Source organism: Gigantopelta aegis, chromosome 11, assembly GCF_016097555.1.
Source record: "Gigantopelta aegis isolate Gae_Host chromosome 11, Gae_host_genome, whole genome shotgun sequence".
NCBI classification, from domain to species: Eukaryota; Metazoa; Mollusca; class Gastropoda; order Neomphalida; family Peltospiridae; genus Gigantopelta; species Gigantopelta aegis.
In genome coordinates, this window is record NC_054709.1 from 1140051 (window position 1) to 1251698 (window position 111648).

A 111648-nucleotide genomic window follows, 5' to 3' on the forward strand; every position below is an offset into this window, starting at 1 on the left:
CTACAACAAAGCTATCAGCTATTACGTCATATAATCTTTTGCACATTACATGACGTAATGTCAGTGACGTCATAGCATAACAGCATTCTTTTTACAGCCAAATGTTTTCAGTACAAAATAATACGACTGTAATTGCATTAGAAAATAATTATTTTTATATACTATTGAAGCCCCTGCTTATGAAAATATATCATTTCATATTTACGAAACAAATGAGTCTATTGTTTTCTGCAAGTCTTTGTAGATGTATAGCGTATGTGTAATCCAGTGTATCCACATCTCCTTTTATTTCATGATTCTGCTAGATCTCTTTTATTTCCTCCTTTTTTGACAAATTTCCTTTTTTGGTAAAAAGGAGATTGTCTGCATTTTTATTGACTTATTTCCTCACAGTTGAGTGTGTAATTGTATTCAAGTGACTTTTATACTTTCAAATTGAGCTCCTTCTGCAATAAAACACTGGTTTATAAGGGTGTATTGTCTATTTTCCCATTCATGTCCCATTCATTTATAGTTTTAGTTTACATTATTGATATTAGTGAACCAATTATTAAACTACACCAGCAAGTGCAAATATAACAGGATTTTTTTTTTTTACAATTTTACAATTAGCTTTACATTAGTCCATTTATAACCCTAACCCTAACCCTAACCCTAACCCTAACCCTAACCCTAACCCTGACATTAGTCCATTTATAATTCATTGCAGACTTTCATGTAGCATCATATCGGGGCTCGAAACGGCCTGTGGCCAGGTCACCAAATGCAACCAATGTACCGTTTAGGCGACTTATATATTAAAAAATAATGCGTTGGTCGCCCAGATAATATTATTTGGGCGATCTTATTTCTATAATATATGAGGCACTATTAATAATCGTATGACATGCATTTATTTCACGTTAAAATCGTGCTTGTGGTTTGCAAACTTGAACGTATCGGCTTACCGTAATTTGCCAACATCCATTTATATTATAAACCAGGGCCGTACCCTGATCAAAATCCTGGGTGGGGTGGGGCTCTATTTTTTATAAACATATGAAACACTATACAAATTAAACACTGAGATGTGTATGCTATTTTCTGGAGGGATTGTCGGGGGGGGGGGGGCTTCTGCATATTACTTGGCTTTCAATAAGTAGTGTAAATATTAATTAGTCACATAGAAAAATAAGATAATTAACATTATATACTATGTTGTAATTCACTTGCTGGTGTACATTGGATACTTAGGCCACTTCAAAATTTTTGACAGACAAAAGGGGGGGGGACATCCCCCCTCGAACTCGCCCCCCCAGCCGTGTTGCAGCTGCACATAAAGCCTATGGCTTTATCTCCTTTATTTTCATTTCAAATTTGTGAACACACTGTAATCTGACTCATAATTGGAAACAATCTGAATGAAAGTGAAGTTCCGGCCATGATTTTTAAGCCAGCCAATCAGTAGCTGTAGAAGCAATCTGCACATTGTGCAGAGATAAAAAAATATATTACCCAGTCTATTTGAGTCCATATGGGTAATAAAAAATAATAACACATACATATGTACACCTCTTTAAAAATGACTTGAAATGTAAAAAAAAAAAATGTAACGTATGTCTTTTGCAGGAGAATGTTTATTTCTCCTGCTACCTGTAAAGAAACCCGGGCCATTTCAGAATTGTTTTTTCTTTCTTTTCACAGGCCTGTTCTTTATTTTCTTCAATTTGAATTTGTTTCAGTTTCGATGCCGAAGAAGAGGGAGATGAAGAGACTGATGGCGGAGGAACAGATGCAGTTGGAACAAAGGGAGAGAGAAGAGGAGCTGCTCCGTCGTCAGAGAGATGCCGAGACACTACCCTCATAGAGCACCGTGTTGTATTATACTTGTTAACAACAGAACTTTTTTCAGGTACATGTTCCCAGGTGTGCAGAGAAATCAGAATCATCATTATCACGAACAAAGGCTTTATGAGTCGTGGAAAGTCGTGAAATTTGATTGAATACAAACCAAGACATTGTCTTCGAGGAGAGGGCCAGGTGATGGTTTTCTTAAATATATATATATATATATATATATATATATCCATCAGTCAGATTTATAAAACAGGGGTGGGAATTCTCCTTAGATCAGCTGTTTTCCTCTCATGGAACATTGCGTTTCCTCACATTTTAATCTTCCTTTCCTCAAAAATGTGTCGGATGGCACAGATTTTAACCTAGGATTTCAAGAATTTCAGGGATCCCTCTAGATTTCCTCTTTTTTTACAGTTTACCAATTCCCACCCCTGATAAAAATGTTTATTTATTTATATCATGTATGGTGGATACATGTAGATGTTTTGATGTGGCCCATTTACCAGACATAATAAGTTTATGATGATATGTCCCAGCCGCCCATTATGATAACTGACTGATTCTGCACCAGCTTTCAGCAATTAATACGCATCACAAGTCACAATATGAAAACATTACATGTAATACATTTGACAGAAAAATTATCACTGTTAATACCAGGCTCGAACTTAAGAATTTGTTCTTTACAGCAATTTATAAATATATTTGCTATATGCAACATGCAATGTCAATGTCCAGTCTTCCTGCATCAATCTTAAACCAGTAACTGGTGCAACAACAAAAAGAAAGAAATGTTTTATTTAACGATGCACTCAACACATTTTATTGACGGTTATATGGCATCGGACATATGGTTTTGTGCAACAAATACACATAACTTAAAAAGGAAAAAATTATCCTCAAAACTGCGGGCAATAAATTTTATCTAGTGGCAGATAACTCGTTAGTAAATCCCTTGACAATTCATAACGGCTGTTAGAGTTGTCATCAAGTTCAATGTCATGTTAATAGTATTTATAGCCATATCAAAGGATTGTTTTTGGAGTGGGGCCATTCGACAATGAATGCCCTAAGGGGAAGGAAGGGGGGATAACTGGGTGCATTTCAGAGCATTAGCGATAAAGGGAGGATGTGTTAAGATTTATTTGAAATTTTCTAAATAGTGTTCAGTACAGTAGACTGGATTTGATGTGAAATGCTGTAAATTCAGAGCAAGCTGTGAAATGAACCTGCATTGAAGTGTGATGTAGAATGTTCTGTTTTTAGTTTCAAATGGATATGATATATGTATCAGATAGTAACTCTATGAACAGCTCTGATGGTGCAAATCCCTTTGATATAAATGGACCATTCCTGGGTTTTCTGTTATCGTTTCAATGTTAACAACTGAAAAGACACTTTATTATAACAGTTATAGTTACATATTAAATACATTTGTCTGCATTAAATATCACTGGTTGTATGTTAAATGTGTTTCTGATCATCCTGGTGTTTGTACTAAGTCAAACCACATTTTGTTTCCTAATAATATATATTTTCTCATATGTGTGAAATTATTGGGAAGGAAGGAATGTTTTATTTAATGACGAGCTCAATACATTTTAATCACAGTGTCCGACATATGGTTGAGGACCACACAGATGATTAGAGAGGAAACCCGGGTCTGCTATGCAGTGGGCTACTCTTTCCGATTAGTAGCAAGGGATCTTTTTATATGCAGCATCCCATAGACAGGATAGTACATACCATGACCTTTGTTACACCAGTTGTGGAGCACTGTCTGGAATGAAATTATTGGGAGACCAAATCCAGTTTGGACTACATGTACCTACAGACTCTAGGATGATCAGAAACACACTGGATATACAGATTCTAATTTTCTAAACAAGAATCTCTATTTATTTTAAAAGTTGTTACAAGATTTTATGAGACAGAATCATCTGGTAATGGCAGCACATTGAGGCCAGTCTTTTTAAGCTGTGTTCTTATTATGCGATTTGTCGTACCAACTTGACACATGCATTTTGTCGTGAGAAATAGGACATGTTCTAATCAGTACGACTCCGACATGTCTTGTCGTATAAGATTAATGTCATTCCGATTTAGGTGTTTTCAAAGTACATCTACCATTCAATCACATGCGACAAGTCAGCGTGACTAATCACATAATAAGAACATCCCTTTAACGAAAATATTTTGAAGCATATTTGTAGTGAAGTGGAATATGTACCTTGAAAAAAACTTTTTTGATTTGTATTGTTGTAACTTGGCCTGTCACTTCAATGGCAGGGTGCTAGGCATTCATGTTTTGTTGTGTGTGTGTCTAAATGAATTTATAATCTAGCATCATTTTTATTTACTTGCGGAGTAACTGTACTATACAGATTGTTAAAACAATCATTCATCATCATCGTGGTCATCATCGCCATCATCGTTATTGGTGCATCAACGCTATGGGTCTGGATTTAGCTCAGTTGTTAGAGTGCTCTATCTGAGGTGCTTGTATCATAGGATTAAACATTTTTTCCCTATTCTAACCAGTGCACCACAACTGGCATATCCAAGGCCATGGTATGTGCTGTCCTGCCTTTGGGAAAATGCATATAAAAGATCCCTTGCAGCTAGTGGAAAGCTAGTGGGTTTTCTCTACAATCACGTGTCAAAATAACCAAATGTTTGACATCCAGAAGCCAATGATTAATAAATCAATTTGCTCTAGTGGTGTCATTAAACAAAACAAACTTTTAACTTTTACAGTAAAGTTAGAATACAATTACTGGATGACTACTAAAAATCACAAAAATATTGGATAAATTAACATTGATTTGGAGTATGGCTATCTCTCTTTGAAAACCAAAGGAGTATACATTATTACATGTAAATATTAAAAACCATTTCACTAGTGCACTGGTTCGGAAGATGTGATATTAATATTATATTGCAGATGTACATGTATTTATCAACTGTGTTGCGTACAGGACTTATACGTGTGCAAGACATTTGAAGTAGCATATACAATGAAACCCTTCAAAACCAGACTGTCAGTAAACTGGAATTCTCTCAAAACTGGATGTTTATCAGTACTTAAGAAAACCTCTCTAAACCAGATACCCGTTAAAACTGGAACATTTTACTTCGATGGGTTTCAATGTACATTACAGGTTCCAATTTTGTGAAGCGATCTCAGCTGCTATCATCTTAAGTGCGTAAGGAAGCTATGCACTTAAAATGGTCTTAGTGTTAAAGGGACATTCCTGATTTTGCTGTAATTTTTAAGATGTTATCAACTAACGGAGACTTTTTAACAATTGTAATTACATATCCAATATATTTTTCTGCATAAAATATTAGTGGCTGTATATTAAACGTGTTTCTGATCGTTCTAATATTTCTACTAACTTAAATTTCATTTTATTTCCTAAAATATTATTTTGGGCTTCTTACAAATATTAAGACGACCAGAAACACATTGAATATACAGACACTGATATTCTAAACAAGAAAATACATTTAATTTGTAAGTTTAATCGTAGAAATATTTTATTAGTCAGAAAAATCTTACAATGCAGCAAACTCAGGAATGTCCCTTTAAGATCGCTTTATAAAATGGGGACAAGGAATGATTAGGGGAATGTCTAACTTGTGTGTTTGTTCATGTGTGCTATTGTATCCCTTTCACATTGGTTTGTCACTGTATCGTACTAATGTAATACATCCAGCTACGCTTGTCTGCAGTATTTTATTATTTACTGACAGGCTTGTAGCTAGGCCTAAATTTAAGATACGCAAATGGGTTACGTCAAAGGAAGGGTGGGTACTGGCGACATCCCTGGTATGAAAACAAATGTGTATTGACGCTAATTTGTGACGGATTCAGTCAATCATTGATGTGAATGTGATTAATGTAGATTCAGTTTATAAAGTACCCTGACCCATATTTTAAAATAAAATTGTCAGAGTACTACTAATTTCATGACATTGTTGTTAGTAGGTTTTCTGACAAAGCTACCTGTCTGACTGGCAATGGGGTTCAGATATAAGCAGCCAGGCTAAATGGAATGAAATCTCAGTTTGGATTTGTATACCAATTAAAATAGTATTTCATGAATGGGAAACAAAACCCCCCAAAACACATTATAAAATAGGGATATTCAAGAAATTATATTAAATGAAATAAAATAAATAACTTTAATTTATATTTACAATATTTTTTTTTTTTTTTTTTGCAAATCTCCCTTTGGCATCCCTCCAGTATTATTTCCAAAATGGTCCCGTTATATTTTTAATGCTTCCCGACCACCACCCCCAACCTCTCCCCACAATAATGTGTCCAATTCTAGAACCTCCATAAATAATGGCACCTCTGCAGTTTACTATATTATATGCCCCTCCTCATGTCAGTTTTTAATTCATTATGCAATCATGTATCTGTGTGTGAACAAAATGAAGTACTTGGTCTAATGTGTGAGAAAGTAATAAAGAAATATACTAACACTCTGAGAAGTTGTGGTTTGTTTGGGTATTTGTATTATTTGGCACTTATTTGTTCATTTCTTGTTTTTGTTTTGGGGTGTTCTTTTTTTGTTTTCTTGGGGGGGGGGGGGGGGGGGTATAACTTGGTTATGATAGGACTATATCAAACTAGTATTCTGAGAGTACTGCTAAAGCAAAAAAAAAAAAAAAAAAAAAAAAAAATCACCCCAACTGTTCTCCTAATTCAAAGGCCATAACTTTGTCAAACTTGAATTAATTTAATATTTACAGAGTTATGCCTCTTGAATAAATTCCCGTGAGTGTGAGTGCGAATAATTTTTACATGCTCATATACTACTAGAGTTTCGAGCATGTCCGTCCCAGGGCCTGTCTCTGGATAGCCAAGGGCCAAGGGCTTGTCCCAGGACAGAAAAAAAAAAAAAAAGCGGACAATTTTGAAATTTACATCCAAAAATTAAATGGTGGGCCTTTAAAATATTGATGCGCATCTCTAATTAATATAGTTAATAAAGAAAATTCTACTCATTAAATTCGCTAATTAGATCAGGTGGTCAAAAAGAAATTAGATAAGATCGGTGGCCTGCCTCTCAATGGGGGGGGGGGGGAATTCCCGTGAAAGTCAAACTTGATCTGACAGAGGGGCAGAATTTAGCTCAGTCACTTGAGGTGCTTGCGGTGCAGGACCAAACCATCTCAGTGGATCCATTCAACTGTGCTTTCCTGTCTGGGAAAGTGCATATAAAATATTGCATGCTACATTGCGAAAAATGTAGCGGCTTTCCTTTGATGACGGTGTCAAAATTACCAAATGTTTGACATTCAGTAGTCGGATGATTAATTAATCAATGTGCTGTAGTGGTGTTGTTAAACAAAACTAACTTCTTGGGTTTTTTTTATCAGACTAATAACATCTGACCCATATGCAGGGTTCGACAAATCCACTAGTCCTCGGTCCTGGCTAGTGAATTTCTGGTCTGGGCTAGTGGAAATTATCCACTGTATTATTATAATACATAGGGCATTAGCCAAAGCTTCTGTGAAGACTAGCAACTGTCAAACATTTGGCGAACACGGATATACATCAATGATGGCCAAAATGTTCGACATCAATAGTTGGTGATCGACTAGTGTGCTCTAGTGTCGTCATTAAACGACATTTAATAGTTAGCTGGGGGTGGGGGAGGTATGCCAGTTGGTTACAAGTTCTACTTGATGTCAAAAAGTTACTGAACACTCTGAAGAGATCCATCTCGAATGAAAAAAGCCGATCGAAATTACAGATGTCCACAAGAGACAAAATACAACTGTACTTAGAATCAAGGATTAGATGTGAAGGTAGACAGCGAAAGAATTTGAAGATAGCAGATGCCCAACAAGAGAATGCCATTCCAGAATTTGGCGATACATGCAACAGGGCTTGTCATTATAATCGTGTCATAATCGTTTCATTAGGATCATTTGGCGATACATGCAACAGGGATCGTGTCATAATCGTTTCATTAGGATCATTTGGCGATACATGCAACAGGGCTCGTCATTATAATCGTGTCATAATCGTTTCATTAGGATAATTTGGCGATGTTTCATTAGGATAATTCGGCGATACATGCAACAGGGCTTGTCATTATAATCGTGTCATAATCGTTTCATTAGGATCATTTGGCGATACATGCAACAGGGCTGGTCATTATAATCGTTTCATTAGGATCATTTGGCGATATATGCAACAGGGCTGGTCATTATAATCGTTTCATTAGGATCATTTGGCGATACATGCAACAGGGCTGGTCATTATAATCGTGTCGTAATCGTTTCATTAGGATCATTTGGCGATACATGCAACAGGGCTTGTCATTATAATCGTTTCATTAGGATCATTTGGCGATACATGCAACAGGGCTGGTCATTATAATCGTTTCATTAGGATCATTTGGCGATACATGCAACAGGGCTGGTCATTATAATCGTTTCATTAGGATCATTTGGCGATACATGCAACAGGGCTTGTCATTATAATCGTTTCATTAGGATCATTTGGCGATACATGCAACAGGGCTGGTCATTATAATCGTTTCATTAGGATCATTTGGCGATACATGCAACAGGGCTGGTCATTATAATCGTTTCATTAGGATCATTTGGCGATACATGCAACAGGGCTGGTCATTATAATCGTTTCATTAGGATCATTTGGCGATACATGCAACAGGGCTTGTCATTATAATCGTGTCATAATCGTTTCATTAGGATAATTTTGTGGGCGGCACATAGCCCAGTGGTAAAGCTTGATGCACAGTCCATTTGGGATCGATCCCAGTCGTCGTTCTCACTGGGTTATTGCTCGTTCCAGCCAGTGCACCAGGACTGGTATATCAAGGAGTGTTTTATTTAACGACGCACTCAACACATTTTATTTACGGTTATATGGCATCAGACATATGGTTAAGGACCACACATATTTTGAGAGGAAACCCGCTGTCGCCACTACATGGGCTACTCTTCCGATTAGCAGCAAGGGATCTTTTATTTGCACTTCCCACAGGCAGCATAGCACAAACCATGGCCTTTGTTGAACCAGTTATGGATCACTGTTCGGTGCAAGTGGTTTACACCTACCCATTGAGCCTTGCGGAGCACTCACTCAGGGTTTGGAGTCGGTATCTGGATTAAAAATCCCATGCCTCGACTGGGATCCGAACCCAGTACCTACCAGCCTGTAGACCGATGGCCTGCCACGCCGCCACCGAGGCCGGTAGTATATCAAAAGCTATGGGATGATGCATATAAAACATCCTTGGTTTCCTCTCTAAGACTGTTAAAAAATTACCAAATGTTTGGCATCCAATAGCCGGTGATTGATAAATAAATGCACTCTAGTGGTGTTCTTAAACAAAAACACAATTTAACTCTGCTACACCAGTCAATTCTTCTGAAACTTGGTTTTTCATTTTTCTATAGTTAACACAAAACACAAAGTTCAATATTATTTTTTTTATTTATACATTTTGATAAGATTACTTTCCATCCACAAGTTTATCATTTTCAGAAAATGCACTGTACAATTGTTTTTATCTTCAATAACACACACACACACAGTCGACACAACGAATTCACATTCATGCATATCAGTCATAAAACCTCGCATCTTTTCACTCACTTTAGAACATCCATCTCAAAAGAGGACAAATTTGAAACAAAACACAGATTTGATTGAGATTCAAAATTATTCTATCTTTCAAGTTGCATTTATATGTATGTTTTCTTTATAGCACACATTAAGGGATATGCTCAAAGATAAGACCAATATTAATTAATACATCCAATGTTTCTGCCAGAAAGAAATTTTTGGGTATGGCACTATGGAATTGAATGCAATCAGTCAACAAGGGGGTCTGGGGTTGGGGGGAGGGGGGGCTCCCACAGAAAGAAAATGGGTTAAGTTTAGGGTTAAGAAATTCATGAAGCAAGGACAAGAGTAATTAATTTTGTCAAAAGGTCAACTTAAAATAATAAAATCTGTGGAAAAAATTTGGGTATGGCACCATACCCGTTTTACCCTCTGGCAAAAATCCTTGTCATTTACCATGATTTTTCAATTGGACTCAAGTTTACAGACAACACTGTCATTTTGTCATTTTGAAACTTGTTAACAATGGATATCAGAGTGTTGCAAAATAAAAAAGGGTTTAATTATTGAGGATCATAAATTGTTGTGCCATCCCCATCCCCCACTTATCTTAAGTTGGGTACAACCTGGAATATTGTGTAGTTTCTGTAATCATTCCTGTTATAGGACAGCATAGCGTTTCTCAATTAAAAGATTTTGAACACTTAAAATGGGCAGATAGAGAAATATTTTGCCTGCTGCTAAATATCAGTAAAAGACAACTGGTTCAGCGTTAGTGGGGTGCTTTTTGTTTTCTATTTTCCCTTTTCTTGGGTGGGGGACGGGAGGGGAACTGGGAATATATATAATCCACTTCATCCCTGCCATATATATGGATTTATCGAACTCCCTGTTGGATTTTTACAATTCCAAAATGGCTCCATGAATGGCAAGTTAAAAGCTATGGTATGTGCAGTCTTGTCCGAGAAAATGCTCCATGAATGAAAAGTCAAACACTGTGGTATGTGTGGTCTTGTTCGAGAAAATGCTCCATGAATGGAGTCAAAAGCTGTGGTATGTGCTGTCTTGTTTGAGAAAGTGTATATATATATATATATATATATATATATATATATATATATATACATATAAAAACAAGTCCTTGTTCAGCAAAAGTAGCCTGTGGTGACAGTAGCAGGTTTCATCGCTTACTCTACATCGAATGTCTCATACAATACTTATAAACACACATTAACGGTCTAGTGTAAAATATGAGGTGTTAGGAAAATAAAACGACAGAATGGGAATGCTCGATTTTGTGATTAGAATTCGGAGAGAATTGTTCTAAAAAGTCCACCAAACAAAAAAACCTCCATGTTGGTTGGTGAAAATATCTCCAACATGGTTTTCCGGCATAAATTGTAAACATCTGCCATTATTTTTGATAACACTAGGGTTGTTAACACATGTACGTGTGCTAACAATTTCAAGACATACATGCTCCTAGGTGATGACCAGGTCACCAGTGCCACAAATGGTACATGTATATCAAAGTTGTGGTATGTGCTGTCCTGTCTACAGAGTCAATTCATGAACTGATGCCCATTGACAGGAACAATATTTAAAAATCATGTTTCAGACAAAACTCTGGAAAACGTTCAGACGTCACTGAATTTCTTATCGGCTTTTGTTTAGGACAATAAGAGAGAACAGGAATTGTTTGTGGTAAGTGCTAAATTAGAGAACTCTGGGGGAAATATGGAGATTTTGCATCCGAGTTGACAACCCGGTGTCCAAGTATGGTTCAAGCATGCTGTCCTGGACACACACCTCAGCTATCTGTTTGTCCAGGACAGAGAGTTAGTTATTTGTGAGAAAGAAGTCGGTGTAGTGGTCTTGCACCTACCTACAGAGTCAATAAAACTTTCTCTGGGTGGGATTCGATACGGGGCTGTGAACCCAGTACCTACCAGCTTTATGTCCGATGGGTGAACCACAACACGACTGAAGCCAGTACCGGGCTGCGAACCCAGTACCTATCAGCCTCATGTCCGATGGCTTAACCACAACACGACTGAAGCCAGTACCGGGCTGCGAACCCAGTACCTACCAGCCTCATGTCCGATGGCTTAACCACAACACGACTGAAGCCAGTACCGGGCTGCGAACCCAGTACCTACCAGCCTCATGTCCGATGGCTTAACCACAACACAACAGAGGCTAGTGTTGACAGCGAAGAATTGATTAACTAGGGGTTTTTGGTCTGTCTGTGAGCTTCCTTGATGCTACTATGCAGGAGTAACTTATGTGGTAACAGCCTATGTCCTGTCTATCTAGACCCAAGGAAGGAAGGAAATGTTGTATTTAACAATGCACTCAACACATTTTATTTATGGTTATATGGCATCAGACATATGGTTATGGACCACACAGATATTGAGGAAACCCACTGTCACCACTTCATGGGCTATTCTTTTCGATTAGCAGCAAGGGATCTTTTATATGCACCATCCCAGACAGGATAGTACATACCACGGCCTGTTACACCGGTTGTGGAGCACTGACTGGAACGAGAAATAGCCCAATGGGACCACAGATGGGAATCGATTCCAGATCGATAGTGCATCAGGCAAGCGCTGTACCACATCCTACATTCCATATTGACCTAATGTCAAAATATCCATTACAAACAGGTTTGAACATATATTGTTGTGAGGCACCTTAGTCAAACATTCCTTTCCTTTGATTCCCAAACCAGGCCAGGCCTGGGGCCTATTTCACAAAACATTGTAAGTTTACGTCTTCGACTAGTAGTTATACCAGGCATACATTTACCAGTGTGCATCTATTTCACGAAGAAATGTACATTACAGAAGATGGAGCATTTTAAGGGCAAAAGAAAATGAAATATGTGTACTTTTACACAGACAAGACATCACACACCACAGCCATTTATATACCAGTTGTGGACAGTGGTTGGGACAAGATCTTGGCTGAATGAAATTAATGGGTAGTAAGCCATTCTAGCAGAGATGCGCATTTACTTTGGGTTGAAGCTGGGATATAAAAGCCAGAATCTAAAGACTTTAAATCCTGGTTTTATTTACTGTGTTTTGCCAAGATCTTCTGTTGTTAAAGACATTTGGTATTGATGAAACAAACCACCTTCCTCCACACACGAAATAGCAGCTAGGGATTCTTTACATGCACTTCTCTACAGACAGGATAGCATTTACCACAGCCTTTGATATACCAGTCATTTTAAGTACACATAAGAGTGCTTAATCCTATATGAAATCGCTTGAAGGACATCTGAGACACGCCATCTAAATAATCATCCCATCCAAAACTCAGTTCGGTCTTGCTCAGCGACAATTTATAATATATAATAAACTTTTAATCTTGAGCGTCTATGGCTGACCAAACCTATGTCTACTCTATTCTCCCCCAACCTTTGTTTCTCCTACACCACCATTCCTTAGTTGTCACCCTTCCCTTTAGTTCAGCATTACCAAGAATTCATCAGACATTCCCAGAAAGTTAATACCAGACACAGAAGACATAATCAGAAACACTATCATCTTGAAGTAAACAGGTGCCAGAAACAATAAAATTGCAGGGCTTCTAGATTATGGTAGCCCCACTCCCATGGCTAGTGATAGTCAATGTTGGGCTAGTAAATAACTACTATCTCCATGCCCGATGGCTAGTGAAAAAACAGTTGTTAAATGCTGCATTTAAGTCTGTTTTGTAAATATGAATATCCTGCCCCTTCCCACCCGAAATCTAAGCAGTTTTAAGCTCTATCCCAGTCTTTAGGTGACAGATCCGATTATTCTTATTAGTAAAGTTGTATTTACTTAAGTAGGTAATCGTGGTAAGTAAATTTGTTAAAATCACTGATCCCCATGGCTAGTGGATTTTTGTTAAAATTCCAGAAGCCCTGAACCTGTATTTTAATTATACTTGACACACTTGAAGTAAACAGGTGCCAGAAACAATAACATTGTCTTTTAATCAGTATTTACATGCAAAATATAAAACAAGTTCAACTGTTAACTGCATAATGTAAAATTATATTGTGTCATCCAAATCACCTGCAAAGTGAAAGGGCAAAAAAAGAAGAAAACAAGATCTTTTTACAAATAAGCACCATTTTCAGTCTAAAAAATATTTGTTTAAAAGATATTCCTCATTTCTATTGGAATTTCATTTTCCAAAGGTACTACTGTCCTCCTCTATGTACCTCCTATGATGTTGCTGCTATATATGTAAAGATTGACATCTGCCATGCTGTGCACTATACTCTCAGTACTTGGCCAATACCTGTAAGCTTTTCAACGACCAGGGCTTCTAGATTATGGTAGCCCCACTCCCATGGCTAGTGATATTCAGTGTTGGCTAGTAAATAACTGCTATTGCCATGCCCGACGGCTAGTGAAAAAAAGAGAGAGAGTCAAATGCTGCAGTTAAGTCTATTTTTTAAATATGAATATTCTGCTCCTTCCCACCACCATCCTCTGTTAGTGTTTTTAGCTCTATCTCCCTTTTTAGGTGACATATCCGATTATTACTACTAATGAGTAAAATTGCTAGTGGATTTTACAAAAATTCTAGTAGCCCACAAATGAGACAGCACATCAGCTGTATAATGACCCAATCTCACACAAATGAGACAGCACATCAGCTGTACAATCACCAATCTCACACAAATGAGACAGCACATCAGCTGTACAATGACCGTATCTCACAAAGCTGGTGTAAGAATGAGGTCATAAGACCAAGAACAAATCCTGTGAGTGACAGACCCTAGTTTTTAAATACTACAACACATTTGTCACTATTAAAGCAGTTTATAAAAGTTCATTTTGTTTAACACCACCACTAGAGCACATTGACTTATTAATCATTGGCTGTTGGATGTCAAACATTTGGTAATTTTGACAGTCTTAGAGAGGAAACCCGCTACATTTTTCCATTAGTAGCAAGGGATCTTTTACATGCACCATCTTACAGACAGGACAGCACATACCACAGCCTTTGATATACCAGTTGTGGTGCACTGGTTGGAAGAGAAATAGCAGAATGAGCTAAAGCAGTTTATGATAATTTATATTAGAAGTACTTATTATAATAGAAGTATTATTTTGGATATTAATTTTCATACGCCTTTTGCAATATCCCAAAATACATTTTTCATAATTTCAAAAATGCATGTTCATCTGAGAAGTAATGGTTGTCGAGACAAGCTCCAGTTATTTTCAGACAACATTTCCCTGTTTAAACATCACAGATTTCAGTATACCTGTGTTATAACCGTATCCCAATGTGTTACAGGTTTGTAACTAAACTAGGTGTCCATTTTTACGGGTTGAAACTAGGGTCTGCGACTTTAAAAAGGACCACATCTCACGAGAGCTAGCCTTTAAAAGGCCTTACCTTTGAACAAGGTCATATACGGACACACAATACAGCCCTAAAAGACCATCTTGTAAGATGCTTTAAAAGACCGGAGAAGAACATGGTTTTAAAAAAACCATCTCACAAGATAGAGGCTTTAAAAGACCGGAGAAGAACATGGTTTTAAAAAAACCATCTCACAAGATAGAGGCTTTAAAAGACCGGAGAAGAACATGGTTTTAAAAAAACCATCTCACAAGATAGAGGCTTTAAAAGACCGGAGAAGAACATGGTTTTAAAAAGACCATCTCACAAGATGGAGGCTTTAAAAGAAGCTCATCTCACGAGAACGAAAGAACTGTAGATATCATTCAAACGGCATAAATTCACCATAAATGTCATGGCTCTTTTGGGGACTATAAAGACAGTAATACACAACAAGTTGCCGTCGTTTAACAGTAAAAACAATGTAATACCAGAGTAAGCTAAAGTAGGTCAGTGTATGTACAATTGAATTACAAACATCAATTCTCTAATGTTAATTAAAAAACGTATTACTATACATTCTTTGTGGGTGACTAGAGACGTGCTTTCTCATTGGATGCTAAAGCAGTGGAAAATACAACAACAACAACCATAAACTATGAAAAACAATCACGAACATTACATCAAGTCATTTGACAGATGAAATAAGTTTTTACATGTTGTCTTGAACAACTAATTTGCATAAAAATGTCGTATCATAAACAATATGAAAGTTTACTGCTACAATTAGTTATATTATTAAAGGGAAAATTATTATTGATCTTTGGTAGTAAATATAAAATTATTTAGTTATATTACTATAATATAACAGTAAATATAACTCTAATATAGTTCTACTGCAGTAAATACGTAATTCAGTATATTGCAGTTATAGGACAGTAAATATGAAATATATTATACCTGCATGATTCCTTTAATGTAAAAATAAACTTTACTACACTTTTTTATTAGTGTAAATAAAATAAAAATGTATCACATGAGCAGTTTCTCTGATAAAAATATACAATTTATCAAGTTCATTATAGTATATGTATAAATCTTAACGTAAATATTAATTCATTACTTGCATAATCTCTAGTACAAATATTTTATAAAGCTGTAACATTCCAGTAAATAAGAAATCCATTACATCTGAAATATTCCTCTAACAAAAACACAAAATTGATTCCTATGATCAGTTAGACAACTGTAAACAAAGAATGTATTACTATCGTTGTCCTCATTACAGTTAAAGACATAGGCTGTTTAATATATAAACACATCAATGAATTTAACTTCTGTTGGGTTTTTTTTTTTGCTTGGGGAAATAATCTCGATTGTTAATTAACAGAAGACTGAGAATAAACTTAGTTGATCTGTCAAATGCTATGGGTACGTATACACACAATCTAGCTGCCTCTTATGAAATGGATATATGAAGAAACAAAGCTGTACACTTGGGATAAATGTTTATGTATTATACTAGAACATGTAAAACATAACACAAGTACAGTCAAACCTGCTCTAGCAACCACCTGTCTTAAGCAGACACCTGTGTTTAGAATACATGAATGAATGTATAACGACACCCCAGCACGAAAAATATATTGGCTATTGGGTTGTGTGTTTAGAGGACATCTGTGTTTTGATACTCCCATAATCACATAATACAGTACTTGTATATAGAATCAAGTGAACTTCCCATATTAGTATCTGACTGAACGAAAGTGAAGTCAGAAGTCTTGGGAAGTTCACAAGTTTCGTAACATTGTTAAACAATGTCATTTAGCCAAAAAAATTAGTGTGGTATTTTATTTATTACTAACCATTAAATGATATAAAAATCATTATTTGACAATGACTAACAAGATTACTCAATGATATGTGCGAACGCACAGAGCTAAGACCAGGGACGTTAACATCAATTACTGAAATGATGTCATTTAGTCACTAATATACACAAGGGGTGTATGAAATTTGTACAACACAACCAGACATTCACCATGCGGGTATTAATAACCTGTCTTAAAAGACCACTTTCTAATACTCCCTTTGGTGGCTGCTTAACATAGGTTCGACTGTGTATCATTCACTCACATTTTGTATTATTTTGCTAGTTGCCTATATATCCGTACCATTCCGTCACTCATAAAGGTCTCTCCCATTTGATTTGCTCCCCAACCTTTCTATGGAAGTGTGAACAAGGATCACAAAGGAACCACAAGTCACTAACCTCATCGGAAAGAGGTGCATTACAAGGGGCGTGTCCTGGTTTTAAATATTATATTCAATAGACACATGTACTTGAACACAACCCCGACAATTAAACACTGCAGTTGTCAATGCCTGGAGGATTGCTGACCTCATCGGAAAGAGGTGCATTACAAGGGGCGTGTCCTGGTTTTAAATATTATATTTAATAGGCACATGTACTTGAACACAACCCTGCCAATTAAACACTGCAGTTGTTAATGCCTTGAGGATTGCTGCAGTGCTTTAAGTTTGGGTAAAATGTTATATTTTTCTGTCTTTTTAACTTATTTATTTTTTGTAATACTGATAAAATTAAACTCCTTATATATATATATATATATATATATATATATATATATATATATATATATATATAATATATAATATATATAAATATAAATATATATTAACCTCAAAACTGCAGTCGAAAATGCCATGACTGTGTTACCTAGTATATTATAAACAAAATTTCAAGAAGGTACATTTTCTTAATTGCCAAGGCTGTGTTATCTAGTATATTACTAAAAAAAAGTTCAAGAAGGTACATTTCTTAATTGCCAAAGCTGTGTAATCTAGTATATTATACATTTCTTTTTCCAAGATGGTATATCTGTTTTTAAATTACATGCATATGTAATATTTTAATACTTAATACAATACTTAAAACACTAAGTACACATGACAGCATGACGTTTATCTATTTAGTAAAATAAACCCATATGCTCAACAATTTTACCCACTTAAACATTCAGAAAATTATTTTCAATTGTATGTATACACATAAACCATTGTTATTTTGCTGGAAAAGATCCGACCCTTCTGCAGTCGGCGAAAGCTAGCTGATATTACTGCTGTCGTGCAGTGTTTTAACAAACTCGCATCATGACAACATTCTCTCACATCAAACCATCAACTTCCACACAGGTCATCATTAAAATCATTTGGATGTTGCAATTGGAATTCAGTTTTATTTAAAGTTTGTTTTGTTTAACGACACCACTGGAGCACATTGATTAATCAATCATCGACTACTGGATGTCAAACATATGGTCATTATGACTCGTAGTCATTAGAGGAAACCTGCTACATTTTTCCATTAGCAGCAAGGGATCTTTTATATGCACTTTCCCACAGACAGGAAAGCACATACCACAGCCTTTGATCAGTTGTGGTGCACTGGTTGGAACGAGAAAAAACCTAATCAGTTGAATGGATCCACCGAGGTGGTTTGATCCTGCTACACAAGCACCTCAGGTGAGTGCTCAACCAACCGAGCTAAATTCCAACCCAGCTAATTCAATACATGTCCTCGACCGGACCCAATTTGTTTCACATCTTCTAACTTCAAGTACCATATCTGTCAAAACTGGGCAATTCCCATGAAAGTGAAACATGATCTGTAACTTTATGTAACAAAGTTATACAAAAGAATTCAGTTCAATATTTTGAAATACTGTGGATAAAAACAACCCAAAAAACCACAGAAAACTCCTTTTGTTTTGTTCAACGAAAACACAAGAGCACAATGATTTATTAATCATTGACTATTGAATGTCAAACATATGGTAATTTTTGACAGTCATAGAGAGGAAACCCGCTACATTATTCCATTAGTAGCAAGGGATCTTTTATATGCACCATCCCACAGACAGGATAGCACATACCACGGCCTTTGATATACCAGTCGTGGTGCACTGGCTGTGACGAGAAATAGCCTAATGGGCCCACCGATGGGGATCGATCCGAAACCGACCGCACTTTACCACTGGGCCCCCAAACAAAACAAAAAACCTATAGTCCCCTCTGGTTGGACCGGCAGGGGGACTAATGAAAAGTATTCAATGAAATATTTTTTTAAACCACTTGAGACGGGTTGTGCATTTTATCAGGTTACAGCAAACAAATGATTTTTATGATGGCTTCAGTTTCAAAGACAACAAGGACATTTAATTAATTTGAGTTTTGTTAGTTACACAACTTGCTTGTAGCTACACGTATAGGAAGTGATTACTAAGACGTCACTACAAATCACATGAGGGAAATAACCCGAAGCAGATGCCTGTGTTACAAACAAAACAGTCTGGTGTAGGCACGTATGTTCGTGTAACAGTATCACATCACCATGTCACGCTTGGAACAAGAGAGAAAGAATAGAAAGAGAGAGATGAAAGAATAACCAAACCTGAATGATTTCCGTGTGTTATGCCAGGACTGAATAAAACATCAAACACAAAATGTCATCTGCTTCATGATATTACTGGAGTTTTGTTAGCATGATTTTAGTTAATGTCAGGATTAAAATATGATAAATAATAATCAACTACAATGTTTTTGGTGACATTATTACATTTTTGTTATCAGGATTCTGACAAGTTTAAAAAAAAAGAAACCAAAAAAGTGATCTAAAATGTAGTTAGTTAAATATACAACAAATATTAAGAAACTATTATCACATTTAGGACTTAATTGTATTTTTGTTAACATGATTATACAGCATAGTTACAGCTAAAACATACCTGGATTGAAAACCATCATCACCTTTGTGACATATCTGTAAATTATCATTATCTTAGCTATCAAATAGAATGTGAAAAGATACAAATAATGCAATTCCGTTTCACACATTATTCTTCATGTATACAATACACAAACTGTTTTACACAAGACAAGAGCATTTTAATATTTTAATTCTTAAATTAACATTATTATCAATTCACTTAATTTTAGAAAAAAAGTCAAGTTTGTTTTGTTTAACGACGACAGCAATAGAGCACATTTATTTACTAATCATAAACTATAAGATGTCAAACATTTGGATAAATCTGATATATGGCGTTACAGAGGAAGTCAGTAGCTAGGGGTCTTTTATGCACCATCACACAGGCAGGATAGCACATGCAATGGCCTTTGATATACCAGTTGTAGTGCACTGGCTGGAACGAGAAATAGCCTAATGGTCATACCAACAGGGATCAATGCTAAACTGACTTATGGACATACCAACGGCGATCGATGCTAAAGCAACTTATGGACATACCAACGGGGATCAATGCTAAAGCGACTTATGGACATACCAACAGGGATCAATGCTAAAGCGACTTATGGACAACAATGCTAAACCGACTTATGGACATACCAACGGTGATCAATGCTAAACCGACTAATGGGCATACCAACAGGGATCAATGCTAAACCGACTTATGGACATACCAACAGTGATCAATGCTAAACAGACTTATGGGCATACCAACATGGATCGAAAGAAAAAGAAAGAAGTGTTTTATTTAACGACGCACTCAACACATTTTATTTACGGTTATATGGCGTCAGACATATGGTTCAGGACCACACAGGTTTTGAGAGGAAACCCGCTGTCGCCACTACATGGGCTACTCTTCCGATAGGCAGCAAGGGATCTTTTATTTGCACTTCCCACAGGCAGGATAGCACAAACCATGGCCTTTGTTGAACCAGTTATGGATCACTGGTCGGTGCAAGTGGTTCACACCAATATGGATCGATGCTAAACCAACTTACTGGCATACCAACAGGGATCAATGCTAAACAGACTTATGGGCATACCAACGGGGATCAATGCTGAACCGACTTATGGGCATACCAACGGGGATCAATGCTGAACCGACTTATGGACATACGAACGGGGATCAATGCTAAACAGACTTAATTTTAGAGTCATTTAATGAACACCTCAGCATCTTTGAACTATAGCTATTTGGTTAGAGAGAGAAGAAACCTGCATCTGCCAAACAGTTAGAGTTGTTCTGACAACGAATGCACAGGATATGCTGTCCAGATATATATAAAAAATAATAAATGTAATAATTCTAATAGATTTACACATGTACTGTCACATTAAGCTAGGAACCCGTACATGCTTAGTATTGAAACATTTTCTCTTACATCTATCTTATTTTCATCACTTTCACAATATATGTAATTGTTTTGTAAAGTAGATTGCACAGCGTTATTGAGATCAACAAATATGTGAATAATTACTGAATAAATCATGTATCAAGAACATCATGGCCAACACATTTAGAATGTCGAGAGAACACATGTATGTACATTTTATAAGAGCTTTACAGATCACGGTCTTCCATTTGTATTAATAGGGACAGTTTGTATTATGTAACACAGAGTGAAACATTTAAAAATATTCTTTTAACAATAGTGCTACGTCAGCACTGAAAATAACTCCCAAGATATGTCGTTTAACTAAGGCCCACAAGGTGTTACTTAAATAATAAATAACAAAATGTGTTACTTCCTCAGTAGAAAATGTTTCCTTCACTGTAGCAATGTCACTTATTAAAATGATGATTACACTGGTCAGTAAACGGTTTATAACTAAAGTAATAGCTATTGTATGTAAAAATTAAAATAGATAGATATTCATTTATTATCCATGAAGTGAAATATTCTCTCCCTTGAATGCATGCCTTTATGCATGTATTATGGTTTTCTCAGGTATAATTATTCAGTTCATGGGCAAACGGTACATGTGTACATCTATAATGTTTATTCTGAATAAAACTCAACACATTTTATATGGTTACTAAAAAGAAGCAAAATAATTAGAAAAATTTATTGGGAGAGAAAATCAATGCAAGATATAAATAAAAACATGATTTGTTCAATTTTACATTTTTCAGTTGCCACGTTCATTTTGGTTTTAAAAAATGTTTAACCATAATGAATTGGGGTGGGGGGGGGGGGGGGGGGGGGGGGGGGGTTATTAACAACATTTTGAGACTAGCTTAATTCCTGCTCAACACGAGTTACAATTTTTTGTTATAATTCTATATTGTTAACAATACTTTGAGACTAGCTTAATTCCAGCTTAACACGCATTACAATGTTTTGATGTAATTCCTAATTTTTAACAATATTTTGAGACTAGCTTAATTCCAGCTTAACACGCATTACAATGTTTTGATGTCATTCCTAATTTTTAACAATATTTTGAGACTAGCTTAATTCCAGCTTAACATGGTTGCAATTGGACAAATCTCTTTCTCCCACCTGGCACACACACACTAAGACGGAAATCACCAGGTGAGGTTAAAACTAGGATCCCGTGCTAGACGAAGTAAACGGAGGCCTCCCGAGGGCGAAGTTCGTCATGTATCCCTGCACGGAGTTGTGAGCGCCACCTAGTGGTGGTTGTACGGCGGCCCTCACACCTAGAGAACCCGTAGGGTGCTGGAGGGCGCCCATGGAATGTGTCAGAGAAAACTGCGCCGCATCCTGCTTGCCCGAATAATCCGCGGTGGCAACCGACGTTTGAGCGTGTTGTTGGACTGGAAACTTTCCCACCACCTGGTTTCCGAGGTTCACCGTCTGCACGAACGGCATCCGCGACAACGGAAAGCCGTTTTCGTAAATAACACTTGCACCAGAGACGGCCGGGGATGGCCACGGTAGATGTGTGGGGTTCACTGCCTGTGCTGGCGTCACCTGCTGCTGCTGCTGTTGTTGCGGAGCAGTCACATGCGACAACACCTGCGCCGAATCAACCCGTAAATGTTCGGCCATCGAGGACGACGTAGTCTTCTGCAACGCCGACGTAGAGGTCTGTGGAGACAGCGCCAACTGCTGGGTGAGAGCCGTGTACGGAAGGTTGCCGTGGTAACCAGCGAGCGTGGTCAATGCAGCCTGTGAGGCAGTGAAGTTGGGGTGCGACGATGTACCCACCGAAGTCCTGTTTGGCATCGCCATGCTGTTCGTCCGGCCCCCGACGACGGAGACCGCAGGCGTAAAGCCGGCCAGTGACGATGGCACGGTGGTGAACAGTGTGTTAGATCCGGAAAACACCACAGGACGGTTCGCCATGCTGTGTCCCAGCACCACACCTCCGGAAACCGGATTCAGTCCGTGAACTCGGTGCAACAGTTGAGCTGTCAATGCTGTCGGCATGGTTCCTGTGTGTGTCGGGGCAGCACTTCCCGCGACAACAGGCCCTCGCAGTTGCGTGTGAACGCTGCCGCCACAGTCAGAAGTTACATCGTTTGTAGATTTGCCGATACCGCCGTCCATGGCGCTGTTTGAGGCAAACTGCGCCGACAGCGACTCGGCTATGGATCTCGACAGCTCCTCACTCAGCGCCTCCACAGACATGTCGCCCTTCAGCAACTTCTCCAACGTGTCCTTGGCAGAATAAACGTCCTTGGTCGCCTCGGCAAGAGCTCGTTCCAGCTCTTCCGTTTCTTCCGTAGACGGTTCAAACTCACCATTTCTCCCTGACAATAAAGACATAAATGATTTTACAATTAGATTTAAACAGGGAACATTTTTTTTAAATCTTGATTTGAGATATTTCTAGTCAATTGAAAATTGATGAGCAACTACTGTTTAATGTTTTAGAATTGTGTAACAATTATCTCAAAATTGCATAGCGAATCTCGACATGATACTGAATAAAATGTCCCGTTAAATAGGGAACAGTCGGGATAGGTAAATAGTCTGTTACAAATAAAATTACATTTATTCAATCAAATCAATATATTTATCAAGGCACTTTTTTATCATAGATAAAAATCTTTGTATCTCCCAATTTTCACAATGAATTGGATTCTCCTGTTTCCATGCTTTCTGCTAATAGTTAAATAAACAAAACAATTAAACGACATCTACATGACAATATATTTCTTTGAAAGGCCAAATGAGTCACCATTCCTAATATTTTACATGTATTGCATACAATTACAGGGTTTGTGATGACGTGTGATCACAGGGCCTAGATAGAACAACTTTCAAGTGCATATTCAGTGTTCTCGCTGGGTGAAAATTAAAGGAGGGCGGCCGTGCAGCACCAAAAAAACAAAAAACAAAACCAAAAAAAAAAAGGGGGGGGGGGGGGGGGGGGGGGGGGGGGGCTTGGTGGTTACCATGTTGTTATGTGTTGATAGACTTTCTTTATTTTGATTACAAAAAAGTGTCTTTTAATTGAACCGAAGATGTTATCGGTCTGATATTCACTGGCAGTTCCGGTTTTGCTGAACCGATCAAAGTTTTAATATTATTATTTTAATAAAGATTTCAAGTTATACGAAAAACAAAAAAGACAATTGTGTGATCCCCTAATGTCGAAAACATTTTTTGTTATTCCCATCTTCATCGAATGAATCGATCGCTGTGATAAAATATTATCGGCAACTGATAAAAAGTAGTTTCGTTTTTGTAGTGGCGGTATATATATTATTTGGCACCCAAGATGAATGATTTTAATACTAAACACTACCACTTCTGTTGATTTTATAAGCAGTGATATCCCCCCAAAATGAAAAGTTTACAATATGTTATAAGAATTGCTGAATAAACAGAATGACAGAAAGTAAAAATCATCAGTTACAATCAATTATATCTGTAACGGAGGACAAAATATCAGACGACAGTTAGTGGAAACAAAAGATAGAGTGACCGTTCTGATCACGTGACAAATTTGGCGCCAAATAAGTAGGGGGGTTTTCAGTCGGAGATTGCCGAATCCATAAAAAATAAAAATGTTTCCATTGCTCAAATAAAATATAACTTTTATTGTTTGTATTAAACATACAAATGGATCAGGTATGGGACAAAATAGAGGCTGTTAAAAATACTATTAAATTACGTTACGGTAACTGTCGTAAATGTTTCGTCAGTTTCTTTTTTGTACACAATGGGGCTTGTTTCCTTTGATGTGTGCAGACTGATAGTTGTGGGTTTTTTAGGTGTGGAAAAAAAGTGTGCATTTGGAAATAGCGGAGATAGGTGCTGCAAAATATTGTAGGGTGCTGGAAAATAAAGAGGGGCGCAGAAAAATAAAGGAGGGTGGAGAATGTGAAAGGAGGGCGGCAAAATGCAATAGCAGGGCAGGCCACCGTGCTTAAATGAGCAGCGAGAACACTGATATTACATTTTCATAAAATATTTATTGAACAAGAACCCTTGAAGGGCTGTCAAGTTTACCTCGACCTATCAATACACCATGCTTCTGGGCCATCTGGTTTAAATGTGATAATGGGGTTAAAATTTCTTTAAACTGTTATTTCTTGTGTTTATTATTAACAAAGCGGTTATGGACAAATCATTTCCAGTTGTTTGGCGTTGTTGTTCTTGAATATTGCTTTTTTAAAACCCATACTGCATCAAAAAGGTTAGAAAGTTACACTATACACAAATAAAACTAAAACCCAAAATCATAATGTATATTGTGTTAATGTTTATATTTTAATCACATACATACGCCATGTTTTTATACAAAAAAAAAAAAGCATTAACCTTGTTGTATCTGTAATATGCTAGATTATTGCTTAGAACCTCTGCATTTACCCACATATTTTTTGTTTTTGCCGTAGACATTTTCTTAACTGCAGCAGGTGTTGTCAAGAAGATACATTTTAAATCATGGATCATATAAACTCCCTCTCCACCCGCTCCAATTCCAAATAATAAAACATTAACTAGAAATATCTACCAACCCCACCCCTAACCTTCTACATCTAACCAATAACATGGCCTGACGATATTCTTCTTGAAGAGAGGACATACCTGAGAAGATATCAAACGCGTCATCTGGTATTTTATTGAATACTTCTTGAAAGTCTTGTTCTTCCAGTAATCTGGAGGCCTGCTCCAGGGGTAACTCTCCAAATGCCTTGCCAATATCTAAAATGAAATAAAAATGTGTAGAAAGTAAAGAAGTTTGTTTCGTTTAACGACACCACTAGAGCACATTGATTTATTAATTATCGGTTATTGGATGTCAAACATTTTATAATTTTGACAGTCTTAGAGAGGAAACCTGCTACATTTTTCCATTAGTAGCAAGGGCTCTTTTATATGCACCATCCCACAGACAGGATACTACATACCATGGCCTTTGATATACCAGTCGTGGTGCACTGGCTGGAACGTGAAATGGTGCAAAATTTAAAGATTATGTCAATCACAAATCTAAATTTAATATTTATTAAGAAAACAGAAAAACAGAGAAATAGATCGCTGTGGTTTCCAGTTAATTTAACAAAACGATACAACAGTTTTAAAAGCTTGCTAATATTAAAAACAAAAGTGCAAAGATTTTTATATTACATACATCTACAAGAGATGTTAAAGATAATTGTAGCTGTAATTGCACACTAAAAGAAATTGCAGCACACTGTGACAACCCTCCTGTTAAAGAAACCAGTAGTATTAAGTGCTATCAAGAAAATTAATATTATACCCTCAAAGAAATGAGACAATATTCCTAACACCATAGATAGATCACTATTTCAACATCTTTAAACCTGGGCAGTAATAGAAATAAGTAGAATTTTTCACTAGTCCACCAGACAAACACATCTAGAAATCGACTGGTCCGCCAATATTTTCACTTGTCCAAATAAATAGTTTGTTTTATTCAAGTATCAGGATGGTGTTTTTCATTGCTCAAAATGAAACTGCATTGAACATTTTTACTTGTCCACTGGACAACCACCAAGGCACATTTTGTTTGTCCGAGCAGATTTTCACTTATTTCGAACACTGTTGGATGACACAAAAACTCTACACAAGAGTCATGCAATTTTGACAATATAGTCTTAGAGAGGAAACCTGCTACATTTTTCAATTAGTAGCAAGGGATCTTTTACATGCATCGTCCCACAGACAGGATAGCACATACAACGTGGTGCACTGGTTAAAACGAGAAATAGCCCAATGGGGCCCACAGATTGGGATCGATTCTAGACCGACCATGTATCAGGTGAGTACTTTATCACTTGGCTATAGCCTTCCCCAATTCATACACTTTGAATGTTATACTTTTCAGGATCTTTGAAATGCATTTACCACGACCTTTTGGGGTATTCCCAAGAATTGTTTCTACAAACAAAGCTATAATCTATTTATATTAAAATATTTCACTGGATTTGCCAATCTCTCCTGACATTATATTCAATGGAATAAAAAAAAAAATTATCAACTCCAAATTGCACGACTTTTTAGGCCTGGAAAATTACATTTGTAAATTGCATATCTTTCCAGGCTTAGAAAATTAGAAAATGACAAAATATTAAATTTGCAAATAGCGTATCTTTCTAAGCTTAGGAAATAAAAAAAAATTGCAAATAGCATGTCTTTCCAGGTTTACAAAATTAAATATCTTCCCAGGCTTAGAAAATAGCACAATTTACAAATAGCATATCTTTCAAGGCTAGAAAATGACAAAATTTGAAAATTGCATATCTTTCCAGACTTAGAAAATTACAAACTTTGCAAATTGCATATCTTTCCAGGCTTAGAAAATTACAAACTTTGCAAATTGCATATCTTTCCAGGCTTAGAAAATTACTAAATTTGCTAATTGCATCGGTTTACAGGTTTAGAAAATTACTAAATTTGCAAATTGCATATCTTTCCAGGCTTAGAAAATGACAAAATTTGCAAATTACATATCTTTCCAGGCTTAGAAAATAATTTTTTTACAAATTGCACATCTTTCCAGGCTTAGAAAATGAATTTTTTTTAATAAATTGCACGTCTTTCTAGGCTTAGAAAATTACTAAATTTGCAAATTGCAAGTCTTTCCAGGACTCGACAACCTGTGCTGCACTAAAACCAGTCTAAGTGAGACTTTTCCATTTCTATTTCTTCATAAAGTTATGGACTGTCATTCTGTATCGTTTGTACTGGAGGGCCTCAGGGAAGCTTAGCTTTTGCTTACGGAGTTACCCTCAATAAATAAAGACCGTATTATTTTATTTTCTTACACACCATGCATTATTTTTGATAGCACATAGTTGTTTACACATGTACGTGTGTTAACAATTTCAAGACATACGACTGGCTGTTCCTAGGTGATGACCAGGTCACCAATGTCATACACCCAATAAAAAACCCAGTATAGTGGAAATTGATTACACTGTGATGTATAGTTAACCTGACAATCATGTGTCTGTGATGCGTAAGTCAGGTAAAGTGCAAAAGGTTGTAAATATCTTTTAGTTAATAAAGATGTTAAAATTTGCTTAAAACCTGGTTTTTGAGGATACGTAAGAAATAGAATAATACATTCGTGCCTGTTACATACCATTTATCTAACAACTTGTTTAAAAACGTATCAAACTTGTTTTTGCTCGTTAGATACCTTTTAAAACAACTTGTTGTGAGACAAATGGTATCTAACGGCCACGCTCATGTATTATTCTCTATGTTATACCTTCAATGCGGCCCGGGGGCAGCATCTCGTCAAGAGCAACGCCGCTTAGCGCAGGTTCGAATGTTTTGTCATCCTTGCTGCTGGTGTTGGCCGTCGAGACGTCCGCAGAGCCAACATCCATGTCAGACTCATCGTCGCTCTCATCACCAGCCACCGGCGCCGTTGTCGTCTCTACGTCGACATCAACGTTCGAGCCAGACTCCTCGCCAGTCTCCTCTTCAGGTAATGCTGAGAACAATATCATACATGGAGAAAAAAATTGAGGTGTTTTCTCTTTTAAGAATACTTTACCTAGCCTCAAAACATATGCATATTCCCCTAAGGATAGTAGTCTGGTTCGAACATCCCAACAGCCAATAGGATGGCCTAAAAAATTTCCGAACAGTCTTCCTTCCTGTTCCAGTCACTTGACTGTAACTTCCTTCTTTTCCCAGAGCATCTCATTGACTGTTGGGATGCTTAGACTGGACTACTATACTTAGGGGAATATATTTGTTTTGAGCTCAGGTGAAGTAGAAAAGAAATTACTTTGACAAAAATGATGAAAACGTTTTCATGGTTTTGAAAAGCAGGGGGTAATTATTGTATGAATTTAACCATAGAATCAGGACAGGGATTTATCGATGATATTTTACCAGGGTTCTACATCTGATGGGATTGAGAAAATTAAATAAATATAGTTTGTTTTATTTAACGACGCCACTAGAGCACATTGATTTTTTATCTTATCATCAGTTATTGGACGTCAAACATATGGTCATTCTGACACTGGTTTTTTTTTAGAGGAAACCCGCTGTTGCCACATAGGCTACTCTTTTACGACAGGCAGCACGGGATTTTTTATTTGCACTTCCCACAGGCAGGATAGCACAAACCATGGCCTTTGTTGAACCAGTTATGGATCACTGGTCGGTACAAGTGGTTTACACCTACCCATTGAGCCTTGCGGATCACTCACTCAGGGTTTGGAGTCGGTATTGGATTAAAAATCCCATGCCTCGACTAGGATCTGAACCCAGTACCTACCAGGCTTTAGACTGATGGCCTAATCACGACGCCGGTTTGAGAAAATGAGTGCGAGTAAATCACACTTGGTTTCCAGGCTACTGAATGATGCAGTACACATCAGTGTTTTTAGGCAAAGCATACGACAATTAGAAGAATAAACTGCAATGGTAAAGGAATGAAGTAAATAAACAATTTCTTAGCATAGTAAATTATTTATTATTTAATTTCCTAGCATAGTAAATTAACGATGTCTTAAGAGTAGTAAATTTTAAAACATTTAGAGCAGTAAATGAAGAATTTTCTACTGCACTAACCAATTATTTCCTAGCACAGTAAATAAACTATTTCCTAGTGTAGTTAGCATAGGAAATGAATAAAGAAAATTAACAAATTCCTAGCATAGTAAATTAATGATCAAATAATTTCCTAGTATAGTAAATGAACAATTTCCTAGCATGGTAACTTAATGATATCTTAGTGTAGTAAATTTTAAAAATTTCAACGTGGTAAATGAAGGATTTCTAAGTGAAGTAAATCAATGATTTCCTATCACAGTAAATAAACTATTTGCTTGTGTAGTTAACAAAGTAAATTAACAATTTCCTAGCACAGTAAATTAATTAGTAAATCATTTCCTAGTGTAGTATATTAACAATTTCCTAGCTTAATTAAATAATAAACGATTTCTTAATATAGTAAATTAACAATTTCCTAGCATAGTAAATTGATTTCCTGGTGTAGTAAAATCAATGATTTCTTGGTATAGTAAACTGATTTCCTGGTGTAGTAAATCAATGATTTCCTAGCATACAGTAAAAGTTTATTTTGTTTTACAGTTTATTTTGTTTAACGACACCACTAGAGCACATTGATATATTAATCAATGGCTATTGGATGTCAAACATTTGGTAATTCTGACTCGTAGTCAACAGAGGAAACCTGCTACATTTTCTTAATGCAGCAAGGGATCTTTTATATGCACTTTCTCACAGACAGGAAAGGACAAACCACAGCCTTTGACCAGTTGTGGTGCACCGGTTGGAACGAGAAAAAAGTCAATCCCTCCCCTAGCGTACAGTAAAGTCTACAAACCAGTTTCCTCAGGCTGAGATCCACTCTCCGGGACCGGTTTCTGTGGACGGACGTAGCGAGATTTCTTCTTCTTTTTGCCTTTGCGCGGGGGGCGAGTCAGGGCTGGGGGCTTTGTCTTCTTGCGAGGGCGTTTCCGGCTCTCCATGTGGAGGGTTTTTTGATAGTTATCCTGCAGATCAAATGACTAAATATTTCATTTAACAATTAATTTATATGTCAGAATAAGAATTTAAATGTCAAGGAGCCAAACGTAGTAATTATTCATAGTAGCATATGCTTAAAATGCTCAAATGTTCATTAATTATTTCCATTACCAAGTAGATAACACTTTCATTTAACCTTTCCTCTGGACTGGATAGAAAGCCTAATCCATTCTTTGTCCGCCAGGGAACGACTACTAGGCCAATAGGTTGATTAATGTTTATTTTTTAGCTGGCCTTCTAAAATGGCATGCAATTCAATAGTATTTATATTCGTACTATGCAAGTAATTTAAATAACACCCACCTCCATATTTTGGCGTAAATTACAATTAATATATTTTTAATTTACTAATTTATTCCAAATTATATGTATGCCTTCAAACCAAATTCTCCCTTTCTGTCCTGGACTCGTGCCCATGATGGGTGTGCCAGAACCTTCAGTGGATATGGGCATGTTAATATAGTTTTCCTGTCTTCCTAATTATTTCTTACAAAATCTTTTTTTATTTTTTTATGAGTACTAATAAAAATGAATATGGTTTGTACACTTATAATCATGAAAGATCTGAAATAATTTATTTGGGTGTAACGGAAAAGTAAAGATATTTTTGAGACCCTTACAGCCTTCCTATAATGGACAAGTAACAATATTTGTGAGACATGTAACGGACAAGTAAAGATATTTATGAGACATGTAACGGACAAGTAAAGATATTTATAAGACATGTAATGGACAAGTAAAGATATTTACGAGACACTTACAGCCATGGTGTAACGGACAAGTAAAGATATTTATGAGACATTTACAGCCTTGGTGTAAATAACAAGTAAAGATATTTATGAGACACTTACAGCCTTGGTGTAATGGACAAGTAAAGATATTTGTGAGACATGTAATGGACAAGTAAATATATTTATGACACACTTATAGCCTTGTTTTAACGGACAAGTAAAGATATTTGTGAGACATGTAATGGACAAGTAAAGATATTTATGAGACACTTACAGCCATGGTGTAACGGACAAGTAAAGATATTTGTGAGACACTTACAGGCTTGGCGTAACGGACAAATAAAGATATTTGTGAGACACTTACAGGCTTGGTGTAACGGGTAAGTAAAAAGACACAGGCTTGTTGTAATGGACAAGTAGAGATATTTAAGAGACACTTACAGGCTTGGCGTAACAGACAAGTAAAAAGACATTTGTGAGACATGTAACGGACAAGTAAAAAGATATTTGTGAGACACTTATAGCACTGGTGTAATAGGCAAGTAGAGAGACACAGACTTGTTGTAATGAACAAGTAAAGCTATTTATTTGACACTTACAGCCTTGGCTCCATGCTCGGCACAGAGCGGCAGTTCGTGGCGGATGTCGAAGACCGGGACACAGCACTGCGTGTTGTCTGCGAACTTGGCTGTGCAGTAGTCAAACAGCTGCTGTTCAACATTGTACATTACATCTTCAAACAGTCAAGAATGTCAAACCATCGTCACAGAAACGCAATAGAAGAAATGAAAATAATATTAATGATCTTCCCTCAATACTGGGTTCATGGAATCTTTTGAAGGCAAAAGTTCAAGGATTTTCAGTGCCCATTATTAGCTTTTTACAAAGACCTCTTAGAAAAGGGACATTACCCACAGGTTCTGTGTAGATAATGAAATTATTTCCCTTGGATCTGTTCCACTATATTTTACAAACATTTTACTTGTTATTTGAAGGGCTTTAGATCTCACTAATTTGGCCACAAAAGGTTTTGTTGTCTGTTCTGAGTGAAGTATGCTCTTTTTAGTGCAATATTGTTAGCAATAGCTGCTAATGTGTGTTTGTTTCGTTAACGACACCACTAGAACACATTTAACGCTTTATTAATCATCGGCTAATGGATGTCAAACATTGAGTCATTTTGAAATATAGTCTTGGAGAGAAAACCCGCTATATTTTTCAATTAGTAGCAAGGGATCTTTTACATGCACCATCCCACAATTTTAAACAGTGGTTGGTATACGGGAGTGTATGTTTACAAACATGTTGAATTAGAAAGTAAAGGATACATTTTAAACAGTGGTTGGTATACGGGAGTGTGTTTTCTTACAAACATGTTGAATTAGAAAGTAAAGGATACGTTTTAAACAGTGGTTGGTATACAGGAGTGTGTGTTCTTACAAACATGTTGAATTAGAAAGTAAAGGATACATTTTAAACAGTGGTTGGTATACGGGAGTGTGTTTTCTTACAAACATGTTGAATTAGAAAGTAAAGGATAAGTTTTAAACAGTGGTTGGTATACGGGAGTGTGTGTTCTTACAAACATGTTGAATTAGAAAGTAAAGAATACGTTTTAAAACAGTGGTTGGTATATGGGAGTGTGTGTTCTTACAAACATGTTGAATTAGAAAGTAAAGGATACGTTTTAAACAGTGGTTGGTATACGGGAGTGCCCGGTTTTTGCACTGGACGTCTTCGCTATCCTTGATGAGGCACGGACGATGCTCTAAGCCGCGTTTCTTGTACCTAAAAATAGAACAGTCCAGATTAAAGAACAAATAAACGATATTAAAACATGACAGAGCTCTGTATTATTACGAACCATGTTTACTTGTATTAGCAGTACTAATCTTAGATCATAATGGATATTTAATCATCTGCAGGCCTTGTAGAATTGAATATCACTAGCCATGGAAGTGGGACTACCATAATCTAGAAGCCCTGATCTGTTCAAGTAAAGCTCACTGTCTGGAATATATAGATCCAGCAAACCAATAAAAAAATCCCAAGACAAATGGAAATCCGATTCAACCAGCTGTTCAAACAACTAGTATTTTTGTATATTAACAAGCCTTCTGAGAGCACTGCTAAAGTAATACATGCCCCATACTGACCCCAACATTGTGTATCAATTTGTCTATAGGCTTGTGTGATATTTTCAATATTAAAAACACAAATGTATGCTCTTTTTTCCACTCTGATCAAGATATTGTGTACTAACTTGTCTACAGGCGTGTGTGATATTTTCCATATTAAAACCACAAACACTCTATATTCCACTCTAATCCAGACATGTTATACTAACTTGTCTACAATCTTGTATGATATTTCACTCTAATCCAGACATGTTATACTAACTTGTCTACAGGCTTGTGTGATATTCCACTCTAATCCAGACATGTTATACTAACTTGTCTACAGTCTTGTGTGATATTCCACTCTAATCCAGACATGTTATACTAACTTGTCTACAGCCTTGTGTGATATTTTCCATATTAAAACCACAAATGCTCCATATTCCACAGTAATCAAGACATGTTATACTAACTTGTCTACAGGCTTGTGTAATATTTTCCATGTTAAAATCACAAAAGCTCTATGTTCCACTCTAATCCAGACATGTTATACTAACTTGTCTACAGGCTTGTGTGATATTTTGATGATCTTCCACAGCGCTCTGAGAGCGGCACACGAGTTGTCACGGATGGCTTTGACGAGCGCAAGAGTCGCCTGGTTGTTCGTCCTGCGTACGCGTGTGTTGCTCCGCGTGGCGGTCCGAGATTGATTGCACTGGCGTCGAAGTCGTGCTCGCAGCAGAGCCAGCTTTGTCGCTCGCACGTGAAGAGGAAGGTCATCTTCCGGACTGTTGGGAAATAAAAAATATAAATAATCAATATAAATCAATCAATCAATCAATCTAAAAAATATATATATATATTAAAAAATAAATCAACAGATCAATCAATCAAGCAAATGTTTTATTTAACAACACACTCAACACATTTTATTTACGGTTATATGGCATCAGATATATGGTTAAGGACCACACAGATATTGAGAGAGGAAACCCGCTGTCGCCACTTCATGGGCTACTCTTTTCGATTAGGAGCAAGGAACCTTTTATATACACCATCCCACAGACAGGATAACACATACCATGGCCTTTGATATACCAGTCGTGTGCACTGGCTGGAACGAGAAATAGCCCAATGGGCCCACCGACGAGGATCGATCCCAGACCGACCGCGCATTAAGTGAACACTTTACCACTGGGCTACGTCCCACACCATCAACCAATATAAATAAATAAATGACAAATCAATCAATCAATCAATCATGGTACTTATGGATTTGAAATCATTTAAAATAAGACACTGCATTTCATGTATTTTGACAAATTTTAATCAGTTCTCTTAACCTTCTGACTACTGGAATAATTTGTAACAAAAACCACGTTGAGAGGTTATAAAGTTATAAATTTTACTGAAATATTTTCACAAATACATAAAATAGGAAAAAACAAACAAATTGCATTTACATACGGGTATTTTAAACCATGCGCCAGTATTTATGTCCATTATTCCCAATAAATGGGAGGGGGGTGGGGATACCAGAAGTTTTTTGTGATTTTCTTTGTCGGTACAACATACAAATTTATTATCATATTAGCTGTCACAATCAGCTATCGATTCCTGAAAATGACTGTAATGTTTCGCCATTGTTGTCAAGTAAAAATACTTGTCATTATCCACTTTTTCAACTCAAAATTCCTAGGTATTTTCCATTGAAAAATGAAAAACTAAAGCTGCCGTACTCTCAATTAATCTATTCCCTGTTGTGCCATTATTATTTTCGGGGAGTGCAATGTACAAAATGGTCGGAAATATGAATTGGGGAATGCACTGTATATAACGACTTGCGTGATGTCAGGCAAGATATCAATGCGATTTTGGGGTACAAAATTTTACGATTTGTATCCTCTGACAGAAACCCTGAAAAAGTCCTGGGTAAGTCTATGTGTGTATGTCTAGGTAAGTCTGTGTGTGTTATGTGCAGACTGGTGGAACTATATATCCAATACTTACTCATCTTCGTTATTCTCCTCGTCTGATGAAGCGGAAAACCATTCCGGTTGCCATGGCAACATTTCCACATCTTCATCTTCACTAGCCTCATCATCTGAACTGCACAAACCTTATTAAAATAAACGTAAACAACTTCATATTAAAGCAAACGGACTGTTTAATAAGAGCAATCAGGCTTTTTGCCAGAAAACAAACAAATAATAAAGAAGAAATAAAAACAAACCAGACCATACAGGGCTAGCTCTGGGTGAGCAAAACAATTAGCCAAATTGTCCATTAAACTTAAAAAAGTGCAGACATAGTTATTTTCTAAAAAAAAAAAAATTATTACATGAAATTATTTCGTCAAATTAAAATAAAATTCGCCAACTGCTTTCAAAATTCGCAATTGGCGAATTTGGCAAGTGCCAGAGCTAGTCCTGCCATAAGTGGTTTGAAATTGGATACTACATTTCACATATTTTGACAGCAGTTTTATTACTATCACCTTTCAGCCATTACGTCATATAATCTTACGCGCATTACATGATGTAATATAAGTGACGTCATAGCATAACGGCGTTCTTTTCCCAGCCAAATGTTTACAGTACAAAATAATACAACAGTATTTGCATTTGAAAATAATTATTTTTATATATTACTAAAGCCGCTGCTTATGAAAATATACCATTTCATGTTTACGAAACAAACGAGTCCACTGGTTTTTGTAAATCTTTGTAGATCGTATAACGTATGTGTAATCTGACTCAAGAATGGAAACATTATATGAATGGAAGTGAAGTTCCGGCCATAGCAAGCAACCAACCAAACGTCGTGATTTTTAAGCCAGCCAATCAGTGACTGTAGAAGCAATCTGCACACTGTGCAGAGATCGAAAAAATATTACCCTGTATATTTGAGCCCATATGGGTAATAAAATATTATCCATACATTTTTGTACATTAATATTTTCTTTATTTTAATGGAAATACATTAATCTATGTGCTTATAATTTCTGACGTCTTGGAATTTTTTGATGTGGCTTACAGGTTACAATCTGAGTTTTTACTACAAAAATAGTAACATGAGAACAAAATTTGCTAAATTTGTACACGGTTACAATGTAATAGTTCTCCTGTGAGATTATTAGATTGCGTATTATAGATATTGAAACTTAATAAAGTTGATCCGGTCAAAATTAACATTTATCGACCAGCAGTATGTTATTTCTTTATTATTTACGATTGAATAATGGGGCCATGCAAGAATTACTGTATATTGCCATGTATTAGCCGACTCCATGTATAAGCCGACCTTAGTTTGACCCTAAATATCAAGTACAAAATTATCAGCCTCGTGTATAAGCCTTAGTCGTATTTCGTCCAGTTGTACATTGTATTGATTTCAATTATACTGTCAACAAATAGACATGTGCTTTTCTTTTTCATTATATTTTCTTCCCCTTTAATAATTGTTATCACAATGCCAACGTCTTCCATGCTGTGCAAAACTAATTTAGCACCGATAAATCATAAGAAAATAAACGATTCAACCTTAACAACATTTATTGTATACATAGCAATGAAATATATAGATCTACAGAAACCATAAGTCATATCCTGTGAAAAGTCGTATTTTCACTTTATTTTAGCTACAGTGAAAATATAGAAGTCGTATTTACTTTTTTGTAAAAGTGCATGATTAAATTATCTCCCTTTGTCTCTGTTCTTCGTATAAATTAAATTTGATTATTACCAATGCATCTGATCGTATTTGAAAAATAAAAAATGTAATTTAAACAGCTGTACCTATAAAAACGGGATACAAAGTGCAATTACGATAAAATATATAAAATAAATTGAATACGAAACTAAATAATGATGACACAATGTAGTGTCATCGAGTAAGTGTAAGAATTTAACGGCGTTCGACTCGTTTTGTTTTTGTGGGAGTTTTTAGAGGATCGCTTTGTCAGGTATGTTTGCACCGCAGTATTGTTAAATAAATGTTAATAACGATAAATTTTAATCAAATTTCTTTTTAAAAGTCTATGGTAAAGTAAATTTTCTGGCAAAGTTCTATAGGAAGAAATATATCACGACGTTACGTGTTTTCGATAGGATAAGTGAAAGATATTACCAAAGAGCGAAAGATATTGTCAAAAATTAGGAAATATGTATATATAATAAATAGACCATTTCATGTTGTTTTTCCGAATACAATTTTTATGTCAACGAGTGATGTGTGAAAACCATATTTTCAGTCATTGCTTCGCAATTCGTGAAAATATGGTTTTTACACATCATTCGTTGACATAAAAATCGTATTCCAAAACCCCCATGAAATAGCTTCTATATCATTGCACATGCATAAGTAATTCGATTATTCACTGGACAGCAAATAAAAAAACTCATTAAGGCATGTTTAATCCCCGTTTTCTTACACACAGAAAGAAATGATTCTGTGGTCCATAGCTGTTTACACAAAATTGTGTGATTCAATCAAATAAGAGCTTACAAAATTATATAGACAGAGGTGTCAAACAAAGATGGCAGAACACGTTTTTACCATTGAAATGACAATAAAACAAGTAATTTTTATTATTATTCATCAAACTATTAATGCATTAAAGAAAAAAACCTACATAATACTGCATGATGGGGTGTTTTATTTATACTGTGCACAAATTATTGTTACATAGGCTGTGAAAGGCTGTAAGGGTCTGATCAAAATTTGTAAGTCAAGGTCAGGAGTGTTTTCGATCAGAATTTTATGAATCAATTTGTTGCCTCCGTGTATAAGCCGACTTCTTTTGGAAAGTATTTCTAGACTTCAAAAGTCGGCTAATACACGGTACGCAACGTGCACTCGGGAGATTATGGGATGAGTTTGACCCTTACCCCTCTCTATCAGTCTCTAAGACTAACCCTAAACCTAACCTTAAAGCTAACACAAACCACTGAAAGGGGGTATGGGTCGAACTCATGCCAAAACGTAATCTCACAATCATCATGACATTGAATCGATTGACAGGGACATGAGGGCGGGGAATGTTGACAAGCGTTATGCAATATATTTGCAGGAGTGGGGATGGTCTCAGAGTCACAAAACATTACACAAGGGAAAGGGGTATTAAAACTGCAAGATATTGCGTTACGTATTGTTAAATGGACACAAGATAAACAAAGGACTATTCAACATTAGCGTAATGCAATATCAGACATTTGATTTTACCCCAACTTTTAACTACCCCCTCCCATAATGAATTTGCAATAACATAAGGGTGCACCGATGTAAATATATTTTTAAAATTGTCGTGGGAGACAAATACTTAAGGTCGAGCCCTGCAAACACTCCATCTTTAATAAACTTATTGATGTCAAACTTGTACTAAATATTAGGAATACCAATATACCAATGAAAAAGACAGTGAGAAACTTGTTAAAATAAATAAAACAATTGTTTTTATATAGTTTTTAATGCTTTATATCTTGAAGATATATATAAAATTCATGGGAACACTAATTTGATCAGTGTATTCATATTATTCTTGAAAATCTCTTTTTGGTATTTGAAACAGGTTTTCCCCCCCCCCCCAATTGACCAAAAAGGGACCCTTAAAAATTGATACACAGTGTTCTCCAACCCCAACAAGCGGCTTGTACACCCGCCAAGCTGAGAATTTGCACTGCCAAGCTGAAGATTTTCGCAGACGGGTCCGACAAGCTGATAAAAAAAATGACGCCAAGTCGAAAATCAATCCGCTATGACGAAAAAAACTTCTGTCAGTTCTATTCACCTATCGGTATATTTAGCATGTACTTGGAAAGAAAGAAAGAAGTGTTTTATTTAACGACGCACTCAACACATTTTATTTACGGTTATATGGCGTCAGACATATGGTTAAGGACCACACAGATTTTGAGAGGAAACCCGCTGTCGCCACTACATGGGCTACTCTTCCGATTGGCAGCAAGGGATCTTTTATTTGCGCTTCCCACAGGCAGGATAGCACAAACCATGGCCTTTGTTGAACCAGTTATGGATCACTGGTCGGTGCAAGTGGTTTACACCTACCCATTGAGCCTTGCGGAGCACTCACTCAGGGTTTGGAGTCGGTATCTGGATTAAAAATCCCATGCCTCGACTGGGATCCGAACCCAGTACCTACCAGCCTGTAGACCGATGGCCTGCCACGACGCCAGTCCTGTACTTGGACTTGGACTTGGAGTATATATAATAATATTCTAATTCAACACATTTGTAAGAACGAATCTGATTGGATCCCTGCTAAATATTTCAGGTGGTAAAATCACCGATATACCGGTCGCAAATTTTCTGGCAGAAATAAGTCGTAGGTTAAGTGAGGAACAGGGTTGTTTTGTAATGACATCATAAAGACAATTTCTGTAGCGTTCATATTACGTACAGAAGTCGTTAAATACTGAGAAGTTTTTATGTCAGAAATGAACATATTATTTTTTATTAGTCGTTGAGAGCAGATTAAATATGTCAAATTACACATCTATGTTCGAGCCGCTAACTGTCCGACCACCCATCGTCTGTTAATGGGCTACCTAATGACCAAAAAATTGGTGTTTCTGGTTGCATCCCCCAAAAAATTAGGGTAGGTAGATAGGGTTTTTTTTGTTTCTTTTTAAATTGAATACTATAATAATAATAATAATAATAAAAATAATAATAATTATTATTATTATTTATCATCATTATCGTTATCGTTATTGTTATTGTCGTCGTCGTCATAGTAGTAGTAGTATTGGTATGCACTGTTGGTGTATTTCCTTAAATTAATGAGACAAATAAGTCGTAGGGACGGTAGGTCGACCGGAAACACACCTCTTTTTTTTTTTGGCCTTATAGGCTTATTCTTACTACAAATGTGACAATTTCCTATTTAAAATCAACCAGTAAACAGTTTAATTAGAATAGGGATAACCCTACTGTCTTTTCCGATTTGCTAACACGTCGCCAATAAAACTAAATTTGCGACAGTAAAACCACTGATATACGTCCGCAAACACAGTAGGGTTATCTCCTAAATAACGTTAGAAAATTTATTGCATGAAGTTAGACATCAAAGGACCTATTGAAGAAACCAAAGGACCTACTGAAGAAAGCTCGGGCTTCATGTCTGAATGCTCGTAGTGTATTGTTTGTACTGCAAATAGCGTCGTGCACCCTCCTTTACTCCAAGGCCTATACGATCCCTGGTTTGTTTCGTCAGCATGCAGTTTACCGCGATATGACGTCACGACCACTCCCTATAAAATCCTGCACAGACTGGCGCATTGCGTCCTGATCATTTATACCGACGTAATATTTAATCATGGCAGGGAAGAAAGATTTGTCCGCTTTCGGATTTATCCGTAGGCCTACATGTACCAACGATAATGCTTCAAGGCCCCTCCCTAATACCGGCACTAAACGACCTTCGTCAGAAGACCCCCCAGTCAGCAAACATCGGACAACATTTTCAAATGCCTACCGTATTAAGTACCCCTGGATAGATTATAAATGCTGTGATGAAGGTATGTAGCCTAGGCCCTATTTAAAATATTTTTATTTCGAATTCGATACCAAAAGTAATTTATTGATTTTATAACATAGATATTAATCGCCGATTTAACCGATTTCTGTGATGGTTCTACCCTTCATGTGAAATTTGACCAGTGTTCTCCAACCCCAGTAAGCGGCTTGTACACCCGACAAGCTGAGAATTTGCGCCGCCAAGCTGAAAATTTTCGCAGACGGGTCCGCCAAGCTGATAAAAAAATTCCGCCAAGTCGAAAATCAGTCCGCTATGATGAAAAAAACTTCCGTCAGTTCTATTCACCTATCGCTATATTTAGCCTGTACTTGGACTTGGGAGTATATAATAATAATATTGTAATTCAACACATTTGTAAGAACGAATCTGATTGGATCCCTGCTGAAAATTTCAGGTGGTAAAATCACTGATATACCGGTCGCAAAATGTCCACGTGTCGAACAAAATTAAAACCGGGCCTCCCCAATATCCAGCAGTGATGTCATGTCATGTCATAGGGTTTTACGTGCACATTCAGAACAAGCTGTTGTAGCGCACGCCTGTCGTGGACACAAGAGCCGGCCTTGGCCGGCTCCTCCATCCATGACAGGAAACAGCAGTGATAAAGCGGGAGTCGTTAATACAAGCGGCACATCTCAGCGGTGCAACGTAGATTGCCTCTCAACAGCTTGGCTACTCTAATCCAATCAGGAAGCGGTAATTTTTTACAGACAGCCGCCCGTCACTTCATCATTGGCAATTTGCATATTATGATTTTTAGTAAATCTTAGTCCTTGCGAGTAATCGACATGGGTCCGGGCAAATTTCATGCAGAGGAATTGTCTATTGCTGGCTGTTGGCATGTTGAAAACCATAAATCGAGAATAAAAGACGGCAAAATACTATCCCCAGATGCCAGAAAATCGCATCTATATGAGCTTTTATTTTTAAAAATTTCCGGGTGAGATTAGCCCACTGGCCGCACACATTTAGGCCTATGATCATCTAGGCCCTACTACTTCAGCGTGACCGGTGCCGGTGCGGCAGATCATGAGATAGATTATGGTTAACTTTATTTAAATCAACTATTAAATGCCAGAAAAAAAACACCTTTTGTGACTTAAAGTGCTGTGCCAGACTATACACTAAAATTTCAAATTCCACAATTAAATGCTTTCTTAATTCATTGCAATAATATTTTACACCGATATGTAAATCAATAATTACGAAAATGCCCCATAAAAGTATTAAAACATCACTCCCGTAGAACACTGCCGGAAACGACCGAGTAAAATTCTCGGTAAAAACATTTTGCCTGTAAATAGCCGTGACGTCACGAAGGGAACGCGCTTCACAGAAACCTACCACGAGATGGGATCGACAGCGATTGCCAAGCTCAATGATCATGCGATTCTTCTTTCGATGATGAATAGTGTAGTAATGACGACTGGACTAATATTTGTGCAACACAACAAATAATGCCTTATCAGTTTGAACCTGGAACATCTTTATTATTGTTTTGTTCTTTAGCTTTTCGTGCGAATTATTTTGCTACACTGTATGTTCTAATACTTGTGATGTAGTAGAAAAGACGATAAATAACTCTTGAATTCTACAAGTCAAGTGGACCCGATATCGGTAATTTTAAGAAATAAACAAAAACGACTTTTAGTCCGTCCCATCCCTCTATGAAGATGTTTTTTTGTGTGAATAATTTCAGTTTAGTTTGACGTAAAAAAAAGAGTAAAAGTGTTTTGGAAATAACAAAACAATACTATTTTTTGTGTGCAGTTGTGAAAACAGTCTGCTCAGAAATACATAACTTATTTTAATTTTAAGAAATAAACAAAAACGACTTTTAGTCCGTCCCATCCATCTATGAAGATGTTTTTTTTTTGTGAATAATTTCAGTTTAGTTTTGACGTAAAAAAAAAAAGAAGAGTAAAAGTGTTTTGGAAATAAAAAAACAATACTATTTTTTGTGTGCAGTTGTGAAAACAGTCTGCTCAGAAATAAATAACGTATAGCACATTCCATAGTATGAAAAAAGGTTTTCTCTGTGGGAAGGTATAGTAAAATTAATTTAATGTATTTATAGTCTGTTTTACAGGGAATGCCTTTTTTCATACTATGGAATTTACAAGTCATTTATTTCTGATCCGATTATTTTCTAAGATGCATACAAAATTGGCTTCTTTTTTTTACCAAAAAACCCAAAAATTTTGTAGGATGGGATGGACTAGGCTATAGATACTTACTTGTCAGGAGCCTATTTCACTAAACATCGTAAGTTACGTTTTGTACGTAAACGTAAATCTACGATTCTTATTACTATTATAGTTCAACAAATATAGTTAGAAGAGCACATATTTCATTTTCTTTTGTCTTTAAAATACTCCAGCTTCCGTAATGATGTAATTTTCTACGTGAAATTGATGCCAAACAAGTGTAAACGCACGGCCGGCATAACTGCTAGTAGCAGACGTAACTTACGATGTTTCGTGAAATGGGGCCCTGTACTTTATTGTTTTAATGTTCTCGAACTGTAAAGAAAAATCTCACAAATGAACGAGATGCAAACGACAACAAATCGGATCTCGATGATTGCACGAACCGTGCATGAGAAAATAAACTGACCGGAGTTGAAAGCATAATGCAATTTGGGACATTGACGATATGCACCCCAAGGTCATTTCGGTGTGGATGGCGTCGGCTTGTTGTCATTTGTTTTGTGTCGCAGAAAAATTGTTGGTACGGCATCTTTTTTTAAAAGCCATAACACATGGTATTCCTATATCTCGCTTAAGCCGACAACGAATCGAAACTTAAGTGTCTTCTGTCGCAACGGTCTCCGGCATTCTTCCTGTCCAGTATTTCCACATTGTTTTAATCAAATTCACACACAGCTTTCTCACAGCAACATTACTAGGAAATGCGTGAAGACTAAATTTATCGGCTTTTGTATTGCTACAGCCGCCAACAACACTCCGTTTAACCATAATAAACACAAAAGAAGCAATGAACAATGGCGCCGACTATCGAAAGGGGTTCCCTTCGTGACGTCACGGATCAAATCTTATGGAAATTCCTGAAACGAATTCAGCTGGTTCTGTTTTTCAGGGGAATATTTTTAAATGGAAAATATACCGGTATATAATTTGTTTACATTTTTTTTTTTTTTTTCTAATCATATTAAATAATATGTTGATTGATATAGCTCAATACATCATACATCTGGAACAGCACTTTAAGATTTACAAAATTTTCCGGTGCGAGAGGGGACGAACCCCTCACGAGCTTACCCCCTCCCCCCTCGTGGACTTCGGCCACTCGTTTGTGTAAGGCCTCACATGTCCGCCAACCTGGTCGCATAAAAGTTGGAGAACACTGAATTTGACGTAGGTCTAGTTTAATAAAGCCCAGCCCACAAAGTACCACGTGCAGCATGAGCATTTTGGCGTGTGGCCACTGACCTGCCGACCTTTCTCGCTGCATCCAATCTGATGCGGTTGTCAATGGAGGTGGGGCCACACTGAATTTAAAAATGAGTTCCGTATAATGGTGAATTGTGGGCATGTACATAAAAAATGACATTCATCCTCATTTCTTTTATTTTGACGTCGGCCGATAGATGCACTTTCATCACGGAAACACTGGCGGGCATGGCGGATGGTTGAACCGCTACTAAAATTAACTTTATAAGCCAGAGGTCAGGTTATCTTTTACCAAAGTAAGCTCCGCTTGCATATTTATGCTCAAATGCCATTCATCATTGGGTTTTCTTGATTGATGTTTAGATTTTTAAAGCCTACAGAACTGTTATCAAAATCGAGAATAATATTTTATGCAATGAAAGACGGCAAAATACTATCCCCAGATGCCAGGAAATCTCATCTATATGAGCTTTTATTTTCAAACTTTTCCGGGTGAGATTAGCCCACTGACCGCACACATTTAGGCCTATGATCATCTAGGCCCTACTACTTCAGCGTGACCGGTGCCGGTGCGGCAGATCATGAGATAGATTATGGTTTAACTTTATTTAAATCAACTATTAAATGCCAGAAAAAAAGCACCTTTTGTGACTTAAGATTTACAAAATTTTCTGGTGCGAGCTCACACCCCCTCATGGACTTCGTCCACTCGTTTGTGAGGCCCAAGGCCTCACATGTCTGCCAACCTGGTCGCATAAAAGTTGGAGAACACTGGATACACGTACCAAGATATTTTTAACTAGATATGGGTAATAACCTGTGACAAGTACAGATTACATTTATCAGTGATCAAAATAAGCACTTGTCCATTTGTCCCGACAACTGAAAATCTATTCGGATAAGCAAAATGTGTCTTGGTGATTATCCAGTGGATTAAGTAAAAACGTTCAGTGCAGTTTCATTTTGAGAAATCACAAACATCATCCTGGTACTTGAATAAAACGCAAGTAAAAATATTGACGGAGAAATAAATTTCAAGATGTATTTGTCCAGTGGACTAGTAAAAAATTCTGCTTATTTCTATCACTGTTTATCAACTTCAAATAAATTTTAAACTTCTACTCACCGTGATTGATTAAATATCGATTCTGAAGTTTCCTCTTCGCATAGAAAGAATAGTAGTTCACAGCCGACTCGGATTTTAAACACGTCCTTGCATCTTTTGCACTGAAAATATTTTTCAACCGCTGAGGCCGTGTTAATAATACTGTTATTTTAGGAGATGCTGTAGAAACTGGTAAAGATATCTGGGGTGCTACGTATGGTGGTGGCGGGGGTAACTGTGGCAACGGCTGTTCTACAACTGGATCCGGTGGAGGTAATACACTGGGAGTTGACAGCTGCGGAGGAGAGGTGGAAACCTTTTTCACGGCAGCAGGTACGGGGGCAGAGACGGTAGGAGCAGTAATGGGTGGCAGGGGTGTCTGGGACGATGACAAGGGTACTGTCCCCGGGTAAGGTGGCGGCAGAATGTGAGACGACAGAAGTCTTTGTGATATTGATGAGTGATTGAACGTCTGTTGAAAGCCCGTAATATTTTTAACACTCTCACGAGAAGCAGCACCATCAAAAGGCGAGTTCACCACTGCTGAACTCGGGACAACCGTTCTTTGGCTTGAGATGCTAGGGGGAGAAGGCCCCGCCACTGTGGATCCGCAGGGCAGACCAGTCACTGGGCCCGGCAGCACAGCCGCGTGACCTGCCACCCCCGATGCCTGCGTGGACCCTTCCAACAACGGACTCGGCTGCATGACGCCGGGACTCATGTCCCGCTGGTCGGGACTCGGCATCGACGCAGGACTCACAGACGCGTTTGAGCCGGACTCCTGAGATTTGCGCAACTTGTCTTTGATTTTGTTCTGAGCTATTTTCGTCTGCAGTTTGTTCATTGTCCGAGAACTTCTTATTCTGCCTTTTTCTTTCACAACACGAGGTTCAATTTTTGGTCTGATTTTCTCCAGCTTTTCCGCCAGCTCTGGATAGAGTCTTGCAATGGATGATGTGCCACCCTGAGTGGGTTTCGACTGCAACACGGGAGAATTTAATGCCTCATTCAGAGGCAGACCACCGACAGTTTGGTTGTTAACCAGCGGAGTGTCTTTGACAGGATCTGGGAAGGCGTAAGGGTCGTCTGGGTCATCCAGTGAGATTTCCTTGTTCCGCAGCATTTCACTCTTAAGCTTGGTCATGTTGTTTTTTGATTTCATTCGATCACGGAAGGGCAGGCGATTATCTAGAACTGTGTTCGTTTCTTTTTCTTTCTTTGGTTTCCTTTCCTTTCTTGGCAACATGCCAAGCACCTGCATGTGATTGTTGCAGTACCTGTAAATTATAAAAAGTAATAATTGGTAAAAAAAAATATTGGCAAATGCATGTTTCATCAAGATCTTCCCAAGAAATGAAGTGTCTAGTAAATGTGAGCTACATGTAGCGAGGTAATATAGAGGCTAGATTGGTAACTAAATGCCAAACACCACGGCTAGCTCTGGCACTCGCCAAATTCGCCAGTTGCGAATTTCAAAACCAATTGGCAAATTTAAATTTTTAATTAGGCGAAATAATTTTATGTAATAATTGATATTTTGTTACAATATTTCTGGGTTTCTACAAGTTTTGAAGTTTTAATACATAAACTGGCGAAATTTTCTGACCCAGAGCTAGCCCTGGAACACATTTATTTGTGAAAGCACAAAAATAATCCCTTGAAGTGTACTTGTTACCACCAATTTAAAGGAAGGAAATGTTTTATTTAACGATGCACTCAACACATTTTTATTTACAGCTACTCTTTTCGATTAACATCAAGGGATCTTTTATATACACTATCCCACAGACAGGATGGCACATACCACAGCTTTTCATACACCAGTCGTGCTGCACTGGCTGGTACGAGAAAACCCCCAAATGGGCCCACCGACTGAGATCAACCCCAGACTTACCACGCATCAAGTGAGAGCTTTACCACTGCACTACACCCTGCACTCGGTATAGTTATAAAAACACTACACAATTTCTAAATGACACACGTACCGTCTCTCCTCGTGCTTAGGAATGGCCTGCGTGCACATTTGATTGCTGGATTTGGCAACGTACGCACATCTTCGGAACGGAGCCGTTGGGTCCTCCAGTATGTGGCGCACGCAGAAACCAAATCCATTTAGTCGCCTTTGATTGCACTGTTTTGAGCTAAACGAACATAGGGGCTTGTTGTCGACGACCGAATAATGTATGTTCTTGCCTTCGTACATGTCATGAGCAAGCTGACACATCGGTTAGTCGGCATGAAGGCTTCGGTGGCAACCTCCTGAAAGTAAAATTCATTAATTAAAATGGCGATCAGTACATATATTTTTTTATCATTATTATAATTTAACCAGGCTGCTAAGTTAGCACGATTTAGTGCTTCCACGACTCCTATATTACAGGTTGAAAAGCATAACATTTCCACTTGACAACAATAGCAGAACATCATAATAATTTAGAAAAATTGTTAGCAGATTTTAACAGCTACATGTAATTTAAAAACAAATTTGACCGTTACATACTGAGAGTGAGACATGAATTAGTTATATTATTTAAAGAAAAAGAAAAAAAGAAAAGTGGTCAGCAATACACAGTTAAGTCAGTAATTAGGAATGGCTGGATAAAATTATTATGAGTAATCCCCAAAGGTAACTCAGCCACTTGCCAAATTTGTCAAGTGCAAATTTTATTTTAATTTGGTGAAAACATTGCATGTAATAATTCCTATTCGTTGGAAAAATAACTGTGGGTTTTTCATTTATAATAAATGAGATAATTTGGCGAGAGGTTTTGCTCACCTAAAGCTAGCTATGAAGCCCGACTTTACGAATATCAGGGGTTCTAGATTCTGGTAGCCACATTGCCATGGTTAGTGATATTCAGTGTTGAGCTAGTAAATAACTAATATAACTAGTCTGACGACTAGTGGAAATAAAATCTTGTCAAATGCTGCATTAAGTCTATTCTGTAAATATGAATATCCTGCCCCATCTTCCCACCCCCAATTTAAGGGTTTTTAATATCTATCTCCCTCTTTAGGTGACATATCTGATTATTTCTATTAGTAAAATTGTATATATTTAAAGTAGGTCTAGTGAATTTTTAATCATGGCTAATAAATTTAAAAAATCACTGATCCAGTAGCTAGTGGATTTTGTATAAAATTCTAGAAGCCCTGTATATATCTATAGCTGATTTAATCAGACATTTTTCTGAAATTACTGTGGAGTATTTTTCAAATAAGCACTTTATTAACAAAAATATGGGGTAAAATCTGACTATCAGGGAACATTTTAATCATGTACCCGGAATTCCAGAATTGATGACAATCTGTAGGTGGAAGTGAAACTGTAATACAATATTTGCTAATAAAGTGGGGGGTTAATGATTTTTGGTGTGTGTGTGGGGGGGGGGGGGGGGGGGGAGGTAATGCAATTGCTGTACTAGGTAAAGTAACATTATTTACACTGATGAACATATTTAGAATGTTTTACTGGAAAAACATAAAGTAGACCTATGACTAACAAGAAGTAAATAAGGTCTTCCACTTTTACTACTGAATACTATTGTTATGACTTATGTATCTCTTTGGTTGTTGTTATTTTGCAAAGATGTGAAATGTGGCATTTTTTGTGCTGTTTAAATAATTTTTATGAAAATAGTGTTTTCGCATGCTTTAAATTATCGTTTTGAAAAGGTTGTTTGCACGCTTATAAAATTAAAATATCAGAAAATATATTTCTATTGGGTTAGTCACCCTGTATTCGAAATAAATATTGTATTATGCGAGCCTCTAATACATTATTTTTATTCCTAATATATGATATTGATGATACTGGAAAACACATGGGTAATAATCTCGATCTTTATCATATAATCTCAAGCTTAATATGCAAAATTAATTCCAGTCAGCAATATAAGTAAATTGTAATTTTTGTAAGTTTATGTAAAAGAAAAGAAATAAATTATTTCGCAAATTTGTTTAATATTGCCTACAAACTCAGGATAATCAAAGTTATATTTCCATATTGTCATTATAATACACATCAGAGGTTCTAATTTTCACACTATTCCAAGCCCTCCATTCATTGCAAATTGTTAATTTCCTGCAGGTCACATTTATTTCCTTACAAGGACATAATATTTTTCACCTGCTACATTAAAAATATAATAATAATAATAACAGGCCATTTTATTTGTATTATTTCAAGCCATCGGTGGTTACATTTGAATTGTTAAATAATTGTCAACAAATTTGAAATGTCACTCATTGTCAAGAAAAAAATACTGATAATGAGACAGAAATTGAGACAGTTTAGTATTATATTAATAAAACAAATTATTACTCTAATAAAATGCTACATGCCGAAGAAATTAATACAATTCTATGATAGATAATGTCAATTTTATAAACAATTTTGAAATGTCAATATTGTCACTGACAGTGCCGTAATTACGGCTTACGTTTCATGTTATTATCGGAAATAAAAGCTTCTAAATGTTGTATTTTTGTATTAATATTGAATAAAGGAACATATCTACCACAATAGTATTGTCTTTTGTATTTTAGTTCCGATATATTGTCAAAATATTAACCAGGAAATTATTTATAAAACTTGCGCAAGCGAGCACCTGCTGTAACGTCATTTTCCGGAGAACCCGTTCGTGTACGATAAAAATAGGCCGCGTATCATTTCGGACAGTTATGTGGACCCAGGAAACGTGGCTTACCTTCCCCTTTTTGATAAAACATTTCTTTGATCCGATTTTAAAATATATAATTCACATTGCAAATGGCTGACACAATATGGCCGACTCTACGACAGCGTGTGAAGTATGCGATTATTTATTAACCACTGAACAAAGCCCATCGCTATAGGAGATATGCGGTTCTCGACATTTCCTATATGACTTCGTACTCCCATATTGGATTGCAATTGACATGATTTCAGTTATTTGAGTTTATTTGGGTATAAAAGACCACAAAATGTGCATTATATCGCAATAAATTACTTTAAAGAAGGTATAAAGTGTGTCAAACATGGACGCGGAGTTATCTCTAACATCCCTCCGCCAGAAAAATGAAAATTCCTCTCCCGCCATAGAAATTTACCATCTGACAATTATCGTCACTTACGGCCATTTTGTGAAAAGTATTCATAAAAATGGAAGCCTACAATTAAATTTGTACAACCCATCATTCATTAAAAGAAAAATAAGTAGTTGATGTAACTGCAAGTAGTGCCGGTGAAAGCCAACCAGCCCTTGAGCTAGAGACCGCAGACCCCACTACAACACACGCTATGGTCTGGTCTATTTTTAGTATCATAGCCATCATTTGACAGGCTTCAAAAAACGTTTATTTTCTCTATATCTTAGGTTACAAATCACCACCCAAAATTTATGCTTATATACATTAGATATCATAGATTAGCATCATGCCATAAATGTTGAAACATAGGCATAAATAACTTTTTTTTCATTCAATTAAAATTACTGAAACTAGGACACAAGTAGATTCTGTAACAATCCAAGCACAACTCGCAATCCAGCGATTTTATTGGATGACCTATAACGGGACCGTGGATCTAAGCATTATTATTGGTCGAATTGCGTGGGATATTTGGCGGGGAATAGTGTCAATGTAGTGTTTGTTAACCTACATATAGAGACATTTGGGCAACCATAGAAACGTAAAAGACAATAATATTCCTTTTGACTTTTATAATTGCTTTTGTTTTCTTCTTCTTCTTCTTGTTTTTTGGGGGGTTTTCTATTTACCTTTTCTTATTATTATTTTAGAATATGCATTTAGAAACATTCCCTGAAAACTAACTTCGATTTGAGCTATTAATTTCAGATCAAACTATTGTCCATAAAACCCCAAAGTTGTCAACTCCATTAGCGGCTCCAGAAAATCCATTCAAGGGGACCCTAATGGCATGTGGGCGAAGTGATTCCTCGGATTATCCAATGTTAAAAAGGAAAAATAAATAAAATAATATAACTCACAAAATGTAGATCCGCCGCTGAACTCCAAAATTAAATATTTTAAAAATTGAATATTCAGGCGCGGATCCAGGGGAGGGTGTTCGGGGAGGGGGAGAGTACAGACAATACATTTAGATGGTTTAAAGGGATATTCCTGAGTTTGCTGCATTGTAAGATGTTTCCGACTAATAAAATATTTCTACGATTAAACTTACATATTAAATATATTTTCTTGTTTAGAATATTAGTGTCTGTATATTCAATTTGTTTCTGGTCATCTTAATATTTATAAGAAGCCCAAATTGGATTTTGTCTTCAAATAATTTCGTACGTACGAATTATTTTTATATATTTTTTTAGAAATAGGATGAAATTGAACCTAGTACAAATATTATAATGATCAGAAACACGTTTAATATACAGCCACTAATATTTTATGCAGAAAAATATATTTGATATGTAATTACAATTGTTAAAAAGTCTCTGATAGTCGATAACACCTTACAAAATGCAGCAAACTCAGGAATATCGCTTTAATAGTTTTAACTCAGGTTGTGTTTGTGGGAAAGATTGTAGGTGCACTGGCGTAGGAAGCGGGGGGGGGGGGGGGGGCATGTAAGTAATTAATTAAAAGATAGGTGTAAGGCCGCTACACCGACTTCTTTCTTACTAACCACTAACAGTTAGCCATTAACTCACTGTCCTGGCCAAACAGTCCAGATAGCTGAGATGTGTACGGGCTATCATTTTTAATTTTGTAGAGGGATGGGGGCAGGTTTTGCTCGAATTAAGCCAAAAAGCCCTAATCTGGATAACAAGAATTTTATTCATATTAGCATTAGACTTACTGCAAACGAATCACTACGCATTTTTACGTAGATTACAATTTATATTTATGAGTAGAATACTGTGAATATACAGTAAAATGGTTTTAGGCCAGCTGATTATACTCTAATATCTCCATCGGTTTTTGGAAAATTTGTGGATTTGCTCCAGCACTAGGGGGTAGTTGTCGCCCCCCCCCCCCCCCCGTGTTGTACGCTTATGTGTGTGGCCAGAACATCGTGTTTGAACCTTAATTGGATATAAGCGCAACAATAAGTATAGACAGGAAAGAAAGATATTTGCCTACCACAGTTTAATATTATAATAAAACAGTCCAACATTGAATTGCTGTAGGCAAACGTTTTGACTGATAAAACCGTTCACCCTTTTCTTTATTGTTCTTTTGTTTCTCTTGTTACAATTTAAAGCGGCAGTATCCGGAATATTTTTATTATTTAAGCATATAGAACAGAAAATCCAATTACGTTTGGTACATATATGACGCCGCACTCCGCATTGGTTTCACTACGCTGGCTTATCCAGGTCAAAAACAAAGCCAGTACTTCGAAAGTGGGACACTTTTGACGGGCTCCTACCGATCGCGGTTTTCATTGGCTTATCACAAGTATGGAATTCCCCAACAAGAGATCACGTGAGATTTCGCAATTTTTGAACAAATTTAACTGTCTTGATTGAGGGGTCGTCTCATATCTCCAAAACATATTTATATCCATAGAGGTATGGTACAACGCCTTTCCAGGGGTCGGTGGGTGGGGGATTTGACTTTTGACAGTGGCCAGCTGTTGGCATACGCGTTACATGCAAGGGGTGTTACTAATTACGTAACGCTCTAGGGGTAGAAGAAGAGGGTACTGTGTTCGATTTACGTAACATTTTTCAAGACTCTATGTTATTTTTATTCATTACTTAGACCTAAAAAGGTGTTTTTTTGGAAATGCGCGGTCAGTCTAGGATCGATCCCCATCGGCGGGTATATAAAATACCATGGTATGTGATATCCTGTCTGTAGGATGGTACATATAAACGATCCCTTGCTAAAAACAAATGTAGCGGATTTCCAAGGCGTGTGTGCAGGGATTTCAGCGTTGTTGGGGTTATAGACTGTGTTGAGCGAAGTTTTTATGGGTCCATGCTCCCCTAGAAAATACATTTCAATTTGTTTTAAGCATGGGCAAGTAAGGGTTTCGACCTCCAATACCCTCCCCCTGCACATACACCCGATTCCTCTCTAAGATTATATGTAAAAATTACCAAATGTTAGACATCCAACAGCAGATGGAAGGAAGGATAGGATATGTTTTATTTAACGACACACTCAGCACATTTTATTTACGGTTGTATGGCGTCGGATGATTATTAAATCAATATGCTCTAACTTTGATGTCGTTAAACACACACACCCTAACTTTACCCTTTCCAAACGAAAGAATATTTATTTGAATTTGTCAATTTTAACACGTAAAATTAAGAAGTGAAAACGTTCATTGTCTACTTTAGTATATTTTATTTTTAAAATATATACATGATTAATGTGTTACTAGTATACAAACTAAACTTTGAAAGTTCTACTAAGACTTTATAAAATATTAATTATGAAATAGGAAGGTACGATTGTCGATAATACGTTGTCAAGATCAAACCGGTTTTAACGAAAGACTCTAGTACCGTATCTTCAACCGAACGTTCTTCGTACAGCGCAAGATTTTTCTTTTAATTTTTTGAGACGAACCCTACAATTTGAAATCGACAAACGCACGCTGACAACAGGCTGTCGTTTGTGCTTTGCCGAGCTATGGCGGCACAGGCGACGAATCGAGCGTATACTTTTGACGACCTCCGTTCATAGGGAACACACACGAATTAAAAAAAAATGCATTTGAGCTTGTATTTTATATTTGTACATGATGTTATAATATGGTAACCAGAGATTGTAACTTTAAATACAAAATTTATATTTAAACAGGTTAAACATGTAATACTGTTACTTCTTGTATTTTTCTCATCACTAAATGCACTACTTCTTGTATTTTCCTGAGTTTTCTCAACACTAAATGACTACTTCTTTTACATTTCTGAGTTTTCTCAACACTAAATGCACTACTTCTTGTACATTTCTGAGTTTTCTCAACACGAAATGCACTACTTCTTTGACATTTCTGAGTTTTTTCAACACTAAATGCACTACTTCTTTTATATTTCTGAGTTTTTTCAACACTAAATGCACTACTTCGTTTTACACTTCTGAGTTTTCTCAACACTAAATACACTACTTCTTGTACATTTCTGAGTTTTCTCAACACTAAATGCACTACTTCTTGTACATTTCTGTTTTTTCTCAACACTAAATGCACTACTTCGTTTTATCAACACTAAATGCACTACTTCGTGTTACACTTCTGAGTTTTATCAACACTTTTTTCTAAATGCACTACTTCTTGTATTTTCCTGAGTTTTCTCCACACTAAATGCACTACTTCTTTTATATTTCTGAGTTTTCTCCACACTAAATGCACTACTGCTTGTACATTTCTGTGTTTTCTCAATACTTCTTGTATTTTTCTCAACACAAAATGGAATAATTCTGCCAGCATCCTTAAACTCGTCAAATAAAACTATTCTTACATAATAAACATATCATAACCATTCCTTGCTCCAAGAAAATGTTCTGTTTCAGTGGCGTAGGAAGGTGCCAAAAAGTGTGTGTGTGGTGTGGGGGGGGGAGGGGGGGGGGCAGGTGCAATTGATATAGTTTCGGGGCGGGATTCATCTGTCGGTTGATTGCTTGCCTAAGCTAAGGTGCTTGGGTCTTAGGATCGAACCACCTCGGTGGATCCATTCATCTGATTGGGTTTGTTCTCTTTACAACCAGTGCACCACAACTGGTCAAAGGCCGTAGTATGTGCTTTCCTATCTGTGGAAAAGTGCATATAAAAGATCCTCTGCTACTAATGGCAAAAGGTAGCGGATTTCCTCTGATGACCAAGTAAAGGTAGATAACTATATTGGTATCTGTGTGTGTGTGTGGGGGGGGGGGGGGGGGGGGGAGAGCCATAGCCCAGTGGTAAAGCGCTCGCTTGATGCGCGGTCGGTTTGGGATCAATCCCTGTCGGTGGGCCCATTTGCCTATTTCTCGTTTCAGTCACAGCACCACGACTGGTATACCAAAGACTGTGGTATGTGCTATCCTGTCTGTGGGATGGTGCATATAAAAGATCATTTGATACTAACTGAAACGTAACATAGCCGATGATTAATATATGTAGCCATTTTAAAACGTTTTCGCAAATAAGATAATTTTATAAATTACAAATAATTTTTAATTTTTTGTGATTAGAATTAGAACACATATCTATAACCAATGCATTTCTGGTATCTCAGTGACGATTTTAATCTAAAATATTTTCAGATGTGTACGCGTAGGAACGTATTACTTCTTCCAACAGCCAAACAAACTTTGAAATAGTTCGACCAAAGATCATTCCAAATGTATTTATTCAGCAAACGCTTTATATTTAAAACATGTTAGGGTGCGATATAAGCGTTTATTTTTATTTTTTTTAAACCTAGGAAAACTCTCAGGAAGTGTGTTTATTTTGTTAGGGAGAACATGTATGCTGATAACTAAGGCTAGCTCCTTTACGGAAAATTCTAGTTGTTATTCCTTCCGCGAACCCATTCTCTGATGAGGTTTTTCCATCCCAACCAGTATATATACGACTGATATATACATACATACATATATGTATATATCAAAGGCAGTGGTTTATGTCATGTCATCGGCAAATTGCATATAAATCAATGGAAAAATGCAACGGGTTTCTCTAAGACTGTGTGTTAACCCGATGATTAATTAATCAATGTGATCTAGTGATGCCGTTATACAAATTTCGTTCTTAGGGTATTCAATTTATGGAAGGTAGACTTAAAATAGAAAAAAAAAGGTTTTTCTTAACGACGCACGCACTCCATTCATACATTTTAATTTTATTTACGGTGATAGAAATAGAAAAAAGCCGATCAAAATTACAAATGTCCACACGAGACAGAAAACGATTGTACTTAGAATAAAGGATTAGATGTGAAGGTGGACAGCAAAAGACTTTATTTACACCCCAATGCGAACCTAGGCTGTTATTTATTGTTATTACACACCAGTGTAAGATATTGCTCAAGTCATAACAATCACTGAATATCTAACTAAAGTAGTGTCGGAAATAGAATAAAACTGATTCCATTCATCGGTCAAACTATTACTACGAACTTCAAATATTTTTTTACGATACGAACATTTACGGAATTAAAAATCAAAATATATGTACAAATGTTTAAAAATGTTTTTATTTTATTATTTTGACTGGGGTTTTTTGGAACTATTCTTTGGTGGATACTGTTGGGTGTGCACCGGTAACGGCGCGTATGAATATATTGTTATGGCTGGTAGAGCTTGTTAGTTGTTACAGCAGCGACAACGTAAATATACTTTTAAAATCGTTAAAGATTGACAATGGGTAATAAAGAGAATAACCAACTCACTACGAGGAGAGGCTCGGGTTTACAACATTAATTCACTCGGGACAGATAATCCGTAATTCCTCGTAGCTCGTTAGTTATTCTCTAAATATATACAGAGAGAGAGAGAGAGAGAGAGAGAGAGAGAGAGAGAGAGAGAGAGAGAGAGAGAGAGAGAGAGAGAGAGAGAGAGAGAGAGAGAGAGAGAGATTATCAATACGCACACTATTCAATATAATGTGCGTACATGAACGCTCCTGTCGTAAGTTGGGAGTGGGGAAAAATTACAACACAAAGGTCGAGTTGGCAAACTCTGTCGTGGCAGCTGATAGTATGATCCTAGCATTAGTTACAAACGTTTCTGTACCAATCTGATTAAAATTAGTGTAGTAGTGTTGGCAGTTGGTATAAGGTGCTCCTACTGGCAGTAGCTAGAGGGAATTTCCCTATTAGCTCAGTTGGTAGAGCACTGAACTCTCACACTGAGATTCTGTGGTTCGAATCCCCTCAGTGGAGGTTGATTTTTATCTGTTACATTAGCTCTACTGGTTAATAACTGCTATCTGTAGACCAGCAGAGTTGATTTCAGTCAGACTGTTTCTGGACTGAACCAGATTCAAGTTACCACAGAATTATAAAACAAGGTTTTCGGGGCGGGACGTAGCCCAGTGCCAGTGGTACAGCGCTCGCTCGATGCGCGGTCGGTGTAGGATCGATCCCCGTCGGTGGGCCCATTGGGCTATTTCTTGCTGCTAATCGAAAAGAGTAGCCCATGAAGTGACAACAGCGGGTTTCCTCTCTCAATATCTGTGTGGTCCGTATATATAACCATATGTCTGACGCCATATAACCGTAAATAAAATGTGTTGAGTGCGTCGTTAAATACAATACAATAACTTTATTTCCATGTTCATATATGTATAATAAAAACATAGTCTGGTTGACCAGCAAAAATAAAGTACATAAAATATTAAACGCTAACATCAAAAAACTAAAACTACAACTCTTGTTTAATAAAGTGTAACAGGTTCTATTGTCTTTTGTCTGTTCTTCGATATTTGGTTATTAAAATAAATAAATATTATTAAGTGGCAGAGGGTCTAGTTAGAAGGCTAGTTCGTGCTGTGTCCAAATCTGAGCAGAGTTGTGCGACTGTAATGAGTTGTGTTTTAGGGCAGTTGATGATATAATAACATTTTTCGTATTTATTTAGTGTTTGGAATATTGGGAATTCTTGTGCGAGTGTAATAAAATATTTTCTTCTGTTCGTTTCTAGCTGTTTGCAGTCCACGAGAAAATGTGCCTCATCTTCCACTGCCTCTTTGCAAAGCTTGCAGAGTCGGTCTTTTCTGAGAATATTGTGATACCTGCCTCTTTCGATTTCGAGGCGGTGTGCACATATTCTAAGTTTAGTTACATGTCTTCTTAGGTTACAATTATTTAATGTTTCGAGGTATAGGGCAAGTTGATATGGTCGTACTATGTGTTTATAATATAACAGTTTTTCGGAGTCTTTTAATTTTTGTTTAAAGTATTGCCTGTAGTTGTGTTGTAGTTTTTCAGTTACTAGTTTGTTGAGAGTTTTCTTGTTTTTTGGTGTAGTGTCAATAGCTGTTATGTCGATGCAGTTTTTCTTAAGCATGTTTGCTGTGTAGTTGTGAAAGCTGTTTTTGTTATTGTTATCGAGTAGCTTGCTGTATTGAGCTGCATCAAGTAGAAGTGTGCGTTCTTGAGGTAGATTTTGTAGATGTGCCCAGTAGCGTATAATTTTCTGATTTATTTCATTTATTAGTGGGTATCTGCCTAGTTCACTTTTACATGCAATATTGGTTGTGTTTCTTCCTACCTGTAAGCTGAATTTGCTAAATTTTATATGACTTTTTCGAATGGTTCCGATTCTAAAATGTCTAGTAGTTTATTAGGGTCATGTATTTTCATCTTATTATTTAGTTCAATGCCCCAGATCTCACAGTTATAAAGAAGGATCGGTTTGATTAGGGTGTCGAATAGTTTGTTATATATCTGGGGAGGTGGAGGTGATCCAGAAAAGGATTTTTGGAGTCTGAATAGGGTTTTAAGTCCTTTAGTGGCAAGATCTGTTTTGGTTGTACTTAAGTTTCCGTTGGTGTTAATGGTACAGCCCAAATAGATATATGTGTGTGTCTGTTCGATTTGCTCCATGCCGTACTGAAATGCTACATGTTTTATAAATAAAACATTTCTTCTTCATAAAAAAAAGTTTTTGCCATTTTGCCATATAGTCTTAGAGAAGAAATCTGCTACATATTTTCCATTAGTAGGAAGGGATCTTTTATATGCAGGGGCGTTAGAAGCCCACTTTTTGGGGCCATGAACGTTTTTTCTCTCTTCCTATGGACCTATGGCACTCGCATAGTATATATTTCATGATGTACATTGCTTTCATGGTCATACCAACTTTTAATTGCTTCCGTAGCTCCTGAAATGCACCATCCCACAGACAGGACAGCACATACCGCGGCCTTTGATATACCAGTCGTGGTGCACTGGCTGAAACGAGATCAGTCACAAACTGATCGCTCATCAAGCAAGGCTACGTCCCGCCCCCGCCCCATAGAGTTATCTACCTTTACTTGGTGTCGCTTTGTGCTGTGTATGACAGACGGAAAATATCGACGGAAACACGGATAAACCTGTTTATTCGAGAGACGTATTCAGCAGAAGATAACATTTACCATAACAGCAGTATACTCTTCCAGGTAAGATGTCACTGGGTTGTGGTTTTAACAGTTATAACCAGTAATGATTGCTAAATGGAAGGTGCAAGCTATTACTCAGGCTGTAGAGACGTTTTGTGGTGATCTGTTTCATTTGCTTACTAGTACATTACACATCTATGATGCTGTGGAGTATAATCAACCTCCAGTTTTGCTGCCCAAACCAGTCTCAATTAGTGCTCCACGACTGGCATGACAAAGATGTAATAAATTGGTAGTCATGTACCGTCCCTTGTATGAAAGGGGTGTGTGGAGAATGCTAAAATTAAATGTTACAGTCCACAACTACCTTTGGTATGTTATTGTTGTAGAAAAACTACTAGAATACAGTGCTGTCTGGTGTATGGGTGCACCTAAGTGTTCAAAAACCATTTTCTTTGTGACAACTGAAATACTTAATAAAATGTGTCTCTCACCAATGAAGCAGTGTACAATCTGAGATACATTTACAAATTGTTTTATGTCTGTAGTAAATAAACATTTTAAAATTGTCCATAAATGTAGACACCCTCTTGTATCCAAAATGATTTGCATGTCCTGTGATTTGGCGCAGTAGATGTGGATCGGTGACCCAGCTATTTATAAATCACCCATGACCTCACTTAGTAGCCCATAAACGCTACACTGATATCCCAGGATTATTTTAGTACTTTTTTATTTTGTCTTGTTAAAAAATATTACTATGAAAATGAACGATCACACATGAACCATCTCGTGATCAGTTTCGGAATCATTTTCTTGAGTGGCACAGAACTGCAGATGCATACATGTTCATTGTCATGCATGGCTAAGATGCCTAGATGGATTTTTTTCTCGGGTAGATTGTCACTGTGCACACACGTGGATCTTATTTCGCATTTATTATTATTATTATTATTATTATTTTATCTTTTAACAATGTGACAATTGTGAACAGGAATGACTGTCAGTTAAGGTGTAAAACTTGTGTTTTGTTTGCATTTGTCTGTGTTTTCCTTAGGCGTATCATAAAACATTGTTTGTTTCCGGTTACTCGACCGGCCCTAATTTGAACCTGCCGACCCTAAAACTTTTTTCGTATATCCAAAAAAGTTTTTTTAATATAACAACGATTTCCATGAAAATATTCCAAAACTATCACAAGCACTAATTTGGTGTCATTTAGGGAATAACCCTACTGTGTTTTCCGATTTGTGGACATATATCGGTGGTTTTACTGTCACAAATTTAGTTTTATTGGCGACCCGTTAGCCACGAAATGTTTTCTTCTAACAATTGATTGATGGAGTTACTTCCCTTCAAATTGAATTTCGGTAACTTTCGTGAGAAGAGTCGGAAAATTGTTTTCACGAATACATGCAATCTTTTCCAATTTACTCTACATCTAGCGTAGCGAGGTGTTCCGATTAATAATAATAATAATAATAATAATAATAACTATATTTCATGATTTAGACCAGCGACAAACTGGCCTTGTAGAAATTTAGTGACGTTCTGATAAACTATGGGAGGGAATGTTTACCGATACTGATGGAGTTTACTGCCAACTCAAATGATTAAATATGTCAGTAAGATCTTGATGCGTTTCGTTATTTTTTGTAAGTGGTCACTGGGAACTTCGCGGGTTTCCGCTAAAAACAGTGTCAGAATGACCATGTGTTTGACGTCCAATAGCCGATGATATTAAAGATAAAAATCAATGTGCTCTAGTGGCGTCGTTAAATAAAACAAACTTTACTTTTCAACATTCGTTTGAGGATCCTGAGCATTTGTACTGCATTTCTATTCATTGGACCAATTGATTGCTTCAAACCAAGTGTGTACTTTAATACTGGATGCATACAGAATAAAACTAACATTGCAAATTATAAAATTGGTAAGTCTACAATTTCTTAGATACACTAGGAAAGATAATATTCATGAAAAACAAAACAAATGTTATTGTTGGACAGATAAATATAGAACCCTTCTTTTCAGTTTTCATTAAAATAAATTGTTATAACTTATTTACTGGTTTCTATCCAATTAAGGTTCAACCAAGTCTGTCCTGGACCAGTACAGAAGTTAAGTGTTAGTATGAGAGTAAACCTTCTGCCTATTATTAAACAGCAAGGGGTCTTTTGTATGTACCGTACTCTCCCACAGATAGGTCAGCACCATGTTGCCCTCAAAATCAAAATACCTTGCCTTTTATAAATTTATAAGTTGCCCATGTAAAAAGAAGCCTTTAAACACACCTATGTGGATAGTACTACATATTTCCTTTTTTTAATTAAGTTATGAAATAGATGTAGAAAATAAAATGGCCATACGGTTTTTGTCTTTTTGAAAATTATATAATGGGGGAAAAAATCCCTTATATTTAAAACTGCACATAAAATATGCCCCCAAAACGTCACTTTACCATGCCTTACTTCATTTCTAGGGAAAACACTGTGATGAATGGTATTGTTGGTTTGCATAATGCATTTCTATACATGCAGAGGTTATTTTGAATACCGGTAGTCAACACCTTTATTTAATATCCATAAATAAAATTATTTTCCAAAATAAAATGTTTTTCCTACCTACCTACCCTATATTTTTCCAGCATGTAATAGGAAACAAGTAAAAAAAATTCTCCGGCCTTATCAGTTTAAATAAAAAAAACCGAACGAAATAATTACTATAATTTAAAAAATGCGTGAAATAAATGAATATGTTGATACTTGATTAAACATTGCAAATGGAATTGAACTTTAATTCGTTAAAAACACCGACAACATGACAACTTCCTAAGCATACTTGAGCAAAATACCAAGTGCGCCGAATCACTGGATGCACCGATGCTCCGGACTCGGTTGTATGTCTGCAATCTGTAGCCTAATATTTGATAATTACAACTACCCTGCCAATAACTAAAATATCACCAATAGCATATTCAGACAACTGTAAATCTATTCAGCGATCATAATGTTTCTGAATTGGTAATTGTGCATCAGTTCAACTGTCATTTGGTTCATACCAGTAACCAGTGTTATCAGCTACTTAGCCCGAGTACTCTGATGGTAACAGAGCTAGACGGATATTTGGATTTAGGGGGCGGGACGTAGCCCAGTGGTAGAGCGCTCGCTCGATGCGCGGTTGGTCTGGGATCGATCCCCGTCGGTGGGCCCATTGGGCTATTTCTCGTTCCAGCCAGTGCACCACGACTGTTATATCAAAGGCCGTGGTATGTACTACCCTGTCTGTGGGATGGTGCATATAAAAGATCCCTTGCTGCCAATCGAAAAGAGTAGCCCATGAAGTGGCAACAGCGGGTTTCCTCCTTAACCATATGTCTCTCTAACACCTTATAACTGTAAATAAAATGTGTTGAGTGCGTCGTTAAATAAAACATTGCTTTCTTTCATTACCGTCAGAAACCAATCTATATAAATTCTGAGCAATCGCTGCCTACCAAAAAGTAGTCAAAGATTCCTGCTCTAATAGAACAATCCTATGTTTGATGTTAAATACATTTACATCGACTATTTACGAGTTCCCAAGTTTCATATATTAAAATCACTACAGGAAGAAACACACCAGCAACTACGTATTTATCTGGAACATTATTGAAAGGGGGTGCTATCGGTTTTCTTCCTGTAGTGGGTGTATTAGTCACATCCAATAGCCAATGATTAATGAATCAGTGTGCTCAAGTGGTATGTGTTGTTAAAACAAAAAAGTTTTGTTTCTTTTTTGTTTTCTCATTCCAACCAATGCACCACCACTGGTCAAAAGCTGTGGTATACAATTGCTATCCAGTCTGTGGGAAAGTGTTTATAAAAGATCCCTTGCTGTTAATGGAAAAATGTAGCTGGTTTCTTCTGATGACTACGTGTCAAAATTACCAAATGTTTGACATCCAATAGCCATTGACCGGCCTTGGTGGCGTCATGGTTAGGCCATCGGTCTACATGCTGGTAGGTACTGTGTTCGGATCCCAATTGAGGCATGGGATTTTTAATCCAGATACCGACACCAAACCCTGAGTGAGTGCTCCGCAAGGCTCATTGGGTAGGTGTAAACCACTTGCACCGACCAATGATCCATAACTGGTTCATCAAAGGCCATGGTTTGTGCTATCCTGCCTGTGGGAAGCACAAATAAAAGATCCCTTGCTGCTAATCGGAAAGAGTAGCCCATGTATAACAGTAAATCCTTGTCCAGACCATATCTTGCATACAGATGTATACAGGACCATCAAACCTCACATGTAGGAACAACTTGGATGGCGGTGTGTCGCGTTCTATTACTAGGTCACTGTGACCTACTTTTCAGTCTACTGCACATAACAGTAAATCCTTGTCCAGACCATATCTTGCATACAGATGCATACAGGACCATCAAACCTCACATGTAGGAACAACTTGGATGGCGGTGTGTCGCGTTCTATTACTAGGTCACTATGACCTACTTTTCACGGTCTACTGCACATAACAGTAAATCCTTGTCCGGACCATATCTTGCATACAGATGTATACAAAACCATAAAAAAGTCCCAACATAATGGCAGCGTGTATGCAAACATAATACTGATGAAAACTCATCTGCCATTCCAGGCTTCAAAAAGTTTTGTTTAACGACACCACTAGAACACATTGATTTAACAATCATTGGCTATTGGATGTCAAACATATGGTCATTTTTATGTATAGTCTTAGAGAGGAAACCTGCTACATTGTCCATTAATAGCAAGTGATATTTTATATGCACCATTCCACAGACAGGATAGCACATACCATAGCCTTTGATATACCAGTCGTGTTGCACTGGCTGGAACAAGAAATAGTCCAATGGACCTACCAACGGGGATCGGTCCCAAACCGACCATGCATCAAGCGAGTGCTTTACCATTGGGCTACACCTGCATCCCTCCAAGCTTCTAAAGCTTAGTATTACATAATACAACATAATATAATATAATATAACATAATACAACATAATATAATATAATACAACATAATATAATATAATATACTGTATTTGACCGAAATAAGCCCATGTCTTTGAATAAGCCCTCCTCCGTTTTGATAACATTTAAGAAATTAGGCCCTCATTCGTAAATAAGCCCACCCCCAACTTCGTCACCTTATAAATAACATGAAATTGCAAGTTTGCTCAAAGTTCATTTAAAAGGTCATACCTCCAACAGATAATTAAACACAAATGTAACACAATATTTTACCACCAGTGAGATTTAGCAGTCTAACAATAACAGTGTGTAACATTGTTTTCAATTTCATGCCTGCAGTATTTCTCTGAAGTATCCAAGCCCAAGTATGAACTAAAAACCAATGTCTATTTTTACCACCACACTGGGTCCGCAGTTAATGCTAATTAAGCAAATACCTTATTCTGATTGGCTAAGAACAATGATCTTAGATTGACAATTCTTTGTAGTGTAAGCTGGTTGCCTGTGTCAGAAATGTGTGTATATGCTATTGAGTTTGTTGTTAATTGCTGTTGTTTTAAGTCTTCTCAGCATTAAATTTTGCATGTAAATAAACCTCACTGGTAAGTAATTGTAACATAGAAGGTGTGTTTCTGATAATTAGATACTAGTAAAAAAACCCACAATTTAATTAATAAACAATTATTATTTATTAATAACAAATGGAACACTAATTAATAGATGTGCTACTGAACGTTTTTTGTTTTCTTCCTAGTTCATTTAAGTATTGTTATTTATTTTAATTATTATTATTAATTTTTTTCCCAACAAAACTGGCCCCTTGTCTGGGAATAAGCCCACCCCATGCTACACTCACAATGAGTTGTCTTGGTCCCCTGGGCTTATTTCCGGTCAAATACGGTAATACAACATAATACAACATAATATAATATAATATAATATAACAATACAACATAATACAACATAACAATACAGCATGATATAATACAACATAATATAATATAATACAATATAATATAATATAATACAACATAATACAATATAATATAATATAACATAATATAACATAATACAACATAATACAACATAATATAACATAATACAATATAACATAATACAACATAATATAATATAACATAATACAACATAATATAACATAATACAACATAATACAATATAACATAATACAACATAATATAATATAACATAATATAACATAATATAACATAATATAATATAATATAACAATACAACATAATATAACATAATATAACATAATACAACATAATATAACCAGGACATGCAGGGCTAGCTATGGGTGAGCAAAACAATTCACCAAATTGTCTATTAAACTTAAAAAATTGCAGAAATTGTTAGTTATTTTCTGAATAATGTCAAGCACTAGTATTACATGAAATTATTTTGCCAAACTAAAATAAAATTTGACCACTGGCACTGCTTTCGAAATTCGCAATTGGCGAGTTTGGCGAGTGCCAGAGCTAGCCCTGTGGTGTATTTTCCGCAGTCTCTATTAGTATTCTATAAGTTCTACTCCATTGTCTGTTCATTTGATACATGTGCACACAGCACAAAATTGTATTATATTTGAGCAATGAAAACATACTTATTTTATTTTAACGTAACCTCTGACAGAAGCTATCGTAGTTATTTTTCACTAAATTTGTCACAAGATCAGACAGTCATTACATGTCTGTATCCAATCTACCGTAATAATAATAATATGAATTTTTTTACTCGGGTCTCATTACACAGATGTCATCTGTCATTGAAATCCATGTTAAATTGAGCCAGCTTCTTGTTGGCACTAACAATATATACCATTGCAAACATACATTATTGTATAAGCATTTATTTTCACTCCAAAATTGAGTACATTTCAATCTCAGTTTTTTGCTATATGACCGCATCTGGCTGTAGCACCGGTCTGAACAGGGGATTCATTAACTGATTCACTCTGGCTGTCTCTTTCATTATACACCCATGTCTCAAAAAGTCGATGCGAAATATTACAAAATAACATGGGCAAAATCCAGCTCATGAAGGCTTACCATTGAAAACTACAAATTGTTTTAATTGTTCCCCAATTACTAGAAGTGAATATGTGAACCACAACATATGTCACAATTAGGAACTATAGTGGACCTTGATGAATGAACTCTCACCCGGAAGTGAACTTTTGTTCTGACAACATGTTAAATATTCCCTGTCTTTGTTCCAACATACCGGGCCGGCCTCGGTGGTGTCGTGGTTAGGCCATCGGCCTACAGGCTGGTAGGTACTGAGTTCGGATCCCAGTCGAGGCTTGGGATTTTTAATCCAGATACTGACTCCAAACCCTGAGTGAGTGTTCCGCAAGGCTCAATGGGTCCATAACTGGTTCAACAAAGGCCATGGTTTGTGCTGTCCTGCCTGTGGGAAGCGCAAATAAAAGATCCCTTGCTGCTAATCGGAAAGCGTAGCTCATGAAGTGGCGAGAACGGGTTTCCTCTCAAAATCCGTGTGGTCCTTAACCATATGTCTGACGCCATATAACCGTAAATAAAATGTGTTGAATGCGTCGTTAAATAAAGCATTTCTTTCTTTGTTCCAACATGTTAATCTTTCCCTGACTTTTGTTCTGACAACATGTTAAATATTCCGTCTTTGTTCCAACATGTTAAACTTTCCCAGACTTGTTCTGACAACATGTTAAATATTCCCTGTCTTTGTTCCAACATGTTAAACATTCCCTGCCTTTTGTTCCAACATGTTAAATATTCCCTGTCTTTGTTCCAACATGTTAAATGTTCCCTGCCTTTTGTTCCAACATGTTAAACATTCTCGGTCTTTTGTTCCATCATGTTAAAAATTCCCTACCTTTTGTTCTGACAACATGTTAAAGAAACATTCCCAGTCTTTTGTTCTCACATGTTAAACATTCCCTGCCTTTTGTTCCAACATGTTAAACAAACATTCCCAGTATTTGTTGCAGCATGTTAAACATCTCCTTTGAGTCAGGACTCCACTGTTGGCATATCAGCTGGTATGTGCTGTTTGTCTTGTCTGGAAAAATCCACATAATGGATGCTTTGTTGATAATCATTGGTACAAGTGGTGGTTTCTTTTCTTGCCGGCTGGATTAAGTTTTGTATTTATTGTTCATATACATATATTGTACATATACATATACACACATATATTATACATACACTTATGGTTTAAATAACATGTTTTGTGTCTATACTGTATTTAATAAAAAAAATCATCTCCCGTTCTCCCTCATTGCAATCAGTTATGGAACAGGTCTAATAACAATGTGCATGTCACTTTTATTTAGCACACAGTGTTGGTGTTAATGATCTTATTCAGTGAAAATAGCACGTCACAACAGCACTTCAGCACTCTATTGATTTCACTTGTATTGCAGCACGGTGCTTTTTGTAGCACAGTGTTCAAGAAACATTAAAGATGTATGAATAATTGATCGGGCCAATCCGATTGAGCAGTATTTCTGTCGGGACCCCAGGACGTTCGCAGCATGCCAACGGACAGCGTTGCCAAGTCAACAAAGTCCAAGAGAGTGGAGATGATCCGAAGGAACCGCAGCCATGGCGAGGGTCGGGCATCCATTCCAAGCATGAGTCGTTTCCGTGATGATATCGAGGCTGAGGGACTGCTGCCTCCCATCATGAGGTAAGGAAGGGAGTCAGGGCTGTTCCACACACTCTTAGGGGGTGGTGGGACAGGAACATGCATTTTTTAAAATTTTTTATTATGGGTGTTTGTTGGGTGGGGGTTGGGGGTTGATCTCCAGGTTAACATTTTAAATTTATTTAAAAAAGATTTTGTATTAGGAGATAGTTTGTTTTGGTTTGTTTAATGACACCACTAGAGTACAATGATTTTTAATCATCAGCTATTGGATGCCAAACATTTGTCTATTTAACATATAGTCCTAGAGAAGAAAACCGCTACATTTTTCCATTTGTAGCAAGGGAACTTTTTTTATGCACCATCCCAGAGACAGGATAGCACATACCAGGGACTTTGTTATACCAGTCGTGGTGCACTGGCTGGGATGAGATAGCAAACTAACTTTTAACTGAGATGTGATATGGGTTGCAGGGCCAATCCCCCCTTAATGGATTTGAGAGTTTTCCCCCTGTCCCAGCCAGTTCCCAAAGGCCATGGTATGTACTGTCCTGTCAATGGGAAAGTGCTTATAAAAGATTGCTTGCTTTTGTATTATGTAGTGGCATGTTTTTTTTTGTAAAAGATCTCTTGCTACTAATGAAAAAAAATGTAGTGGGTTTCCTCTCAAGACTATATGTCAGAATTACTAAATGTTTGATATCTAATAGCCGACCGACTCCATATAACCGTATATAAAATGTGTTGAGTGTGTCGTTAAATAAAACATTTCGTTCCAATAGCCGATGATTAATTAATCAATGTGCTCTAGTGGTGTCGTTAAACTAAACAAACTTTAACTTTCATCTGAGGTGTGATGGGTTTGAGGGTATGTACTGTCCTGTCTGTGGGAAAGTGCTTTAAAATATCCCTTGCTGCTTTGTCAGCTGGATTATGTGGCAGCAGAGGTTTTCTAAATTGATGTTTCTCTTGACTAAGTATCAAAACAACCATGAGCTATGACACTAGATAGCCAGACTGGCCTTGGTGGCGTCGTGGTTAGGCCATCGGTCTACAGGCTGGTAGGTAATGGGTTTGGATCCCAGTTGAGTCATGGGATTTTTAATCCAGATACAGACTCCAAACCCTGAGAGAGTGCTCTGCAAGGCTCAATGGGTAGGTGCAAACCACTTGCACCGACCAATGATCCATAACTGGTTCAACAAAGGCCATGGTTTGTGCTATCCTGCCTGTGGGAAGCGCAAATAAAAGATCCCTTGCTGCTAATCGGAAAGAGTAGCCCATGTAGTGGCGACAGCGGGTTTCCTCTCAAAATCTGTGTGGTCCTTAACCATATGTCTGATGCCATATAACCGTAAATAAAATGTGTTGGAGTGTGTCGTTAAATAATACATTTCTTTCTTTCTTTTCTTTTTCCAATAGCCATTGATTAATAATTCAATGAGCTGTCGTTAAACATTTTACAAACGTTTTTTGTTTTTGGTATTATTTTATATTAAGGTCGAGTGATTAGGGATAGGGTTGAGGTATGTGCTGTTTTATATTACTCAGAAATAGTACTATAGGTGAAGCAAGGGGGGGGGTGGGTGGGTAGGGGGGGCATTTTTAAAGAAATGTGTTGAGTGCGTTGTTAAATAAAACATTTTTTTTTTTTTGCTGTCGGTGGACCCATTGGGCTATTTCTTGTTCAAGCCAGTGCACCACAACTGGTATATATCAGATGTTGTGGTATGTGCTACGCTGTCTGAGATGGTGCATATAAAAGATCCCTTGCTATTAAATGGAAAAGTGTAGTGGGTTTCCTCTTGAAGACTATGTGTTGGGATTACCAAATGATTGACTTCCAATATCCAGTTATTAAATAAGTCAGTGTGCTCAACAAGTCTAGTGGTGTCATTAAACAAAACAAACTTTAAATTAGTCTTATTCAACTTACTGTGCTAGCACAACAAACATGCTATTCAACCTGAGTCATACCTACACACTGCAGAATTCTTTCCCTTGCCGGATATGCGCAATGCTATCCTTGCACGGGCTACCTGTAACTTCATTCTCAATTCTGCAGTCCACCTGTCAACACCTGTTTAAGCTTTGGCAAAAAGTTTCTTTACTTGTAATTTTGTGTTTGTTTTTCAGTTGAACTTGACATACGGTTGGTAGTTGGGAATTCTGTGTTGAATTTACCATGTGCGACGCGAGTTCGTTGACATTTTGTGCGCGAGATGGTTGTATATTTCCTTTACGACGTAAAGACACACACGTGTTGTGTCCGGACTGTTGGTCTTGTTCTCAAGACCGTCAGTGTGAGATCTGCGCCACGTGGTCTCCTGACCAGTGGGTTCGGTTCGGTTCGCAGACTCAGGTTTCGGGTACCAGCAAAATCTTGTCGGCTGCTTAGGCAGTAGTCGGCAAGTCGGACTTAGTGGGTAAGTCCCATAAGTCTGTGGACACTTCGAAAAGTGTCCGGAAAGGGGGGAAACACAAGTGTTTTTCTTCGTCGGTCCATGTTACGAGTACAGTTACCGATACTTCAGGAGCGCCCCCCCCCCCCCCCCCCTCCGGGCTCCTATTGTGACCGTGGTAAGTGAGCCGTCTTCGTTAGTGACGGCGCCTTATTCTCTTTGTGTGACTTTGTCTTGTGCCTCACCATTGTCTTTACGGTTACCTTTACAAACAGAAGGGGGGCAGGGTGGAGTCGTCGTGGCACCGGGTTTGACGACTTCATCGGTTACCGAGCACATGCACTCCGTTGTGCATAGGTCCACTGCTTCGTCCGCAGAGCAGGTGGCCCCGACTTTGCCTTCGATTGCTGACAGTTGCTTCGGCACCTCAGCATTCTCAAGGCCCGAGGAGAGTTCTGCCAGTTTGCTTCGAACTGAGCCAGTTGTTCCGATGCCGGGATCCGTCTCTGATGGCATCCCGACCGATGTTTACTGTTGTGTGGAGGACTCATCCCGTTTTGGTCCTCTGTTTGCATATGTTTACCCCAAGGGTCCGGTGACTTTGGTAGCAACGGACATCTCCTCACAGTTTGCACCGTCTTTGGTCCCTACCTCTTCGACTTTACTCGATAGAGGACGAGGTTCGCGCAGATACCCCTCGGCTGGGGGTACTCTGTGGCCGCAAACTCCGACCGTTCCGCACTTGGTGCAGGAACGACCGTTAGGCTTTCAGGAAACGTTGTTTCGGAGTTTTGTGGAATTTTTGAACACTCGGTTGGGATCATTGCTTACGCAGACGGGACCGTCGGGTGCGGCTCCCATTCCTCCCCCTCCTCTGGTTTTCCGCCAAAACCAGCAGAAACTGCGTCTCGACAGCGGTTTGACGATGCAGTTAGGGATTGTCGTTCGGTTCCTGTTTTTTCCGTCTTGGGAGACACTGCCCAAGGGGCGTCTCGATTAGGGGGAGGAGTCCATGTAGATCTTCGGGATCCAATGGACAGTGACCTGGCTTCAGAGGAAGCGTCGGTTGGACCGGATTCTGTCGCTGACCCAGCTCTCTCTCACTTTTGTCAGAGACCAGGTCCGGCAGGTATGCGGGGACGCTATACCCCAGGTTGAGGCCCAGCCTACGTTCAAGGGTGTCTCCTTCGGGAACCGTTCCTTGAATTTGGTCACTCCTCGTGAGGAGTCAGGTTTACCACTTGCTCAGGAGGTGCACAGTTCACTTTATGACATTGATGCGTTGATCACTGGCAGTGATCGTATCCTGGGAGTGGGTGTTGATGAGTACCCAACGGCACTGCCTACGGGGAAAATCTTAACAGGAGCGCGCATTTTTCGTGCTGACTCCTATGAGACGTTGGGGGCAGATTTTCTCGAACATCCGGCTGTTGTTCCCACTAGTGTGCAAGCCGCTTGTTCCCCATCGCCGCATGTGTCATTGCCATTCGTGGATCTGGAATTGTTCAAACGTCTGGCTAAGTCAATGTTTCAGGTTAATAACCATTTAGGTACGTTCCTATTTGGCTTGGATAAGGCTGTCGAGAGCCTTCCCACGATGGCGAAAGGCTGTTTGGAGGCTGCGTCAAAAGCCTCTAAGCATATCGCTCAGTTATCTGGCCGATTGTTTGCGAACAGTCTTTTGTTACGGCGTGACCATTACCTGGTGGGTTTGAGTGCGTCAAACGTTGCGAAGATGTTTTTTCGTACACGTTCGGTATGGGAAAACGTACTTTTCGGTCCCGATTTTAATATTGTCCTAGACAAGAATTTGTCGCGGTCAGTCCCGAACACTCAACCCTCAACCTCTGGTAAACGTCGGTCCACGTCTTCGGGGTTCAAGCCGCCTCCTGTGAAAAAGGCTGCTTTTTTACAGTCGGCTCAGATCCCTAGGGTTCCTGACACTAGGAGGCAACCAGGTAACAACCCGTCTTCTGCTAAGCGAGGACGCAAACGTCGTACTGCGTTCCGTTCTCATTCCACCAAAGGCGTTGTGCCTACGGGTGGTAAGCGGTTGGCGTGAGGGTACGTGAACGATCGGCAGTTGCTTTCGAGGGTACCGTGGGGGGCAGGCTCCGCCATTTCCTTCGAAATTGGTGCAAGCTGCCGGGTCTCGACCCCTGGGTTCTGTCGGTCGTTCGACAGTTACAAAATACCCTTTTCTTCGAGCCCCCCTCTTACTTCCACTCTGAGAATGCCGCCGTTACCGTCCGTGGATTGGCGCGTTTTAGTGGAGAGTATGATTGCCGAGTTTCTCGACAAAGGGGCCATCCAGAGAGTCAGTCTGGACACTCCGGGATTTTATTCTCATCTTTTCTTCGCCCGGAAGAAAAATGGGGAATGGAGACCAATCCTAAATTTGAAGCCACTGAACGTCTATGTCGACGTTCCTGCCATGAAAATGGAAACGGTTTATTCGGTCCGAAACCTGCTTCAAATTGGGGAGTGGGCTGCTTCTATCGATCTGAAAGACGCATACCTCCATGTCCCGGTGCACAAGACATTTTGGAAGTTTCTGCGCTTCCTTTTTGACGGGAAAGCGCATGAGTTTCATGTGCTCCCGTTCGGGTTGGCAATGAGTCCCCATGTTTTTACATGTGTGGTAAAAGCAGTGGTAGGTCATGTTCATTCGTTAGGGGTTCGAATGCATACCTATCTGGACGATTGGTTGATTCCAGCTTCGTCACAACAGGAGTGTCAGACCAATGTCGGGTTGGTTTTGGACACGATCCTCCAATTGGGTTTTATTCCTAATTGGGTGAAATCGGAGTTAACGCCGGCTCCGATTTTCACATATCTCGGAGTGGTCTTCGATCTTGTGGTAGCGTCGGTTCGTCCCACCGATGCGCGTATCCACAATTTTCAAACGTCGGCGTGACGTTTGATGGGGGAGCAAAGTACTACGGTACGATCTCTCCACGTGGTGTTGGGCCACCTTGAATCTCTGGCCTCATTGATCGGTTCAGGCGATTCAAACGACCACTCCAGTGGCATTTGTCGCCACGGTGGGAAGGTCACAATTGGGACATGATAGTGCCTCTGGGCCCATGGTTCACTCATCTGATACAGGAGTGCCTGTCGGACAAGTGCATGTCCCTATCGGTTCCGTTGCACCCCCCTGCTCCGGATCTGATCCTTTCACAGATGCGTCACTGCACGGGTACGGGGCGCATCTGTTGGATCAACACATTTCAGGAGTATGGAGTCTCTCCGAGAGGAAGCTTCATATCAACTGTTTGGAGATGGAGGCAGTGCATCGTGCCTGTCTTTATTTCCAGTGTGTTCTTCGACACCGTCGAATTCTGTTGAGATGCGACAATACGTCGGTAGTGGCATATCTCAATCATTGGGGTGGAACCAAATCAGAGACTTTGGGTCGCAAAGCTCTTGCGATTTTGGAATTCTGCGACCAACTAGGGATGACTCTGTGGGCGAAACACATTCCTTCTTCGGTGAATGTGTTAGCCGATGCCCTCAGTCGACATACCCCTGTTCAGACGGAGTGGATGTTGAACAAAGGGGTGGTCGCAGTGGTTCTCCGTGTTTGGGGCAGTCCACAGGTAGACATGTTTGCCACACGGTTGAACAACCAATTGCCGGTGTTCATGTCCCCGGTACCGGACACATTGGCGTTGGAGTACAATGCGTTGAGTATGGATTGGACGGGACTGGATTTTTATGCCTTCCCTCCTCCTGTCTTACTCGGCAAGGTGTTGACCAAAGTGGTCCAGGAACCTTGTCACGTGACGTTGATAGCTCGTCTGTGGGTGGCGCAGCCCTGTTTTCCACAGCTCCTGTCACTGTTAGTGGCAGTCCTGTTCCGGTTACCAGTGTTGTCCGATCTACTCAGCCAGCGACCGAGTCAGACGGTGTGGCATCCGAAGCCGGAGGTCTTCCGGCTTCACGCGTGGAGGTTATCAGGGCTTCCTTGCGACGCAGAGGTTTTTCTGCGCATCTCGTCTCTTCAGCAAAGCGCAAATCTACCGAGTCGGTTTATCAGTGTCACTGGCGTGTGTGGGTTCATTGGGCGAACGCACAGGATTTCGATCCCTTATCGCCTACTGTCAACAATTTAGCGGAGTACTTTCTGGTGTTGGTCCAAGAAAGGAAACTTAAAGTCACGACAGTGAAAAGTCACAGAGCTACGATTTTCACTACTCTTAAACAGTGTGGATGTCGTGACTTTTCTATGAACTTGGTGTTGCATGATTTACTTAAATCATTGCAATCCATGGTTGAACGACCTTCCATTATTCCGAAATGGAATGTCTTTCTGGTGTTACATGCTCTTAAGGGTGTGCCCTTATGAGCTGTTGAGGTTTGCTAGTCTTCGTGCCTTGACGTGGAAGACTCTGTTTCTGGTTTCACTGGCAGCTTGTCGTCAGATCAGTGAGATGCATGCTTTTTTGCATGACTTGGTTGATTACAATTCGGACGGGTCTGTCACTTTACGTACTTTGTTGCTAAAAACCAGTCTCCGGGGAAAGAGTTTCCACCTACTGTCATTCACAGTTTATCTCGTACACTGTCATCTGACAACTCAGATAGACTTCTTTGCCTGGTGAGAGCATTGAAGTATTATTTGGAGCGTATGAAAAACTGGCGGCAGGGTAAAAAGAGATTGTTTATTTCTTATACCATTAGGCCTGGTGATGCCACAAAAAATGCTTTGTCTCGATGGATAGCAGCTACCATCAAGCTAGCATATGAGATGGCGGGTGATCATGTGTTACAGAATTTCTCTGTTAAACCACATGAAATCCGAGCCATTTCTGCTTCCCTGAATTTTCATGACTCTTTAGATATTATAAAGGTCATGGATGCAGGGGTTTGGAAAGGACGGCACACTTTTGACCGTTTCTATTTCCAGGATATGGCGGTTGGTCCTGACGGTACGCGTAGGATCCAGACAGTCATTGCGGCTCAACACATCGTGTCTGTGCGCAGGGCAACGGAAAGGGGTCGACCTCTTTTCCGTCCGACTGCCATCGATTCACGCTTCAGACATGTTTAACACTCCACCCTTTTCTGAGAGAGGGGGGTTTTGTAGTGTTGTCTACCGTTTCCTCTCCCTGGGGAGATGTTTTTCCTCCCTTTCATGGGGATGAGTTTTTCTTTTGGGAAGACCCTTTTTATTCTCAAAAGTTTTTTGACTCCTTGTTACCGTATGTCGTGGTTCATCCTATCTCCATGTCATTACTTCAAAGGAGCTTTTTGGGTACGGGTAAGTCCTCTATTTTCTTACCTCCTCCCATTAATGTTGAATTCATGTGCTCTAATGGTGTCATTGCACGTCCGTTATAGCATATTTGTTGTGCTAGCACAGTAAGTTGAATAAGATTATTAGAAAATTTGTTTCTAATTTTCATTATTATTCATACTTACCTAATGCTAGCACAACAAACTATAAATCCCACCCACCCCTATGAGGCTTTCCCTCGGTGGGTTTGGGTGGACTTTGAACTGAGAATGAAGTTACAGGTAGCCCGTGTAAGGATAGCATTGTGCATATCTGGCAAGGGAGAGAATTCTGCAATGTGTAGGTATGACTCAGGTTGAATAGCATATTTGTTGTGCTAGCACTAGGTAAGTATGAATAATAATGAAAATTAGAAACAAATTTTCTAAATTTGTTGTTGTTTTTTCAGAGATCGCCTGTATGACCTGTTTGGTCAGATAGAGAAAGAATTTGAAAACCTCTACAGTGCAAACCTAACATGTGAGTTTTAGTCTTGGTTTTCACCATATGATTTGATTGTCATTGGGCGGGGTCTAGCTCAGTCGGTTGGGCGCTTGCTCCCCTGATGTGCTTGCACTGGAGGATCGAATCACCTCGGTGGATCCATTCATCTGATTGCTTTTTTTTCTCGTTCCAATCAGTGCACCACAACTGGTCTCAAAAGCTGGGCAGGACTAGCTCTGGGTGAGCAAAACAGTTCACCAAATTGTTTATTAAACTTCAAAAATGGCAGAAATCAACAGTTATTTTTAAAAAAAAAGTCAGTTATTACATAAAATTATTTCGCCAAATTAAAATAAAATTCGCCAACTGCTTTCAAATTTTGCAATTGGCTAATTTGGCAAATGCCAGAGTTAGCCCTGCTGTGATATGTGCTATCCTGTCCTGTATATTTGATACACTCAACAAAATTTTAATTATATTTGACCAATGAAAACATTTAATTTTTATCATTTCGACAATCTCCCACTAAAACAAATCAACATTTATTTGGCACCAAATTTGTCACGTGATCAGAACGGTCATTCTGTCTGTTGTGTCCACTGACTCTAGTCTGATAACTTTTTCTCAATTGCAGATTGAATTGGTTGTAACTGATGATGTTGTACTTAATGTCATTTGTTTATTCAGTAATTCCTAATAAATATTAAAAACTTTTAATGTGTGTGGGATATCACCACTTATTAAAACTAGTGAGGTGATAGTATTCATCATTAAAATAATTCCTCTTGGGTGTCAAATAATATATACACCACCTTTACAAAAATGAAACTACTTTTATCAGCAGGTGATACCAATGCGATTGATTCATTCGATTAGGATAGAAATAAAAAGAACAGAAAAATGTTATCCCGCATTACGGTATCACTTTTAAAAAGTCTTTATTATTTTTCAGATATCTTAAAATCTTTATTAAAATAATAATATTTTAACTTTGATCAGTTTAAAAAAACCGAATGCCCGTAAACATCAGACGGACAGTATCTTCGGTTGAGCTACATAAAAGATGAGTTGGCTAGTCCAACTTGCCAACCTTTTTGTACCAGATACTAAGGGGAAAAATAAGGGATAGGTCTTTCAACAAATTCGACCAACACACAACAATATACGGTAACCAAGCTTTTCTTTTCTTTGTTTTTGTTTTGCTTTTGTGTTGTTTTTTGGAAAGCCGGGGGAAGGGTTGTGCAGCTGTCCTCATTTAATTTCACCCAGCGAGAACACTGGTGTCGTTAAACAAAAACAGAAACCAAAAACCATCTCTACATTAAAAATTTAATCTATACAATTATAATGGTATTTTGTTATAAAAATCCTTTTTGACTTAAATTGTAAGTTTGTATTAATTTTTTTTTATGAGAAGTTAATAATATGTTTTTATTTGAGTTTTATTTTAATTTTATATTGATGATATATTGTTTACTTTCTCCCTTTCATTTTTAGTACAAGAGCGAATAGAACTGCTTGCTGCGTCTGGTGTAGACAAAGCTGTGATAGACATTCCTGATGCGTCAGAAGTGGGCCAGAAACCTAAAAGATGTAAGTCTTATCAGATCACATTGACTGCAGTCAGATACGTTTACGTTCTGTGGGCGAGACATTGTATACCGCGGGCGAGGTATCTCCATATTAGTCCACACATTGTATACCGCGGGCGAGATATCTCCATATTAGTCCAGACATTGTATACCACAGGCGAGATATCGCCATATTAGTCTACATTGTATAACACAGTTGAGATATCTCCATATTAGTCCAGACATTGTATACCGCGGGCGAGATATCTCCATATTAGTCCATACATTGTATACCGCGGGCGAGATATCTCCATATTAGTCATTACATTGTATACAGCAGGCTAGATATCTCCATATTAGTCCATACATTGTATACCGCAGGCGAGATATCTCCATATTAGTCCATACATTGTATACTGCGGGCGAGATATCTCCATATTAGTCCATACATTGTATACTACAAGCTAGATATTTCCATATTAGTCCATACATTGTATACTGCAGGCGAGATATCTCCATATTAGTCCATACATTGTATACTGCAGGCGAGATATCTCCATATTAGTCCATACATTGTATACTGCAGGCGAGATATCTCCATATTAGTCAATACATTGTATACTGCAGGCAAGATATCTCCATATTAGTCCATACATTGTATACTACAGGTGAGATATATCCATATTAGTCCATACATTGTATACTGCAGGCTAGATATCTCCATATTAGTCCATACATTGTATACTACAGGTGAGATATATCCATATTAGTCCATACATTGTATACTGCAGGCGAGATATCTCCATATTAGTCCGTACATTGTATACTGCAGGCGAGATATCTCCATATTAGTCGATACATTGTATACTGCAGGCTAGATATCTCCATATTAGTCCCTACATTGTATACTACAGGCTAGATATCTCCATATTAGTCCATACATTGTATACTGCGGGCGAGATATCTCCATATTAAACCATACATTGTATACTGCGGGCGAGATATCTCCATATTAGTCCATACATTGTATACTGCAGGCGAGATATCTCCATATTAGTCCATACATTGTATACTACAGGTGAGATATATCCATATTAGTCCATACATTGTATACTGCGGGCGAGATATCTCCATATTAGTCCATACATTGTATACTACAAGCTAGATATTTCCATATTAGTCCATACATTGTATACTGCAGGCGAGATATCTCCATATTAATCCATACATTGTATACTGAAGGCGAGATATCTCCATATTAGTCCATACATTGTATACTGCAGGCGAGATATCTCCATATTAGTCAATACATTGTATACTGCAGGCGAGATATCTCCATATTAGTCCATACATTGTATACTACAGGTGAGATATATCCATATTAGTCCATACATTGTATACTGCAGGCTAGATATCTCCATATTAGTCCATACATTGTATACTACAGGTGAGATATATCCATATTAGTCCATACATTGTATACTGCAGGCGAGATATCTCCATATTAGTCGATACATTGTATACTGCAGGCTAGATATCTCCATATTAGTCCCTACATTGTATACTACAGGCTAGATATCTCCATATTAGTCCATACATTGTATACTGCGGGCGAGATATCTCCATATTAAACCATACATTGTATACTACAGGTGAGATATATCCATATTAGTCCATACATTGTATACTGCAGGCGAGATATCTCCATATTAGTCCATACATTGTATACTGCAGGCGAGATATCTCCATATTAGTCCCTACATTGTATACTACAGGCTAGATATCTCCATATTAGTCCCTACATTGTATACTACAGGCGAAATAGCTCCATATTAGTCCATACATTGTATACTGCAGGCTAGATATCTCCATATTAGTCCATACATTGTATACCGCAGTGCATATAAAAGATTCCTTGCTGTTAATGGAAAAAATGTAGCATGTTCATCTGACGACTACAAATCAGAATTACCAAATTTTTAATGATTAATAAATCAATGTGCTCTAGTGGTGTCGTTAAAACAGACTTTAACTTTCTTTTTGTTTTGTTTTGATGAAAATATTGTTTCAAATTTGTTTTGAAGCAGCAAGCCAGCTGTCACAGAGGATAAAAACGACGTACAAAGCCTCAACGAGCAAGATCGTGTCGAGTTTTCGCCCTCAGTCGACGCTCTACAATCTCGTCCGAATATACCGAGGTCACCGCGACGGGGTATGGGACGTCAGTGCCTCGAAGTCAGGTCACCAGGTCATTGGAACCGCATGTGCAGGTAACATTATACTCTGTCACTGTCACATTTTTCAACTGATTAGGTTTTTTCTTGTTCCAACCAGTGCACCACAACTGGTCAAATGCCATGGTATGTGCTTTCCTGTCGGTGGGAGAGTGCATATAAATGATCCCTTGCTGCATTAGGAAAAATGTAGCCGGTTTCCTCTCGTGACTACGAGTTGGAATTCCCAAATGTTTGACATACAATAGCCGATAATTAACTAATGAATGTGCTCTAGTGGTGTCGTTAAACAAAACAAGCTTCAAGTCTTTTTACAGTGTATGGTAGAGATTTGGATCGGTGAGGTTAGATTAAAGATGTAATATGTTAGGTAAAACATTGTCTGGTGCAGTATGTTGTTTTAGTAAATAATGGTATAATATATTAGGTAAGATTGTGAATTTAAACTTCAGACATTGTCTGGTGCAGTGTGTTGTTTTAGTAAATAATGGTATAATATATTAGGTAAGATTGTGAATTTAAACTTCAGACATTGTCTGGTGCAGTATGTTGTTTTAGTAAATAATGGTATAATATATTAGGTAAGATTGTGAATTTAAACTTCAGACATTGTCTGGAGTAGTGTGTTGTTTTAGTAAATAATGGTGTAATATGTTAGGTAAGATTGTGAATTTAAACTTCAGACATTGTCTGGAGCAGTGTGCTGTTTTAGTAAATAATGGTGTAATATATTAGGTAAGATTGTGAATTTAAACTTCAGACATTGTCTGGTGCAGTGTGTTGTTTTAGTAAATAATGGTGTAATATGTTAGGTAAGATTGTGAATTTAAACTTCAGACATTGTCTGGAGCAGTGTGCTGTTTTAGTAAATAATGGTGTAATATGTTAGGTAAGATTGTGAATTTAAACTTCAGACATTGTCTGGAGCAGTGTGCTGTTTTAGTAAATAATGGTGTAATATATTAGGTAAGATTGTGAATTTAAACTTCAGACATTGTCTGTTGCAGTGTGTTGTTTTAGTAAATAATGGTGTAAGATGTTATGTAATATTGTGAATTTAAACTTCAGACATTGTCTGGTGCAGTGTGCTGTTTTAGTAAATAATGGTGTAATATGTTATGTAATATTGTGAGTTATTACTTCAGACCACCGCGCCAGGATATTTTCAATCGAGACTGGCCATTGTCTAGTGCAATACGTTGGACACCAGGGCTCGATAAACTCGATCCGCTTTCACCCGAGTCAGGATCTGGTGCTGACGGCGTCTGGCGATGAAACGGCTCACATCTGGCGACCCCAGGTCACGTTACAGTCGCACTCGGAGGTCGTGGTACGTAGTCTGTAGATTCACGTGTTTGAGGGGCCGAGAGCGGGATGGAATTAGTGCACCCCTGTGTGAAACACCACAGCCCTAGTGTAAACATGAATGAAATCCACACCTCTCTTTGGGAGGGGGAGAGGTCGTTGCTTGATGCGAGGCCGATCTAGGATTGATCCCCGTCTGTGGGCCATTGGGCTATTTTTCGTTTCATCCAGTGCACCATGACTGGTATATCAAAGGCCGTGGAATGTGCTATCCTGTCTGTGGTATGGTGCATATAAAAGATCCCTTGCTACTAATGGAAACATGTAGTGGCTTTCCTCTCTTAAGACTAAAACCCCTTCTCTTTCTCTTCCTCTTCCTCTTTAATCAAGTATATATGTAAGTCTGTTGTATTTTAATGTGTATCCACTTGTGAAACGTAGGGAGAGGTCTTATTATAGGCTAAGCCTGTTGACCAATCCCTTTTTTGACAAAATAAATATTGTTTAAACCAATTAGTACACTCCTGTACTAAACACCACACCCCTGTACTAAACACCACACCCCTGTACTAAACACCACACCCGTGTACTAAACACCACACCCCTGTACTAAACACCACAGCCCTAGTTTAAACATGAACGAACCATACTTGTCTCTTGAGGGGCTTGGCGGGATGTAGCCCAGTGGTAAAGTGCTTGCTTGATGCGCGGTTGATCTAGGATCGATCCCTGGCAGGGGACCATTGGGCTAATTTTTCGTTCCAGCCAGTGCACCAAGAATGGTATATCAAAGGCCATGGTATGTGCTATACTGTCTGTGGGGTGGTGCATATAGAAGATCCCTTGTTACTAATGGAAAAATGTAGTGGGTTTCCTTTCTATGACTAATGTCAGAATTTCTAAATGTTTGACATCCAAAAGCCGATGATAAATAAATCAATGTGCTCTAGTGGTGTCGTTAAAACAAAACAAACTTAAACTCTAAGTATTACTTAGACAACATTATATCTATCTTGTTTTAATTAAAACTTTGTAATTAAGGTTTGACGTTTATTAAAATATTTTATTTCAGAAATCTCATTCGTCGGGTGAAGATGACATTGAAAGTTCTGAAAAGGAAGATGCAGATGGTAAGTGAAAGCAGCACATACCGCACTCTTTGTAACACCAGTAGTGAAGCAGGTACTCAGTCTTGTTAGTCTAATTGAGCATACAGCCTGATGCTCCTTTGCTATACCAGTAGTGAAACACTAATTTGAAACAATAAATAACTTCATTTGTTGAGGTATATTGATTCTACAACCTGACATACTAGTTTAAAAAAAAGAAAAACAGAAAAGAAAAAGAGAACTCAGTCTGTTTAGGTCATTTGACCCACAAGCTGAGGTACTAGTTTAAAGGTAGGGTCAACTCAAACAAGAGCCTTATTTGTTGGAAAGATGCATACCTGGACCACCAACACATACTGACACTTTAGCAAATGAAAAACGCGTAATTTTAGAATTAATAAAAAACCATGATTATTCCTGCTAACTGGGGGGCCGCCATTTTGTTTCGTTTTTGTGATGTCCGGTGATATAGCTTAGGGCGAAGTGACATCAGCTCCTGACCATCTCCTGTATGTACAGTGTAAACAAAAGCAGTAATTTTCGACAAGGCACTTCACTTTGATCAACATGACTTGTAAAACAGCATAAATGACGTAATAATATAATAAACTATTTAACTAAATATATTTCAAGTTGCATTAACGGAACAAAATGGGGTTATAGTATTTTTCTCTGTTAAATAATCCAAAGGAAAAATGTACACTATTAGGCCTATTGATATGCTACGTTGGAGCAAAAACGATAACCCACGATACCCAAGTGATAATTTTCTTTTCTTTGGGACTACGTAATTGGTCAGTTCTCTGGTTTTAGATGGAAAAGTCTACTTAATTAATAGTTTTACAGAACTATTTACAGTAATAAACCATGTCCATTACCATTTTAGGGGCGACAGGTAATATTCCACAATACCGGTATGTATTTTTGCATCAATTAATTGGCTCGTCTGGTTACCAATCAAATACACACCTGCCAATCAGGAATCACAGGTAGCAGCAACTAACAGCATAGACCAATTAACTAAGAAAACACTCCGCGTATCATTTCAGTACGTAGGTTAATGCATGAACAAAACATTGTTAATTATTTCGACTTGTGTGTAGCCACTTTGACAATGGTATTTTATTTTGTATCGAAAAATAATATATATAGTGCTGGATATACTTATTGCTGGCTTACTGGAATGTATATTATTACAGAACATTGCAATGCATGACTATTTATCATCCCGCAAAAACCAGGTAGATTGTGTTTCTCTAGTTCTAAGGCTCATTCCTGACGTTACGCGTTAAGTATTACGTAACCACCAGCTCGCCAGAGGGCGTACTCACTGAGATGGTACAAAATGGCTGCGCTCGTTATATATAATAGCCGTCACATTTAACCGTTTAATTAATTAACTATACGACTATACTTGTTGATATTAAGCAATAATGTGCATTATACCAGGACAAATGCCTTAATTGTCCCTTCCTTTAAAAAAAAAAGAAAAAAAAAGAAGAAAACTCAGTCTGTTTAGGTCATTTGATCCCACAGCCTATGGTACCATTTCAATTTCATTTCAACTTATATTCGTGCTTATATCCAATTAAAGTTCAAGCACGCTGTCTCGGCACACACCTCAGCTATCTGGGCTGCCTGTCCAGGACTTTGGGTTAGTGGTTAGTATTAGAGAAGAGGGTGTAGTGGTCTTACACCTACCCATTAAGTCATTAGAGCTCTCTCTGGGTGGGAGCCCGTACTGGGCCGCGAACCCTGTACCTACCAGCCTTATGTCCGATGGCTTAACCACGACACCACCGAGGTACCATTGATAGTTGTAATGAAAAATAATTCCCATCTGTCCTTACAGCCTGACATGTGACCGGTAATGTACTAGTTAATCACCATGAAACTCAAACTTGATTTATAACAGTACATGATAAAGCTATACACAAAATTTCAGCTCAAGTGTCTTGGGGCATTGCTAAAAAAAAAGTCTGGAAAACTAATTTTTGTATCTCCTTAGTTCAAGAGCCATAACTCTGTAAAAAATGGGTAAATCTCAATGAAAGTCAAACTTACCTCCATAATTTTAGCTCAATATCTTGAGGCATTGTGAAAAAAACGTGGAAAACTGTAAGTGGGACAGATGGACGGACAGACAGACGGACGGAGATGAAACCTATAATCTCCTGTGGTTGGATTGATAGGGGACTAGAAATACATGGCCAAATTAGACAGATGGATAGACAGACAGACGGACGGAGATGAAACCTATAATCTCCTGTGGTTGGATTGATAGGGGACTAGAAATACATGGCCAAATTAGACAGATGGATGGACAGACAGACGGACGGAGATGAAACCTATAATCTCCTGTGGTTGGATTGATAGGGGACTAGAAATACATGGCCAAATTAGACAGATGGACGGACAGACAGACGGACGGAGATGAAACCTATAATCTCCTGTGGTTGGATTGATAGGGGACTAGAAATACATGGCCAAATTAGATAGATGGATGGACAGACAGACGGACGGAGATGAAACCTATAATCTCCTGTGGTTGGATTGATAGGGGACTAGAAATACATGGCCAAATTAGACAGATGGATGGACAGACAGACGGACGGAGATGAAACCTATAATCTCCTGTGGTTGGATTGATAGGGGACTAGAAATACATGGCCAAATTAGACAGATGGATGGACAGACAGACGGACGGAGATGAAACCTATAATCTCCTGTGGTTGGATTGATAGGGGACTAGAAATACATGGCCAAATTAGACAGATGGATGGACAGACAGACGGATGGAGATGAAACCTATAATCTCCTGTGGTTGGATTGATAGGGGACTAGAAATACATGGCCAAATTAGACAGATGGATGGACAGACAGACGGACGGAGATGAAACCTATAATCTCCTGTGGTTGGATTGATAGGGGACTAGAAATACATGGCCAAATTAGACAGATGGATGGACAGACAGACAGACGGAGATGAAACCTATAATCTCCTGTGGTTGGATTGATAGGGGACTAGAAATACATGGCCAAATTAGACAGATGGATGGACAGACAGACGGACGGAGATGAAACCTATAATCTCCTGTGGTTGGATTGATAGGGGACTAGAAATAAATGGCCAAATTAGACAGATGGATGGACAGACAGATGGAGATGAAACCTATAATCTCCTGTGGTTGGATTGATAGGGGACTAGAAATACATGGCCAAATTAGACAGATGGATGGACAGACAGACGGACGGAGATGAAACCTATAATCTCCTGTGGTTGGATTGATAGGGGACTAGAAATACATGGCCAAATTAGACAGATGGATGGACAGACAGATGGAGATGAAACCTATAATCTCCTGTGGTTGGACTGATAGGGGACTATAAATACATGGCCAAATTAGACAGATGGATGGACAGACAGATGGAGATGAAACCTATAATCTCCTGTGGTTGGACTGATAGGGGACTAGAAATACATGGCCAAATTAGACAGATGGATGGACAGACAGATGGAGATGAAACCTATAATCTCCTGTGGTTGGACTGATAGGGGACTAGAAATACATGGCCAAATTAGACAATTGCTAATTTTTATTAAAGGGACAGACCCCTTAATAAACCCGTGAAAATTAACACTGAGTTTAGTTAATCTACAAACATGTAACACATTTGGATCAACTTACAAGTTAGTGAAACATGACTCTGTGACTTTGAAATGGTGATATACCCCCTAAAAATATACTAAAACTCTACTCCATAAGTGTTATTTCTCAGACGCACATGCATTTTTAAAAATATGTGAAATGAATTTTGTGATAACAAAAACACCATGATGACAAAACACACTTCGAATGTACAGAAATTGATAATCTAAATCATAAAATCTAATTAAAGTATGATTTAAATTATCAAAAATGGCTATAATAGTAAAAAATATGCCTTAGTGTTTAAAAACTAGGGTCTGTCCCTTTAAAAGTGGCTACAACATTTAGTTCTTGGCAAATAAAATATTCCATAAATTAACGACATTTTAATAATTTAACACTGAACATTTGCTAAACCAGAATGTGTTCCATTGTGAGTCCCAGATAATCAGATCATGTCACTGACGCACCATGATGCCATCAGTGAATGGTCCAGCTGTACAGAGAAATAACTCCCTATTTCATTTAAAAAACCCCACCCAAAAATGTGATTTATTTCAGAGACTGCTGATCAGATTCACGAAGGCGCGAAGCTGCGCACTGCCCAGATGGAGTTGACGGGTCACGTGGGTGTCGTCATGGCCGCTGACTGGATGGCGGGAGGAAGTCAGGTGATCACAGCATCGTGGGATAGACAGGCCATTCTGCATGACGTTGAAACGGGCGAGCAGATAAACACTCTAACAGGTGATTAATATAATGACAATGTATGACGTGGAAACACTCTTAACAGGTGATTAATATAATGACAATGTATGACATGGAAACACACTAACAGGTGATTAATATAATGACAATGTATGACATGGAAACACTGGTGATTAATATAATGACAATGTATGATGTGGAAACACACTAACAGTTGATTAATATAATGACAATGTATGACGTGGAAATACACTAACACGTGATTAATATAATGACAATGTATGACGTGGAAACACACTAACAGGTGATTAATATAATGACAATGTATGACGTGGAAACACACTAACAGGTGATTAATATAATGACAATGTATGACGTGGAAACACACTAACAGGTGATTAATATAATGACAATGTATGACGTGGAAACACACTAACACGTGATTAATATAATGACAATGTATGACGTGGAAACACACTAACAGGTGACAATGTATGTGATTGAATATAATGACAATGTATGACGTGGAAATACACTAACACGTGATTAATATAATGACAATGTATGACGTGGAAACACACTAACAGGTGATTAATATAATGACAATGTATGACATGGAAACACTGGTGATTAATATAATGACAATGTATGACGTGGAAACACACTAACAGGTGATTAATATAATGACAATGTATGACGTGGAAATACACTAACACGTGATTAATATAATGACAATGTATGACGTGGAAACACACTAACAGGTGATTAATATAATGACAATGTATGACATGGAAACACTGGTGATTAATATAATGACAATGTATGACGTGGAAACACACTAACAGGTGATTAATATAATGACAATGTATGACGTGGAAATACACTAACACGTGATTAATATAATGACAATGTATGACGTGGAAATACACTAACACGTGATTAATATAATGACAATGTATGACGTGGAAACACACTAACACGTGATTAATATAATGACAATGTATGACGTGGAAACACACTAACAGGTGATTAATATAATGACAATGTATGACGTGGAAACACACTAACAGGTGATTAATATAATGACAATGTATGACGTGGAAACACACTAACACGTGATTAATATAATGACAATGTATGACGTGGAAACACACTAACACGTGATTAATATAATGACAATGTATGACGTGGAAACACACTAACACGTGATTAATATAATGACAATGTATGACGTAGAAACACACTAACACGTGATTAATATAATGACAATGTATGACGTGGAAACACACTAACAGGTGATTAATATAATACGTGATTAATATAATGACAATGTATGACGTGGAAACACACTAACAGGTGATTAATGTAACGACAATATATGATGTGGAAATACTCTAAATGGTGATTAATGTAATCACAATGTATGAAGTGGAAACACACTACCAGGTGATTAATGTAATCACAATGTATAACAGTGTAGTGGTGAGGCTGTTGCTGTATGGTGAATGGGGTCTGCGCAAGGAGGGAGTGTCGTAATGTATGTCAGTGGTGGAGCACTAATCCAGAGCTACACCCAATGCACACCCCCACACCCCTACACTCCTTATGGGCCTGCTTTAGTCTAGGCCTCTATCGAAGGATTTACGGTATATTTGCAGATCATATTCAAGAGCTTGAAAAAAGAATAGAAGTCTAGACCTCTATCGATGGATTCTATCGAAGGATGTACAGTATATTTGCAAGTTATATTCAGGAGCTTGAAAAAAAAAAAGTCTAGACCTCTATCGAAGGATTTACGGTATATTTGCAAATCGTATTCAGGAGCTCGAAAAAAGAACAGAAGTCTAGGCCTCGATCGAAAGATTTATGGTATATTTGCAGGTCATATTCAGGAAAAAATTTCTAGGCCTCTTAATGAAGGATTTACGGTATATTTGCAGGTCATATTCAGGGGAAAAGTCTAGGCCTCTATCAAAGGATTTACAGTATATTTGCAGGTCATGTTCAGGAAAAAAGTCTAGGTCTCTATCGAATGATTTACGGTATATATTTGCAGGTCATATTCAGGAGCTAAATGAAGTCCGAGCTCACCCGAGTCAGCGACTAGTGGTGACCTCGTCGAAGGACACGACCTTTCGCCTCTGGGATTTCCGCGACCCATTCATGAAAGTGAATGTCTTTCAAGGGCACACTCAGTAAGTGACAACGTTTACGGTTTTCTGTTATCACTGGTGTGGCATGTAGCCCAGTGGTAAAGCGTTTGCCTGATGACTTAGTTTCACACACAATAGCCGATGTATTTTTAGTGCTGGGGTGTTGTTATACATTCATTCATTCATTCATTCATTCATTCATTCATTCACCTGATGCATAGTCTGTCTAGGATCGATCCCCGTTGGTGGGCCCATTGGGCTATTTCTTGTTCACAACTGGTGTAACAAAGGTCATGGTATGTGCTGTCAGGGTCTCCATGAGTACTTGAGCATGGGCTGAGTCCAGCAACACTCGAGTCCATTCACAGGACTCGAGTACCCGTGCAAGGAAGAGCACACTCATTTAATTCTATTTTACTTCATTTTGCAATAATATTCTATGCTTGTCACAGGTTACATTATAGGGCTATGAAACATAGGTGGGAAAACAAGTCGAATGTGTGGAATGCAATACAATGGAATGATTCGGCATCCATGTTCAGCTCTAGAATTAAGATGCATAATGCTAATTTACTTTATTCCTTAGTCTCAGTAATTATTATTTAGTGTAAGTGTCAGGTACTCTGGTCCAATATTTTGTACAATCCTGTATGTGGGATGCTGTGTATAAAAAAATTCCTTTTTACCCCTAGCAGTCGTGGTTTTTTCTATCATTATCTGTGTGGTCCTTAATCATATGTCTGATGCCATATAACTGTAATTAAAATGGGGTGAGAGTGTTCTTAAAGAAAACAGATCAGTTACAGACTGGTCACCTCAGCTGTGTTTGTGTATTTATATTGTTATTAAACTGATTACAGACCGGTCACCTCAGCTGTGTTTGTGTATTTATATTGTTATTAAACTGATTACAGACAGGTCCCTTTAGCTGTGTTTGTATATTTATATTTTTATTAAACTGATTACAGACAGGTCCCTTTGGCTGTGTTTGTATATTATAGGCTGTGTTTGTGTATTTATATTTTTATTAAACTGATTACAGACAGGTCCCTTTGGCTGTGTTTGTGTATTTATATTGTTATTAAATTGATTATGGACCGGTCCCCTTGGCTGTGTTTGTGTATTTATATTTTTATTAAATTTGTTACAGACCGGTCACCTCAGCTGTGTTTGTGTATTTATATTTTTATTAAATTTGTTACAGACACGTCACCTCATCTGTGTTGTGTATTTATATTTTTATTAAATTGGTTACAGACCGGTCACCTCAGCTGTATTTGCTGGCGGAGATAAGATCGTCTCCGGGAGTGACGACCGCACGGTTAAAGTGTGGGACCTCAAGAACATGAGATCTCCCATGGCAACGATTCGACTAGATTCATCGATCAACAGGTATTGACTATTAATATTGTGGGTGGTGGTCTGACGCCAGATAACCGGAAATGTATTGAGTGCGTTGTTAAATAAAACCCTTCTTTTTCTGTGTGGTGAGGTCTAGATGTGTATGGTGAAATCTGGTGTGATGTGTGTGGTGAGGTCTGGTGTGATGTGTGTGGTGCAGTCTAGTGTGATGTGTATGGTGAAGTCTGGTGTGGTGAGGTCTGGTGTGATGTGTGTGGTGCAGTCTAGTGAGATGTGTATGGTGAGGTCTAGTGTGATGTGTATGGTGAGGTCTAGTGTGGTGCGGTCTAGTGTGATGTGCATGGTGAGGTTTAGTGTGATGTCTGTGGAGAGGTCTAGTGTGATGTGTGTGGTGAGGTCTAGTGTGATGTGTATGGTGAGGTCTAGTGTGATGCAGTCTAGTGTGATGTGCGTGGAGAGGTCTAGTGTGGTGAGGTCTAGTGTGATGTGTGTGGAGAGGTCTAGTGTGATGTGTGTGGTGAGGTCTAGTGTGATGTGTGTGGAGAGGTCTAGTGTCATGTGTGTGGTGAGGTCTAGTGTGATGTGTGTGGAAAGGTCTAGTGTGGTGTGTGTGTGGTGCAGTCTGGTGTGATGTGTGTGGTGCAGTCTAGTGTGATGTGTGTGGTGAGGTCTAGTGTGATGTGCGTGGTGCAGTCTAGTGTGATGTGTGTGATGAGGTCTAGTGTGATGTGTGTGGTGCAGTCTAGTGTGATGTGTGTGGAGAGGTCTAGTATGATGTGTGTGGTGAGGTCTAGTGTGATGTGTGTGGTGCAGTCTAGTGTGATGTGTATGGTGCAGTCTAGTGTGATGTGTGTGGTGAGGTCTAGTGTGATGTGTGTGGAGAGGTCTAGTGTGATGTGTGTGGTGCAGTCTAGTGTGATGTGTGTGGAGAGGTCTAGTATGATGTGTGTGGTGAGGTCTAGTGTGATGTGTGTGGTGCAGTCTAGTGTGATGTGTATGGTGCAGTCTAGTGTGATGTGTGTGATGAGGTCTAGTGTGATGTGTGTGGTGCAGTCTAGTGTGATGTGTGTGGAGAGGTCTAGTATGATGTGTGTGGTGAGGTCTAGTGTGATGTGTGTGGTGCAGTCTAGTGTGATGTGTATGGTGCAGTCTAGTGTGATGTGTGTGGTGAGGTCTAGTGTGATGTGTGTGGAGAGGTCTAGTGTGATGTGTGTGGTGCAGTCTAGTGTGATGTGTGTGGAGAGGTCTAGTATGATGTGTGTGGTGAGGTCTAGTGTGATGTGTGTGGTGCAGTCTAGTGTGATGTGTATGGTGCAGTCTAGTGTGATGTGTGTGGTGAGGTCTAGTGTGATGTGTGTGGTGAGGTCTAGTGTGATGTGTGTGGAGAGGTCTAGTATGATGTGTGTGGTGAGGTCTAGTGTGATGTGATGTGTGTGGTGCAGTCTAGTGTGATGTGAGTGGTGAGGTCTAGTGTGATGTGTGTGGTGCAGTCTAGTGTGATGTGTATGGTGCAGTCTAGTGTGATGTGTGTGGTGAGGTCTAGTGTGATGTGTATGGTGCAGTCTAGTGTGATGTGTGTGGTCAGGTCTAGTGTGATGTGTCTGGTGCAGTCTAGTGTGATGTGTGTGGTGAGGTCTAGTGTGATGTGTGTGGTGAGGTCTAGTGTGATGTGTGTGGTGCAGTCTAGTGTGATGTGTATGGTGCAGTCTAGTGTGATGTGTGTGGTGAGGTCTAGTGTGATGTGTGTGGAGAGGTCTAGTGTGATGTGTGTGGTGCAGTCTAGTGTGATGTGTGTGGAGAGGTCTAGTATGATGTGTGTGGTGAGGTCTAGTGTGATGTGTGTGGTGCAGTCTAGTGTGATGTGTATGGTGCAGTCTAGTGTGATGTGTGTGATGAGGTCTAGTGTGATGTGTGTGGTGCAGTCTAGTGTGATGTGTGTGGAGAGGTCTAGTATGATGTGTGTGGTGAGGTCTAGTGTGATGTGTGTGGTGCAGTCTAGTGTGATGTGTGATGTGTGTGGTGAGGTCTAGTGTGATGTGTGTGGAGAGGTCTAGTGTGATGTGTGTGGTGCAGTCTAGTGTGATGTGTGTGGAGAGGTCTAGTATGATGTGTGTGGTGAGGTCTAGTGTGATGTGTGTGGTGCAGTCTAGTGTGATGTGTATGGTGCAGTCTAGTGTGATGTGTGTGGTGAGGTCTAGTGTGATGTGTGTGGTGAGGTCTAGTGTGATGTGTGTGGTGCAGTCTAGTGTGATGTGTATGGTGCAGTCTAGTGTGATGTGTGTGGTGAGGTCTAGTGTGATGTGTGTGGTGAGGTCTAGTGTGATGTGTGTGGAGAGGTCTAGTATGATGTGTGTTGTGAGGTCTAGTGTGATGTGATGTGTGTGGTGCAGTCTAGTGTGATGTGTGTGGTGAGGTCTAGTGTGATGTGTGTGGTGAGATCTAGTGTGATGTGTGGAGAGGTCTAGTATGATGTGTGTGGTGAGGTCTAGTGTGATGTGAGTGGTGAGGTCTAGTGTGATGTGTGTGGTGCAGTCTAGTGTGATGTGTATGGTGCAGTCTAGTGTGATGTGTGTGGTGAGGTCTAGTGTGATGTGTATGGTGCAGTCTAGTGTGATGTGTGTGGTCAGGTCTAGTGTGATGTGTCTGGTGCAGTCTAGTGTGATGTGTGTGGTGAGGTCTAGTGTGATGTGTGTGGTGAGGTCTAGTGTGATGTGTGTGGTGCAGTCTAGTGTGATGTGTATGGTGCAGTCTAGTGTGATGTGTGTGGTGAGGTCTAGTGTGATGTGTGTGGAGAGGTCTAGTGTGATGTGTGTGGTGCAGTCTAGTGTGATGTGTGTGGAGAGGTCTAGTATGATGTGTGTGGTGAGGTCTAGTGTGATGTGTGTGGTGCAGTCTAGTGTGATGTGTATGGTGCAGTCTAGTGTGATGTGTGTGATGAGGTCTAGTGTGATGTGTGTGGTGCAGTCTAGTGTGATGTGTGTGGAGAGGTCTAGTATGATGTGTGTGGTGAGGTCTAGTGTGATGTGTGTGGTGCAGTCTAGTGTATGGTGCAGTCTAGTGTGATGTGTGTGGTGAGGTCGAGTGTGATGTGTGTGGTGCAGTCTAGTGTGATGTGTATGGTGCAGTCTAGTGTGATGTGTATGGTGCAGTCTAGTGTGATGTGTGTGGTGAGGTCTAGTGTGATGTGTATGGTGCAGTCTAGTGTGATGTGTGTGGTCAGGTCTAGTGTGATGTGTCTGGTGCAGTCTAGTGTGATGTGTGTGGTGAGGTCTAGTGTGATGTGTGTGGTGAGGTCTAGTGTGATGTGTGTGGTGCAGTCTAGTGTGATGTGTGTGGTGAGGTCTAGTGTGGTGAGGTCTAGTGTGATGTGTATGGTGCAGTCTAGTGTGATGTGTGTGGTCAGGTCTAGTATGATGTGTGTGGTGAGGTCTAGTGTGATGTGTCTGGTGCAGTCTAGTGTGATGTGTATGGTGCAGTCTAGTGTGATGTGTGTGGTGAGGTATAGTGTGATGTGTATGGTGCAGTCTAGTGTGATGTGTATGGTGCAGTCTAGTGTGATGTGTGTGATGAGGTCTAGTGTGATGTGTATGGTGCAGTCTAGTGTGATGTGTGTGGTGAGGTCTAGTATGATGTGTCTGGTGCAGTCTAGTGTGATGTGTGTGGAGAGGTCTAGTGTGATGTGTGTGGTGAGGTCTAGTGTGATGTGTGTGGTGAGGTCTAGTGTGATGTGTGTGGTGCAGTCTAGTGTGATGTGTGTGGAGAGGTCTAGTGTGATGTGTGTGGTGAGGTCTAGTGTGATGTGTGTGGTGAGGTATAGTGTGATGTGTGTGGTGCAGTCTAGTGTGATGTGTATGGTGCAGTCTAGTGTGATGTGTGGTGAGGTCTAGTGTGATGTGTCTGGTGAGTGTGATGTGTCTGGTGAGGTCTAGTGTGATGTGTGTGGTGCAGTCTAGTGTGATGTGTCTGGTGCAGTCTAGTGTGATGTGTGTGGAGAGGTCTAGTGTGATGTGTGTGAGAGGTCTAGTGTGATGTGTGTGGTGAGGTCTAGTGTGATGTGTGTGGTGAGGTCTAGTGTGATGTGTATGGTGCAGTCTAGTGTGATGTGTGTGGTGAGGTCTAGTGTGGTGAGGTCTAGTGTGATGTGTATGGTGCAGTCTAGTGTGATGTGTGTGGAGAGGTCTAGTGTGATGTGTGTGGTGAGGTCTAGTGTGATGTGTCTGGTGAGGTCTAGTGTGATGTGTCTGGTGAGGTCTAGTGTGATGTGTGTGGTGCAGTCTAGTGTGATGTTGAATGGTGCAGTCTAGTGTGATGTGTGTGGTGAGGTCTAGTGTGATGTGTATGGTGAGGTCTAGTGTGATGTGTATGGTGCAGTCTAGAGTGATGTGTATGGTGCAGTCTAGTGTGATGTGTGTGGTGCAGTCTAGTGTGATGTGTATGGTGCAGTCTAGTGTGATGTGTGTGGAGAGGTCTAGTGTGATGTGTGTTGTGAGGTCTAGTGTGATGTGTATGGTGAGGTCTAGTGTGGTGCAGTCTAGTATGATGTGTGTGGTGCAGTCTAGTGTGATGTGTGTGGAGAGGTCTAGTATGATGTGCGTGGAGAGGTCTGGTGTGATGTGCGTGGTGAGGTCTGGTGTGATGTGCGTGGTGAGGTCTGGTGTGATGTGCGTGGTGAGGTCTGGTGTGATGTGTGTGGTGAGGTCTAGTGTGATGTGTGTGGTGAGGTCTGGTGTGATGTGTGTGGAGAGGTCTAGTGTGATGTTTGTGATGAGGTCTAGTGTGATGTGTGTGGTGAGGTCTAGTGTGGTTCAGTCTAGTGTGATGTGCGTGGCGAGGTCTAGTATGATGTGTGTGGTGAGGTCTAGTGTGGTGAGGTCTAGTGTGATGTGTGTGGTGAGGTCTAGTGTGATGTGTGTGGAGAGGTCTAGTGTGATCTGTGTGGTGCGGTCTAGTGTGATGTGTGTGGTGTGGTCTAGTGTAATGTGGTCTAGTGTGATGTGCGTGGTGAGGTCTAGTGTGATGTGTGGTGAGGTCTAGTGTGATGTGCGTGGTAAGGTCTAGTGTGATGTGCGTGGTGAGGTATAGTGTGATGTGCGTGGTGAGGTCTAGTGTGATGTGCGTGGTGAGATCTATAGTGTGATGTGCGTGGTGAAGTCTATAGTGTGATGTGCGTGGTGCGGTCTAATGTGATGTGTGTGGTGAGGTCTAGTGTGATGTGTGTGGTGAGGTCTAGTGTAGTGAGGCATGGTATTGCAAATCACAGCACTCTGTTAACGTTTCTGTGTACGAGCCAGATGGCACCTACATATGTTTTTTAAAGCAAATTTAGGAGCTATGTTTGTATACAGGTACATGTATATTGTATATGTGTATATGTATGTGTGAGCGTGGGTGTGTGTGTAATATATTTAGAGAATAACTAACAAGTTACAAGGAATTATTAATCATCTGGCCAGTGTTTTACCTGAGCCTCTAGCGATAGTTTCACCTGAGCCTCTGGTGAGGGTTTTACAACATTCAGTGATGAACGACAGATAATTTGTGACGCTCGTAGCAAGTTGGTTATTCCCTTTATTACCCACTGTCACTTTCAACTGATTTTTAATGTAAAAATCTACAATAAAGCCATCAGCCATTATGTCATATAACCTTGCGAGCAGTGCATGACGTCATGTAAGTGACGTCATGGTATAAAGGCGTTCTGTTTAAAGCCAAATGTTTACAGTACAAAATAATATGAGTGTGGTTGCATTAGAAAATAAATATTTTTCAATGCTACTAAAGCCGCTGCTTATGAAAATATGCCATTTCATGTTTATAAAACAAATGAATCAAACATTTTCTCTAAATATTTCTAGATTGTATAGCGTGTGTATAATTTGACTGATGAATAGAAACATTATATGAATGAAAGTGAAGTTTCGGCCGTAGCACACAACCAACCAAACGTCGTGAATTTTTAAGCCAGCCAATCTTCTCCTTGAATTTTCCACCCTGGTACATACATACATACATACATACGCCATCTTGGAATTTTCCACCCTGGTACATGCATACATACGTCATGTTGGAATTTTCCACCCTGGTATATACATACATACATACGCCATCTGGGAATTTTCCACCCTTTTACATACATACATACATACATACGTCATCTTGAAATTTTTCACCGTGGTACATACATACATATGTCATCTTGAAATTTTTCACTGTGGTACATACATACATACATACATATGTCATCTTGGAATTTTCCACCCTGGTACATACATACATACACCATGTTGAATTTTCCACCCTGGTACATACATACATACATACTCCATCGTGAAATTTCCACCCTGATACATACATACATACATACACCATGTTGAATTTTCCACCCTGGTACATACTTACATACATACATACATAAGCCATGTTGAATTTTCCAACCTGATACATACATACGCCATGTTGAATTATCCACCCTGGTACATACATACATACATGCGCCATGTGGAATTTTCCACCCTGATACATACATATATATACATACGCCATGTTGAATTTTCCACCCTGGTACATACATACAATGTACACAACTATGACTGCGGTGTTTGTTGCATTACAGAATATCCGTGTCCTCTGTGAATAACGTGATTGCAATTCCTCACGACAACAGAAACATCCGTTTGTTTGACCTGAACGGAGTTCGTATTGGTCGACTTCCTCGCACCAACAGACAGGTGGGCTTCCTGTGTAGCATAATATATTCTTTATTTACATAATAAATCACTCTTTCTATGTCCAGTGTAGCGTAATATATTCTTTATTTACATAGTAAATCACACTATGTCCAGTGTAGGGTAATATATTCTATATTTACATAATAAATCACTCTTTCTATGTCCAGTGTAGAGTAATATATTCTTTATTTACATAGTAAATCACTCTCTCGCTCTGTGTCCAGTGTAGCGTAATATATTCTACATTTACATAATAAATCACTCTTTCTATGTCCAGTGTAGAGTAATATATTCTTTATTTACATAGTAAATCACTCTCTCGCTCTGTGTCCAGTGTAGCGTAATATATTCTTTATTTACATAGTAACTCTCTCTCGCTGTGTGTCCAATGTAGGGTAATATATTCTTTATTTACATAGCAACTTTTTCTCTCGCTCTGTCCAGTGTAGCATAATATATTCTTTATTTACATAGTAAATCACTCTCTCGCTCTGTGTCCAGTGTAGGGTAATATATTCTTTATTTACATGGTAAAACTCTCTCGCTCTGTATCCAGTGTAGGGTAATATATTTTTAATTTACATAGTAACTCTCTCTCACTCTGTGTCCAGTGTATAGCAACTTTTTCTCTCGCTCTGTCCAGTGTAGGGTAATATATTCTTTATTTACATGGTAACTCTCTCTCGCTCTGTATCCAGTGTAGGGTAATATATTTTTAATTTACATAGTAACTCTCTCTCACTCTGTGTCCAGTGTAGCGTAATATATTCTTTATTTACATAGTAAGTCACTCTTCGCTCTGTGTCCAGAGTAGCGTAATATATTCTTTATTTACATAGTAAATCACTCTCTTGCTCTGTATCCAGTGTAGGGTAATACATTTTTTATTTACATAGTAACTCTCTCTCACTCTGTGTCCAGTGTAGCGTAATATATTCTTTATTTACATAGTAAGTCACTCTCGATCTGTGTCCAGAGTAGTGTAATATATTATTTATTTACACTCTCTCTCTCTTACTCTCTCTCAAACACTGTATTTTCCCCTTTCTTTCCCTCTGTCATATTCTCATTCATGTTGTAAAGTGATTTTTCATCTCTCTCTCTCAACATGTATGTGTTGTAAAGTGATTTTTAATCTCTTGCCTTACAGGGTCACACGCTGATGGTGTGTGCGGTTTGCTGGGCTGATGATAACTCTGTCTGATCTCTTGTCTTATAGGGTCACACGCGGATGGTGTGTGCGGATTGCTGGGCTGATGATAACTCTGTCTCATCTCTTGTCTTACAGGGTCACACGCGGATGGTGTGTGCGGATTGCTGGGCTGATGATAACTCTGTCTGATCTCTTGTCTTACAGGGTCACACGCGGATGGTGTGTGCGGATTGCTGGGCTGATGATAACTGTCTGATCTCTTGTCTTACAGGGTCACACGCGGATGGTGTGTGCGGTTTGCTGGGCTGATGATAACTCTGTCTGATCTCTTGTCTTACAGGGTCACACGCGGATGGTGTGTGCAGATTGCTGGGCTGATGATAACTCTGTCTCATCTCTTGTCTTACAGGGTCACACGCGGATGGTGTGTGCAGATTGCTGGGCTGATGATAACTGTCTGATCTCTTGTCTTACAGGGTCACACGCGGATGGTGTGTGCGGATTGCTGGGCTGATGATAACTGTCTAATCTCTTGTCTTACAGGGTCACACGCGGATGGTGTGTGCAGTTTGCTGGGCTGATGATAACTCGGTCTGATCTCTTGTCTTACAGGGTCACACGCGGATGGTGTGTGCGGATTGCTGGGCTGATGATAACTCTGTCTGATCTCTTGTCTTACAGGGTCACACGCGGATGGTGTGTGCGGATTGCTGGTCTGATGATAACTCTGTCTGATCTCTTGTCTTACAGGGTCACACGCGGATGGTGTGTGCGGATTGCTGGGCTGATGATAACTGTCTCATCTCTTGTCTTACAGGGTCACACGCGGATGGTGTGTGCGGTTTGCTGGGCTGATGATAACTGTCTAATCTCTTCTCTTACAGGGTCACACGCGGATGGTTTGTGCAGTTTGCTGGGCTGATGATAACTCGGTCTGATCTCTTGTCTTACAGGGTCACACGCGGATGGTGTGTGCGGATTGCTGGGCTGATGATAACTCTGTCTGATCTCTTGTCTTACAGGGTCACACGCGGATGGTGTGTGCGGATTGCTGGGCTGATGATAACTGTCTGATCTCTTGTCTTACAGGGTCACACGCGGATGGTGTGTGCGGATTGCTGGGCTGATGATAACTGTCTAATCTCTTGTCTTACAGGGTCACACGCGGATGGTGTGTGCGGTTTGCTGGGCTGATGATAACTGTCTAATCTCTTCTCTTACAGGGTCACACACGGATGGTGTGTGCAGTTTGCTGGGCTGATGATAACTGTCTAATCTCTTCTCTTACAGGGTCACACGCGGATGGTGTGTGCGGTTTGTTGGGCTGATGATAACTCTGTGTCCAATCTCTTCTCGTGTGGTTTCGATCGCCAGGTCCTCGGGTGGAACATTAACCTGCAGATCAAAGAGTAATGGTGGAATCATTGCCCAGGCTACCACTCAACCAGTTTGGTGTAAAAAGCTCACAAATATTGGAACTGATTGCGATAAAAAGTCACAAACTCAAATAGCTTGGTATAAAAAATTGTTTTGCAATTCAAACAGTTTGGTGTAAAATTCACAAATATTGGATCAGTTGATCATTTTGGTGGAAAAACACAAACTTGGATAGAGCTATGGAAACATTCACAAATATTGGAACATTTTAACAGTTTGATGTTAAAATTCACAAATGTTTGAAGAGTGATATAAAAATATTTGAACATGGTTGGTGTAAAAATGGACAAATTTGGATATATTGGTGTGGAAAAAACTACTAATATTGCCTAATGAAAATATGGTGTAGAAACATACACATCAGGATAGAGTGGTGTAAAAGTTCACAAATTTGGCTAAATTGGTGTAAAAAAACAACAACAACACTATCACCAAATGAAAATATGGTGTAGAAACATACTCTTGAGGATAAAGTGGTGTAAAAAAAAAAATTGGAGATAAAACAACATTCTAGTATATTATATAAATCCATATATATACATATTATATACTATAAATCCCCAAAAGTTTAAAGATTGGTGTACGAACAAACAAACATGGATAGATTGGAGTAAAAAAACAACCCCAAAACCCCCACCAAATGTAAGTTTGGTGTGAAAACAATCATGTGGATACTTTGGTATAAAAAATTGCAGTCTGAGAAAGAGTGATGTTAAAAGTGACTACTGTGAAGAATTTTGGTGTACACACTTTGAAATGTGGAGAATTTGGTGTTCACACTTTGAAATGTAGAGAATAGGGTGTACACACTTTGACATGTGGAGAATTTGGTGTACACACTTTGACATGTGGAGAATTTGGTGTACACACTTTGAAATGTAGAGAATAGGGTGTACACACTTTGACATGTGGAGAATTTGGTGTACACACTTTGACATGTGGAGAATTTGGTGTACACACTTTGAAATGTAGAAAATAGGGTGTACACACTTTGACATGTGGAGAATTTGGTGTACACACTTTCAAATGTGGAGAATTTGGTGTACAAACTTTGCAATTTGAAACATTTGGTGTATAAACTTTAAAATGAAGAGAATTTGGTGTACAAACTTTGAAATGAAGAGACTTTAGTGTACAAACTTTGAAATGTGGATATTTTGGTGGACACACTTTGAAATGTGGAGAATTTGGTGTACACACTTTGAAATGTGGATATTTTGGTGTACAAACTTTGAAATGTGAATATGTTGGTGTAAACAGTTGTATCTTTGTATAGTTTTATATTAATATCAAACTGGATACCTTTGTGTATAATTTTGCCACATTCGGTATTTTGTTGTGTGTAGTATAATTTCACCAGTTGGACAGTTAGATGCATAATACCAGTTCATTACAGGCCGAATCACGCAGCGTTTGATTTACTCAAGCCAGATCACGCAGCGTTTGACTTACTCCAGCCAGATCATGCAGCGTTTGATTTACTCCAGCCAGATCACGCAGCATTTGATTTACTCGAGCCAGATCACGCAGCGTTTGACTTACTCAAGCCAGAGGCATATAAATTGACTTGAAGTATACACTGTAGGTTTTTTTCAGCTGATGCTTGTTATAATCTGTTGTGCAAATTTGAAATTTTTTCAATTTCAGCTAAGTATTAATTAACCGAGGAAAAACAATGCATGTGCATAAATTTTGCTTCATTCACGACCAGCCTCAAGTAACCCCTACAATTAAGAAAATATCCACAGCAAAAAAAAAAAAATATATGCCATTGAAAAAACCCCCATGAATATATAGTCATGAAGGCAAAAAAGTGCCATGGAGAACTAAAAACTCCACGGTCATTGGCAAATGCCGTGGGCAATTGCATGGGTTGCTCAAGTCGCAAAATTTACACTAGTGCATTATTTTCATTGCAGACACCAACATTTGTTTTGTGAGATGTATATGTCACAAACAATGACTGTGGTGCGTATATTCAATCTGGTTTATGGTATTTTTGCTTGATTGTGATTAAGTAGCCATAATTCAATTAGGAAATGTTTTATTTAATGACACACTCAACACATTTTATTTACTGTTATATGGCGTTGGACATATGGTTAAGGACTGCACAGATATTGAGAGCGGAAACCCACTGTCGCCACTTCATGGGCTACTTTTTTCGATTAGCAGCAAGGGATCTTTTATATGCAACATACCACAGAAATGACAGCACATACCACGGCCTTTGTTACGCCAGTTGTGAAGCACTGGCTGGAATGAGAAATGGTCCAATGGGTCCACGAACGAGAATCTATCCTAGATGGATCGCACAACAGGCGAGTGCTTTACCACTGGGCTACGTCCCGCCCCCCTTTCTAGTGAAGACATGGTTAGGGTTAGGGTTAGATCGCTGTACCACTGATCTACGTCCCACCCCTCATACACCAAAATACAGATAACAAGTGAGATGGGGAAACTACGCTAATGGTGTATGTAGTCGGCTGCATCAAGTACGTTTGGAGATATTTTCAGGAAATATTTGTCGAGTATTTGGTAGGTAAACTGCTGTGTGATCATGCTATTAGTATGTTCTGGGCTAGTCTCACCAGGCTTTCGGCCAGAAGGTACGGAGGGTAAAATTATGTAGCCTAAAATCTTAGAAATTAATGGATATATTTTTACAATTTTTTAGATAGATGATGTTTTTTTATTTGGGGGGTGGGGGGAAGGGGTTTGGGCATGGAAATGTCAGTATATTTGTTCTTGTTACGCCTAATTCACAAAGGTCTCTTAGGCTCTGCTAGACAACAAAGCATCCTCTTTGCAAGTCTTTTAGCATTGCACTGCGAGATCGCAAAGTTGCGAGAGTTTAGTGAATTAGGCCCCTGTTGTATATATGGGCTTATGGGCCCTAAACACAATAAAGAATTTAATTGAATGTAACGTAATCACCATTGCAATGTTTACCTGTGAACAGTTTCCCATGGTCTCGGATGGGTTCCAATGATCACAATGCATGGAGCTGAAAACAGTGGTTCTGATAAAACGTGAAGTCCTGAGACCTAATATATCGAGCGATACCCCCAACCCCAACCCCACCAAAACCCCCCACAACAATATATATATTTTTTTAATTATAAATAACCCTACGGAATACGGAATTGTATAAAAAATATGGGGACTACAACTTTGATATTTCACACCCATTACTACATAGATAGTTGCAACCTTCAGAACAATGTTTTTAAATCCATAGGTGAAATATTGTTAAAACGTCAACAGTCTGTGTATTTCCCTGCACCTACCTGGCATCCTCGTCCTCTGACGCTAATAAAGCTGGTCTGACCCACGGCACTAACGGCCTTCGGTAGTAGGGGTGCATAGTAGGTGGTTACAAGTGCTTCTTAACAATGCCAGAAGTAACTACTGAACACTCCCCGAAGTGGTCAGAATAAGCCCACAGCTAAAAGCTGATGGGGAATGGCAGTCGTGTGGCCCAGATAACCACAAGAGACTCGCACCTGTCGCGGTTGGAGAGACAAGGACTGGGATGTGGAGGTGGACATCGAAAGAAGTTGAAAGATCGGGAAGAAATGAGATGAAATTCAAAGGAGAGAAACGGAAGGGGGACAGTGGGATAAAAAACAAAAACAAAATGTCAACAGATTCAAAATTGTGCATTGCACTAATTGCCCTCCTGACTGACAACGTGCGGGACATAGCCCAGTGGTAAAGCGTCCGCTTGATGAGCCGTTGGCTTAGGATCGATCCCCGTGGGAGGGAGGTGGTGAGGTGGGTTTATTCTTTTTCTAACTTCCTGTTCTTAGCGTGGCCTTCACATATTTATTTCCTACTTACTTTGTGTCCTAAGGTCAATCTTTGAAGGCCGAATTGTTTCGGAAAGGTCATATTTAAGGGATGTGACAGTAGTTTATTGTTTTAGATAAATGTTTTGGCTTGTATGTTATAGCAGTCAGTTTTAATATTTCCAGTATTCGTGTGTCTGCATATCTCCATTGACTCAATTGCAGCAGTGTTTATCACAGATGAAGTACTAAACTGTTTCGTGCAATAGTTTTTGTAACTCGTTACTGTCAATAAACAGTGAAATATTAAAAAACGTTGTTGATGGCCATTGTTAATTTTTTTTGTCTCTCCTTCACCCTTCCTAGGATCTGTGTATGTCTCACCCTCGCCCCCTCCCAGGATCTGTGTATGTCTCTCCCTCGCCCCCCCCCCCAGTATCTGTGTATCTCTCTCCCTTGCCCCCCCCCCCCCCTCAGTACCTGTGTTTGTCTCTCCCTCGCCCCCTCCCATGATCTGTGTATGTCTCTCCCTCTCCCAGGATCTGTGTATGTCTCTCCCTCACCCCCTCCCAGGATCTGTGTATGTCTCTCCCTCACCCCCTCCCAGGATCTGTGTATGTCTCTCCATCGCCCCCCCCCCCCCAGTATGTATGTCTCTCCTTCCCCCAGTATCTGTGTATGTCTCTCCCTCTCCCAGGATCTGTGTGTCTCTCCCTCTCCCAGGATCTGTGTATGTCTCTTCCTCACCCCCCAGTATCTGTGTATGTATCTCCCTAACTCGACACTTAATCTCCCTCACCCGACACTTAATGCCCCTGCGTGTGCATTAATCTCATCGTGGTGTAGGGGTGAACATTCTTTTACAGAATGACCAATAAATGCACATCTCCTCGTATGGGGCGCCTTGTTTGCCGTGAGGTGCGACCCGTGAAAATGGACGATGGGATCCTGGTGCTTGAGTTGGGGCATACCTGCGGGTATGACTTCTGGCAATACATCACTTTGGCCTGGAGTTCACCTAGACGGGTGGTCAGGAAGGCCCGACCTGATCAATCGGCTGGTCACGTCAAGCTCAAGAGCAAACCAACCCCTGTTTTGTTTAATTTGTCACGAACGAACATTGCTGAGAATATCATTTGTATTATTAGCTCTTGGGGCGGTGGCTAGGGTCAATCGGGTAAACTAACGTTTTTTCTTTACTTTGCCTGCGTATATTAACCATGTATCCCAGGCATGTATGTCTGCTGGTTATCCGCAGCATTGTGTCCCCTTGTTGGACTCTGTGGTGGGTGGGGGGCATGGTTGACGAATAATGATTCATTTAACATGGATACTACTAAATTAAAAACAACAGATGGGGCCCTGAAAAGGGTCCACACCGATGTTTCGGACTCCTCATCTTTTGATGAAGAGTCCATGACTGCCTCAAAATCCATTACGAAGAAATCACGTGTGATCTCTTCAAATTGGCCAAGGTTCCTCGTCATCAATTCCACTGATGATGGGGCCTTGAAAAAATTGTCACCTTTTGCAATTCAAAAGGGGCTCGTCGGTCTAGCCGGGGAGCCAAAAAATGTTACAAAAATGAAAAACAGATCGCTGTTGGTTGAATGTTCGACAAAAAAGCATTCTAAATGTCTTTTCAAGTCGACTATTCTAGCCAACATTCGCATCATCGTACTGCCACACACTTCTCTCAACTCCTCGAAGGGAGTTATCAGATGCCGAGATTTGGAAGGTGTTAGTGATGAGGAAATCTGTGACAATCTTACTTCACAAGATGTCACAGTCGTCAGGAGAATAAAGGTTCGGAGGAACAACGAATTGGTTCCAACGAATACCTTTATTCTAACATTCAGTACTCCTACCCTTCCACATTCGATTAAGGCTGGATACCTCAACATTCCTGTTGAGCCTTTCATTCCTAATCCACTTCGATGCTTCAAATGCCAGAAATATGGCCATGGTCAAAATACCTGTCGAGGCAAACTGACATGTGCTCGTTGCGGTCAGTTTGACCACGACAGTAAAACTTGCAAAAAAGACCTTGTATGTACAAACTGCAAGGGAGATCATTTCGCGTACTCGAGAGAGTGCCCGATGTGGAAAAAGGAAAAGAAGGTTCAGGAGGTTAGGGTTGAAAAACGTCTAACCTTTGCTGATGCCAGAAAACTGGTGGAGAGATTTCAACCTGCTAGAGTAGCAGCATCATATGCTGTTGCTGCTGTAGTGAAGTTCTCCACCAGAAGTATTTCAATAAATACAGACTTGACGTGGCAATGCGATGATGCAAAGTACAAAAAACTATCCGATGTTGTAAACGTGGAGAAGAAAACTGCAAAAGCTGCTCAGCAGCAGGAGGCAGCTCAGAAAAAGAAGCAAGCTCCTGCCAATGCTACCACCTCCACACAGGTGTCCTTGGACACAAACAAATCATCGGTTGGGTTGAGTACTGGGATGCCAGTTCCCAGCCTACCCAAGTTAAAAAGCAAACGAGCGAAGAAGGATCACACCTCTGGGCAGCTTAAAAAAGCCGAACAGAATTTAACAACAAGTAATATGTTTCAGGCTCTGGATGATGGAGGTGATGAGATGGAAGTCTCATCACTTGATTATCCAGGAACAAAACGACCACCACCTAAGCCAAAGATAACTCCCATACTTCCTCCCGATGGCGAATAAAGTCATCCAGTGGAACTGTCGTGGGCTTAGGCCCAATTTTGATGAATTAAGTCTACTAATTCAAAAATATAATCCTATTGCGGTATGTCTTCAGGTGACTTTCCTGAAGGACACTGACAATATTAACATTAGAGGGTTTAACCTCTATCACAAGTTTCAGGAAACTGATAACAGAGCTGGGGGTGTTTCCATTTTAGTAAATGAAAATATCCCTCAGAGTGTAATTACATTAAATACTAATTTGCAAGCTGTGGCTGTAAAGGTCACAGCCCATAAAACTAAACTTTATGCTCTCTCTATTTGCCGCCTCGTAATAATTTCAACTTCAATCCCAAAGATCTTCAAGATCTCTTCGACCAACTCCCTAGCCCTTTTGTGGTTATGGGAGATTTCAATGGTCACCACACTTTGTGGGGATGCGAGGATGTAAATACTCGAGGCAAACAATTAGAAGACTGAATTCTCAAAAATGACTTAATTATATTCAACGATAAAAGTCGAACTTATTTTCACGCTGCAAGTGGCTCTTTCACTTCAATTGATCTAACTTTATGTAGTCCATCACTGTTTCTGGATTTCTCCTGGAAAGTCGGTCCAGACCCCTGTGGCAGTGACCACTTTTCGATTTTTTTGGAGAATGATGGACCACCATCACTTGAAAGAGTTCAAAGATGGAAGTTATGGAGGGCTGACTGGGATCAGTTTCAGCATCTATGCAGCACTCGTCTGCAACAATCTGCCATTGACGATGCTGGCGATCTCATGTCCTCTTTTACTTCCATTTTGAAAGAAATTACAGAAGAAACTATTCCCAAGACTTCGGCAGTGCTGAAACGTTTCACTAAACCATGGTTCAATGAATCATGCAAAGATGCTATTAAGGAACGAAACAGGCACATTGAGAGGTTTAAACGGGAACCCACCTGGGACAACCTCTCTGCCTATCGTATTGCTAAGGCAAAGGCCCGCAGAGAGATCAGACAAAGTAAGAAAACATCTTGGAGAAAATATGTCTCCAAGTTGAATTCCAAAACCTCTGTGAAATCTGTGTGGAATAGAATCCGTAAAATCAAGGGAAAAGAATCCAGTAGTACTGTCCATCATTTGTCTGTCAATGACACAAACGTCACATCTCAACGTGACATCGCCAATGCACTGGCAGACAACTTTTCTCATAACTCTTCTTCTGCTTTCAGCTCAGATGCTTTTACATCTGTCCGTACTAAAGCTGAAAAGCAACCTATTAATTTTTCATCTGAGAATGCTGAAGTATACAACAGGCCCTTCTCTTCGGAGGAGTTGCAGGATGCTCTTCGAAAAGCCCATGATACTTCGGTGGGACCAGATGAAATACATTACCAACTACTAAAACACTTACCCAAATCTTCTCTTTTAGTTCTTTTGAACATCTTTAATAAAATCTGGAGTTCTGGTGACTTTCCTTCTGATTGGAGGAAGGCTATTATAATTCCTATTCCAAAGCCTGGCAAGGATCCTACTGACCCTACCAGTTACCGCCCCATCGCTCTCACAAGCTGCATCTGCAAAACTATGGAACGAATGATCAATCGTAGACTTGTCTGGTTTCTCGAGTCCCACAAATTGCTTACTAACGTGCAATGTGGGTTCAGATCCAGTCGAGGTACGGCTGATCATCTCGTTCAATTTGAAACGTTTTGTCGCGAGGCCTTCGTCAATAATCAACACCTGGTTTCAGTGTTCTTTGATTTGGAAAAGGCCTACGATACCACATGGAAGTATGGGATTTTAAAAGACCTCCATGGCATGGGCCTAAGAGGTCTTCTTCCAAATTTTATTTCTAACTTTTTAAAAGATAGAATTTTTAAAGTGCGAGTGGGATCCACGTTTTCAGATTCCCACTCACAAGACATGGGGGTGCCCCAAGGTAGCATCCTGTCGGTTACCCTATTCTTAATTAAAATTAACAGCATCGCCCAGTGTTTAAAACCGGGTGTCGATTGCTCACTATACGTTGACGATTTTCAGATTTGTTACAGGTCGTCCAATATGAGTATCATTGAGCGTCAGTTGCAGCTTTGTTTGAATAAGCTTCAACAATGGACAACTGACAATGGCTTTCGATTATCAAAGTCAAAAACGGTCTGTATGCACTTCTGCCAGAAAAGAGGTCACCACCTAGACCCTCATCTGTTTCTGGACAAAAGCCCGATTCCCGTGGTCGAGGAGACCAAATTTCTGGGAATTATATTTGACAGGAAGCTATCTTTCATACCTCATTTAAAATATGTTAAAAAGAAAGGGCTAAAGGCCCTAAATATTCTCAAAGTTATTGCCAGCACAGAGTGAGGAGCAGACCGTAAGGTTATGCTCCGCCTGTATCGATCTTTGATTAGATCTAAACTAGATTACGGCTCTATTGTGTATGGGTCGGCACGCAAGACTTACTTGCAGATGCTTGATCCCATACACAACCAGTGACTTAGGCTTTGTCTTGGTGCTTTCAGAACATCTCCTGTGGAAAGTTTGTACGTCGATGCACACGAACCTAGTTTGGGTGCTAGACGTGCAAAGCTGTCTCTGCAGTATGCTACCAAGATAAAGTCAATGCCAAAACACCTCACCCATAACGCTATCTTTGACAACCGATTTATGAACTTGTTTGATGCGAAGCCAAAATGCAATCTGCACATTTGGTCTTCGCATTAGGCAGCTTTTATCTGCTTCCAACATTGATCTTTCAGACATTTTGGAAACACCTTCATATTTTGTTTTGCCACCTTGGTGCATAAAACCACCTAAAATGTGTTGGATCTCGTGCATCTGAAGAAAGATCGCACGGATCCAATTATTTATAACCAATATTTTATGGAAATAAAAGAGAAATACTGTGACTACATCCCTATTTACACGGATGGGTCACGGGATGGGAATTCTGTGGCTTGTGCCACAGTTTTTCCATCAGACAAAATAATCTCTATGAGATTGCCTGATTTGGCATCTATATTTAATGCCGAAACTTGGGCAATTATTAAAGCCCTAGAGAAAATCAAAAACTCTAGCTCCTCTAAATTTATAATCTATACCGACTCACTTTCGTGTCTCCCGTCTTTACAATATATGAAGCTGGAACATCCCTTAATTGGGATGCTGATACGAAAGTGTGTCTTTTTATCTATTAACAATAAGAATATTGTGTTTTGTTGGGTACCCAGCCATGTTGGCATTAGAGGCAATGAAAGGGCAGATTGTGCTGCCAAGTCTGCTTTGACTTTGCCACGTGCCAATGCTGGTATAGTGATCTCAAACATCACGTAAATAATTATATCTTTTCTACTTGGCAAGATATTTGGAACGATGCGGTCGCGAACTAGCTTCATTCTGTTAAGCCAGTCCTGAGAGAGTGGCAGTCCTCCTATAGGCGGTGCAGAAGGGATGAAATAGTTTTGTGTCGTGCTCGCATCGGACATACTTACATTACCCATTCATTTATTCTCAAGAAGGATCCTCCACCTCAGTGTGAGCATTGTCAGTGTACACTGACGGTGCACCATATTTTGGTGGAGTGTAATCATCTGATCCAGACTAGAAACGATATATTCGAAGCAAGGGATGTGGTGGAATCCTTTAGATTCCACCCTGAACTTGTACTAAAGTTTTTAAAAGAAACTGGATTTTATTCCAAATTTATATTTACTTTTGTGTAATATTTGATTTGTAACATGAATTTTACCTTTATAACAAATGTGATATGTATTATTTTGTACAGCTCTTTACACTGTCTTTGACTTAACATTTCAAATTTCATGTACCACCGCACAGCTCTATACACTGTTTTTAACCTAACCTTTTATTTTTTATTTTTACCATTGTATGACACCCAATAGCCGATGTATTATTTGTGCTGGGGTGTCGTTAAACATCCATTCAATTCAGTTTCAACACTTAATGAAACTAAGGAATAAAGTAAAAGAGCATTATGCATCTTAATTCCAGCGCTGAACATGGATGTCAAATCATGTCATTGTATTGCATTCTACACATTCGACATTTGTTTTCCCTCCATGTCTCATAACAGTACACTGGAACCGGCGGCAAGCATATGGCAAAATGACGTAAAAATAGTATTAAATGAGAGTGGTCTTTCTTGCGCGGGTACCAGAGTTGGCCTCAGACCACAATTAATTTCTCTATATGTTTCTATATAGCCTTAGTGGCTATAACATTTTTATTAATATCAGCAGGCCCGTGAAGTTCTGTATGTACCTTTGCCTGCATGGGGGACACATACCCTGAAAAGGACAACCCCTGTTGTCCAGCTCTTTCTCCCAGCATATTGGTTTAAACAGACACACCCTCTAAACCAGGCCGGAGTACACCCATTTTACACAAAAAGCACTACTTTTGCATGGGCCGGAATTACCACAAACAAGTCTTCAATGTCAACAAGTTACACATGTTTACAAACTACATGCTATCCCCTGTCACTTCAGTCAAACAGTTGCCACTTCATAGCTGTCTGCCATGAAATAATCACAGTCAAACAGCAGACTACTTGCGCGGTCAAACTTCCGGATTTTGGACAACCAAATGGGAAGATAACTGTAATCTGAGGCCAGTTCTGTGAACGGACTCGTCTTGCTAGACTGGGCCTGTGCCCGAGTGCTCGTGGAGACCCTACAAGGTTGAATCGTTACATTTCACACGAACAAAAATAATATTTTGGTCATTACGCAAATCCAAGTGAATATATCTTGAAGTCGCAGACCCTAGTTTCAATTCGTAAAAATGGACACTATACTGTGAGATGACTATATAGCCTATTCTGTGATATAACCACATAGCCTATACTGTGATATAACCACATAGCCTATACTGTGATATATCTACATAGCCTATACTGTGAGATAACCACATAGCCTATACTGTGAGATAACCACATAGCCTATACTGTGAGATAACCACATATCCTATACTGTTAGATAACTATATAGCCTATACTGTGAGATAACCACATAGCCTATACTGTGAGATAACTATATAGCCTATACTGTGAGATAACTATATAACCTATACTGTGAGATAAACACATAGCCTATACTGTGATACAACTACATAGCCTATACTGTGAGATAAACACATATCCTATACTGTGAGATAAACACATAGCCTATACTGTGAGATAACTGTATAGCCTATACTGTGAGATAACCACATAGCCTATAATGTGAGATAACTACATAGCCTATACTGTGAGATAACCATATAGCCTATACTGTCATATAACCACATAGCCTATACTGTCATATAACCACATAGCCTATACTGTCATATAACCACATAGCCTATACTGTGAGATAACCATATAGCCTATACTGTGAGATAACCATATAGCCTATACTGTGAGATAACCACATAGCCTACACTGTGAGATAATCACATAGCCTACACTGTGAGATAACCACATAGCCTA

At 38.7% G+C, this 111648-nt stretch overlaps 2 protein-coding genes across 4 annotated transcripts; one reads left to right on the forward strand and one right to left on the reverse strand.

The window, feature by feature from the left end:
- Positions 1-20491: 20491 nt before the first annotated feature.
- LOC121385271 (INO80 complex subunit D-like) lies at positions 20492-50481 on the reverse strand. The gene is made up of 11 exons (XM_041515876.1): positions 50253-50481; positions 47529-47802; positions 45565-46820; positions 35478-35586; positions 34025-34255; positions 33035-33138; positions 31950-32083; positions 30417-30585; positions 28317-28544; positions 25664-25780; positions 20492-23373 (listed from the first exon to the last, which is right to left on the reverse strand). Exons 2-11 carry the CDS (start codon positions 47765-47767, stop codon positions 22202-22204), a joined length of 3759 nt encoding a protein of 1252 aa, XP_041371810.1. The 5' UTR covers positions 47768-47802; positions 50253-50481; the 3' UTR covers positions 20492-22201.
- Positions 50482-59473: 8992 nt separating this feature from the next.
- On the forward strand, positions 59474-99993 carry LOC121385186 (WD repeat-containing protein 37-like). Of its 3 annotated transcripts, none has more exons than XM_041515753.1 (12): positions 59474-59605; positions 67966-68231; positions 76279-76349; positions 77811-77906; positions 79969-80154; positions 81264-81448; positions 82496-82553; positions 86744-86929; positions 88947-89085; positions 90301-90435; positions 97019-97133; positions 99577-99993. In XM_041515753.1, the coding sequence occupies exons 2-12, from the start codon at positions 68077-68079 to the stop codon at positions 99697-99699; spliced, it is 1449 nt and encodes a 482-aa protein (XP_041371687.1). In that variant the 5' UTR covers positions 59474-59605; positions 67966-68076; the 3' UTR covers positions 99700-99993. The 3 variants fall into 3 exon arrangements, with proteins under 3 accessions (XP_041371687.1, XP_041371688.1, XP_041371689.1); XM_041515754.1 differs by having other exon boundaries at positions 79972-80154; XM_041515755.1 differs by lacking the exon at positions 99577-99993 and adding an exon at positions 98422-98771.
- Positions 99994-111648: the final 11655 nt, after the last annotated feature.

Coding starts and splice junctions, on each gene's coding strand:
- LOC121385271 (XM_041515876.1), bottom strand. CDS start 47,767: ATGTGTCAGCTTGCTCATGACATGTACGAAGGCAAGAACATACATTAT. Junction 34,256..35,477: donor GAGGAGAATAACGAAGATGA/GTAAGTATTGGA, acceptor ATTTCCCAACAG/TCCGGAAGATGACCTTCCTC. Junction 33,139..34,024: donor TCACACAAGCCTGTAGACAA/GTTAGTATAACA, acceptor TTCTATTTTTAG/GTACAAGAAACGCGGCTTAG.
- LOC121385186 (XM_041515753.1), top strand. CDS start 68,077: ATGCCAACGGACAGCGTTGCCAAGTCAACAAAGTCCAAGAGAGTGGAG. Junction 80,155..81,263: donor CATTGGAACCGCATGTGCAG/GTAACATTATAC, acceptor TTATTACTTCAG/ACCACCGCGCCAGGATATTT. Junction 90,436..97,018: donor CTAGATTCATCGATCAACAG/GTATTGACTATT, acceptor GTTGCATTACAG/AATATCCGTGTCCTCTGTGA.